The 144,179-nt window shown below is 33.3% G+C and overlaps 1 protein-coding gene and 1 long non-coding RNA gene across 5 annotated transcripts; one reads left to right on the forward strand and one right to left on the reverse strand.

The window, feature by feature from the left end:
• Positions 1–13,342: 13,342 nt before the first annotated feature.
• Positions 13,343–18,072, reverse strand: LOC146995560 (uncharacterized). 3 transcript variants are annotated; one of them, XR_015043147.1, is made up of 3 exons: positions 17,070–17,398; positions 14,108–14,262; positions 13,343–13,809 (listed from the first exon to the last, which is right to left on the reverse strand). It is a non-coding gene; the product is annotated as an uncharacterized LOC146995560 (long non-coding RNA). The 3 variants fall into 3 exon arrangements; XR_015043149.1 differs by lacking the exons at positions 13,343–13,809; positions 17,070–17,398 and adding an exon at positions 17,670–18,072 and having other exon boundaries at positions 13,969–14,262; XR_015043148.1 differs by lacking the exons at positions 13,343–13,809; positions 17,070–17,398 and adding an exon at positions 17,406–17,663 and having other exon boundaries at positions 13,969–14,262.
• A 39,045-nt stretch (positions 18,073–57,117) lies between these two features.
• On the forward strand, positions 57,118–99,780 carry LOC118188466 (uncharacterized). 2 transcript variants are annotated; one of them, XM_035358896.2, is made up of 7 exons: positions 57,118–61,013; positions 69,437–69,644; positions 80,751–80,915; positions 85,428–85,547; positions 85,858–85,977; positions 91,744–91,994; positions 96,183–99,780. In XM_035358896.2, exons 1-7 carry the CDS (start codon positions 60,828–60,830, stop codon positions 96,732–96,734), a joined length of 1,602 nt encoding a protein of 533 aa, XP_035214787.1. In that variant the 5' UTR covers positions 57,118–60,827; the 3' UTR covers positions 96,735–99,780. The 2 variants fall into 2 exon arrangements, with proteins under 2 accessions (XP_035214787.1, XP_085680502.1); XM_085824376.1 differs by having other exon boundaries at positions 85,861–85,977.
• The last annotated feature ends 44,399 nt before the right edge of the window (positions 99,781–144,179 follow it).

Genomic DNA, 144,179 nt, shown 5'->3' on the forward strand with positions numbered 1-144,179 from the left:
CAAGATAAATAGACAGACAGACTTTCGGTATGGTTACAGTTACTGATTTGATACGGTTATAAATATGAAAGACGCCTCAGAGATCTTGTACAGTCTGAATCGCCCTGTAACACCAGATAATGAAATGAAATGGGGGTGGGGATAATAAGCAGAAAATAAAATCGGAACAAATTTAATAAAAAACTAATAAATAAAAACTTTGTGTTTTTTCTATATGAATGATATATTTAATTATCAAATTCGCCGACGTGTCATCAATCGGCGAACCCTTTTTTTTGGTTCCATGTATAAGTTGAACCTTGCTTCAGAGTTTGATTTTTTTCTTAAATATGTCAACTTATACGCGGGTATTAACAGTAAGTAAAATTAAGAACTTTTTTGCCAAAATTTAAGGACCAAAAATCGTTTCCAAAACAATCTAAGTACATTTAAAGACCGGACGAACCCCAGCTTTTATATAAGAAGCTGCTGTTGCAGTTTAGTCTATTTTAAAAATAAAATAAGTGTTAGTTTTTGTTTATAGACTTGTTAGTGTTTTATTAACCCCTTAATCTACAATGACGGGCATAGCCTGTGTACGATGGTTGGGCCAAACCTAATTTTCACGGGCATATAGCCCGCGTACGGTGATCAGGCCAGAAGTGAACGTTACGTGGAATATTTGATACACAATTACAGTCTGATGCAATAATTGTGGTAGATGCAAGTATTGCAAAATGTTTATACAAAACTTCAAAATACAAAATTAGTAATCTGTAACGATATGATATATTTCAAAGCATTCTGGTACATGTAACGGAACTTTACACTTTTTACACTCGTATTCTATGTGGATTTTCTCGTACTTGATCTGCATAGTGATTCATTTCAGTTACAATATTGTTCCAAAATATGTCATCAAATATTAGATTAAATATATCAAATTCTCCTCTACTTCCTCATAATTGACATCTTCCTCTCTTATGCCAGGAGTCATCGTATAGTCCCAGATTTTTGGACTATTTCTTATTTCTTTCCAAAGCCAGGACTCTGGTAGTTGATCCTCATCGGATGTATCATCCATAATTATTCGCCTATACTCTTTTCGAAAATTACATAATTTGTCATGCTTATGATTGCCCGGATTAGCGTGTTACACAAGTCGTGCAAATGTCCCGAACGCTGCGCAAGCTTGTATACAATTTCGGCCCAACATCTTTGAATCTAAATCGTAGGTTAAGGGGTTAACTCTGAAAAGCAAAGTAAAATTTTCAATATTACTACTGTATTGCTACAATCCTCAGCTGATAGTTTGTGGGTCCAGCACCCCAATGTTAAAGGAATACAATTGAAAAGGATCACCCATCTATGATAAATGGGAAAACTGAAATGCTGACATGTTACAGAATTTGGTTCAAAGTGTCGTATTTATATATAACTGAAGATGTCAGCAGTAAACTGACATGGTTGCTGTTGAATGGTCAATGACGTGGATTCAGCAGATTGGATAATGGGATATTGTCAAGTTTATATATATATTACGGAGTCAATTACCCCAGCATTCATTTGCTTTCTTCTTTTGCTTTAGGTTTCATTTTAAAGGATGTTGTTGCAGCCTAGTCTGTTTAACAGCAAAATAATTGCTCCTTTTGTTTTTAGACATTTTTCTGTGTCATTATTTCTGAAAAGCATTTTTTCTGAAAAAGTGTTCTTCAAAATATATTGTTACCCCTTCCTTGCTGAAAACTAGTACTATCTGCAGGATTCACAAAGTTTTTGCCAATTTTGGGAATGGTATTAAGACTTAAGCAACTTAATCGTACTGCAAAATTTTGAAACTAAAGATGTTACACAACATGAAAATGCTTCTTTGTTATCTTGCAGAAGCATGAGGAGGTACGCTAATAAAGGTGAAGCATAATTTTTGCCCATGCTGCACAACATTCATAATGTATATTACTGAATGACTTATAAATGCCCTCCTTTTGTAGGCACCCCTGCTTCTGTTTTATAAAATGAACAGGAATTTCAATTTTATAAATAAAAAAAATTTAATAATTTACTAGATTAATTAATGGATTATTTTTCATTTATGTATTTTAAATTATGTTTTAATTTTCATATTTAAAATATGTTTTACTGATGCCATGTAAGAAATAAATAACTAACTAAAAAGGAAGACTGCAAACTACATTATTACTGAACTCTAGATAGACTTAAATTTACTTTACAAGTTATGATTCAGGTGACTGAACTGTTAATAATATAATTTTGACTTAAATATAAGTATTTAATTAGGTATTCTAAATATTTTTTACTTTCTTTAATTTCTTTTTCTAACTTTCTTATTTTTTTATATTAAGGAAAACTCTTACTTATTAAAGTACTTTTAAATGTGATGAAAACAAAATTAATAACTTGTGTTTATTTTGTGGCATGGATAAACATAGTAATATACAGTACACTGAAGTAATACAAAATAAATACAATATGAACAGAATAAACATTTTGAATCAGCATAAAAAATTCTACTTATGTCTACAGCAGATTAAGAAAATTCAGATCAAACAGTATTGACTAAGAAAAATTATGCTGAAAGTCACTGTGGACGGGGAAATGAATTTGCATGAGTTTAGTGACATTAACTTAAACAATTTCATCCAATTCTGGAAACATTTTACTTAGTAGCTTTCCTTAATAAAGGCTAATAATTCAAGAACAGTGGAATCTCTGATTTTCCAGACCTGGACTTGGCAGTTAAAAATCCGAAGACCTGTCAGCTATGAAATAATTTAGTTGAGACAGCAGTTAGTGATTGCATATTATGCTTTTAAAGCATTCTTCAGCTGCATTCACAATGAAAATTTAGCAAGAAAAATCTGCGAGCATTTGGTATAGGCATTTACTACGTCAGAGGATCAAAGTTGAACCATGGATTAGGTTCAGAAAAATGAAATACAAAATAGCAAGTAACAACCATTTTAATATCAAACGCAAAGAATAGAGCAAAGTGAGCATGAACATAGCACCACCTGATAAGGAAAATAATAATAAAATGTGAAAAACTAAGATATCAGGGAAAACAAAAGATCCTAAGACAGCAGACAGAAAATTCAGATATTAGAAAAGAAAACCTAAGATATTTTTGCTCTGCCTGTTGCGTTTAGTATAAAAATGGTTGTCACTCTTTCTCTGCCCCCCCCCTCTATTTCCCTGAAGCAAAAGATGGTCCGATCAGCCTTGAAATAGAGTTAATTTATTTATGCTAAACTAAGGCTGTTTCCCCTTCCCTCTAGGTTTTAAAATTTACATTGGGAAGTTTGTCTTCCAATCGTATTTTTATTCTCTGGCCAACAAATTAATGAATAAAGAAACCTTGAAACTGTCATTCTAAACATGCAAATGAAAAGCAACTCCATTTAAAATATATTTTTCAGCTAACAATGGAAAAGATTATTATTATGAAATCGCATGCATGTGCAAGAACATCGCACACTATATGACTTAATTCCTTGGTCCAAATCTGATGCAAAGAAATTGAACACATGAAAATCTCAATAACTAGGGTTTGTTCTTACTGTCAGCTGTGTTACAGCATGCAAGAATAATTTTGCATTTATCAGAACGGTGGCTTGGCAAATGCGGTCAAGAGCAGGAGACTGACGTTAATTACGGAAGGGGAAAGTAAACGGCTGTGTCAGGGATCATAAGGGTATATATATTTAAAAAAAAGTGTTTTTAGGTCTCATTCAGTATCAGTATATCAGAAATAAATGATGCACATGGTATCAGAATGGAGACAAGTTACATAAGATACGAAAAGTTATATTTATTTGCTTATTAACATTTCATTATTACATTGTTTTCGTTCAGGAATTTCCTTCCACCCCCCTCTGAGCAATACGTACAGGTATATGTAAGTCGGCTGAAAAGCACTGCTATAAACAAATAATCCAACCCAATTCCAGTTGATTTAGTCTGTTTCCGCGATTCCTGTTTGCGCGTTTTTAAAAAATCTTCCTGTTTGCGCGAAATCGGAGAGTACAGTCCCCCTCCCAAAGTTCCTCAGGAGATGTCAGGATGAGTCATTAAGAAGAGCTGGGCAGTTCCTTTGTGAATAAGTTAGTCATCGTCTTGACATTCTTAGACTGAAGACATGTCTTAGTTTAGGCTCCTCTCGAAATCTTTAGTTTCATTCCACTTTAAAATCTTTAGTATTAGCGGTTATTTTTCGTATCTAAATCAGTATGGATGTTTTAGAGATTATTGAAACTAAAAGGAAAAAGCCTTTAGCCCTTTACAAAGGTTATCAATATCGAATTCGGAATAGAAATAAGGAAAATATTAGTTTATTGGATTTGCATTAAATGAAAAAACTAAAAGCTGCAAAGGCTCAATTAGGACCAAGGAAGAAGTTGTTTTAGAAGAAAAAATTCATTTGTGTCAACCTGATACAGCACATTCTTTAGTAAAAAAAAAAAAAATATTTGTAGCAAAAATGAGAGCGAAAGAAGAAAATGTTCCACTTTCTCAAATTTACAATGAAGAAGTTAGAAAACTATACAATCAAGGCTTTGACATATTAACCAATATTCCGTAGTTTTCAAGTGTTAAAACAGCTCTATACAAATCTAGGCAAAGTGCCGAAGGATACGATCGAGAAGCTACATGTATGGAAGGTTTAGAAATTCCTAATGAATTATTAGCAATGGATGATAACTTTAGTTTCTTGTTGTTCGATGATTTAAAAGATAGACGAATTTTGGTATTTTCAAGTAAGAAGGGGAGGGAAGCAATGAAAAGCGGCAAAACTTTCTTTATGGATGGAACTTTTAAAAGTTGCTCAAAGCTTTTCTCTCAAATTTTTACTCTCTATGTTGATATTGCAAGTACATCTAACGAGATTAATGTTGTTCCTGTGTTGTTTTGCTTACTTCCCGCGATAAACGAAAGCAGACTTATGAGAGATTATTTCGTTTAATTAAAAATCATATTTCTGATTGGGAACCTAAAGAAATTGTGATGGATTTTGAAATTGCAGTTATAATTTCGCTGAAAATATTTTTCCTTCCTTAAATATAAGAGGTTGCAATTTCCACTTAAATCAGTGTCTGTGGAGAAAGATTCAAGACTTGGGACTTGTTAACGAATATAGGCATAATGAAGAAATTAGAACCCATCTCAGAATGTGCGCGTCACTTGCATACATACCCGCGGAATGTGTCGATGATGGTTGGCTGTGCATACAAGAAAGTTCACCTCGTAATGCAAGATTAGAGGCATTTTATGATTACTTTGTTGAGCAGTGGCTTGAAAATGACGTCGTAAGTATACAGATGTGGAACTGCAATGAAAAATTGCACAGGACAAATAATATTGTTGAAGGATGGCATCATAAATTAAATTCTGTTATTAGGAAAATCCATCTTAAAACTCTAGAACTGATAAAATTTTTGAAAAACGAAGCTAAAGAAAGTGATTATTTTATAGATCGTCGTTATGTAAATTTAGAAGGGAAAAGAAGGAAAACAAGTGTGGTCAAAAAAGAGGAAAGGATCCAACGTATTATGCAAGAATTTTACTCATCACAAAATATAAGAAAATGCTTATTATCTCTTTCTTATCTACAAAAATTCGATTAAAACATATGAACATTTTCTCTAAAAATATCTTAATAATATTTTTTTTTTTTTTTAAAAAAAGGAAAGTGACTAACATCACATAACTTTTAAACATGCCAGTATTTTTACTGCCAGTCCTAAGCCTGGAAAAGTGTGAAGGAAAGTTGAATTTTCTCTGTTATTAAGTTGATAATTTTAGTTATAAGGTATTTTCTGCCTTCTTTCCGCATGCCTTCGTGATTAATTGGAAGCATACTCGGACGTGTAATTCGAGAGGCCTAGGGTTCGAGACTCGGGGAGGGCACTGCATATTTTTCACGTTTGCTCCATTGATTAAACCTAATAACGTCACACTGTAATCAAATTTATTAAATTTTCTAATCATAGCATGCATTTTAAGGGATTATCAGAATATCGCAATATTCGACGAATACTGAATTCACTTTTTAAATATGCATCGTCAGAGTAAACTAAACTCGTTTGATATTTGCCTTAAAGAAGGTGATTGTACTTACTCTTCAGTTACAACTGTTGAACCAGTGTTTCTGAAGTTTTTAATATTGCCACCATTAAATTGCGAATCGCATTTACAGTTGGAATTGAAAGTGACTCACAAAGTACAGTTTCTCTTAAAAAAGAAGCTAGATGAATATAGATTTAGAAAAAGAGCATTTTAAATTGAAATAATATCAAATAAGTTGATAATAATTAACAATTTCATTATATACAAATACAGATGTGTATATAAAGATAAATGATTTAAAATGTACTCTTTAACTATTTATATTTACTGTCAATAATTATTAACAAGTATATACACATAATTAATTATTTTAAATTAGTATGATAAATATATACAATCACTGCTGAATCGTGCGCTCTGCTTCTGGAATTTCTGAATTAAATCTTTGAAACTAACAAATTTACCTTTGACAATTAATAAATTTATCAATGGTAATGTATTTGGATATTCCGATGAATTCAAGTAAAGCAAGTCCATTTAATCGAGATTCAGATGCTATATTTCTGAATTAAGACTGACAATTTACAGCTAGGAAAAAAAAAGCTTCTTTTGGCTAGGACAAAGCTTTCTCAGAAGCTGCCTTGATATTCGAGGTATATTTTCTTCTCATCTATCTTTAACTTCACAACGAATATATATTCCGAGATTTTATTATAATTTACCTTTATGCAAAATTTCGGAAGAATACTGTTTTTACTTTAGGAAACGATCTTTTAGTTCATTGCCAAAATCATCGCAGAGTTTGAACATCTCTTCCCTTTTAAATACCGTACTTCATTTATGCAAATATATACAAAGACTCAGACTTCGTAAATATCTTTCGATTATTTCTTTTAAAAATTCTTTTTTTAAATCTTAAAATTTTTTGCTTTCCTACGTTTCGGAAGAGGCCAACGCCCAGTCGGTCCCCCATTATGGAACCCCTTTGGAAGGGGGGTAATGAAGATTGATGATTTCGCGCAAACAGGAACGTTTTTGACAACCGCGCAAACAGGAAGACACCATTCCAGTTGAACAGCGCCTATTAATACTAATTGTTTACGGAAAGCATCCTAGTTTTTGAAAAGCTTCGTATCATCTAACATAAAATTAATTAATTAATCATCTGAAGAATGATTTTGTGTTGAATATGGCAAAACATATGAGGGTTAGCTAGGCATGATTTCGGGGAGAATTTTCTAAGGAAAATGGGCTCATATTTACATACCTTAAGGAAATCCACGAAAATGCTTACACAAAGTGGTATGTTGCAGTAGGGTTCCTTCAATCTATCTGTTAAATTTGCATCTAATTGTCAAGTGTTTAATTTTTTTTTTTTTTTTTTTTTTTTTGCTAGTTTATACATTCAAAGGAAAATACAAGTTACTCACTGAACTTCGCACGTTAGTCTGAATAACCTTTAAACCCGATGAACAGTATATTTCTGTGACAAGGCGAGCTTGTGCCGAATAAGTTTATTCGCTATTTTATGTAATTTCTGCAATATTTTGTAATTCTTTTATTTTTTTAAAGATAATTTCTTTTTATTCACAAATATTTATATTTTCTATTTTTCTAATAAGTGAAACATTTAATTAGATTCTGATATTTTGTTTTCATAAGATAAAGTACGAAACCTCTGTTAAAATTTTCATTGCTTACTGTGACTTCAGTGACCGTATTTTAATGTGCTATTTTATTCGTGAGTCCATTCATCCGATTTGAAACTTGGAAATGAATTAACAAATCGATCTTTCCATTCAATTGGTCCTATCGACTTGAATACAGTGAGCCTGAGTAAACGGGAAGTATCTTTCGTAAATATAAAAACCATTATAAGCGCATTTCTAAATAATAATTTTAAAATATAATTTTGACAGCTGTTTGACGTTGCTTTCAAAAGATTTCTTAATTATAAATATATATACTGAAAATTACGAAGAGAATAACACATACGTATCTGTTATTACGAGAATAAGTATTTCTAATGTATGCAATAGGGCTTGAAAAATTTGGATACATAAATGTTTTTTCTTCAACTAAATATAAGAATTTATTGAATGCCGGGATCTATTCTCACCAGCAAATAACATCCTGGGTTCAAATCACATGCAGAATCTTTATGATTAATGAAATTTTGTTTAACAAATTCAAAATTATCTTGTTATCTATTAAACAATTTTAAGTATTTGAAAACATCAGAATTATAGTATAAGATCCTCACTGTCAAATTCACTTAAGTTCACCATTTTCTACATTCACGTCCTGTGTGGGTGTTGGACAAGTGTCATTATTCTGTGCACTAAGTGAAAATGGTCACCTAGCTAACGTGGAAATATGCGGGTTCTGAGAACTGTCCCTTTCGACCTCCAGTCTCTCCTAACGGAAACTTACGTGATTGTGACTTAATAGTCAAAGTCTTTGTGAAGTCAAAGATGTTACGGAGAGAGTCCGAGTAACGATTGGTTTCTAAGGAGGGTTTATTGCATTCTGTCTTCATCCCCTGTCTTACACTCGCCCCTACATTTCTGGAGTTGTTCTTGTACGTTGCGTTGATTCGTAGAGTGTCTTGGAAAATAGATGGAAATTATTCAAACTTCAAAAGGCAAAGAATGCCTACTATATGAAGGACATCAATATCGAAGATACAGGACAAATAAAAGTAATTCGATTACTTGGACTTGCCTGAATGAAAAGAAATTGAAATTCAGAGGAAGAATTATAACAAAAGATGCAGAATAAATAGAGGAAGAAATAAATAAAAGATGCAGAAATAACTCTCACGCCATGAATGCAGTCCGAACATTGCAAAATGTGAAGCAATGAAAGGTACTTTCAACGCTAAGAAATGTGCTGAAAATGAAACAATATCCATTAAAAAAACTTAGGAGGAAGAATTTAGTCCACTTTATCAAAAGGGCAATGAGTTTATAAGAGCTGTGCCAATGTTTTCTTCAATACAGAACACTCTTTATCGAACTAGACATACTGCCCAGGGCCAGATTGCTGAGCCGAAAAATGCAAAAGAAATTATTCTTCATGAAGAATTATTAAAAATGGCAGATGGAGAAAGCTTTCTTTTAGCCGACAATTTAAGTGATATCAGAATCCTTGTGTTTGCAAGTAAGAACGGAAGAAGAATCATGGAGAAATGCAATACATTTTTCATGGATGGCACTTTTAAAAGCTGCCCAAAGCAATTTCATCAGCTATTTACGATCCATGCCGTTCTTGGGAGCACCCGTGAAGAAACAAATATTTTTCCCGTTGCATTTGCTCTCCTTCCAAATAAAAGGAAGGAGACTTATGAAAGACTCTTCCATCTGATATGTGAAGCAATTCCAAATTGGAATCCTTCATTAATTATGACTGATTTTGAAGAAAAGCAATGCTAAAAGTGCAGGATGTAACTATCACTTTAATCAGTTCTTATGGAGGAAAATACAAGATTTAGGTTTAGTGAAGAAATACAAAGAAAACGATGAAATTAAAATGCATCTGCGGATGTGCTCAGCGCTTGCGTTTTTAAAACTGGAAGATGTGGACGATGGATAGCTTCTGATACAGGAATATTCGCCAGAAGACCCCAAACTTCAAGAGTTTTATGATTATTTCGTAAATCAGTGATGGACAATGCATTAGTCACAATAGAAATGTGGAACTGTCATAACAGACGGCATAGAACAAATAATGCTGTTGAGGGCTGGAATAACAAATTAAACTATGCTTTAATGAAGCATCATCCTACAGTACGGACTCTAGTGGCAACTCTGAAAAAGGAGGCGTAATATAGTGATTTTTTGATTTGCAGGAAAGAACTCAAACTTGTAGGAAAAAGGAGAAGGAAAAATTATATTAGGATTGATGAAAGAATTGAAAAATGCTTCATCGAATACGAATTAACTAAAGATTTAAGAAAATTCTTAAGGACAGTAGCTGTTTTGCAGAAATTTGAATGAATTTACGATTAATGCTCTTCTGTTTTCTTTCACATTTGTCTTTTTTTTAGTCCAAAGAGATTTGAATCCCGAAGGACTATTAGTTTCGTTTTGGCATTTTGCGTCGGACGGATAAATGTCGGTTCACTTTTCAAACTGTTGCCATAAAATGTTCCTGCATTATATTTGAAGAAATTAAATAATGAAAATCTGCGTAAATGTATATATATTTCTCACATTGTCATAAAATAACGGTACATAGAGTCATCGAATTTTGAATAACGTAATCCTCCAACGAATATGAGCATGTGGAAGACCAAATTTGAAATTTGTTTTATGATCGATTTCCTATTTTTTAAAACTTTGACGAATTTTTGATTAACAAACTCAAGGATTTCAAAGCGAGCAATGGCAACGTTGTGCAGAAAAAACATTTTTATCTCCAGCGCGTGAGTCTCTGTATCGGAAATTCTAAAGATATGCTCGTTTTAAAACTACTATTTTGCGATATTGCTGTTGCACTGGATCTTATGGTTTAAGTGCGAGGAACATGATATTTAATAAAGAAAGGTAACACACAAAATGTTAAAAAACGCCCCTTTGGACGTAATTTAAAATCTGAAACATTTCAGTTTTTTTTTTTTTTTTTTTTTTTTTGGTTATTCTACCCGTAGATTGCTTTGTAAATCCTTTATATTTCCTCGATTCTATACATGTTTATCGTAATAATGTGTACAAAGTTATTTTTTAATAATGTAATTTTGTAAATAAAGTAAAAAGATAAAAAAATGCTTTTAAACACGCCAGAGCGATTTATGTTCTGCCAGTCCTAAGCCTAGATAAAGTGTGAAGGAAAGCTTTTAAAATTCTGTGAAACTGAGAAATATCTTTTAAGTAATTTCTACAGGTTATAAATTTTATTCGATTGTGAAAATCAGTTTTGACTTTTAGAGATGTGCAAAACACTTGCTGTTTCGTTTCACATTATACTGTGTTAAAGTACTATATCATGAAGTATTCATCTATATCGCAAATTACGAGTTGCGTTCTTTGAGTATAAGGCTACTTAATTTATCTTTCAAACTATACAACGCATTGCTTTTCATTTCGTTTAAAAACAAATACAGCTACTTCTTATATATATTACCTGGTGAAATTTTCCCAAATATCAGGAAACAATTGTTTTTATTTCTTTTGTTCTTTCATATTATAATAGTTTATTGCTTATCAGTACAAAAACTAAGGTAATTAATAAATACACTTTTTTAATAAAATAGTACATAAACGTATCAGTGTAATAGATTGCTAAATATCCATATCATTAACGTAATTAATGAAAGCCATTTGAAACCAAAATAGGATTTGCATTAGTAAATTATAATTAAGAATAATGGCCCCCGTTGTTCTGATTATTACTGGAATAATTTAAAGATTAAATCCGATAGTATCTTAAGATGTTTTTGCAGTTGGAAAAACAAGAATATAACTCATTTTGATTCACCTTTCTTTTCTTTATGAATGACGAATATCTGCCATACACGTGATCAAATAGGGAATAAGTGTTTAATCCGTAAGATTATAAGTATTGATTAACATCTCCTATAACTACTTCTAATTGAGGCTTTCTAAGAGCAACCCCCTTAATTTTGACTCGCAGCTTTTAATTTTAGACTAAATATGAGCATAGAATCTACCTTTAAACAATGGGATTTTTTTTAAACACTGTGGCATGAGAGTGCCTAGTAATAATAGTTTTAGCTTCGCTAAGAATCATTTTCTGGATTCTCATATTGATTTTTTTCCAAAAGATATTAAAAGCTGCAATTGACGAGTATGAGCAATGCATAATACATACATATATAACGTAAGCATACAAGAAAAATGAACCCCCAACAAAAGCTGATCGACTGCTATTGAACTCTAAAGAGGGGTTTATCAGAGGGAAAATGGCAATTAAAATTCCATTTAATTGATTTTAATTATTTATTTACTGTATCGATTTATTACTTTTTGTAACGGATTGGAATATTTGAATATGAATTAGCTGAATATTTAAGAAAAATATTATGACTGCGAGAACAAAAAAAAAAACGAGGAAAAAAAAACATTTTTTGAATATTTACTTTCTTATAGAATGCAGATGAATTCATTTTTACTCAACGAAAATCAAAATTTAGTAGTTAATTAATCTGTCTTGTATCGAACACTTTAGTTCAGTGATCCGTATTAATGTGCGCTTTTTTTTTAAAAAAAATTTAAATGCTTCAAGAGTAATTAATTAGAAAAGGGCAAAATTCTCTTCTTATCCTTAAATTCTTCAATAAAAAAACTGCATTTTCAGCTATAACCAAGTGAAATAATTTTCTAAATATAATTTAAAGCATGAAAAATAAGGTTCATAAACAGCTTGGAAATGGAACTAGCATTGAGATTCGCTTTAAGAAATATGGTGAAGCTTAACAAAAAGTCTACGAAGTGAAGTAATTCCGTAGAATATTTTCTAACTCTTTATGATTAAATTGCACTCAATTATACTTTATAAACGACATGTAAATACTATTTAATGTATATGTGTGGATGTGTGTGTGTGTGTGTGGCTCACTAACGGCTGAGCTGTAAAGTCGTTGAACTTTGGCAAGTCGATCCGGGGTTCGAATCCGGATCGACGGGAATGGCTGTATTGGCGTTTTCGAGGTTTCCCCTCGTGTAACGTGCATAAGAGTCAGTTTTGCTTAGAAAGTTCTCCACGAGGCACCCTTACCCTTAGGCAAATAACCGTCGAATGCTTTGCTATAATCAAACAAACCAGACCAAGCAATAGATATATAAATAAGTAGCTTAAAAAACTGCTATATTTTATGTATACTCATTAAGTAGTATTTCAATATATATAATGATTAAAAGAAAGGAAAAGTCGGATCCTAACTGATTGTATATAATGTAATCCCTATGAAGGCCCTAACAATTCTTTCTCACTTAAAGTCGTAACCCAAAAAGAGAACAAATTAAACTTCAGATACGTATACAATACTGAATCTAATACAAAAAATACAAAATATAAAAATAAATTATATATGTACGAAACCTAACTAACTATTTATATTGATATTACGTAAATATACGTATGGTAATGAACATTGTATAATAAAGATATTTTATACCTTGTTCTATATTTGGTTCCATTTATATATACCTATACATAGATATATATAATTTAAGGATTATAGTAGTTAACTACATATAAAACACAAAAGTGCATCAATAATGTATTTTTCAGTATTATTTAACTTCATTCTTAGGAATTTTCTGCAGTCTAGTTTGCGTTATTTTATTCATAAGTCTCAAATAAAAACAACTATTGTTTATATGCCATTAGAAAATTAACCAAAAAAACAGCGACCACAATGTAATTGAGAAACAGTCCTTAGCCGTGAAAAGGTTGAAAGCCATTCGGTTATGACTATTATCTCACATACTCAGCTACTTCGCATACATGGAACATAGCATTCGAAATGAAAAACTCAATATTTACTACAAATTCATTCGTGTAACAAATATCTGTCTTTCTACACCTATGGCTTTAAAAAAAAAATGTTATTTATCTTACAGTTTATCGTTAAGTAATACATTTTCATTGTACAAAATTGCATTCATTCGAAGAATTCAATTTGTATTTTCCTCTGTATAAAACTGAAGTTAGATGTTTAAACAACCCCCACATTTTCTCAAGATCCCGAGCGAGATTGTCCGCTCCTTGTCAGCTCTCCATCTGAAAAAAGGAATTGTAAATTTACGACCTGACCGCATATGAGGGTATTTCATCAGAACGCTAAATATCCAAAATAATGTGCAATTCATTTAATGGGCCTTTAGGTAAAATGATCAAAGTGTAATATCAAATTAACATAATGAGCCATTCAACTTGATAGGAACTGATTGCAAATTTTATTTTATATGCACTTACAAATTGTTTGGCAATAAAAATTTTAAAACTGTTTTCTTAAATTAGAACAGATTATAAATGTCCGCTAAAATAAGAAATGTTTTCATCAAATAATATAACGTACATAACAAAATTTCCTTATTTATGTTCAACAGTGACCCACTGCACACATGGAACAATCTTTGGTTGAGGTCCAACAGCAAAGGATGAAGCATTATTTCTGTCTTTATTTTCTTCATTCTGAATAGAGGTCGTATCTTACAGATTTTCTTTGTCTGTCTACAAAAAAGAAACAACATTGCTAATAATTAAGTCAACACTGACATAAAACACTGCATTTGTGAAAATATATGGCACATGCAAGCCATGGTGCAAGTCCCGCCCCCCCCCAAAATGTGAAGTGCCATACTTATTATTGATAGCCTGCTCACGCATTTTAAACATGACTCAAGGGAGAGTGCGAAAAAAAAAATCAAGCATCAGAAAGGAAGTTTAATGCAGATTGAATTTTTAAAAAAAATGCTGCAATGATATCAAACAAAAGTTGCTTTTGAGGAAAGATCATATAACTGGCAATCATTTCGCAAAAAGACGGCAGCATATTATAAGGTATTTCTGCCGTCTTCTTAGCAGACCTTCAGGGTGTAATGGCTGGCACAGTCAGCGCGTATTTGAAGTCCGTGGTTCGAGTCCCGAAGAGAGAATTGTTCATTTTTCATCTCTCCTGCTTCGGGAAAAAAAAAAAAAAAATCTCTCTATAATATCTTGAACTGAAAGCAAATCTGTTGAGGTATACCAGTGAAATTCAAATACATGAATTTGCTTACGAAGTTAATCTGCATAAGAAAAAATATAAGAATTCATTAATAATTTAAACCAGCAAATTTATACGAATTAATAAAAATAATTATAGGGTGTCGTATGAAATTCCATTTCCAAGCAACAGTGATTATCAGCAGAGAATCTGAAATAGAAAATTTTAGGAAGCAGGAAGAGGAAAAGGGTTTCAATGTGAATTTGGCAAGATGATGAAATCAGCCTCTTGCTAAAATAATCACCTCTGAAGTCTACTGCACGCAATTCGCTCATTCACGAGCCAATGATCAAGCGAAATGGCCACATTATTCTTAAGAAAACAAACACTAAAAATCCGAAATTTGGATGCTGACAGCATATAGTTTTGTGATAAGGTGGCATAGAGGTTCTTTGTCTAAGAGAGTTTTCTGAGTGCAATACTTTCATATCCAGTTGCCTTTGTTAACGATTCTGGTTGCAGCCTCGAAGGTCACTCCAGTGGACAAAGATGTGAAAGAAGTCTTTTCACAGGGATAAATAGAAAGGGCTAGCTCATTTCTTTGTTCGACTCCTCGCCGACGAGAGCCTAACAGGCAGTAATCTGACGTCACTGTGATGCCACCTGTTCTGATTTCCCGCGTTTAAAACTGTAGTTTCATTCAGCTGCGAGACGATTTTCTAGAGATTACATATCCCAAATTAATTTTAATCATATATATATATATATATATTCTAATAATGTATATATTTAAAATAATTTATATATGTGCAATTTTAGTGAGTTTTTATTTTAAATTCTATATTGTAAAGTATCGTTTACGTAATATGGCTTTTTGCGCTGTAGTAACGTGCCGTAGCACTTACAGAAGCACGAAAGAATGAGATATTTTATTTCATGGGACCAAAGGATCCAAATGAGATATTGCTTTTGACGAAAGAATAGATACACAAATGTCAAAGACAAGATTCTATTAATGTGAAGAGCGGAAACATTTTCTGCAGCGAACATTTTCTATGCACTGTTTATGAAGATGATATGAAAACTCGCTTGTTTGGTTAGCCACAAAAAGAAACTGTTGAAATGGAATGCTGTGCTGAAAGTCAATTATGATGACAATAATAAATCAAATTTTAATGATTTTGAAATAAAACTCATAAGTGAAAATGCTGATATTCCTGAATGCCCTATGTTTAAGGATAAACAAGAATGCATTGATAATTTGAAGATCAAAATAATATTCTTAGAAAATTGTGTTAAAATATTGAAAAATAGAGAAAAGAAAAATTTTAGAATGTTTGTTCAGGGACAAAGAAGGTGGACGACATCTAGACAGAAATTGGTATCAGAAATTAAAATCTCAAATAGCGAAATTGGAGGGGGGGTAGCACAAATCGGAGATTTGGAAAAATGTCTAAAGCCTAATTTTATAAAGACGCAGATTAATGCATTACTGAAAAAGAAGGAAAAAATCAGGTGGACTAGTGAAGATATTTCACGTTGCATTGTCATAAGAGCTCTGTCATCTTAAAGCTATGATTTTTGGAAAGACAAAAAATTTGGAATATCTTTACCTAGTATTAGCAAATTAAAGAAATGGTACGCTAAATTTAAAATTATGTTAATGTAAAGTTGTTTTTTTGAGTAAATTTAAATAGCTGCTATTATAGTTATCTTAGAAGCAGTATAAAAATTCTCTCAGTTAGCATGCAGATAAAGAAATGTTTAGAAATAAACGTGCATTAAATAAAAAACTTGCATATAAAAATTTAAAAAAAAACCACGGAACTTTATGTTAAAAGAGTAGCACATTTGATCTATTATTTTAAAATTGAGTAAGTATTATTAAAATTTTTGGGTTTTCATCCGCAGAGAACCCTTTGGCGCTTCGGGAAAGAACCCGTTGGCGCCGTTGCATTTTTACTTGCCAAGCTCGCGGTTCATCGACGATGAGCCGAGCCGCAAACGTGATTTTTAGTGCATGTAAATTCAAGTTAGCAGACAAAACAATATATTAAACATATGGTAGTAAAAATTCACAGATAATAAGCATGTAGATGTAAAACTAACTGGTTAAACGTGATATACGAAAATAAATTTGTATTAAATTCAAGTTGGCACAGAAAAGAATATATAAAGTATAAGACAATATATAAGCATTTATAACGGAAATAAAAATTCATTTAAAAAATATAAATTAGTATTAATGTACTGAAAATAACCTTTTAAACGTGGCAAACGAAAAAAAATTGTGTTAAATTCCAGTTAACAGAGAAAACAATATATTCCTTACACCAGCAGTGGTTTGCTAATTTTGATGACCATGGTGATGCATCAAACTATTCTGTCATCTTAGATAATCAATAATATTTTTTATTTCAATTTAATCATCTATTTATGTCACACCTGCCATCCTCTGAAAGGTTATTGTTAGAAAAGCATTAACAATATATTATCTTGTTAAAATTTTACGCCAGAAAAATTGATTTATTCTCATAATTTTAGATGCAATAACCAATAATAAAAATAAAAGCATTACTTAATTATTTAAATTTCTGGTTCTTAGAGCTGTTAATAATTAAGAACACAACGTGAACAGCCGTGTTACAAATTAGCATTCACTCCTCACCCCGTATTTTCCTTTCATCCCGAACCGAGAACCGGCATCTGTCTATGAAAATATTTCTATCAATTTGTTGTTAAAAAATTCAGAAAAATTAATAATAAATAAGAGAGAATAATATAAATCTGCAAATGCGAACAACGACAGTGATCATTCAACAAAATGAGCTCAAGAGGAATGGTTGCAAACTTCCAACAAGCGAATAGGATAAATCCGTTGGGTTACCAAGTTTGAACTATTATCGCCGAAGTTGGCGATGTTTAAATTTACCGGGTTCTCTTCGGAAGTGCTTCCAATTTTTTAATGGTTCAGTCTAAAATGCATAAAGCAGTAACATTGTCTCTTCCAAATTATAACTATCTTTCACGCACAGCTTATTTTAAACGCTGGTTCAAAAACGCTAATTTCAAAGCTGTGAATTGCATCTGCGTGCTCAGTGTCATCATGACTACGTCATCACTTCTCACTTTCTGCTTCAGGGGGAAAAGCTCTATGAGCTAGCCCTTCTCTTCTAAGTCCTGTCTTTTCATCGAGATAATGATATGGACAATTTGGTATGAGTGAAAGAATCTCCCCCTCTGGGAGTTCAGCGCAAGTAAACAAAGGGAGATACTGTCTATCTGTGGTAAGAACAGCTCTGGCCAGTTTGTCTGCAGCTGTCTGTTGCCGTAGAAACGAGCCCTAACCCATTTTTCGTAGGCGTGTCTTGAAGACTTACTTCTGAGTTTGCCACCTTGGCGCATTTAAAGATGATTTGGCGATATTCACATTTTGTTTGAGTTTCAAGTAAAATGCTCTTTGACCCTTTGATTCGACCCCGGCATCCAATTTCTGAAAATGAAAATTCGATGGCGTAGATAAAGCTTTTGCAATCAAGAAACGGTCTTTGATTTTGCCGTGTGAGGTACAAGTCGCTGAATTTGCCATCCCTCTAGATGTACAATAAGTAAAAATATATCAAAATAACTTGTAGGGAAATAAATTTAAAAATCCGTTTATTTTTGAAGAAAAATTTTAATTTTTACATTAAAAAAATCATGCTATTATTTTGCTTCTTTTTTGTTTATTTGTTTGCTTGTAAAATCATAGATGACATCTTAGAAATCCACTTGATTGCCCCATTTTCTGTAATATAGTATAGACGCACTACATAAATGTAAAATAAATTAAATTTTTATAGTTCTTCCCTCTAACTAATTTACTGTGAATATTCAAAGCAATTTCTTCAGTCTTTAAATGACGTTCTGCTATGTTTTTATTTCAAAATTTTCTGTTAATTTATTGCTTGTGCTTTAATAATGACTAAAAATTTCATCATTAAATGTATATGGAATCATCTTGAAAGTAAAAGCTTTTATTTACATACCCATGCTCTCGATAAATACTTTTTGCGAACATTTCTTCTTTTCCCATACCTTCAAACTAAACCAAAAGCTGGTCAATTTAATGGCGGAAGGAAGCGAAGGTGAATTAAAATCAAAACTGCTTTTTCCTTAATTACCAGTGGTTTGGGTTGGTTTATATGATTATGGAAAGCCTCCAGGGTTAAATGCCTAAGAGGAGGGATGCCTTCGTGGAGGGCTTGCTAAAGGAAACTGGCTGTGCGCCCAAAACCGTATCATGCTGCCAACATTTCTTAAAAGTTAAATTGCTGTCAATCCATGTTTCATCGATGAAAACGATGTGGCTGCACTTGCTCTGAGTATCCTCATTTCGCGTAAATAATTGTTCCTCCAAAATACAATGTGAAGTCTTTCGATAAGATTTTTTTTTTTTTTTTTTTTTTTTTTCTGTTAACGCATTTCTTCCAGCGAAAATTCGTTGAACGCAAAACTTTGCACAAAGAGTCCTTTTGTCACGGGAAGTATATTCTTTGCCTCAAGCCAGGCAGTAATTTCCGCACAGATGGCGCTTTCCTTTTTTTGACGTAAAAGTATTGTATTATCTGCCGTATAACCCGTTTGTCAAAATCGTCAATTTCGCACTTATGATTAGCAGGGCTTTTACATTTCTTTCCAGGTGTATTCACAAGTTTATTTTCACTCATTGTTAATACTTCGCGCTTAATTTTTTTAATTGTATACTCCGATACTCCAGTAGCTTGAGATGTTCTCTTCAAAACTTAAGGAAGAGGAACTACTAAAGAGTTCGCCGAAGCTTCAGAAGCGCAAAATTCTGCGACATTATACACGATTTGACGCGCCTGAGATTTTAAAGGTTGAGCTTTAACTGGAAGGGCATTTTAAAAAATTGGCGATTAACAAAGCATTACGAAAATCAAGCTAAATAGAATCAAATTTGAACAAATACTAGTACAAATGATATAACAACGAGAATAAAAATAGCTAACAGTCATAATATAAGGCTTAAGAAAAGATGCGTGCAGCTGGAATGAAACCGAGAAGACGAATGATAAACTCTTTTCCCTTAAGCCAACAGTCGCCCAAAACAAAATAACAATAAAGTAACTCTTGAATCGTCCCTATTTGAAATATACTAGCCCTGTTGCTATAGCGACCGCCACCCGCCAGACACCGTGGCGGGAGCAGTTCTTACCGTAGACAAACAGTAGAATAGAAGGAGGGAGGATTCGCAGTTTCCTCCACTATCGGGGAATGAAACTCCATCGAACAAGCGGCGTCCATGTTTGTAACTTCAAAACATTGCATTACGGCAGTGAAACGCACGTGTTTTTAAGCTTTAAGCTGTTCCGTGCATGTATTTTCCACTAAAAATATGTAACATTTATAATGAAATGCTTCGCTATTGTTAGTTTTTAAGTTATAGAGATGATATCCATAATTTACTACGTACAGAAAATCACTAAGAAATAGTTCGAAATTTAAATGCATGTGCATATCATTAAAGCCTTTAAAAATAATGTTTCTGCATATTTCAAGAATTTGTTTAGGTTTTATTAGCAACCTATTGGGTGTACTTTCCAATTTTTCCTTTAAGAAGTGATATTTCTGATTTATTCACAATATTGTAATTTATTAAGGAATCATTTAAAATAATTTTAACCTGAAATTAATAGCAGATAATTATCTAAAACAAATAGTCACAGGTTGCATTTTTTCTTAAATGAAAGTTTAAAGAGATTCTCAACTAACAACTTTATAAAAATTAATATTAATAAAATAAAACAGATTTATGTGAATTTAGTGATTTGAGTTTATGCGCATTTCATATATATGAATCTCAAAGAAATTGCCTTGAAGTAAGCTGAATTACAGAAATATACCTATACTTTTGTAAATTTATGCAAAAAAATTTTAACAACAGAAAAGTTAGTTTATCTTGATCAAATGCCCAAATTATATTCCTAACAGTTCACAAAACTCAAAAATGAATAATAATTAATACATAAAAATAGTAACAATTGGTGTCTTACTTTTCATGAAAATTATCAAACGATTTACCTAAAACGTTCAAATTATGCAGTTTAAATTCTAGCATACATCATTGTATGTTAAGGAACAAAAATGCCAGCTATAAACAGAAACATTAAAATGTATTTAACATATTTTGATTATTCTTAAGTCCTTTTTTTCACATCTAGAAAGAAAACAAGATGACATATTCTGATATTTTTTACCTAAGTTATCAATTGGTGATCCCAGTACTAAAATCTGTGATTACAACTATAACAGTTTGGAAAATGTGGATAGGCCTATGGCCCAACTAAATGTATGGATCATGTAATATGCAACTCTAATAATTTGACATATGTGTTTATTTATGTATTTATTTTCATTCCTCTTATCTACTACACTTCAAATTTTCTGTCTGCATTATCACTTTTGTGTATGTTATAGGTATATGATTATAATTATTTCAAGTTCATGTCTTAATATTTGATGTTGTGTACTTGATAATTCTTAATGGATTCAATTTGCCTATGTTTGCACTACCACATTCTTGTCACAGTCACCAGTTCCTCGACTTTTCTGCTCGCATTAATCCCTGGTGTCTCAAACACCTTTCTACAGAGAGAGAGAGAGAGAGAACAATTTGGCTGGATGGCCTCACTTACAAATTACACATCCTGGGCTTCCCGGCCTACATCATAACAGGTAGACACTTTTTTGTTCACGTCTCTGGCACAAACTCCAAAAGCCATGTCATCATGGCTGGCGTCTCGCAAAGATCTTTGCTCGGACCTACACTTTTTAATATTTACATGAACAACACACCTTCCACACACGACACAGCATTAGCTATGTATGCAGACGACGCAGCGGTCCTCGCACAAAGTGCATTTCCAGGTCCAATTATACAACGACTACAAAATTACATACACACGCTAGAGACTTGGCTCTCCAAGTGGAAGATCCTCGTCAACATGGGAAGAACAACAGCTATTATTAAGACACAATAACACGCCGAATAAATACTGATTCAGAAGTCAAACAACAAAAATCAGCGTTAATTCACAAAATTTTGTGAATTAACGCTGATTTTTGTTGTTTGACTTCTGAAACAGCTATTATGTTCACGAAGAAGACCAACTTCAAGAAAAACCTGAAGTTCTATGGCATTGATATTCCCTGGGCCAAGCAAGTCCCTTATCTTGGGGTAATTCCCAATAAGTCACTTACATGGTCCCCGCACATTACATCTATTATCCAGAAGTGAAGTTTCGAGTTCGTAAAGCCAAACTATACCCCTTAATCGCTCGAAACAGTATATTATCTATTGACAACAAGTTACTCATTTACAAGTCCATTCTGCGTCCACTTTTGTGTTATGCAAGTACAGTTTGGGCATATACCAAAAAAACTAATAGGGAAAGATTGCAAGTCTGCCAAAATACTGTTCTACGAGAAATTGTAAATGCTGAATGGTATGTAAGGAATAATAGAATACATGAAGGCGTTGAGTTATTGTGCACTCATTATTATAACTTAGCCAAAAAAAATTCATGAAAGGCAGCAACCTATTCGATTTATCTTTCGGCTATTTTTCTTTCGACCACCTTTCGAAATGATCAAACTGTTCTACAAAGGGTAGAGCCTCGGCTCAGGCACTCTGATGTCTCACCGTTCTGCAGAGAGAGGAAAGGTTCCATAGACGTAGTGTAAACCAGATTGCTATTACGCCGCTGGAAAGAGGAGGAAAGGAAAGCCAAGGAATTTGGCGACGGAACACAAGGAATTCCGTCGCCAAGGAATTTGGCGACGGAACCTGGTGGCGAGAAAATCCTCCTACGCGATGTCTACAAAAAATTGAGGAGCACGTGTTAAGAAGAAACGTTCTTTGATAAAACGTTTCTACTTTGACTTTTTGCTCAAAATAACTACTCCATTCACTAATTTATTTGCGCGAAAAAATATTTTCTTTTCCTTTAAAGAAATTTGAAACGATATTCGTTTTATAAACTCTTGATAAACGTGGCCTTCGAACTTTGACTCCGGTTTCGAGCTTGGCGACAGATATTTCGCGCATGCTCAGCTGTTTCCCTCTACTTTGGGACGGAGCCACTCCTGTTGCGGAGACGTTTTTCTTCTTAACAATACATATTCCTTGTTTGAGTGTCTCCTCCCAGTCAGTACAGTTCACCCTCTGCCTCCTACTTGAATTGTGTCAATAGGAGATCCTGTGCTTTCAATCTTCATAGTATTTTCGTAGAAAATGTGCAGCATGGTATGTTTAACTTAGTATATTTTATTAGTAAAATATATATGTATGTGTAGAAATGGGCTATCGCTTGAGGTTTCCAAATGAGTTTTATGACTATTTTAATTTGATGTCCAATATGTCTTTATTATTTAATATACTTCTCTTTTTTTATCAGGTTAAATTTATAATAGAAAGTGTAGCGTTCATTCATTATTTCTTATAAAACGTACCAGTCTCATTTGATCAATTGATTCGTTTAAAAATATTTTCCCGAAATAAATTTTTGTTGTATTTTTTAATGAAATGCTGGTTAGTATTAGATTAGTAGGTAGATTAAGGAGGATTGGAACGCCTGGTGTCTAACAGAAGTAAACAGACATGTGTTCCATAAAACTCATAGTATATTTTCGAATGTCTGAGTAATGGTAGAATGTCTCGTCTATCCCCACCCCAACATGTGTGACGTCACGGCTGAGGTAGCATGAACCAGGCCTTAACCTTTGAAGGGCACCGGTATATAATATATACCGGTTGTTTGTCAGTTTTTTAACCTCCGAAAAAATGCTAATTTTACTACACCAAAAGCTATAATCGTAAGTGTCTAGTACTTTCTTTCGATCCTAAATTGCAACATCACCCTATGAATGCTCAATATTTTACAGTTATAAAATTAATATACCTCGTTCCAAGGTATCATGTTGGAAGATTGATAAATTCTATTGGAGGTAAAGAAAAAAATTCAAAATCTGCAAATATATGACGTACACATGCTGAATCTTATATATATACTTCATTTCAGTCAGAAGTGGTAATTAACAAAAGATTATTTATACGATTTTAAAACCGGTATATAATATATACCGGCGACCACACTTAGGGTACCACACCAATAGATGGCAGCACCATTCTTCTCCTTTTCTACTCTGTGACGTGACAGAATTTCTTTATTATTATAACAGTTTATGATGTAATAATTTTTCATGTTTAATTTATAAGTCGTTTAGGATTAAAAGTATGTTCATGAAGGAATGAGGAGTTTACTGACTCTGCGCTAGGACTGAATACAAGTATATCATTTATTCTTTGTGTACTCAGCTCAAGTTTCATCAGTCTGCGTTTAGCTAAAATTTTTATTTCAACACTTACCACTTTCCCAAGAGAAAGACTCATCGATTTCAAAATTGCCGTCTGGGGCAGGGATAAATAGAAGGGCTAGGTCATTCCTTTGTTCGACTCCTCGCCGACGCGAGTCTCATAGAGGGGGAGAACCGGAAGTAATCTGACGTATCTCTGTTGCACCTGCTCTGATTTCGCGCCTTTAAAACTGTAGTTTCATTCAGTTGCGAGACGATTTTCTGGAGATCGCATATCCCAAATTAATTTTAATCATACATATTTGTTTTCTAATAATGCAAATATTTAAAATAATTTGTGTCTATATAGTTTTAGTCAGTTTTCCTTTTAAATTCTAGATTTAAAGTATCCTTTATGTAATATGGCTTCTTGTGCTGTAGCAACGTGCCTTAACACTTATAGAAATACGAAGGGAAGAGATATTGTATTTCATGCTTTCCCCAAGGACAATTTGCTTTTGACGAAAGAATGGATACATAAATGTCGAAGACAGGATTCTATTAATGTGAAAAAAGCAAGAATTTGCAGCGAACATTTTCTGTGCAGTGATTATGAAGATGACATGAGAAATCGCTTTCTTGGATTGCCGCAAAAGAAGCTGTTGAAATGCAATACTGTGCCGAAAGTAAATTTATCGTGTGCAGTAAACAAAATAACACCAAGAAATCGGAGACATTTGAAAAAACTAATGCAGAGTGCTTTTGAAAGACTACATGAATTAAGCCCAAAGAAAATTTATTTTGAGGCCGAGAACGAAATTGAAGCTGACAATATAATAAATCAAATGTGAATGATTTTGAAATAAAACTCACAAGTGACAATGCCCTATGTGACAATATCCCTGAGTGCCTTAAGTGTAAAGATAAACAAGAATGTATTGATAATTTGAAGAACAAAATAATATCCTTAGAAAATTGTAATAAAATATTGAAAAATAGAGAAAAGAAAGATTTTAGAATGTTTGCTCAGCGACAAAGAAGGTGGACGACATTTAGAAAGAAATTTGTATCGGAAATTCAGAAATTAAAATCCCAAACAGCGAAATTTAGGAAAAAACAGAACAGATCGGAGAATTTGGAAAAACGTCTAAAGCATATTTTTACAAAGACGCAGATTAACGCATTGCTAGAAAAGAAGGAAAAAATCCGGTGGACTAGTGAAGATATTTCACGTTGCATTGTCATAAGAGCTCTGTCATCTAAAAGCTATGATTTTTGGAAAGAAAAAATGGGAATTCCTTTACCTAGCACCAGCACATTAAAGAGATGGTGCGCTAAATTTTCATGTAATCCAGGAATTCAGAGTGATGTTCTTGCTGTAATGAAGGAAAGATGCCAATATTTGAATTCTATAGAAAAAATATGCGTTCTCAGTTTCGACGAAATGCACATAGATTCTAAACTCTGCTATGATTCTAAACTGGACCAAAATCGGTCCTTTTCAAAAAGTGCAGTTTATCAGAGGTCTCATTTCGCAGTGGAAACAACCAATATTTTTTGATTTTAACACTCCAATGAAGAAAGAACTTCTATTTTCACTCATAAGACATATTCAATCAGTAGAGTAGAAGTGAAAGCAATAGTGTATGATTTAAGAGGATCTACTACTTTGTGAAAAGAGTTACAGATTTCGATTAATAGTTCTCATTTTCCAAATCCAGTATTCCAAACGAAAAAAATATGGGTTTTTGCAGATTTATCGCACTGCCTCAAATTACTGAGTGTTGGTGTATTTAATTATGACAAAGCACACTAAGGCTATCTGCATAAGGGGAGGGATGCCTTCGTGGAGGACTTTCTAAGGGAAACTGGCTCGTATACACGTTACACATGGGGAAAACCACGAAAACGCCCATGCAGCCAGCCCGTTCGCGGGATTCGAACCTCGGACCGAACTACCAGTGTTCAGCGACTTTACCGCTCGGCCTCTGGTGGGCTCAAATTACTGAGAAACCACTTTTTAGATAAAGGATTTGTTTTAGATGATGGGACTGTTTTAAATGTTTATATTATTAAAGAGAATTAAATTGTGTCACAAACTAAAACCAAATTATTTAATGGTCAAGGGAAACGAGAGACAAAAAGTAAGTATATATAATATGTTTTGATTTGAAATATTTCTAGATTGCATTTTATAAGTTAATAGCGTAAAGCATATTTTAAATGAGAACTAATTCTGTTAAGTTATTGTTACAGTTATTTTTATTGTATCCTCTATTATTATTGATTCGATTTTGTGCTAGCTTAGCATTCTAGATAAAATATTTATAAAGTATAATATTAAAGTAATTGGCATAAGAAGACCTGCCCCCTTAACCCCCACTTTTGAAAAATTAAATAATTATTTTAGGTACTGTGAATAAAATTGTTTTGTCTAAATTAAGATAACAATCTTACATGTATTTATTTAAATGAAATATTGATGTAAGCCTAAGTTACAAAATTATTTTTTTAAAAATATATGTTATTATAATGAATCTGGAGAAAAATATGCTAATGTAAAATTTACAATTAGGCTGAAACTCAAACTTAGATTAGCAAAAATTTTGCCATATATAACCATACACGTTTAAAACTATGCCAATTTAAGGTTATTTTTTTGATTAATTTTAAATAGCTGTTATTATAGTTATCTTAGCAGTAGTACAGTTCTCTTAGTTAACATGCAGATAAATAAATGATTAGAAACAAACAGGCATTTAAAGAAAAAAGAAATCCCTGCAAATAAAAAAAGGAACTTGAGAAAAGGAAATGCTAAGAGTAGCGCATTTTGTCTATTATTTTAAAATTGAGTAAGTACTACTAAATTTTTTAATGTTCAGTGTAAAATGCATACTGCAGTAACATTGTCTCTTCCAAATTATAGCTATCTTTCACACACAGCTCATTTTAAACGCTGATTCTTCAAATTTAAAACGCTAATTTCTATGTTGTCAATTGCATCTCCGCGCTCAGTGCCATCATTGCTACGTCATCACTCCTCACTGCCTGTTTCAGGGGGAAACGCTCTATGAGCTAGCCCTTCTCTTTAGTCCTGGTCTGGGGTCAAAACTTTACACAATTGGGGGGGGGTTAAACGTGGCATGGTAGCCCCCAAAAGACACCTGTTGCTTCCTGTTTTCCAAAATCCTAGAATGTAAGAAAAGAGGTGATTGACAACCAATCTGTCATTCGGGAGCCACGCCTTCTTCCCTTTGTGAAGTGTGATAAGATCACACAAAGGGAAAGCTCACTTAAAATGGAAATGTACTTAAGGTCCATCTCATAGTGTAATCACAAAAATTGCTGGTTTGAAAGCATGCTTTTATTCTTTAGGGAAATTCTTTTTAATTCTTTGTTAATTTCAGATGAAAGACTAGAGAACACAAGAGAAATTTGCACTCTGGTTGATACAAATAGGTTGTTTCGGAAATAAATTTTCACAGTTGGTGAAAGAAAAATATTTCTAAGCCCCGCTTTAGATGCAAACTAAAATTTATCCAAAAGTTGAAAAGGAGCCCCTATGAAGCCAAAGGAATTGAAAATCAGAATAAGAGCTTTGAGGTGTATCAAATAATAAAATTGTTTAATGGCGTTTCTTCCTGAACAAAAAGATATATTACAACCTATATTTACAAAAAATAAAAAAAGGATCCTTACGGTCCTTGATGATCTAAAGTGTGTGTGCGTGGAGGGGGGAGCGATTCTTCGTATCATAGTATGAAGCATGGTTTTTTTTACATATTATCTAAAGCATAAAATATAACTTCAAAAATGCAACATACTTTCTCAGCTGAGTCGGTCGTAGTGCTTCATTTTCAATTTTTTTAATTTTCGGCTGAGTTACATCTGCTTGTAATATTATACTAGTTCAGTTACAGCATGATACGGTTTACACATGCAGTGTTATATTTGCTAATTTTTTTTATAAAATAATATCGAATTTAAATCAAGTTGAAAAGCTTTTTACCCATATTTTACATAAGTATGTTCAGCTGGGTTGCATCATCAAAGTGCATAAAAACATAAATTTTATTTTTAAAATTTTAAATTTCTGCCGAAATTTTAAAACATTTTGTCTTTAGACTTACATAACTATATTCAAGCGCTCATCACTACAGACGCACATCAAAAGTACCCAAAATTAATTTAAAAACAAAGATTAACAGTTGGCAACTACCTGGAAAAAAATGTCCTAGAGGGGCACCGATATAAAATATATACCGGCTCTCAAAATTCAGGATTTCGCTTTAGATTTTTTTGTCTCAATTTTGTGTCCTTAGGGTCCATAAGTTATAGTTCATGCAAAATTTTACCACAGTTTAAATCATTTTATATACCGCCCCTTAAAGGGTTAAAAGAGAAGGGCTAGCTAAGGCTCCTATATACCAGGCTGAATCATCAGGCATTCGCGATCCCAAGTGGGAGATTTAATGGCGGCTGTGTAGTTACGGTGCAACAATTTTTTGTGTTTTTTTGTGTAAAATGGGCGGATGTGCAGCTATTAATTGTTCAAATCATTCACGGAAAGGTCATACGTTCGTAAAATTTCCTAAAAATGAAGAAAGAAGAAAAATATGGGTAAATAATTGCCGAAGAGACAACTGGAAACCTGGTCCAGGCGCTGAACTTTGCTTAGTAAGTATAATGTTAATTACGCCTTCATTTAGAGTTTATATCTTCTCTGATGTTTATAATGTGCAAAAACAGAACACAAGAACACAGAATGAACGCAGAACACAGAATGTACACAAGTGAAATTCTTGTGTACAATAACCTGAGTATCTGCTAATTTCTGTTATAATAGCTATAATTAAATTAGTCTAGGGTTAATGTACCCGTCGCCAAACATCGCCAATGTGGATGTTTTGAATGTGGAAAAGAAATTTCTCTTATAAAGCGGAGATTTTGTTTTCCTGTGCTAATTGTGGAATTTATACTAATGTAACATGAAAATCATTACCATATTGAAATTTATTAAAAAATAAATAATAATTTGGAAAGTCAAGATAAAATCTGAATATTTGCTAAAGATATATGTAACATTATACTATAGTTGCAATATCGTTGGAATGATATATAATTTTTTTCTTTATTTTATAATCACTATTGTTAAAAAGTTAGATGAGTTGTTTATGCACGGTGCCCACTACTGTTTCTTGGTTAAAATAACTTCCAGAATTTTGACATTGACATCTGTAGTCAATAGAATAAATTGAATAGTGTGAAAACTGGTATGGTATAACTGTTTTTTAAGCATGATAATTTTATTTATTTCTTTAGTGATGCATATATAGAGAGAGAAGGTGTTTGGTCCAACTAAAGTCATTCGTCACCTGACTTCCGAGCGTGAAGGTGCTCTGTCCCCTCCCCCGTCTCGTGGAGTTAACTAGGACTAACACGTGGCAGCTTTGGTATCGACGAAGCAATTGTGCCATATATGCTTATCGCACGGAATCACTCTGTGCAAATAATTTCTTGTGATTAACAAGAAATAACTTAGAATTTTGGTCGTTCTGCAACCAGCGTACCCTCCAAGCTTGCGTGTCGGCGCTTGACAGAGGCACTGGTTGTTTTCATCGGAGATTCCACCTATTGCACACCCGGCGAGGTGCGGGCAAAGTGGCTCTTCGATTTTTTTTTCTCCTGTTCCTGCGGTCGATACTCTTTTTGAATATTACATGATACACAATGACAGATCATTTTAAGGATTCTGCTGCAATTCCACCAGATATCAGCCCAGAAAGGAATAGAGATAAAATGTCGCACTCACTACCTAGCTCACCAATTTCAAAGATCATTGCTTATCCGGAGGAAAGAAAAAAGCTTTTCCAAAATGAAGCGGAAACTGATCAGTTTATCACGTATCTGGAAAAACAATTACACATCCTCTCCACTGTTGAGGAATGCGCTAGACTCTCTGCACTAGCTCAAGACATATTAACTTGTGAAACAATTACTTATCATGCTTCACATAGACTGCAACACTCTCTAATATGCATCTTAAACAAAACACGTGTATTAGAAGAAAACCAAGCAATTACTGAAATTGAATATCGTGACCAAAAAATTAAAGAATTGGAAAAATAAAGTCGATCATTTAATGAACGCCTTACATGGAGAACCATTTAAGGAGCAACGTAAAAGACATAGGCACCGTTCTTCGGCTTCTACAAACTCCGACACAGAACAACTTGAACCTGCCATTAAAACCGCTAACAGATACAGTGGACTTGAAACAGAAATGAGTGAAATTAATATAGACAACAATGAGGAAAAAATGGATAATAAAAGTGAGGGTACACATAATACGGCGGCCCCTGAGCCCTCGAACAGTAGAAAAAATCAGAGTCCCGCCAATTATTATAGATGATGTCCCTCAAGCTGATAAATTCCTGGCTGAGCTTAGTGTTCAAACAGGGAAAACAATTACAGGCCAATTAAAAGGCACCAAATTGCATGTGACTCTCCCTGATGAAGATGCTCACAGATATGTGAGAGGAGTTATTAAGGAGAAAAAGTTAAAATCTCATACTTACCAACTTCAAGATGAAAAGGTTTTAAAAATTGTCATACGAGGACTGCCTGTTACTATGGACCATCAGTACATAGTACAAGAATTAAGAAATCAAGGATATGGAGCTACCTACATAACTAATCTTAGAAATAGACGCGAAAACAAACCAATGCCGCTCTTTCTAGTGCATTTGCGAAGAAACGAGCAAAACAAAACCATTTACAACCTCACTTACATTGGCTATCTCAGAGTTACCGTAGAGGCACTTAAAAGAAAACCGGGACCTCCACAGTGCTATAGGTGCCAGGGGTTCTTCCACAACTCATTATTATGTACAAGAGAATGGGTGTGTGTGAGATGTGGGGGGCCCACATCGTTCGACGTCCGGCGAATGTCAATTAAAACCAGAAGAACCTGCAAGGTGCTGTCACTGCGGGGGGGGGGCCGCATCCTGCGTCCTTTTCCGGTTGCCCGGCTATACCAAAGACAAAAATGAAAACTGACAATTTCATCCCAAGCCAGCCGCCTGCCAATAACCCCTGGACAAGCAATACAGAAAATTTCCCGCCACTCACAGAACCAGCTGCTGCAGCCCAGACAGAAACCTCAGAGACAATGCAAAACTCTGACGACCTCCTCAGTCTCAAATTGCAAAAGTCATATGGAATGACATCAAAAACGGAATAAAAACAATCAAACAAAAAACTTCAATATTTGACAAAATAGAAATAATAGTGGACATTATTGAAAAAAATCACTAGTCACATTTAACACTCCAGCAGCAAATAATAGCAGATACTACAGCATTCTCACTTGGAATGCCAATGGACTTTTCTCCAGAAAAGATGAACTAAGCGACCTCATATTAGAATTCGAGCCGGATGTAATTTTAGTGCAGGAAACTCATCTCAAGCCAGCCAGGACGGTCCTCTTTCCAAATTACTTTGCCTACAGATGTGATAGACTCTCAGGACGAGGCGGCGGGGTCATCACGTATGTTAAAAGCAGTATCTCACACTTCCACAAGCCAGTGCTCACAAACAGCTTTGAAAACGTCAATGTCATTATCACAATTGACAATACCTCATTTGCAATTACCAATATTTACATACCACCCACAAATTACCTAAACATTACAGAACTCAATAGCCTGATCACTATACACCCCAAATCAATAGCAGGAGGTGACTATAATGCAAAGCACTCTAGCTGGAATCCTGGACGAGCAAACAGAAATGGCAACTTACTTTTTGAGCTCATTAATCAAAATCATTACTCACTGCTAGCACCAGAAGAACCCACGCATTTCTCCCTAAACAGATCGACAATCATTGATTTCTTCCTCGCAAGGGATTTTCCATACCAGCATGAAATTACCTCAATCCCAGCACTTTCTTCAGATCACAATCCAGTATTACTGAAAATTTTTACAAATGCTAGCCCTCCTTCACTACTACGCTCAATTGGTGTTACAAACTGGCCCAGATTTACTAATATTATTTCCAGTACAGTCTCAGGCAACCCCCTCATTATTAAGTTGAACAATTCACCAATCAGATCACAGCAGCCATTAATGACGCTACTAATACATTCTATGTCAACAGACGTTTCCAAACCCTTCCACGCAACATAAGGGAGCTGATTATCATAAAAAATAGAGTACGCAAATTCTGGCTAAACACCCGAGACCCTCAGGCCAAACGCAGACTAAATTCACTCCAAAACAGTATAAAAAGAGCAATCAAGGAGTACAAAAGCAACAAATGGACAAATTTTCTAAATACACTGTCCACTGAAGATAACTCACTGTACGACATCTCTCGTAAACTCAAAAATTCTTATAAGCAAATCCCCCCCTTACATGGACCGTCGGGAATGGTTTACTCTGATCTTGACAAAGCCAACACAATAGCAGATGTCATTCAAGACTCTTTTACTCCAAATCCAGCCCCTTATGACAATGACCATATTGATAACGTGAACACAGTGGTTGATAGCTATCTTGGCATTCCGGCTCCACTAAATTTCACCTTCCTTGCCACACCAACACTTGTTGCTCAATTTATCAGTGCACTTAAAAATAAGAAAGCTTCTGGCCAAGACAGGATACCAAATAAGGCATTAAAAAATCTCCCCATAAATGGGATCACTTACATTACTAAACTCATCAATGCTATTATAAAATATTCATATTTCCCATCAGCCTGGAAAAATGCATCTATCATAGTATTCCCAAAACCCAAACAGAATAATACATTTCCACAGAACTACAGGCCAATAAGCCTGCTTAGTAGCCTATCTAAAATCACGGAAAAATTATTTTGTATTTCATTCACAAAAACATTCCAGTCAGCCATTACACACCCTCAGAACAGTTTGGTTTTCGTCATTCACACAGCACTACGCATCAGCTTCTAAGAGTCATCAATTACATTACAGATGGTTACAATGCCAAAATTCCCACAGGAGCAATTTTCTTAGACGTGTCAAAAGCATTTGACAGAGTATGGCATAAAGGCCTCATCTACAAACTTATCAAATTGGACTTCCCAGATCATCTTATTCGACTTATAGCTTCATATCTTAGCAATCGCACATTTACCATCAAAATTCGCAATACGCACTCCACCATACGACCCATCACAGCTGGCGTGCCCCAGGGAGCAGTTCTTTCCCCCCTACTCTATAATATCTATACATATGACATACCCAAAGATGCCACTATTACACTAGCACTCTTCGCTGATGATACGGCCATTCTCACGAGGGCAATACATACAAATCACATTCGACTTCAATTACAGCATTATCTCATAACGCTCGAGCACTGGTTCACACTTTGGAGAATAGCAATCAACACTAATAAATCAAAAGCAATCATCTTTCGTAAAGGTACCTTCAATTACACTCCAGCACTACCCCAAATTTTTGATGATGATATAGAATGGGTCTCCGAGGTGAAATACCTTGGGATCACTCTGGATAGTAAACTTACCTTTAGGCGACACTTCGGTGCCGTCACGGAAAAACTTTAAATGACAGAGGCCACTATGCGACCACTCTTAGGCAGACACAGTGTACTTTCCATATCCAACAAAGTCATACTTTACAAAATGATACTCAGACCTGCTCTTCTCTATGCCTGCCCTATATGCGGACAGGCGGCAAAAATGCACATCAATAAACTACAAATTCTTCAAAACAAAATGCTTCGTGAAATTGTAAATGCACCTTGGTTTATCCCAAATAACACCATCCACACAGATCTCAATATCAATACCATTGCAGAATATATACGCATACTCTCCACCAACTTCTTTCAATCAGTCCAATTTCATCATAATCCAGAAATATCAAACCTTCGATATACTCCAATCCCTGTTGAAAAACACAGGTACCCAGCACATATACTTGCCCCATAACGCAGGCATTAATACTGACACCGTCACTACAGCTACCACTATACAAAAACACTACATTACCTTTCACATCACTGCTAAACTAGTGTGGCCCCGCCACCACCGCCTCGCCGGTTGAAGAACGGCTCACCTCAATTCTTTACTCAACCACCAGTCTCGGACAGCTCATTAACGAACTCTAACTCCTGATAGTTTTAATATGAAACATAGTAAAAGAGCGCTTCGCGCTCTGACAAGCATATGATCTTCGTCGTCCAACTGAAGTTATAATAAATCTAATTTTACTAGATCTCTCCCTCCCCTCAGGTGTAGAAAATTTTCAAGTGCAGAAAGTTTATTTGCAGAATTAATTCATTTCTGATAAACTTATTATCATTAATTTTTTATATAACATGTTATTAAGTTACACATTTGACTACTGTGTAATAAACTTGTATTTAGGGCAAAACATTAACTATAATTTTGCATCTGGTAATATCATCTGACTAATATCATATGCTTCTAATAATATTACTTAAACTTTTTCCATAATTTTTGTATTTCAGGAACATGAAACTGTTATTTTGATATACTTAAATAGTAAAAGTGTGTATCTTAATCAATTAATGGATACAAATATTTTACAGTTATTTTTAGAAGATATTTGCCATATCGCTTCTAATAATTCATAAAGTATGTTAAAATATAGGTAAATAATTTGGTGCAGAATTCAGATTTAGGGTTTAAAATATAGTGAATCATAAGACTAAATGATTTTTATTGTCCTGATTTGCCTGGGCTTAAGAATGTACTTTTCGCCCGGTGGAAATTGTCATCAAACTGTCCTGAACAGGCTTTTTGTTGATAATAACTTCCAGGCTTATCAGTACCTCCTTTTGAGTGGAGGGTATGCAAATATAGTACCCAATTTAAACTACATTGTGATTGTAATAATATTGTGGTATTAAATAAGTGATTATAATTACAATTTAGGTAATTGCATTGTAATTATATTACATTGTATCTGTGAACTCTTAATTTCATTACTTTATGCAATTATGTTGTAAGTGCATAATCTAATTGCAATAATATAATCTATTCGCAGTTACAAAATAATTATAAATGCAGTTACATCTTAAATAGAGGCCATTTTAATACTTTTAAATTTTCGCAAGATAACTTCCCATTAAGGTTCATTTGGAGGAAACTATGCAAATACTAAAAAAGAAGTTATGCTAAATTTACATATTTTGTACAGTACTTTCTTGTTATAATGCTGTTCAATATATCTTCAATACTTTTGTAAATTTAACGACATTCTTTGCAATCACTGTGGTGCTTTAAAAAGAAGTTTCTTAGTTATGCTTTCTAATAAGAATGGGTTTAAAATTAAGTATTATATATAATAACTAGCAGTTAAAAAAACTTGACCGCATGAAAATGCTGTTGCTGTGTAAAATAAAAAATAAGCTTTCTTTTATGCTTTGAAATGAATTACATTTGATTAAGTCGTCCTTTTACAATTTAAGAATGTGGTTAACACACATTCTTAAATTAGACAGGTTTTATCTAAATTATTAGTATAAAATATATAAACTATGAATTATTTTGTAACATAACTCAAATTACAAAATTCATTCTATATACGTTCAAAGTTATTATCTTTTATGGAATAATTGTTTTTTAATTTAGGTAAAAATTGGATTTTTAGAAGTATTACAAATACAATGCAACACAAAGGTGATCTGATTGGAGAGGAAGGACTTTTTATTACGGTTTCTAGTGAAATATTTCATAACATATATGGAAGAAGAAAGTACAGCATTCTGTGTTTTGGATGCTTTTCACCAAATGTAATATAAATACGAACTAGAAACCGTAATAAAAAGTCCTTCGTCTCCAATCAGATCACCTTTGTGTTGCATTGTATTTGTAATACTTCTAAAAATCCAATTTTTACCTAAATTAAAAAACAGTTATTCCATAAAAGATAATAAATTTGAACGTATATAGAATGAATTTTGTAATTTGAGTTATGTTACAAAATAATTCATAGTTTATATATTTTATACTAATAATTTAGATAAAACCTGTCCAATTTAAGAATGTGTGTTAACCGCATTCTTAAATTGTAAAAGGACGACTTAACCACATGTAATTCATTTCAAAGCATAAAAGAAAGCTTATTTTTTTATTTTACACAGCAACAGCATTTTCATGCGGTCGAGTTTTTTTAACTGCTAGTTATTATACATAATACTTAATTTTAAACCCATTCTTATTAGAAAGCATAACTAAGAAACTTCTTTCTAAGACTTCTAAACTTCTTTTTTTTCTTTCTAACTAAGAAAGTGTTTCTTTAGAGTCTTGCACAATTATTTCCATATACCTCAGACTTAAATGACAACATATTCTTAAGTTATTTTTTTTTAGTATGAATTTACAGTGTTTTATGGAAATTTTTGTTAAAATGTCATTAAGATAAATTTATTTGCACACTCTACGCTTTAACTATTTCCCCATTTGACACTATTGAAAGTTTTTATTCATATCTTATTTATTTTAGTCTGCTAACGAAACTGAAACATCTAAAGAATAAGTTATTTTGAATATGTTTACAAAATATACGCGAAATTTTTATTTAAGTGAAAACGTCTATATACTACTCGAGAATTAATAAATTATCCGAAGAATTTATATGCGCTGAATGCCGCGCGTCTATAAAAAAAATCTTTAAAAAAACAGCAGACATTCAGCCAACGAGTGCGATAAACGCGCCAAAATTGGCAGCACGTTCACTCCCTCGCCAAGAGAGAAAAGTTGGTGATTCAGCCTGGTTTAGAGGAGCCTTAGGGCTAGCTCATAGAGCTTTTCCCCCTGAAACAGGCAGCGGGGAGTGATGACGTAGCCATGATGACCCTGAGCGCGGAGATGCAATTGACAACATAGAAATTAGTGTTTAAAATTTGAAGAACCAGCGTTTAAAAATGAGCTGCGTGTGAAAGATAGTTATAATTTAAAAGTGACAATGTTACTGCAGTATGCGTTTTACACTGAACATTAAAAAATTTAATAGTACTTACTCAATTTTAAAATAACAAATAAAATACGCTACTCTTAACATAAAGATCCTTTTTTTTTTAAATTTTTTTTTATTCTTTTAGCCCACCAGTGGCCGAGCGGTAACGTCGCTGAACACTGGCAGTTCGGTCCGAAGTTCGAATCCCGCGAACGGGCTGGCCGCATGGGTGTTTTCGTGGTTTTCCCCATGTGTAACGTGTATACGAGCCAGTTTCCCTTAAAAAGTCCTCCACGAAGGCATCCGTCCCTTAAGGCAGATAGCCCTCGAGTGCTTTGCCGTAATCTAATAAACCAAACCAAACCAAACCTTTTTTTTTATTTGCAGGGATTTTTTTTCTTTAAATGCCTGTTTATTTCTAATCATTTCTTTATCTGAGATTTAATTAAGAGAACTCTGCTACTGCTTCTAAGATAACTATAATAACAGCTATTTAAAATTAATCAAAAAGCAACCTTAAATTGGCATAGTTTTCAAAATTTCTGCTAATCTAAGTTTGAGTTTCAGCCTAATTGTAAATTTTACATTGGTATATTTTCCAATTCAATACAATAACATATATTTTTTTAAATAATTTTGTAACTTTAGCTTACATCAATATTACATTTAAATAAATACATGTAAGATTCTAATTCAGAAGTCAAACATGTAAGATTATTATCTTAATTTAGACAAAACAACTTTACTCACAGTACCTAAAAAAATTATTTAATTTTTCAAAAGGGGGGGGGGTTAAGGAGGCAGATCTTATGCCAATTGCTTTAATGTTATACTATTATATTTCATCTAGAATGCTAAGCTAGCACAAAATCGAATCAATAATAACACAGGATACAATGAAAATAACTTTAACAATAACTTAATAAAATTAGTTCTCATTTGAATTAATATGCTTTAGGCTATTAACTTCTAAAATGTCATCTACAAATATTTCAAATCAAAACGTATTATGTATGCTTTCTTGTACGGTCACAATGCAACTACAAGTTGTTGAAATATTATTTATTGGCTGCCACATTCGGAGCAATCCACTTTTTGTCTTTTGGGTTGCTTTTCTTTGGGAAAAAAACATATGCATTTCTATTTAAGAAACGTATTCTAATAAAAGTTCGCACTCTGCAAAATATACGAATTGCTTCTCTGTTAACTTCAGGATAACGTTTCTCCAGTTTATTAAATAAAGAGCCAATTACATGCTTCCCTATATAGTAAGCTGTAGCATGAACTTCACAAAATATGTTTTTGAAATTGTAAACTGTATTCATCTGTGAATGGGAAGGTGTAGTAGTTCTTGGACATCATGAAACTTTATCCACCATCTTGTTAATATGTTAGTGCTAGGTAAAGAAATTCCTATTCTTAACAAAAATCGTAGCTTTTAGATGACAGAGCTCTTATGACAATGCAACGTGAAATATCTTCAATAGTCCACCTGATTTTTTTCCTTCTTTTCTAGCAATGCATTAATCTGCGTCTTTGTAAAAATATGCTTTAGGCCGTTTTTTCCAAATTCTCCGATCCAAACATTCTAAAATTTTTCTTTTCTCTATTTTTCAATATTTTATTACAATTTTCTAAGGATATTATTTTGTTCTCCAAATTATCAATACATTCTTGTTTATCTTTACACTTAAGGCACTCAGGGATATTGTCACATAGGGCATTGTCACTTGGGAATTTTATTTCAAAATCATTGACATTTGATTTATTATTGTCAGCTTCAATTTCGTTCTGGGCCTCAAAATAAATTTTCTTTGGGTCGTGTAGTTTTTCAAAACCACTCTGCATTAGTTTTCTTTTCAAATGTCTCCGATTTCTTGGTGTTATTTCGTTTATTGCACACGATGAATTTACTTTCGGCACAGTATTGCATTTCAACAGTTTCTTTTGCGGCAATCCAAGCAAGCGATTTCTTATGTCATCTTCATAATCACTGCACAGAAAATGTTCGCCACAAATTCTCGCGTTTTTGACATTAATAGAATCCTGTCTTCAACATTCATGTATCCATTCTTTCGTCAAAAGCAAATTGTTGTTTGGGTGTGGTGTGGTGTATTTAATTATGGCAAAGCACACTAGGCCTATCTGCCTAAGGGGAGGGATGCCTTTCGTGAAGGACTTTCTAAGGGAAACTGGCTCGTATACACGTGGGGAAAACCACGAAAACACCCATGCAGCCAGCCCGTTCGCGGGATTCGAACTTCGACCCGAACTACCAGTGTTCAGCGACTTTACCGCTCGGCCGCTGGTGGGCCATATTGTTCTTTGAGAAAGCATGAAATACAATATCTCTTCCTTTCGCATTTCTATAAGCGTTATGGCGCATTGCTACAGCACAAGAAGCCATATTACATAAAGAATACTTTAAATATAGAATTTAAAAGGGAAAACTGACTAAAACTATATCTATATATATACAAATTATTAAATATTTGCATTATTAGAAAACAAATATGTATGATTAAAGTTAATTTGGAATGTGCGACCTCCAGAAAATCGTGTCGCAACTGAATGAAACTAAGTTTTAAACGCGCGAAATCAGAGCAGGTGCAACACAGACACGTCAGATTACTTACAATTCACCTCCTCCATGAGGCGAGGAGTCGAACAAAGAAATGACCTAGCCCTTCTATTTATCCCTGGCATAGACCTTATAAGAGGTCCGTTCTTGTAAGGTCTATCTCAACGACTTCTTATAACAGGTAGACGGCTCACCCACAGAGAATTCGTCTGCTAGGATGTCTCCAACATATACCACGTGACTAATGCTCTTGGCGCTCTTGGGGAGTGATAGCTTAGACTGTTCATCGCCAGTTTGGCCCGCTTTTGATATGGCAAGTAGTGCTTTTTATTTCCGCCTCCTAGCAGTCAGCAGACAACGATCTCGAATTAGGTTGTTCGATTTTTTACAATTATATTTAGATATAACTTAACCCCTTTTTTCCTGAATATTTTATCTATATTTTTAATAATCGCTTTAAATTATTTGCACCATTGTTTAAGATGTTTAGGTTAAATAATTTTAGGAAGAAAATCTAAAATAAATAATAAAAAATGAGATGGAAACTTTAATTTGAATAACGTTAAAAAATTAATTGCACTACTGTTATAATATTTGAGAGGGTAAAAAAATCTCGTGTAATTTTAATGCATTGCATCCTAAAGAGACAAAGAAAATCACATTGTATTACATGTATATACTTACAGACTGTTGACTTTCAGCTGGAACTATAAACTATTACTGTCCAAACTTAATATAGTTTATGATACAAAAAGATAAATTATACTGAATTAATTAATTAAAATTATGTTTACTTAAATATATGAAAGTAAAATATTTTACTTTCATATATTTAAGTAAACATAATTTTAATTAATTTAAAGTCAGAAATAGTTTTTGGAAGAATTTCATTTACTTTTGACCTCTCGGTGTTAGCAATAGTACTTGCATTATGGAAATGTAGGATAGTAAAGAATTTTTTATTTTTAAAAAGATCTTTATTAAGTAATTGATTATGCCCATTTTATTCAGTTACTCGCATATTAAAGTGCTTATAAATTCAACAATGTCCATAAATAATTTCATGCAAACTTGGAAGCTACTGCCTTAACTGTACATTAAATTTAGTAAGATTTCATATTTTGCAGATCAGCTGTAAAATGTACATTTTCAAAATAAAATTTTCTTTCTGAATTATAAATTCAAACATGACAATACATATTCTATTTTATTCCTGTATCCCAATTAAATAAACACATTATGAAAATGTGCATTTAAATATAGTATTTACTATAAAGTACATGGCTTAATTACAAATAAACACTCAAAAATTTAAGTAAAACAAAAATATACTACTTATCATGAACACTAATCTTTTAAACGTGAGCAGAACGCACGTTTTGAATAAAAAGTTTTCGCTCTTCACCAGCTGCAAAGGATCCAACTTGCATCTGATGAAGAAATAAAGCTTTTCGATTGAAAAGCATGTCCTGCTCATATTTTAAAAGTTTGGTGTTCATACAAAGTAGTATATTTTTATTTTAAGTGGATTAATGCTTTATTTTATTTATTAAAATTATTTATTCTAAAGTATATCAAGAACAAGTACTAAAAATCACCTACTCAAAATGGTAGTCAAGTATATTCCAAATTTCTTATTTTTGATATGTGAATAAGTAATGAGCTTTTTAAAACAAAAACACACAATTTGGCCAAAATATAGAAACTAGTTATTGTTATATACTACATGAATAACTTTATGAAATACAATAATGCAATATAATATGAAATACAATAATAATAACCTCTTTTTTCCTGAATATTTTATCTATATTTTTAATAATCGCTTTAAATTATTTGCACCGTTGTTTGTTGCACCCTATATATGGCTCTGATATGAAAAATTTGACTTATCAAACTTTTTTTATTTATTATTATTATTTTTGGAGATGGTATATATTTTTAAAAAATTAGCTTGTCGAACCATTGAAATCTTTATAGATATATAAAGAATGTGATATTTACTTTTAAAAAATGAATACATAAAACAATGTAAATAAAATACAAACTACAAATTAAAAATACATGCTTTTATTTTTAAAAATACAGGACTTGAATAAAACTTAAAATATTATTGTCCCTTAAAAAGTGTAATTTTTGTGTTAACACTACGTACGTTTTTGTTCTGAAGTTTTTCTGTTTCAACTTTACCTGCATAGTACAGTCGTATTTTCAGGTATTCAAACAGAATGGCTTTTATCAAAGAACTTCTATGGTTATCTAAAGGCTCATGATTTAAAATATGTTCATGCATGCCTAAAAATATATTTGGAGAGTTTTCTATTATACATTTAACACTATCTGAAATTAATGAAGCCATAATGTTTTTTTGTTTAAGTTTTCCAGAAGCTTGGGTGGTTCGAAAAGATTTCTCAGCTGCTCTACATATCTTCACAACACTACCAGATGGAACTATTAATCCTCCCCTATTTTTTCTACCTAATAATTTACTTTGTGTATAATCAACTGTTAAACCAACATCAGACAGAGAATATATACAAGTATCACATTTTAAGGCATTTTTCAATTTTTTAACAACACTACCAGCAATGTATGCAATAACATCACTAACAAAGTCTGAGAATTGTTTACAGCTTGTTAATGCAAAAGAATGATCTTCAGTAACACAATTCTCAGAAAAATTAAAATCACCTTTAAAGGTATCTGTGGAGTTGAAATTGATTGACTTCAAGTACATATTAGTGGAACTGCTCACATTTAAAATATTTGTATCGTCTAAAACGATGCAATTTGCACTACCTGATGTCATTATGTGATGGTGCATCAGTAAGCGAACATATGCTGCTTTAAATTGTTTTGCAGTAGGGTTGTTGTTGTGACCACCTTTTGTGCGTATGGCACTGAAAAATAACTCAAGGTGGTCCTGTGATAATTTGTATGTCAGGAAAAAGTTTAATGGGTGAGGTGAAATTTCACACAGCTCAATATATAACGATTTAATACTATTGATGCAAACTAAAAATCCTAAAAATCCTGTTGTTATGCAATATGTATTCTCCAATTTTACTTGTTCTTAAGTTTTTTATGTATTCTTGTGCTGTATTTAAGAAATTTAATATAGTATCTTTATTTTGGGGCTTAATTGGAGATTTAAAATCTTTACTTAATAGGTTTTTGCTGTTTAAAATGTCAAAAAGGCTATTGAATATTTTTAAAAATTTTATGGTTGGAGCACAGCCAATGAATGTGGGGTGTTTTAAATCGTTTTCTAAATATAAAAGAGCATCAGCAACACTATTACTGAGAACCTGGGCTGCAAGTTTAACCTTCGTTTTTTCACGATACCATTCTATGTGCCGTGCCCGTAACTTTGTTGCAGCATGAAGGCCTTGCTCCTTTTGAAATTTTTCTAAATTGATTATATGCTCCCACAAAATGAAGCCACTGTCACCATCAACAATGGATCCTTTTGATGCCAAGCAATTTCTAACAAGCTTCAACATATGGCAAGGATCCATTATGACATACACATTGTCTCCGGTGGCAGGGTGTGGAAAATAATTGATTAAATTATTGCTTTGTAAATTTGCACCTAATGCATTTGCAGTTACAATATTGCTACTGCAACCATCAAATGTCAAACTTATAATTCTAATGCCAGTCTCTTGAAGATAATGAAGGGCCTCATTAATAAGATTGGCTCTTTCTAGAGCATTTAACCCATTTATCAAAAAATACGAAACTGGAACCTTCCAGCTTCCATTAATGACATTCACCATGAAAACTAAAGCCTCTTTTGCATGAGGCAGCTCATCATCATCTATGTCAGTACCTAAGTCAACATATCCAGTAAAACGAGTTCTATCCCATTCAATATGTTGTCGTATTGCCATTTCATCGACAATAAGAGCTCCATAAATGGTTTTGTTTATCTTTAAAGCTTCTTCTGCTTTAAGTTTCAATAATTGTAGGGCTTCCTTCGTAAATCCAGGAGAACCACTAACTTTACCATACCACCTTCTTAAAGTAGAAGGATGGGGAAGACTGTCGTTGAACATTTGTCTGACATAATTATATGCTTTTGCCGAATAAAAATTTAAAGTCATGGCAAATGTTCGGAGGTCTTCTGAATATTCAGCTCTTGAATTACTACATTCAAGTCTTTCTATGAAGTCCCCTGCAGCTCCAGACAACTAGAGGAAGGGAGCAAAAAAATTAAGATTTTAATATAATATTAAACATAAAAATTTTAAATATAATATAATAAAACATAGATGAGTTTTAGCAATAACTTATAACATTTTTATGTAATGGTCACCTCAAAAATATTTAAAAAAACCTACAGATGCAATATTTTCATGACACTAATGGAAATACAACCTGTGACATTGCATCCTGCATGTCATTTCCTTAATCAAAGAATTACTTGATTAGACATATATTTCTGATTATTACATTTTGAAAATTCTCAGCAAGTATTCATTATATCTTAGGGTGCATGATAAGGGGCCATCCAAAAATGATGTCATGCTCTGATGGGGGAGGGGGTTTGTGCAATTGTCACAAGGGGGAAGAAGAGTAATAAAAAGTGTGACATCACACACATTTTGGTTAAAAACAGCATTTAAAATCAGCTGATTAAATTTTGAAATTACAAAAATTGAGGGCAGTGGCGTAGCAAGTATAACTGGCGCCCGGGGCGAAATACCTTTTTGGCGCCCCCCTTAAAAACTTTCAGTAATATAATATATAGAATATATTCTCAGTAAGAAAATAATGCAAATAATAATAAAATGCTGAATCTGCCATAAAATACTCAAAAATATATTAAGAATAATCACTACCTAACTACTAGCCTTGGATTAGGAAATGCATCTGTGTCGGCACAAAAATCAGACGTACGATGATCTAGAATTAGTTAAAAAGGTGTTATTTATTTTAGATATTTATATAAGTGTTTTTAAAAAGTACAGTTTTTAAACAATTAAAAGTTTAATATACATTATAGATAAATAGATATGTGGCAACTTGCCTACTACAACTCAACTCTGCCAGTCTGGTAACCCATAGCAACCAAAAACAAAATAATATTTATTCTATTCAATTGTTATAATTATTTAACGATCTGTCTTAAAAAATTGTACTACCATAATTGGTGACACGTATTTATTACGAATAGCAACCTTCAATGTTGCACGAATATGGAGTTTATATGTCAAAATTCTGAGCAGCAGTAAGTTATCCAGTGTGATGAGATGCAAGTAAGACATTTCACCTGTCATTTCAAGCGTTGTGCCGCATTCCGGCGATTCAACATATTTCTGTCATAATTTCAGCGGATATATGTATCGTCTACTGTATTTGAGCCGCCAATTTCTCTGATTTCAAGTACCAAGAAACTGTGTCACTATATACATAGTGATTATTTTTCTATACATATTATTACTGTGCATATTTGATTGATCTAAAGTGGATGACAACGATGCTGCTTTACAATTTTCGCGAGTCGCAAGCCACCGCCTTTTTGTCGCCGAGACCCATCGTTATGGTTCATTCAATTTTATGCGCAGTTTAGTCACATTACTGCCGACGAAACTCAATTTTATACAGCGATCGCCGCGTTAGAATTAGAGGTACTGCAATCAGCTCGTGAAATAATTCTGAATTCACCGGCGACGGACAAATACAAATCTTTAAAAAAAATTAATTTCTGTTTATGAAGAATCCGAGACAGAATGAAGCAGTTATTGCACGATTTACGGTTGGGTGATATGAGGCCTTCTCAATCGCTGTCTAAAATGTAAAATGTCTAGCCGCCGGTAACCTAACGGATAACATTCTCAAAACAATATGGATGAATAGACTCCCATCTAACATGCAAACCATTTTAGCAGCCAGTACGAAGCCACTTAAAAATCTTCCCGAAACCGCTGATAAAATTCACGAGCTGACAATTGCAGCTCAAATAAACGCAGTGCAGGCTCCTGCTATTGTGGCGTTACAGGCTCAAATTGATGATTTGTCCAAACAGGTTGCTCAGTTAGTAGCCATCAAGCTGAAACATTTCAGCGCAACCACTCCACATCACGTGGTCGAAATACACGTCGTAGCCCACTGAGGAAACGTTATGAAAGCCGGGTATTCATAACCCGAGTATTTGTTTTTAACCACCACAAATTTGGAAACAAGGCAAACAAATGCCGCCCACCGTGTCGTTATAACGACCAGGGAAGTTGCTCGAAGTTGTAAACGACAGCGGCCGGAATTTTGCACGCCTTTTCGTTATCGAAAAGAATTCGGACTTGAGGTTTCTTGTAGACACCGGGGCTGATGTTTCTGTCCTTCCACCACATTTTCACGAACAAAAGCGCCTTACCAACTTACAACTTTATGTAGCAAATGGAACTCCTATTCAAACTTTTGATGAACGCCTGATATCTGTTGATTTAGAATTGCGCTGCAACATCCAATGGCCATTCATTATTGCTACTGTTTCAAGTCCTATTAGTGGCGCTGACGTTTTTCAAAAATTTTCTGCTTGTCGATCTTAAGAATCACCGTTTGATATATTCCGAGAGTAATTCGCATTAGTCAAGATTTGAGCATTAAACTGATTTCGGGTAACTCCCCATGGCATCAACTCCTCAGAGAATTCCTTACAAACACGCGCCAAGTTATAGGTATTTTCGAACCCAAGCACGATGTACTACATTATATTGAAACTACCAAACCTCCAATTGCAGCTAAACCAAGACGCTTACCTCCGGACAAGCTTAAAGCTGCCAAAGAAGAATTTCAATACATGATAGAACAGGGAATTTGCCGTCCTTCAAAAAGTTCATGGGCTCTATCTAATTCGGAAACGAAATGGTAACTGACGCCCGTGTGGCCATTATCGTCGGTTAAATGCAGCTACAATTCCTGATCGTTACCCAGTCTCTCACATTCAAGACTGTATGCAAGTTTCAGAGGGAAGAGCTATTTTTACAACCCTTGATCTTGGGCGGGCGTATCACCAATTGCCCGTTAACCCAGCTGATATTCCAAAAACTGCGGTTATTACAACTTTTGGACCATTTGAGTTTCGGGTCATGACTTTAGGCTTATGCAATGCTGCTCAAACGTTCCAACGCTTCATGAATCGGATGTTAATCGGCTTCGACTTTTGTGTACCTTATTTTGATGATGTCTTAATCGCCTCCTCTTCAGAGCAAGAACACCTACCACATTTGAGAACAGTTTTTGAACGTTTTCAAAGGTACGGTGTCGGTCTTAATCCTTCTAAATGCGTTTTTGGCCAACCGAGAGTATCCTTTCTTGGTCATGAAACTTCCGCTGATGGTGTTCGACCGCTTCCAGACAGTCACCGTTATCCCCGATATACCCGTACCATCTTCAGTGAAGGACTTAAGAATCTTGCTATGCTCAATTTTTATCAACGTTTCTTACCTTATGCAGCGACCATACAAGCTCCTCTAAATTCTTTTTTTATTTGAAGCAAGAAAAACGATAAACGTGTTACATAACCTGGACCACAGAATCCCGCGAAGTGTTCCAAAAATGCAAAAATGATTTAATTTCGGCAACAAATTTTGCAGTATCCTTCCGCATCTAAACTATTATCACTCTACGTTTATAAGGTATTTTTCCCTCTTTCCTAGCCTGCCTTCGTGGTGTAGTGGTTCTGCACGCTGGGCCGGTACTCCAGAGGTCCGCGTTTCGATTCCCGGCGAAGGCGTAGCATATTTTTCATATCCTCTGCTTCCCAAAAATAACCTAATGTCTCTCCACGTTGACGTTGCTCAGCGTGGATCAACAACAGTTATAGGAGCAGTTTTACAACAGAAAGATCAAGAATTATGGAGACCACTTTCACATTTTTCTAAAAAAAACTTTCACCAGCACAAACCGGATACAGCACTCACGATCATGAATTGTTAGGAGTTTATGAAGCTGTCAAATATTTTCGACATATGCTAGAGGAACGCGTTTTCATGATCGTAACAGATCACAAACCCTTAACCTATGCTTTTCAACAGCGTTAGGATAAAGCTTCTCCTCGTCAAATGAGACACCTAGACTTCATAGGGCAATTTTCAAAAGATATCCGTTATATTGAGGGTTCGCAGAATATTGTTGCAGACACCTTGTCTCGTATTGAACAACTAGCCGTTCCTTCGCGAATAAACTTTGCTGCCCTTGCGGATGAACAACACTTGGATTCAGAACTACAAACCCTCTTGAAAAGCATATCTTCCATCAATTTGTCATTTACTTCATCAAAGTCTTGAAAAGCAAATTTATCATTACTTCATCAAAGTCGATCCTTTCAAATTTTTTTCCTTCCACACTTAAAAATGCTAGATGGCTTAGGGGATCTTGTCCCATTGTTGATTATAAATATGTGAAAATGTATTTTAATTAGCTGAACGAACGTTCATAGCTAGCATTTGATAATGAAATAGTAAGTAGTATTTGAAGTGAGACTCTTAGGTTTGGAAAAACATTTTCTCTATAGATCTGTAGTGGAGTTTTAGGTTCCGTTTCTTTTCTACTGCGGAGTAACGTCATGCAGTCACATTCACTGCTCAAAAATAATTAGGGGATGTTGTGGGTTCGGTATGAAATAACCATATAATCGACAATCTTTTTGAACAAAAGGAAATAGAATAGATTATAAAGGAAAATTATATTGTTTACAAAGTTGGGAATAGGCAAATTTAGTCTGTGACGTCGAAAACTATGTGTTTAAGATAAGGAGTGACAAGCGACCTGCAGCATTCCTCTTGTAGTAGGAGATTTAAAAACAATTGAAAAGTGGTGTGGTGGTGTATTTAATTATGGCAAAGCACACTAGGGCTATCTGCCTAAGAGGAGGGATGCCTTCGTGGAGGACTTTCTAAGGGAAACTGGCTCGTATACACGTTACACATGGGGAAAACCACGAAAACACCCATGTAGCCAGCCCGTTCGCGGTATTCGAACCTCGGACCGAACTACCAGTGTTCAGCGACTTTACCGCTCGGCCGCTGGTGGGCAACAATTGAAAAAGAGTTGATTGTTTGTAGCAGTCAGTCCGATGTTTTAGCAAGATGACTTAGTTGAATCGGTAGACTGGAAGGCCATCAGTCGTTTACAGGAGAGTCAAACGCAATCCATTGTAGCGGAAGCGTTAGGATTTTCAAAAAATGTTATTTCCAGATTATGGAATCGGATTTTGGAAACTGGATATGTTTGAGAAATTCGGGACAAGGTCGTGTTATCGTTTTAAAATAAAAAGCGGGAGATATACGTGCATTTCGTTTAAAAAAATAAAAATATATCTCTACTTTGGAGAAATAAAATGGTCAGAAAGAACGTTTTGGTTGATGTACTGCAAACATTTTATTACACATCTTATCAGACAAATCAAGAAAATAAATAATTAATTATATTACAATAGTTATTAATTTTAAATATATTTTCCAGAAATCGATCAAAATAAAAACTGAAATTTTCCGGAAAGTATTGTTTGGAAACCATTTGGCGCCCCTCTAGGAGCAGCGCCCGGGGCATCATGCACCCCCTTGCCCCCCCGTCGCTACGCCACTGATTGAGGGTATTTCTTTCTATTGGGGCTGAAACAACTTTCCTGGGATTGATAAAAATTCTACTGATTCTTACTAAATGATTTAGATCAGCATTTCCCAACTTTAAATCAGAAGTGAAAGTATATGTTTATGTAATAGCCTGACATTTGGCAAGGGAAGGAGGATAAAAAATTTTATGAAAATGTGCAACATCATTTATGAATTACCCCTAAATTAAGTTATAGTTAAAAACCAAAACTATAGTTAAAAACCAAAACTATAGTTAAAAGCACAATTTCTCTGGGAAATGATGAATAAAATGATTGTAAGAGAGATACAAAACTGGATATTGTAAAAATTTGTTAAGCTTACCCCTACAATTGTTGACGCTGAATCAGATATTAAATTCTGAGTTTTTAACTCAGTCAGCAGCTCGTCTAAAGAGGCCACACGCTTCTTCAGTCTTTTGTTCTGTTTATCTAACAATTTAATTTTTCTTTTCATGCTGATATTTTGCTGCTGAGCTATTTCAAGAACTTTTTTTGCTTTACTTGGAGATGTAACATCCTCATCATTAAAATCTCCCAAGTAATACAGCCGTTTCCTTCTTTCAGGAGTTACAGATGTACTTGCTGAACCTACAACAGATTTCAAGACGAAATATTAAATATAAGTGTTATATTAATAATAATTATTATTATTTATAAATCATACTCATATGAAACTTAATAACGCATTTCAGTAATTTTATGGCTAATAATTTGATTTGATGTAGAGGAAAAGGATTATTTTATTTGTGTAATATCTTTCTGAGAGGAAACAGAATTAAAAGTTATGAAACATGAATATTTATAGCAAGCAAGGAGATTTTGAGGGTAATTTGCCATCTTAAATTAGTAAAAAATAAATAATGGGTTTTTCTTCACAAGCTTTCAATACCTTGCAAAATATTAGAGTTCAGGCAAGATGTTGTAGATATAAACTAAATTAGTTTTAAAAGTTCCCATAATCTCAGATTATTTTATCGTGTAATAGTTCAAGTGTTTTAGTTGCTTTAATTAGCAATTGCATAAAATTTTCAAGCTAAGTTCATTAAATTTAATTTACAAATGAAACTGAAACATAAACATAAATAAAAACCTAGGCTAAAAGTAAATTACAAGCATTCTGGAAATTCTAAACTGAATATAAGTCTAGAATGCAACAAAATTCACCTACTTACAAAACTATTTTTCTCTCTAAAAATGCTATTTAACATATTGAAACCAATACAATTAATAGAATTCAAAGAAAAAATTACTACATCACAGCATGTTATGTTAGACTTAATCAAAGTACAATTTCTTCCTCGACTCTCTCTCACATACATAAATAAGTATGTTAAGTACATGATACTGAAATTGAAAATAGAGCATCACTTACTTTCTGAATAGTGCATAGACTCTTCTGGATTGGGCTGAAGTGGCTTTTTTGACGACTTTCGCTTGTAAACATTTTTTTGTAAGTGAGAAGGGAAATTAAATAACGTTGGAATTGCTGTGGCCTTTAACCAGGTGCCTTCAAACTTTGTTCTATCGAAGCAGTCTGATGTAAAATGTTTCGAACATAAATTTGAATACTTGGTTACTCTAAAGTTTTCCCGCCGCAGTTGTACTTCCCATTGTTTTTGCCTTTCTGGATCTTTAGGGAAACTATAAATGAAAAAAAAAAAAAAAAAAAAAAAAAAAACTTAATTGTACTAAAGTAGCAAATGAAGTATTAAATTACACACATACATGTATTCCAGGTCATACAGGTATACTGCAAAAGAATGGTAATTTTTCAGAATCATTTAAGAATTCTTTAAGTACATGCTGAAAAATATCATGAACTTTTAAAAGTGTAATAATTTTTCATTGGAAAGAAATGTAAATATACCTACAATTAGAGTCAAAACAATAATATAATTGTCTGTATATGGGGATGGCATTTTTCCCTTTAGCCTTTTATTACATGAGAATTCTTATTTCGTGATTCTGTATTGGAATGGAAATCAAAGGATCCTTTTGGACCACCTTAAAGTTCTCTTAAAATTATTTTACAATAGTACGTACATTCAAAAACACAATTTGTAATACATCAAATTACAGGTCAAAAGGTGCCTTCTAGAGAAAAGAGGGTCAAGTGAAATTTAAAAGAAAATGAGTCACTTTCAAATTAGATTGTTAATGATGGGAAAAATTTGTGCTCAAGGCAATGTTGAAAAAAGTTAGTTTGAATTTGTCATCAACAATTCTTTCTTAATAAAAATCTATTAACAAAATTATATTTCACTGCATGCAGGTTCAACTTCTAAAATGAGCACCACCTCTCTTTTCTTGAGATTATATTACTGAAACATAATAATGCACTCTCTTTTCTTGAGATTATATTACTGGAACAAAATAATGCAATCTTAATTACTGATTTCCACACTCATGTGTATGTCATGGGGGAATGAATACATCTTATTAACTATAACAAATATTTTATATTGAATATGTATCAAACGGTAACAAACTTCAACTCAGTATTCATTATTAGGATCAAAACGATATTACAGTTAAAAATTCTCTCACTCTCTTTTTTTTTTTTTAAATACTATTTAAAATATGGTTAAGTTTTTTACATCATATTTTTTCAATTACATTAAATTTCTAACAGCATCGTAGATGAGACAGAATTATAATCCAGATTATTATTTTAATTGATTTTATAGAAAATAATGATACAGCATTGAGCTCTATAAAAGTAATCTGATTTTTAAAATAATGCTGTTTAACTGTTTATGTTCAATGTTGCATGAATCAAGATCTTCAGCTTTTTTTTTAACAAAGTAAACATATCGCACAATCTTTTCTCAATAATTTAATGCTAATAACAGCATTTTTCTTTTTTTATCGCAAGCAGTAATTGTTTATGAAATCAAAACGCGTACGACTTGGCGAAAAAAGTTAACGCCAATTGGCGCAGCTTTCTATTTCAACGGAATACACGGAAAAAACATATAAAATTCAATTATTTGTAAAGGATGAATCCAGTAAATAGTGTCACAGTATTTAATACATTTTGATGCTAATAATACATGCTGAAAATGTCATATACAGCGGCAATTTTCTTGTACAATATGGCTGAAAATTTCCAACCAATTCAACAGAGATAGTAAAACGACAGAAATACTGAAAGTAAAATAATAAATCATGCAGTTTTAACTTACCTATGAAAGGTTACAGGTCCTCCTTTCACGAAACTTTCTTTACATCCATAGGCGCTGCAGCGAATAACCATTTTTACTTAACTCTTTCGCATCGAAGTCGCCCAAAGCGCCCTAGCATTCAGACATCGGCTCGACGCCCGAAACGCCTGAATAATTTCCTACCCAGTGCTTTTCCCCATCACGTTACTGCATTACTCATTGCTTTCAGGTGTTGTTAAATCACACGTCAATCATTCTTTGTTGTCAATTTCCTTGTTTCCTTTGTTCCTTCCTTTCCTTTGCTTACTGTCATTGTTTAGCTTTTGATGCCCGAAGTTGCAATCCCAGTGTCAAAGCGTCGAAGAAAGAAGTTCTCGCTTTACTTAAGTAAGGCTATTGTTAGCGCTGTAGTATTCAACTTGTCATGGGGGAAGGAGAAGAATTCCAGGAGAAATTCTTAGATACGGGCGTTTTCGATGTTTGGGAAATTGAGATTTTGTCCTCTCTCGATGCGAAAGAGTTAAATTTTATGTGACCAAGCAGAGCAGCAGTCTTTCGTCCCATAGAAAGCAATGTAAAGTATTTCCGGACTTTCGGAATTCGCGCAGCAGTCACGTGACACTAATGTTGGAACCGGTTGAAGGTTGCAATAAGCTCTCTACCAGTATATTATCTCGTTGGTCTAACTGAAGGAGGGGCTGGTTACTGGCTTTGTTATCCTCAGGGGGCTTTGACGGAACGCGATTTCAGAAATCTCGCCAAATCCTCGTTATCTTAGTCATAGACTTTGATTGGTCAGAGCAAAGAATGGAGATTCTTTGGGTCAGAGTGTCTCTTTCGAGTCAAGACAGTTCCAACCTCTGCCTCCAACTTTATGTGTGTGAGTAGGATATCCTGTACTTTCAAGCTTCGCATTTTCATAGAAAATTTGCAGAATGGTATGTTTTACATAGTATATTGTATTAGTAATATACGTATGCATGTTCAATATGTCTTTATTATGTAATTTACTTTTCTTTTTCATTTAATTTTATAAAAAAAGCGTAATAATAAGGTAGCGTTCATACCTTATTTCTTATAAAATGTACTAGTTTTACTTATCAATTGATTCCTTGAAAAATATTTTACCCAATTAATTTTATTTGTTGGATTTTTAAATGAAATGTCGGTAAATATTAGATTGGTCAATGAAAATCATAGTATATTTTCGAATGTCTGAGCACTAGAAAGAGCCCTTCTAACCGTATGGTATAACGTATGGCAATGTAAAGTTTATTTAACATGCATAAAATATAAAATTTTTGAAATAATCAGAGAATATACTTCAGAGCTGTCTTTAAAGTCTTTTCGACCATATTTCTTATCCTAAGTTTTAAATTTTTATGCTTTTTAAATGTTAGTTGAAAACTAAATTGGAATAAAATTGCATGATTTGCGGCAAATTACAAAATCTTTTAATTATGCTCAAAATCGCAGAGCTTACTAACCAGAAAATAAAATAATTATTTTCCCTGAAATTTTTCTAGATCCTTTCTCTTGAATTTAAAAGCTAAATTTGATTATAAAAACTTTAATTACTGTCTAATACAGTAAAAAGATTTTAAAGTTACACATACAAACAAAATAGTTAATAATTTGAAAACAGAAAAATAATAATTTAAAGAAAAAATACAATTATACGATTTTGAAAAGAAATATAATATTTTTACTATCTAAATTTTCTTCCAAATTTCAAAAGCAAACTGAAATTAATTCACATTAATAATTTTTAACTAAATGTTTGCGATTAGCATACTAGCTAGTTTAAGAAGTTATCCTGCAGAAAATCAAGAAACACTAAAATCATGCATTTAAAAGGAGTTCTCTAAAACAAAATTGGGAGGTGGAAAATTTCCCGTAACATTATTTCATCGTAAATTTGTGCCACGTGGAAATACTTGTCCTTGTTTAATAAGAGCATGTTTTAATTATTTCTATTTGCATAGGTATTATTGAATCACTTGTGCGGGAGGTTTTCAAAAATAGCTTCTTTAGATAGGAAAATATTTTATTTTAACAGGACACGAAATGGCATTGATTTGCCGACTATGTGGTTTGGAAGAAATTCTTGTTGCCAATGGTAGCCTAATATACGTAATTCCTTTTCATATGTAATTCATATTTTACTGACAAATTCGCTGGAATATTAATGATACAAATCTATGTAGTTGGTATTAATATTTTTGCATTACACACTTTTAATTTTATGCTTGTTTTGAACATTACGTATATTTTTAGACGAGATGATTTGTAAAATGAGATGGTTTTCTAATTCTTTAGGTCTCTCGATTTGTAAAATTTTCAGTGTGTAAGAGAAAAACATCGAAAATCTTGAATTTCTTTTGTTGTATGAAATACTGAAATTCCAAAGTAAATAGATAAGTTATGCATCATTTCACAGTGTTTAATACCTTTAAGATCCTGATAGGGAAAAATTTGAAACGATTGCCGTATACTAAAATTCTACAGGGTAATAGAACTTTAAGTTTTTATTAAGAGAAAATTTGGTTCAAGATATATGGAAGAGTTTTACACTCTCGTAGTAAATTCGTTTATTATTTCTCTCGTAGTAAATTCGTTTATTTTCAGTATTTATCGCCACGTTGAAACATGCACAGTTATTTAATACGGAAAAAATATAATTATTTAGGAGTAATGATATGCTTCGGTATATTTTTCAATGGATCGCTTGCACAAGACTTGCAACAAATTTTTTCATTAATTTATTCTTTTCATTCTGCGAGCCATACCAGCTTGCTAAAAACCTGCGTAAAAAAGAATTATATGCACGAAAACCCCACATGGGTTGAAGTTAGTTACTCTGGCCAGTGTTAGGTTTCAATGGATAGCGTATTTCTCTTTTATGCTCTTACGAAATAATAGCTATATATTAAATGTTCATGAAATTAAGATCTGCAAATGTAGTTTCGCTTAAAGTTTAAGAATGCTTCATTTATCAATTATTGAAATACAGGCTAATATACAAGAAATATTTATTGAGAAATATGGCAATCTTCTTTTGTTTTACTGTACTATTCTCGTTAATATTCCAAGGAGGTTAGAATATTAGGTTAGGTCTATTCTAACCTCCTTGTAATATTCAGCATCTTGAGCAAATAGAAATGGCCATCTATCTTGATTAAATTCAGATCGAGGATAAAAAATATAAAAAGGAATTTTTAGTAGAAAAATTTTCGTCAACTATTTTTCTCTGGAATTGTAATTAACTTCTTAATTAGAAATGTATTTGCACATTTTCTGTTCCATTCGTTTGTCAATAAGTGCAAAATTTTGTGGAATGCATTCATTATATGTACGGGCTAATAATACACATAAATTTTAAAAAGCAATAATGCCTGAGGTAAATATAAACATATTATTTATCACCACGTTCAAATATGTACCGTTATTTGATAAAGAAAAAGAGTAAGCATGCATGATAGAATTCTGTATATATTTTAATAAATCGCTTTCAACATGCTTCTCCAATATGTAGCAATTATTTGTATTCTGCCAAAATATGAAACTTTCCTTGCTAGCAGTAATAATTACATCTTCCAGATATCTAAATTGAGCTAAGAGAAAACTTAATTTCAGCTAGAAATACACGATGGATTTTCGTTGATCTGAAATATATTAGCTAATTACAAGTGGGTAAAAGTTAATTATTGTTACAAGCATATATTTCAAAGCAGAAGACATTTCTCAATTTTGACACATGTTCTAAATAATATTTATAAAAAAGTTTGATATTTAAAACAATAATATCAACAAATATAGTTTCAGAAGGTTTAGAAATGCTTCTATTGTCAACTCGTAAAAGATGTAGTGCTGTAATATTCTTGTTAATGTTCAGTTTCTGAAATCAAATAAAAAATATCGCTTCCACACATTGCATTATCATTCATAAACAGCATGTGCGCAAAATTTCAGCTCAAGTTTTTTTTTTTTTTTTTTTTTTTTTATTATCAGGAATGAGTTAAAAAGCAATGAAAACTCTGTTAGTGAGATAAATATTCATAAAACAGTAATAAAAAATCTGAAACTTTTCACATTTATATTATGCCCAAAGGGAGCCTTTTTTTAACGTGTTTTGTGTGTAGCTTTATGTGTTAAATATTATATTCTAGGCAGTTAAACCATAAAATTCAATTCAACAGCAATATCACAAAATAATTTAAAAGGAGCATATCTTTAGATGGCAATTTTCTTTTGTGGTACAAGTAGATAGGATAATAACACCGCAGATAGGTTCGTAGAAAATGCCGTGTTGTGTGAAATTAAGAGGGCACAGCACCTTTAAGCATTCAAAAAATTAATTTTTCTGATTCTATGAACATTTCTGAGCACAATGCAAAAAACCGCATTGAAAAATTCCTATTATTTCTCTAGTTATGACCATTTACGTAAACCCTTACGCAAGAGACAATCTGATAAAAGGGCAGCCATTGCCATTTAAAGGAGCTGTCTGCTCACGTGACTGTTTACGTTCCATTTCTGCAGCTGCGATATTTCTTTCCTTTCGAATGTTCTCTTTATGATTGCTGCCTCACAATTTTTTATTTTCCCTCCTCTTTTGAGAAGCAGGAAGGTAACTACTCATCTTCATATCTTCGTTTCCGTTATCGTTTTTTTTCAATTTTGAAAGTTTGAATTGCCGTTTTCACAAAACAAAACTGCTTTTTTAAAAGCAAAATGAATGCTGTTAATGCTAAAAGGGCATCTGGTCAAAGACCAAAAAGACGGAGGAGGCACAAGTATTATTGAAATCAACATATAAAGCGTGAGTGTGTTGACATAGACCTAAACATTTCTGCATCAGCAAGAAAGATCGGTAACGATTCATCTGCATCAGCTGAACTTCTGGATAACATGAATGATAATTTTGATGGTTATGCTATTATCGATAAAAACTGCTATTTTCAGCATTAGAACAATGTTTATGTTGTTCGATATGCCATAATAAAATACATATAAATTCAGAAATAAATTATGGGCTGATGATAAAAATCAATGTTACATGCAGTTCTTGTGGAATAATTTCCTCTTTCAAAAACTCTAAGATGGTTGGAAAAAAACAGAATGCTTCTGAAGTAAATAGACGATTTATTCTGGCCATGAGGTGCATTGGAAAAGGACTAGCAGATTGTAAAATCTTTTGTGGACTTATGGACCTACCATCGCCTGTGGCACAAAAATCTTATGACAAGAACATAAGTCATATACATGCAGCTACATATACTGTTGCAGAAAAAGTATGAAAAATGCAGCTGATGAAGAGGTCCAGTTGACTGGTTCCATGGATTTGACAGTTAGTAGAGATGGCACCTGGAAAACTAGGGGCCATTCGTTACGTTTCGGTGTGACGTCTATAATTGGCAGTGAGACAGGCAAAGTTATAGGCAGATATACTTCTAGTGCACACTGTAAAGGTTGTAAAACTGCGAAAGATTTTCATTCAACAGAAAACCATTTAGAATGGTAACATCTTCACGTGAAAGTGTGTGCAAAAAAATCATTCAGGATCATCTCTCAAGATGGAAGTGAACGGGATGGTTGAAATGTTTTCTCAATCAGAAGAAAAATATGGTGTTCATTATGTGAACTATATTGGTGATGGAGATTGTAAAACTTATTTAGCACTTTCGAATAATAACACATATAGTGATCCCATTTCTAAAATAGAATGTGTTGGTCATGTTCCAAAAGAATGGGTACACGTTTAAGAAAATTAAAAATTTAATTTTGTGGAAAAAAACTAAGTGACGGAAAACCTCTTTGTGGTAAAGGTCGTCTTACCGATGTCTTGATCGACCAACTTACTACGTATTATGGTAATACCATACGAAAACACTGTAACAACTATTGTGATATGCAGAAAGCAATATGGGCTATATGGTATCATAAACGCTCGAATGATAACGAAGCAATTCACGATTTTTGTCCAGATGGAGCAGATTCTTGGTGTCAATACAAAAAAGCCTTTTTTACTGGTGCACTGAAAAATTGTAAACATAAAAAATCTACTTGTGGCTGTCATATTTGCCATAAAGCCTACTTTTAAAGATTTGTCTCACCCAGACTTGTTAAAAAGGTGTATTGGCGGGCGAACGCAAAATGTGAATGAATCGTTAAATTCATTGATTTGGACATTTTGCTCCAAAACAACAAATTCTGCAAAAAACATTGTGTCAATTGCAGTAAATTTAGCTGTAGCAAGCTTCAATGATGGAAAATGTGCAATTTTATCTTTGATGAGTAAGCACCAGATGTCAGTTGTAATTCTAAAAGTTTCTAAAAGTAATTCTAAAAGTCAGTTTCTAAAAGGATTTTGATCAAAGATGCTACTTTGGTAGACAGTTGCACGGATTTTTGGCGATTTACGTTGGCCGAATTGTTGGCGCGATTTTTACAAACGTCAGCCATCTTGAAAAACGCTGTTTTTACGCATAGTAAAGTATTCGAAACTTGAAAAATAAATAAATAAATATCGTTAAAAGTAATGGATTAATTTTTTGTTGAAAATGTCGTTTTTTAAGATGGCAGGCTTCGAGGTTTCTTTCTGCGATAGCGAGGTAAATAAATACATTTACTATGAGTATAAAATACTAAAGTAAGGTTATTATTACTTTCATATAGCAAAGAAGAGAATAAAAACACCGCTATAAAAACATTGGGCCAACGTTTAATTAGATTAAAATATTACTGAAATTGAATATCGAATTAAAAACCATCATACCAACATTTAAAAGAATTAGAATATTATTAAATTCAAATACTTTAAAATACGTTATATAGAATATAATTAACATTAAAACATATGGACAATAATTATCTCAGCAATTTCTGAAAATAGTGTATTAATTTTTTTAACAAAAATTGAAGTATACAATTATAAAATAAAATAAAAATATGTACTTACATTTTTTTTGAGTGTTTAACCTGTTCTTTACTGATAAGTACCACAATAAAAAATCAGAATCATAATTTAGATAACATCTTTGAAGGAATTCGAAGATATAAATTAAATTTTAAAACGGCCCGGAAATGCACAAATTGTCAGTAACCAATCAGGGAGCTGATTACAGCTCGTTAATGCACAAATATTCTATAACCAATCAGAGAGTTTATTACATCACGGCTAGAATTAAAATTATTTAAAAATTCATACATAATAAAATCATTTTTTAAAAAAATGCAAAATTAAATTGTATTTTAATATTTAAGAGCCATAAATAATGTTTAAAACATTAGATTAAATTTATACATATTAAAACAAATTACTTTTAAAGTAAGGTGACGTCATTGATTACATCATCCACAACATAAAATATGATAAACAATAAAATTTTTATTTCAAATAAAAATGCAAAATTAAATTGATTTTTAATATTTAAAAGCCATAAATAATATTTTAAACACGGAATTTATGCACAATAAAACACATTATTTTTTAAATAAAATGACAACAAAGTATTGGTTACCATAAATAACTTATCCAGCAATGGGTGTACCATAAGTTATATTACTCGCCAAAGGAAAATCGCCAAAACATCACTAAAATCCGTGCAACCGTCTACCAAAGTAGCACCTGACCAAAAATTGTTTTCTGCATACCTTTTTTTAAATTTTATGCGCATCGTACTTATTGATTTTTTATTTATCTGTTAATCATGGGTATTTTAAATCAACAATTTGAATATTATTATTGAAGTGAAAGTTTTTATTTTTGAACACAATGTTGAAAAAGGTGTGTGTTTCACATCTATAAGCAAAAAATAGAAATTATTGTGATATTATTTGTGTATCAGAAGGTAGCGTTTAGTCGTGTTTAACATTATTTCGGTATGCAAAGGTACTGTGCCCCCTTAAAACTTTTTCCAATGTGAGATGCCTTTTCTCCTTTTAAAAGAAGTTCGGAAAAGTTAAAAAGTTTTTTTTTGTCTTTATCAGACATGTTTTGGGACTGAAACCTAATGTTTTAAAGATGAACCAGTTATTCTTTCCCGCCGCAGCTAGACATCTTGGACAACCGACCAGCAGTGTCAGACACTTTTGTTTTCAGGCCAAGAAGATAAGGATTCCAATTTTGGAAGCCGAACGTGCAGGTTGTAGGTTTTAGAGGCCTTATTGTGACCTCATGCTGTTTACCTTCTGCGATAGCGAGGTTTCTTCAGTGTTATCTTTTGATTGTGCTCTCTTGAGACTGGGTATTGTTTCTGTTGTGCTATTGTGGTCATGGAAGGAAACGATTTTCCTTCGTTACTGGTTAAGAACTAAATGTTAGCTCTCCACCACGTGGTTCGGGTCCAGTCCAGTCCATACCGATATTGCTGGACTATCGCTGAGGACTTGCGATGTGTGCGGCTCTTGTCACATATGCCCGAAGGGCGCCTGACATGGAGAAGTCCAAACCGATGAAGGAGAGGTCTAAGATGGTAAGAGAAGGGGTGACCACTTGTCACAAGGCTGAAAAACCAAATCGAAGCTGCAGACCAGGAGAGGCAAGTGTTCCTTTGAAGCATGCCATGACTGCTTGTAAGGTAAGTAGATAGAACATAATTAAGATACGAATACATAGTACAATTAATTATATAATACAGTCAAAAGTCGTTAATCCGGACTCGTCGGGACTTCGGCGATTCCGGATTATCGATTTTTCCTGATTATAGATCATCAGTTTAAATCTGGTAAGATGGCATGCAGAAATTATAAAATTAAAAATATGAAATTGTAATTTATGAAATAAAGAACAATTATGATCTATAAAGGGTATCAAAATTTACAAAAAAAAAAGCTTAATATTTATTTGTTTACTTTATTAAACATTTCTTTCATTGTAAGTTGTTTAAGTTGCTTCGTTTTTTATGTGATAATACATTCTCTTTAATTCTATAAACAGACATAATTTCTTGTTCAGTTACAAAGTTCCACTGTTCAAGTCCTATAATTGCTGTGTCGAGAATACCCACTAATTTGTCAATCGAAATTTTTTCATTTTTAATAACCTCTGTCACTTTCTTCGCTATCGGAAGCGAATTATAATTACGAGGAACTAGATTTAAATCATATCAAAGACGGAGTACATCGAGATAAAATGCTACATTTAGTAAGAAATTATAAGCCAAATAAAATAAAAACATCTGCCTTGAAGATAAGGATAGTGCTGACAGATCAACTTCCAATTCATTGCGCGCCGTGGCGTTAAAGATAAACAAAGTTTAGATAAACAAACGTTATACAGTCAAAAGTCCTTAATTCGGACACCCATAATTGGGAATGATCTATAATCCGGACCTCAAAGCTAAAAACTTTCTGCGCATGCGCCGCGTTGACACATGCGCATAGGCGTTTACGCGTGCGCGTAAGACCTCTTACTACTGCACATTTGCGTGTGCGCAAGCGCAGAATATGTTTTCGTGTGCGCGTTTTATGTATAACGGACGGTGTAAGCTAAAATTATCTAATTATCTATTTCAGTTAATGTTGATGATTGCGTTGTTCCCTAATTTTCGAATTGGATCCGGCTTATTATTTTTTGCAGACTGTAAGAGCAATACTATAAAAGTAAACTTGAACTTTCGATTATGTCAAATAGAATTTTTGATTCTGGAGCTCCCAAAGGATCGTACAAAACGAAAGTATGTTTCGATGTCCATCAAGCAAAAAGTGGAATTGCTGCAAAAAATGGATAAAGACATGAGAATGTGACAGAAAGGTTAGTGAAAACGAAAAAATTTCGATTGACAAGTTAGTCAGTATTCTCGGCACAGCAATTAACAGGACTTGAACAGCGGAACTTTGAAAGTGAACAAAAAATTATGTCTGTTTATATAATTAAAGAGAAAGTATTATCACATAAAACGAAGCAACTTAAACAACTTACATTGAAAGAAATGTTTAATAAAGTAAACAAATAAATATTAAGCTTTTTTTGTAAATTTTGATACCCTTTAGATCATAATTGTTCTTTATTTCATAAATTACGGTTTCATATTTTTAATTTTAGAATTTCTGCATGCTATCTTACGCGATTTAAACTGAGGATCTATAATCCGGAAAAATCGATAATCCAGAATCGCCGAAGTCCCGACGAGTCCGGATTAACGACTTTTGACTGTAGTTTAGATAAACAAAGGATATGCCTTTATCCAGTTTGTACAGCAATTTCACTTTTTGTTTAATGGATTTCGAAACATACTTTCGCTTTGTAGATCCTTTACATATTAGTAAGTATATATTAGAAATTCTATTTGACATAATCGAAAGTTCAAGCTTATTTTTATAAAATTGCTCTAACAGTCTGCAAAAAATAATAAGCCGATTCGAATTCGAAGATTAAGGAACAACGCAATCTGCAACATTAACTGAATTAGATAATTTTAGCTTATCTTATACCGTCCGTTATACATTAAACATGCATTCGTAAACGTATTTTGTGCACACACATATTAGCAGCCGTAAAGGTATTGCGCGCATAGACTCCAACTACTACGGATTCTCCGTAGTTTCTACGGAAATTCATGAAAAACTACGAGCTACGAAAAGTATGGAAAAAACTACGGATTTTACAGAAACAAGAGCAGGAGAACCAGTACGCAAAACGGAACCAACTAATTCATCCGATGGTTGGCTGAATACTCGTGTTATCATATATCACGTGTTGAGTGCGTTCCTAGTTTTGAAGAATTAGCCAATCGTAGATCAGTAACTCCAACCGTTAACGACTTATCAATAGTTCCACCCAATTGTCTGTCTCCCAGGTTCCTCGCTGATGCGTGTTTAGGCTGCATTCGGCTGCATTGTGTAGTTTACGGCGAGAGCTTAGCGTGTGTCTTGTGAACTGTGAATCAGGTGAAAGATTTTTAATCATAATGCTGCCTCGAACGAAGAAGCCAAAATTATCAAAGCAGAAGTTTAAAGATTCATATTCTTCAGAATTTCGATGCATTAAAGCGTCCGAAATTTCTGTGAATCACGCACACTGCAGTGTATGCAACAAAGACTTCTCAGTTGCTCATGGCGGAAAAGATGACTGTAAACGGCATGTGTTTTCTCAAAAGCATATAGAACTTGGCACCGTAAAATCTAAAGAAATAACAAATTTCTTAATAAAGGATGATGAAACAGATCCTATAAAAGCCGAATGCTATTTTGTTCGTTTTTTAATTGAACATAATCTACCGCTTTCTGTTTCGGATCATTCCAAAGAGCTTTTCAAAGCAATGTTTCCGGATTCTGCCATAGCAAAAAAATTTAACTGCGGTCATACCAAAACTGCTGCTATTGTGAAAACGCTTGCAGAAAATACTGTTGCTGATATTATAAAATCAGTGTGCAGTACATCATTTTCTCTAAGTACTGATGGAAGTAATGATAACAATGATAACAAACTCTACCCATTGGTTATAACATACTACAGTAAAGAAAAGGGAGTGATAATTACTTCATTGATTTCTATTTTAGAATGCACGAATAATACAGAAGGTATTTTTAATTGTATAAATGAAAACTTTAAAAACAAAGGTTTAGAATGGAAAAATTGCTTATCATTTTCTTCAGATAATGCTAGTAATATGATTGGAAAGTTTAAAGGTGTAGCATCATTTATCAAAATGCATCAACCAAGTATAATCACCCGAGGTTGTCCGTGCCACCTCTTGCATATAGCTGCAAAAAAAGCTACTGAAAAATTAATTGGCTCAGAAATTGAAATGTTGATAATAGATATATATTTTTACTTGGAGAAAAGTTCGAAACGGAAGCATAGCTTCAAAGTTGCTCAACAAATTTTGGGACAGAATGCAAAATCTCATAAAATTTTGAAATATTGCAGTACGAGATGGTTGTCTCTTTTAGAATCTATAACAAGGATTTTGGAACAGTGGGATGCTGTGATAAATTTTTTTGGAGATAAACCAGATAACAGTGAGACAGTGAGAATGAAGGAAAGAGATTGCAAAACATTAAAAAAATTTTACAGTCACCGACCACCAAATTGTACTTGTTATTTTTGAAAAATACTTTGCCTTTGTTTATAACAGTAAATATTAATTTGCAACAACAAGCTCCTTATATACATAAATTGAGAAGAGAACTTTTTGAACTTTTAATGAATTTATTTGTTAGATTCGTAAAACCATCAGTAATTTCTAAAGAAAATGAAGATGTTACTCTAACGTCTATTCCATTTCAGAAGTATAGTAAACAAAAAGAAAATGAAAATTTAGTGATTGGTGCGGAAACAAGACTATATTTAAAAAGTGCCAAGTTGAATGAAAGTGAAGTGAAATCATTTTTCAATTCTGTGCGAGCTTTTTTTGTAACTGCATGTTCATATATAATTGATAAATTTCCACTGAGTGATCCATTTCTAAAACATGCTGAAGTTGCTGACATCAACTTGAGAACTGAAGTCTCATTTTCATCTGTTCTTTACTTGATGAATACTTTTCCATCCATTATTGATGAAAAATGTCTTAATCAAGTAGAAATTGAATTTTCCATGTATCAAGTAGATGATTTGAAAGAAATTGTAGATTTGCGTATTGATATAGCATGGGGAGAAATTGCCAAATTAAAAAATATGAATGGGTGTATTAAATACAAAGTATTGCCTTCTGTAATGCTTGCTGTCTTAATAATACCTCATTCAAATGCAGCTTGCGAAAGAATTTTTTCTATTGTTAAAAAAAATCAGACGGAATTTCGACCAAATTTAGGTCTTAAAAACTCTTGAAGCAGTTTTGATTGAAAAAATAAATATGCAGGCAAATGAAGAACTGTGTTATAAAAAAACATTCTCAAAATCAGAACTTAAGCTTGCTAAGCATGCTACATATAAATCTGCATTCATAAATTATGCGTATTTTGTTTAATACTTATATGTATCATTCTTGGTTATTTAAATTTTATTTCCCTGTAGAAATTATATCCAGAATAAAGATATGATTTATAGCTTCTGATTTTTTCTATGATTAGTAGTGATTTGAAGTACTTTTTATTAGTGAATGCTTGAGGAGTTAAAAGAAAATTTCTAATTAAATGTGCATATAATTTACAAGGTATATTTTTAATTATTCAGTTTTATATGTATATGGATTTTAAATGTAATAAAATCGATTACAATTAATTATTAATTTAAAATTAATGAATGGTTAATTACAACATACGCTACGCGCACATTTTCAAAGTTGTAAAAATGTCGTTCGTGCGTTGACTACTGACAAGGTTTGCTGAAGGTTGGAGTCTATGTGCGCGCATGCGTCAACGCGCCGCATGTGCAGAAAGTTTGTAGCTTTGAGGTCTGGATTATAGATTATTCCGGACATTATTTCGGTTATTATGGGTGTCCGAATTAACGACTTTTGACTGTACGGAGAAAATAGGATAAAAAGCATGTGTACACTATATACAAGCTGCATCAACTACATAGGGAAGTTGGAATCGCAAATAGCCTGATATTCCGATCTTCTGTGAGTACGATGCAATCGAAAACTTTGAAATTATGTGCGGGCAGCTTAAAGCCTTGTTAAAGAAAATTTCATTAACTTTGTGGAGAAAAGTCTCGACTCTTTCAATTTTAAGGTCACGGTGAAGCGTGTCATTTGAAATATAGAAGTGAGCAGTCGTAATAAGTCTGAGGAACTTAATTTTATATTGTTTGAAACTTATTCAAATCTTTATTGGAAACTGCCGCCCAAGCAGGGGAGGCAAACGTAAAAATTGGATGGACTATAGTCGTATAAAGATGTTTTTTTACGCAGTAAATCAAGTTTGGAGAATTTACCTAGTAGAGGCATGAGATTTTTCATTACTGCAATAGATTTTTTCCTGACATTTTTAATGTACTCTGTCCAGGTAAATTTGTGATGCAAGATAACTCCAAGATAATTTGCTTTCTTCACAATATGAATTTCCTTGTTAAATAACGTGAGTTTGACATCGATTGGTGTTCTGGATCAGTTCTTTTACTGATAATAAGAAGATGCGACTTTGAAGCATAACAAAGCGATCTTCCATTGCGTACACCAGTGCTCTATGTGCGGTATCATTTTCTGCAATTTGTTGACAGCCATGATTGGGCTCAGTGACTTCACAGCAATAGCGGTATCGTCGGCGTAACAACGAATATGCATATTAATACCTGCCAAAGGCATCGGAAAATCAGCAACATAATAGAGATAGAGTATAGGCTCAAGAATTGTGCCTTGGGCTACTCTCGCATTCGATCTTTTTTTATCTGAGGTGTGTTGGTTATGAAATGGACTTGCTTGAAATAGAGTGGATATGGCGAAAATTGTGAGCAACTTTTAAATACCACTGCTTTTATTTCTTTTGTGCATTTATTTTTAGTGCTTTGTATTTATACACGTGTTACTGTTTTATGGTTCCACATTTGGTTCTTTGAAAGTTAATGGAAATGGTTTGTTCATTATTTTGCTTTTCCTATGCGGAGTAGTGTGGATTACAGATGCCGAGTATGCATATGCATAATACATTCCTAGCTTTATCCTAGGATTGTTGCTGTTTTGTTTACTGTGTTTGCTTACAGAGTTGGTTATCGTTTAGCCAATGGAGACTATTAAGTTTTGTACGGTTTAGAGCTAATTAACATTCAACAAAAATTTTCTTGTTGTTTCTTGAATTTCTATCAAGATCTTAAAAATTTGCATTCGCCTTCTGCTTGGTCAGTTCATATTCGTGTTTATTATGATCGTTATGCTTATATTATGAGCATATGTATGAATGTTTATAATAACATAGTTGCAATAACTGCTGAAGTATAGTAAACTTCCAAAAATGGTTTTCTTTTAACACATATTATCTTTCTAAGGAATAATATTCGGAATGGCTTAAATAAAGGGAAAGTAATCGAATAGTCAAAATAATTTCATTTTTTTGGCCAATACATTATACAGTACGAAGGTTGAGAGGTCTCCCCTTTCTCCGCAAAATCTTGAATATTGAAACTGTTACAGTTCGCTGCAAAGCAAGCAACAGACCAATTTTTTTTTTGTCACTTTCCAATCTGGATTGAATAGGACTAAAAGTTCTGCGGTCTACCAACCCAAACGAAGAATGATTCTATTCCGAAAATTTAACGCCATCTGTTGAAAATTAGAATGAAAAACACCCCAGTGATTTAATTCTTTATTCTCCCAATACCGGCAGTTGTTGATTCCGATTGCGTAATATCACGTAGGGAAGAACTACGACGCACGTATTGCGCAATAATGTTTGCGATATTTTGCAGAGATAATTAATTTTGATGTTCAGTCCGAGATTTGTTTATGAGCACTTAAAAGAGTTTTACTGTGCTTGCTAAGCAGAATATTTTTTAGTTCCGTTGGTTTATTTTTATATGATGCACATATCAAAATGTCAAAAGCATTTATTTAGCGAAAAAATCTAAAGAGCGGGTACAGTCTACCCCCCCTCCGCTCCTTCAAGTTACGCTCGACTGTCCGAATATTCGCCAATTTCCAAGTATGCAGGTTAGTTAAGCTTTTACTGTTAAAGGATGACTGCATGAAGTAAATTTCTGTCTTCTGATTTCAGAAATGTTCCTCCTTTTTTACTTAAATTACTTTGCTTGCAATATCTGTTAAGGGAAAACTGATATACAATGAAAATTTAGAAAATGTTCAGAATTTAGATTTAAATTATTTAAATATCAGTATGAGTGGAAAAATAAATTGTATTTATTATTAGGTTCGAAGCGAATACAATAAATATGCCTTATTATTATTTATTTTCTCTGTTTTGAACTGAAATTTCTTCATTAAATCTTGTAATATAGTTTAGTTCTTCATAGTTTTTTTTTTTTTCTCTCTCATTGTAAACTAGTTCTGTAAATTGAACTATTATTTAAAATTAAAAAAAAAAAAAAAGTAATTATTTTCCATGGATGCTTATTCTCTCTTAATAAGTACTGCATTTCTCATATTTTAAATTACAAGTCTAATTTTTAAGATTATGCAGTTGTGTATGATGTAATTAGACAGGTGCTTATTTTTTTTCTTAAAATGTGCTTGAAAAGTGCTTATAGGTACTTATTTTTTTAACTAAAATGTGTCTATGAACCCTGTTACATCGGACGTTTTTATTCTCGATGTCGCATATCGACATCTACCTGATGTCTTTATTTCCTGTATATTGCTAAATATGAATTTAAACGAATGCTTGCTTATCACTAATCACGTGCCTGTTTTCAGTTAAGCCGTGCACATAGGTATCATTTATTAATTGGATACAATTTTTAATTAATATTCAGTATTTTTATGTATTTCCATAAGTATGCCTCTTGAATTCTACAACTTTAGTTAATAGCAAAGCAGGTTTGGATATTACTTTTACCTTCGTGCGAAGCATTTAATATAAGTAAATTCTAGTGAAATCAATAAATTTAGAAATATTCCAATAATAAAATTATAGTTATTCAGAGAAACTGGAAAAAGCCGTCAATGGTGGTATTATAGTCACAAATTTTAAGCTATATTCGAAGTCCACAAGTAGTTGTGTAATTATTATATGGTTGGACTTAACCAGGTCCGTAACAGAAGTGGAATTTCAAATAACTACAACAGTAAAAGAGTTAAATTGACAACATTGTAAATCAGCGTAGATTTTTGTAAAATTCCTGGTTTAATACGCTTAAGGCGTAACTTACAAAATCAATTCTTATCTGTGTCAAAAGCGTCATATATATTCATATTCACATATTTCAAAAGGGATTTTACAAAAATCTATGCTGATTACAAAGTTGTCGATTTACCTGTATTGATGAGAGAACAACAATAAAGAATATGAGAGGAATGTTATGCTCATGTGCCACAGACAGCTCTTCCCTTCTTCCAGAGCGGTAGTATGTCGGAAGTTTATAATTCCTTTTCACAGTTTACTTTAAGTGATGTGGGTTGTGAAGAATATCTAACATAAATTTAAAAACTACATTTCTTTGCAGGATATAGAATATCTCGTCGCTTATGCTGCTGTACAAGCGTTGGTGAATCGTAATACAGAAGTTATTAAAGGCATTTTAAGACAGATGCCTTTAATAGCCCATGTGGATTATGATGCTCCCAAACGGATCCGGCTCAATACTGTGGAAGATTGTATTTTTCGAATACCTGCTTTGTGTCTGCTCTCGGAAAGGGACGCTGCTGTACCAGGTAATGTTAACCTAATTGCACAGTTTTATAATGTTTCACATTTGCAAAAGAACCATTAAAACTGAAATTATGTTTGTTGCTGTAGGTTTATTAATGCAATATTTTGCTTCGATTAGTTTCTTTCTACTACCTTCTTTATGTCTACTATAAGCTCTCGTTGAAAACAGGAAGTGACTTTTGCAATTGAATAGGAATTCGTCACTCCTATCTCCTCTTGGTAGCAAACTCTTAACAGTTTGAAGATCTTTTTATCTACATATACAGTGGTGGCCAAAACTGTGGACACTTTTGGAAATTTTTATGTTTTTGAACTTTGTATGCTTATAGAAAACGTTACATTTCACAAAATGCAAACTTGTATATATCATTTTAAAGAGAATTTATTACTGAATTCAATACAAAACATAAAATTCAATTATTTGCTATACAAAAAAAGTTATATGTACTTTAATATAAATAAAAAACACAGTTATGAAGTGGTTTGTAATGTCTAGCTTTCCTGGCCAATCACTGTTCTTGTTCTGAGAACCAATCAAATGTTAGTAACTGCCAGTAAAAGCTGACATCATGTTTACACTTGAAAGAATTCATTATTTTGCTTTGTTCTGTAGAAGGAGGGCCTGTTTCTTGTACACTGCAATTACAAGTAGGAATTTTTGTAAAAATGTTTAATATTTAGTTAAGAAGCAATGACATCAAATAAAAGAGTAGATTGGACACCTAGAAAGAGATGTAATATTATTGTGTTACGAGAAAGTGGTCTTTCCTATGCTGAAATTGCAAGACGGGTGGTTCAGTGACTACATCTGGTGTCCGAAAGTTTTGTTTACGATATCAGGAGACAAATTCAATAAAAAACAAAGAAGGAAAAGGCCGAGAAAGGTGCACCACATCTATTGATGACAGAAGAATAAAAAGACTATATCTCCAAGATAGAAAAATGTCATCAGCGGCCATCAGAAGTGATGTGAATGATGCTGGTGTTTCTGTCAGTTCAAGAACAATCAGGAGAAGATTAACAGATGTTGGACTGAGAGGTAGAATTCCACGAAAAAAGCCTTATCTTAATTTTCAGCAACGGGAAAAAAAAAAAAAAAAAAAAAAAAAAAAAACACAGTGGGCAAAGGAACACATTAATTGGACAGATGATCAGTGGTCACAAGTTGTATGGAGTGATGAAACTAAGATATCGTTATTCGGTAGTGATGGGCAAAAATATGTAAGACATAGAATAGGAGAAGAGCTACATCCTGACTGCATTCAAGCAACTGTGAAGAACACAGTTAGTGTTATGATTTGGTCATGCATGTCAGCAGATGGTATTGGTCACCTTCATGTCATCGATGGGACACTGAATGCCAGAAAGTACATTGAAACAAAACTTCTTTCTTCCATCAGAGATCTCTTTCCCAACAATGCTTCGTTTATTTTTCAGCAGGATTCTGCTCTTTGCCACACGGCCAAAATATCGAAAGTGGTTTCGTACAAAGAGAATTAAATTGTTGTCATGGCCAGGAAACAGTCCTGACCTCAATCCTATCGAAAACTTGTGGCACCGTCTTGTCCGAATGAGGCGCCCATCAAATAAAAGGGAACTAATTGAGGCTATAATTGTTTCCTGGCATCATGTAATAACGAAAGAAGAGCTTAAAACTCTTGTCAGCTCAATGAAATGTCGATGTGAAGCTGTAATAAAAAATAAAGGGTACCCTACTAAGTACTAACTCACTGCAATCATCACTATCTAATGTATATCCATAACTATTATCCGTTAACTTTTTTTGTATTGCAAATAATTGAATTTTGTGTTTTGTATTAATTTCAGTAATAAATTCTCTTTAAAATGATATATACAAGTTTGCATTTTGTGAAATGTAACATTTTCTATAAGCATACAAAAACATAAAAATTTCCTAAAGTGTCTACAATTTTGGCCACCACTGTATATATTCCATGCTTAGTGAGTTTATCTATGTTGATTCTTGATGTTACTCTTCCACTGAAAAAATTCTGGAAATATGCGAATAGAACTGAAATATTGCTAAAGTTTGTTTTGCCAAATTATATTGAAAAAAATGAAATGATGGACTCAAAAATTTTAATTCTGTAATTTATCAATTAAATTTCTCTTACATCCTTTTATAAATTTAAGTTTACTTTTAAAAACCATATTCTTAAGTGTTTTCCCCCATAACCCTGAGTTAAAATTTTGCTTTGGTTAAAAACATATAACGTGAAGTGTCTTCTTCTTTTGTATTTTTCTTATTTATGCATGAGATAAATATTTATCTGTCACTGTTTTATTTATAATGTTTATTAATAAGTAATATAAATTATGATAATTTGTATGGTGAAACATATCTAAGTGTCTAAGAAAACATCTAAAAGAGATCTTGTTTAAATCGTCCCCAAAAAGGGCTGTGTTTGGGTCTTATCTGAAATAAACACACTATAATAAATTTGCTGGTTCAGTTCTTTATTAATTCTCATAATTAATTACAATCACTCATTATTATCTCATAGCTGTGACCAGACCTCTTACACCACCGATGGAGATTCTCAAACTCGTCTGAACACCATTACATATGCGCATGCGCGGATTACATTACAGGTGCGCAGGCACGAACATACCGCCATGCGTTACAATGCGTAGCATTCAACTATTGTAATTAAGATATAGCATAAAAAATTTTAAACAAGTATTATAAACAATTTTGAATAAGTACTATTACATAAAATCATTATTATAATTAGACATTACATAAAATCAATATTATAATTATTATAATTATAATTATTACATAAAATTAAAATTATTATAATTATTACATAAAATTAAAATTATTATAATTATTACATAAAATCATTATTATAATTATAATCATTATTATAATTTGAGTTATATGCCATATACATTAGCATATAACTCAAAACAATACAATATAACATTTCGGTTACATAATGACATTTTATGTGAAGCACATTCAATGGTATACAATAACTATAAAGACAATATTCATTTTTGTATTGGTAAGGCACATAATTTGGTAATTGGTCATTTGAAAGTTCCAGTGTGAGATTTTACATTACACATGTGAACCTTTCCATCTTTACCATAAACTACTTCTATTATACCACCAACTGCCCAATTACAACAAGGCAAATTATCTTTAATTAGGACCATGTCTCCAACTTGTGTATTGTTTTTAGAGCTTTGCCATTTAGATCGATTTTGTAAATGACTTAAATAATTGGAGTTCCATTTTTTTCCAGATAACTTGTACTAATCTTGTGACCTGTTGCCACAATTTTAACATGTTAATGTTAACTTGCGTGATATCTGGCTCAGGGATCGAATTAATTGGTCTACCAATTAAAAAATGCCCAGGTGTTAGAACTTCTAAATCATCAATGTCCGAAGACAAGGGTGTTAATGGTCGGGAATTTAAAATTCCTTCAATCTGAATCATAACAGTTAAAAATTGTTCAAATGTCACTTTTGCATTACCTATGACACGTTTGAAGTGGTATTTAAAAGACTTAACTCCAGCCTCCCAGAGGCCTCCAAAATTGGGTGCTCTGGGAGGGAGAAATTTCCATTCGATATTCTCAGAACTCAAATAACCAGCTAAAAGCTCATCTTGTTTGTTCACTAGTTTATTTAACCTCTTTAATTCTGCATTTGCACCTACAAAATTACCTCTTTAGAACTCTTACCTTTTCGTGCAAAGAAACGTTCCAAGGTAGCTATTAACCCTTTGACGCGCACAATATTATTTTTATAATTTTTTTAAGTAAAAAATCTAGAAATTGAATATTATGATCCTAGATGCAAGTAATATATGAATTTAAAAAAATCTACTCTTGCCCATTGTTCTGTGGGTGGTGGTCTCACTGTGAAACCACCACACGTCTAGGACTTTGAAACTTACTGATGTAGTAGGGGAAAAAAACTTACCATTTTCCGCACGCGTTTCCATAAATGACGAAATTTACGGATTTTTAAAAAATGTATGTAAGAATTTCATTATATATAATTTTTGACATTATTTTACAAAGTAAATCGTCTGAAAAAATTAAAAAATAAACATTTATGTAATTTTTCTATAGCAGTGAAAATATAAGTGCCTACATAATAAGGACATTTGGATAAATGGATTAAAAAAACTCAATGAAATAAAGATAAAAAAAGAACTCAGTTTTTTTTTTTTTTTTTGTGACACTGTTCAAAGCATGTTTTGTCTCTTTGGTACATGCATAGACTCCCATTGCACGTTTCGCACATACATCTTGTTCTATGAGGTTTCTTCCTTGTGCTACAAAATGTACATTGCCTGGATTTGGCTTTGTACGTATCATTCATTTCCCACTCATACTTATTTTATTAGTATTTCGTCACAAAATATTCAGAAAATATTTTAAATTTAAATAAAACTTTTATGCAATTTCTATTTTTAATTATAGCAAAGTACATTTACCACACCACAGGAAATTATACCACAGGAAATAATTTATAAAATCACAATACTAGCTTGGGGAGCAAGTGTTTTGATGTCAGAGCCCTTTATCTATATGCGGGTAAAAATAAACATGCCTATTTGAAAAGCAAGTGAATGCCATTGAGAAGCAAACGACAGTAGTTTCAAGGCACGACCACCGAGCCTCTAGAAGATTGTAAGCATTGTGACACAAAGCTCTAGTAGCGCAGTGGTCGCGCCCTGAAACCACATAGAAAATGCCATACATATAGAGGGTTCTTTTTATATATGCAGTTTAATTACTGCAATTTTTTATTGTTTATGATAGAAATCATGATGTGCGATGACTAACTTTTGAAATTTAAAGTTGTTTATATTAATAAAAGGAAGTTATTTTGTCTCATCGAAAACGAATTTTAAAAGGCATCCGATTTGAAGCATTAATACTTAAAACATATATGATTCTACAGTCATTTTGTGTTATTTAGATGTTAAAGATCAGTAATCAATTCATTTTCACTCAAAAATTTTGGAAAAAAGAGGAGGAAAAAATTCGGAAAATGGTGGTTTCAAGGCGCGACCACCGCACGTCAAAGAGTTAATGCTTCAGATGTTAGGTTTGTTATCAGCTGTAAATGAATGGCCTTAGTAACCATACAAATGAATATACACACATAAACATTTTGATATATACCATTTCTCTGGTTTTTATACTTAATTAAGAATGGGCCACAGAGGTCAACTCCAATACAATTAAATGTAAGATTAGCTGTAATTCTTTCCTTGGGTAAATCACCCATGATTTGTTGAGCTACAATGGCATTAGCTTTAAAACATGTTATACAATTTTCTACAACCATTTCTACCATTTACAATCCAAAATTTTTGTCTTATATGATATAACAAAGATTGAGGACCCACATGCAAATATTTTAAATGTTAGTAATTAACTATTAACTCTGTTAATTTATGTTTAGAAGGCAGAATAATAGGAAATTTTTTTCTCATAAGTTAAATTGCTATTTCTTAATCTACCTGCAACTCTCAACAGTCCATTGCTGTCAATGAAAAGGTTAAGACTTTTAATAGAACTATTTCTTGGAACAATACCTGATTTTTTAAGATTATTTATCTCATTTATAAAATACTCACCCTGCACTAATTTTAATAAAGCTTCTTCAGCTGCTCTCAATTCTCCCACTTGTAAATTACCTACCTTCCTTTGTTTTTGAGTACAATTCTTGTAAAACCTAAAACAAAAACTTATAATACGAATTAATTTTAAATACTTATTACTGCAATTCAATAAATCATTAACAAAATTATTCACATTTAGATTTAAACATGTAGATAGTTCAAAATCAGCAAAGTTTTTAAGTTCATTACTGTCCTTTTCAGTAATTGCTTCAGATATAACTCTTATCATCCTTCATTAAGAAGTCAGGCCCGTTCCACCACAGTTGACTTAGTTGCGGTCTTTTGGCAGACATACCTCTAGATATAAGATCTGATGGGTTTTCCTCAGAAGCAATATGATGCCACTGTGCTATTTCAGTCAGATCCTGTATCTTTGAAATCTGGTTTGCAACAAATATTTTGAGCAGATGTGGCTCTTTGTTGATCCATGACAGCACAATCATAGAATCCGTCCAAAGGTGAATAGCAGTAAGCTCCAATTTTAACGATTTCACTCGATGCATTAGTTTAGCTAATAGCATTGCTGCACAAAGCTCAAGTCTTGGGATTGTAGTCTTCTTTAGGAGGGAGACACGCGATTTACTGCACACCAACTTCACTGATGTATGGTTTGTTGCTGATGTTGCTTTACAGTAGATAATTGCTCCATAGGTGGCCTCTGAGGCATCACAGCAACCGTGTAATTCAATATTGATTGTATCTTGTAATAAAATACATCTATGGACTTCAATGTTGTTAATTAGCTGCAAGGTAGTGGAGAATTCTTTCCATTCTTTAGCCTCCTTTTCTGGCAGAACATCATTCCAGTTCAATTTTAATAGCCATAATTTCTGCATAAATATTTTTGCTATAATTATGGGTCAAAGATGCGAGATATGTCGGATAACACTTGCCGTTTCGTAACCTTTACGTTGTCTTCGATTTTAATGTTGAAGCTCAAACAATCTTTTTTGACTTCCCTAAAATACCCCATTCTTTAAGATTCTTGTGATTTACCAATGGGATATGTTTTGTCGTTTGTTCGACACAGTTCAGTAGTATTACTACACCACTTATGGAGTAAAATACCTTAACTCTTCAAAATGCCTATTAACCGATTTTGAAGTTCTAACGCAGAGCCTAGCGACTCAGCTCCAGATAGAATATCGTCCATGTACATGTCTTCTCTCAGTACAGGCGCTGCTAAAGGAAATTTATCTCCTTCGTCCTTTGACAGCTGTACAAGTGTTCTCATTGCTAAAAATGGTGCACTCACAGTTCCACAGGTAACGATGGTTAGCTCAAAGTTTTTAACTGGCTTATCAATGCCTTCTTTCCATAAAATCCTTTGCAACTTCCATTGATCTGGATGGATAGAAATAGCTCGATACATCTTTTGTATATCAGCAGTGAAAGCAAAAATATATTTCCTGAATCTCGGCATAATTGAGAATAAATCAACTTGTATCACACCGCCATTATACTGTATAGAATTTAGAGAGTTTCCTTTGGTTGTCAAAGAAGCGTTAAATACTGCCCTCAAGGGAGTCGACTTACTTTTCTCTTCTCCCCTATATACTCCAATATGAGGAATGTAATATGAACCTTGTTCCTCCTCGCTTTCACTCACCTCAACCATATGCCCTAACTGTTGATATTCTTTTAAAAAATCTGAATATAATTTTAAATATTCGGGATTCTTTACTAAGCGTTTCCACAAGAAATTTAATTTACTCATTGCAATTTGTTTAGAACTTCCTAAAGTTTCCGGATCCTCCTTGAATGGCATTTTAACAACGTACCTACCGGTTTTATCTCGTGTATAATTTTCTATGAAATGTTTCTCACAAATTAAAGATTCTTTGTTTTTAGGTTTATCAGTTTCAATATTCTCTAATTTCCAATATTTTCTAAGAGTTTTATCTAAGTTGTCTTCTTCATTTATCAACCCACAATGAACCCTGTTTTCAGTCTCTTTTGGAATACTTTCAGACACGATAAAACCAAAAACTGTATCTTGAAAAATAAGATCAAGATCATTCATTCGAATTTGACTCGGTTTCAAAAGTTCATAAAAAACTCCCGCTCCCAACAGCATATCTACCCTTTCTGGAACATTAAATCCTTCATCTGCTAATTTTAAATTAGGAAGATCTTGCACTGAAATTTTAATTTTGCACGAAGGTGTTAAATCAGCAGTTATTTTTGGAATTACTAAAAAGTCCAAATTCTTTATAAAAGTTCCTTCTTTATTGCAAATCGAAGCATTAATTTTATGCTTTATTGTCAAAGTAGCAATATTTATTCCCAAAATCGAAATGTTTGTTTTTTCTTTCTCTAACTGCAAATGCTCAATAAAATTCCATATCAAAAAGTTCTACATACTGCCCCTGTCCAGCAGACACTTCACTCTGTGTTTTTCTTCCCTCGTTATCAATTAAAAAACATAGGATGGTTGAAAGCAAAACTGTATTTTGTTTATTCGAATAATTTCTAAGAAATGCCTTTTGAACGAACTCCTGCACATTAACATTCTAGGTCGATGAGTCATCTCATTTGGGAACGTTGCAGTCAGATACATTTGTTTTGTTTTTAATTTGTTCGGATGAAGAACATTCTTTCTCCTTTACGATATTTGCTTTCGGAGAATGAATAGTTTTGTGGTGCCGTTTTTGACAAAAACAAGAATATTTCAATGGTCAATTTGATACTGAATGTATATGTAGACAGTTAATATTTATTAGGTTTCACAACCTGTACTCTTTCTTGTACTGGTAATTTTAAATACGATGGGCATTTTGCCAAACTGTGATTCTCGTGGCATAAAATACAGTTCTCTGTTTTAACATCTGACAAAAACACTTTAGCTACACTTTTTGAGCTGTTATACTTACGATTAACATGAGAATTCTCAGTATGAGGTTTTCCTGGTGACGTGAAATATAAATCTATTTCTTGACTTAACTCACTAGGTTGAAACCATGAATCACCTTGCCTCACTGCAATGTGAGAAGCTGTTCCCGTATCTAAAGATTGGTATAACCTGTCTGCAACTATTAGTTGTTTGAGGGTCTCGAAGTCAGTTACCTTCCTTAATTTTAAATAATAATCCCAGGTAGTTACTGCACACGAGTTTCATGTGGTTGTTTAACTGTTTTTCTGAAGTTTTCTAAACACGAATATGGTGTTGGCTGAAACTTCTTCAGAACTACTTCTTTTACTTTTTCGTAATTCGCGATATCCTTATCATGTAAATAGGTTATTATATTCGAAGCTTTGTCTTCTAACAGATTTAACAGAATTTCTGCTTTATAGTCTTCCAAAACATTTTTTGTATTAAACACTCATTCTAATGACGAAAAGAAAAATCCCCACTCTCAGGCCGTATAGGAATTTTTACAGTTAAGGTTCTGATACTTTTTATTAATTGATCTAGTGACTCTGATTTTGTTTCGGTTTCGCTTACACCATCAAGTTTAGTTTCTGCTTTAAGCTTAGCCAATTCTAACTCATTCTTTGATCTCTCAAGTTTTATTTGTTCTAACTCGACAAGTTTTTGCTGTTTATGCTCTTCTTCTTTTCTATTTTCGATAATAGAGTTTACTATCTCTTTTTTAATCTTGTTTAGTTTTAAAGATTTCACTATTCTCAATAATATCAGTTAAATCTGCTATAGTAATTTTTTCGTCAACATTTAGATTTATTTCTAAGGCAATAAGCCTTAAATCTTCTTTTTTAGCACCCTTAAATAACATTGTTATTTATAACAGAACAAAGCACAGAATGTACAGAATTAACAAGAGAGGAATCACTTACCTCTGCAGTGATTCACTTTTGGTGAATATCCTTATCCAAAATCAGTGATATTCGTTGAAAAGAACAAGCTGGGAATACTGGTAAACACAAACACTCCTGCATTCTCAAAAACGAAACGCAATTTATTCACGCACAAAATTTCCAGCTCTGGGGGACCAAATATGTTTGGGTCTCATCCCAAATAACACACATTATAATATATTCTCTGGTTCGGTTCTTTATTAATTCTCATAATTAATTACAATCACTCATTATTAACTCAGAGCTGTGACCAGCCCTCTTACACTGTCGTTGGCGATTCTCAAACTTTTCTGAACACCATTACAGATGCGCATGCGCGGATTACATTACAGGTGCGCAGGCGCGAACAGGCTGTATAAAGTTTAATATGGTTTATCTGTAGATATTCATAAATGTGGCTCAGCTGGAAAGCGAAACATTTTATATAATATTAGAGGGATGCATTTAGACTAACAACATGGAAATGTAATATATCTTCTGTATATTTAAAAAGTAAAAAAATATGTAACATAATTCAACAAAATTATTTAATATTTTTATTTAGATATATTATGAATTATATGCATTTTTAAATCAATAAGATTAAAAATTTAAAATAATAATGTTTTTATAAATTTCATCTATTGCTTTTTAAAACTTTCATTTCTTTATCATTAACAGACAGATTAAATATGACAGATAGAATAAATATGAAAGAAAAATATCGTACATTTTCAACTAAAAGATTAACTAAAGAAATTTAGGAAAACTAAAAACTCGAAAGAAAAGTGAAACAACAACGCATTAAAGCTGAGAATATAATTGAAAAGTGAAAAAATATGTAAGATAATTAAAAAAAAAATATTTAAACTTTTTAATTAGATATATCATGAACTAAATGTATTTTTTATTTAACTCATAGATTCAAAAGAAGAAATGACTGTTCTTAAAAACTGCATGTATTACTTTTAAATAGCTTACATTGTTTATCAATAAGAGACGCATTAAGTCTGAAAGGTTGATGTCTTACATTTTCCCAAATGGCAAAAGAATTGAATGTAAAGTGAAACACAAAATCGCACTTTGAGACTAATAGCCCTTGTGTTTTAAAAAAGCTTTGTCCCTGACATGGAAGTAACGAAATATTTCTATTTCTTTTAACTTTAAATGGAAAGTTAAAGAATTTAATGAAACAACTTATAGAAAATTAACTTTTTTTTATGTGATATAATCAAGCATTATTTCTCAATATAAGGAACCGCTAATATTACAGTTTTATGAAAATCTTCCATCAGTTCAATTTTGCGATGGATAAAATGTTAAGATTACGGTTTGCAAAAGTGTTTGTATTTCCTATTTGTAAGAAAAAAATATTTTTCTTATATTTGATGCAATTCTACGCTGAATATTTTATTTACGCTAGTAGTTTTAGATGCTTTTAATTAATGTTCCTTATTAACTTTTATATTTTCTTGTAAATAACAAACAAAAATAATGAATTTTGTTTAGAAGATCCACACAGGGATTTCACTAATTGTTATTGCATTTTGTTAAGAATATCTTTCAATAAATCTTGCAAGACTTCATATTTATGTACTTTCTACAGATTTACGATTTAGAAAATTGTTACTTTCAGGAAACTCCAATCCTTTTGCTGGAATAAAGAAGAACGAGGTCTTAAGCGATATTTTGCTTCGTGGGGCCACCCGTTTGAAAGATCATGAGTTAGTTAGTCTGCTTTTAGAAAAGGGAGCTGACATTAATAGCACTAACCATGAAGGACTGACAGCTCTGTATATAGGTAATGCTAAAAATTTTGTTTGAAACTTTTTTCGAATTTATGTAGTGAAATAACTTGTACATTAGAACAGCAATGAATGTTCTGAGTGATTAATCAAGAGAGTAGTAAATGAGTTTTACTATTATTATTTTACCAACATTAATAGAAGATTGAATTACTTACTTTCATTTCCAGTTTTACTGTAATGCGCAAAATGTATTTAATTAATTATAAGAAATTATAATTAGCAATACGAACATTAGCAATACGAACCTAAAAATCAGAGATATAAAGAAAATTATAGTAAGGATCTTTGATGTGTAAGTTTTATACTCTAAAAGCACATAACACAATTTTTCCTTGTGTACTCTGGGAAAATCTACAATCGGACATTGCAATTCGAAGATCAGCCACGAAGCAACAAGAAAAACGTAGACAGTATAGAGACATTTGTAAAACATTGTTATATCAACACTCTTTTCGCGAATGCTTGCAAGTGAGGGGCTATTTCAAGACATCTGTAAAGGCATCTACAATTTCGCTTATTGTACAAATATTACAGTGGCACAGCTTTGTAAGAGATATTGCAAATGATAGCACGACCTCCTTAATTTTAAGCATCTCATGTTTCTGCCCACTTTCCTTGACTGCTATTCGGAGTGCGAATTAATATTTCGCATGAGTAGGAAAGTGAAGCCACATGGCTTGCTACGAAGATTGGTAAGGAACAGGTCATTCCGGACTGAAATTATTGGAATACTTACTTGAGCATATTTAACAGTGTCACACATCAGGGTGCTGTTCATACTGCCTTCTAAAATTATTATCAACAAGAATTTTATCTGTTTACGTTGAGAAAAGAGAGTTCCTTGTATTTTGACCTTGGTTTTGAGCCTTGCCTATGAGGTGCTGAGAAGAAAGTGTATTTTTTCAGTAGGTTTATGTGTGGTTTTCGTAAAGCCATGCTTTCACCCTCTGTTATAGGTCAATAATAAAATTCTTAGAAAGGCATTGACAAAAGACATGTTGGAACATTTGAAAAATGGGAAGGTATTCTAAAGCTATATGCTGGTAAGGTATGCATAAAAGACATGAATAGGGCTCCTGAGAAAGAGCAAGATGTTCGGAAACTATTTGTGCATGTTAGAACAATCGAAATTGGGAAAATGATAGTATATTTGTACAGTGAGTTTTACATGCCCGATCTCTAGGGAACTCTGTAGTTTTAAGTAGAGCAATGGGAACCTTTTATTTTTTTAAATCTTAACATTGTTATTAAATCTTGTTATTTTATTAAATTATGTGTATAAGACATTTAATTTTTATAGTTGAAATTCATCTAATTTTTACTTTCTGAACAATTATCGATGTTTCTGTTATGTTAATGTTTATGCCATGGGTTAAACTATGTGTTGATTGATATGCCGTCTGGTTTGTATGTTTTAGTGTTTACTTGGTGAACAATCTTCAATGGACTTGCATAATAACATAAGTAACGCTTCTGTATTTTACGACGAATGTGTAAATAACCGTTTGCATTTTCTTGAACTGCTTGTTCAATTGAATATATTGGAAAATATTTAAATGTTTTAATTATGTGCTTCATTAACTAAAAGCTTTTATATCACAAATAAAACATCACAAAATAGTCTTTTTACTTCCTTGTACGAAGTAAAAAGGAAGTATTGTAATCGCGAAAAGTTTCAGGCATCATATTTCAACGCAAATATCCATTTTCACCACTATCAAATGCAATTTAACAATGTTTTTGCTTGATATCTGCGTGCAAGGAGAGATTAAAGGACTCGTTTCCCCCAAAAAAATGTAAAAATAATTTAAAATGAATTCTAAAGAGAATTTCTCGTGGCGTCTGTGTGTACATACGTATGTATCTCACATAACAAAAAAACGAGTGGCCTCAGAACGTTGAAATTTTGTATATAGGAGTGCTATAACATGTAGATGTGCACCACTTATTTTGGTTGCAATTGACCACGCCAAACTTATATAAATATATTTATATATATATATCCACTCTTTTACCTGGCTCAGTGATCTCAGTTTCTTTACTCTTATATGTTTGTAAATTGTACATTTTTTGCTTTAAAAATGATTGAATCATGTTGTTCTTATCTCCAGATTAAGGTTTTTATGCCTTTAGTAAATCTGTATGCAATCATTTTAGAATTATCAACAATTTAAAAGTTGTTTAAGTGCTGATAAGCCTAATAATTTTTACCATTTTGGCCATTGCTTGTTTACATTTGAAACAACAGAATAGTAGATTTGTTGCCAATCTAGAGAAAGTAAGCTTCACAATAACAAGGATAACACCCTCTTTTATTATTGGGAATTAAATCATGCTTAATCCATTCTGTAATTTTTTGGAGTGTTTAAGAGTTACTTCATAATTTTCAATACAGACATTTTGAGTTTTTATGTATTTTTGCCATGTCGCGAAGTGAAAGCTGAATTAATTGAATGAGAAATACTGAATTGCCTGTGAAAAACTGTTTGTTTTTTCTTTGTTGTTGTTGTTAAGTTAAGTCTTTTAAGTTCGTATTAAGAACGAACTCTCTCAAATATCAGTTATATGAATGCAGGTGTTCCTCAGGGTTCGAATCGTTCGCCTTTTCCCTTTAATATGTATGTAAATGATCGTCCTATCACAAAGATGCCATTATTGCCTGCTATGCAGACGACACTGCCATTCTCAGCAAATCCATCAGCTCTCAAAGAGCTGTTGAAAACTTACAAAATGCAACAGATTATATTTTCCCATGGTTCAGTAAATGGGAAATTAAAATTAATGAACGCAAATCAATTACAGTTTATTTTCAAAAGAACCCTAGAAGACATCTCAATAGTATTATCATCAATAACATCCCTACCCAATGAAAAATGCATCAAGTATTTAGGCGTTTATCTCGACCAAAATCTCACATTCGAAGATCATGTTGAAAAAACATGCAAAAAAGCTAATCAAGCAACAGGAAGTTTTATGCGCTCATGCAATACGACCCATTCTTCTTTGCGCATCTCCACCTTGGGCTACTACTGCAAGAACTCACCGTAGAAAAATTCAAAAGATTCAAAACAAGGCAGTTCGAATAATTACAAGTGCACCCTGGTTTGTGCGGAATAGCACCTTACACACCGACTTGAAAATCAAATCAACAGATGCAGAAATTTTAAAATTATCTCATAACTCCACCTTGGGCTACTACTGCAAGAACTCACCGTACAAAAATTCAAAAGATTCAAAACAAGGCAGTTCGAATAATTACAAGTGCACCCTGGTTTGTGCGGAATAGCACCTTACACACCGACTTGAAAATCAAATCAACAGATGCAGAAATTTTAAAATTATCTCATAACTTCTTTACGAAGTGCGACAATCATCCTGAAAATATTATTAAAAATCTCGGAAATTATGATTACACAGTAGAACAACGCTACAAAAGACCCCATACTATTCACCACAATAGTTGGTGGTAATTGCATCTATATTTTGGTTCTTATTTAGACAAATTTTATTTTATTATTACTTTTCATCTTAACTCATGACTTTAACGAAGCGCCATGGACTTTGTCCCTGCCAAAGCAGGTATAGACTTTGGTGTGTATATAGTTTTATTCTTGTGAACCGTTTTCTACTGTGACAAACTATGCTATTTCATCCTATAATCATTTGCCAATAATTACTTATCTAAAGAATAGTATGAAAATTTTTTTCAAAAATGTCTCACCTACAAGAGATGACTCCTCCGGAGCACCAGCATACTAAGAAGCTTTTCATTTTCAAAAACAGATGGAGCCACATGAGCACCTTCGTATCTTCTAGGTTTACGTATCTCTCAACAGAGACGGCACTGGAGCATCCATTAGAAATCTCTGAATTATAGCACAGTATGTGTACAAGTACTTTCCATTCTAGTGGATTCAACTCCCTTGATCCTCAAGATTAGCGTTGTTAAGTGAACCTAGCGCAAGGGTGTTGCTATGGTAAACAAATATAGTGAATTTTAAAGAATGCATTTATTCTATTGTGATTTATGCTCTATCGACGCAGTAGGTTTAATGGTAAACAAATATAGTGAATTTTAAAGAATGCATTTATTCTATTGTGATTTATGCTCTATCGACGCAGTAGGTTTAATGGTAAACAAATATAGTGAATTTATTCTATTATGATTTATGCGCTATCGACGAAGTATATTTAATTCAATCAATTTAAAGTTTAAATGAAATGCAAGAAAAATGCGTATAATTTAATATTCTGTACAAGGAAGTCATGTGGCGCACACATCAGATTTTTTTAATAAAATGTTTATACAGAAAATCTATACAGAGAATTCAATGATTGTTAAACATTGGAATTTGATAACTTCTTAAAAATCTTTTTAATAAATCATACACAAATTCATATTTATGAACTTTCTAGAAGAAATCTCTTTAGGAAATTTTTTTTTCAGAAAATTTCTCATAGGCTAATAATTGAACTTACAATGATATTTATTTTTCTTCCTATAGCGGCCAAAAATTCAGATTACGAATTAGTTAGATATCTTCTAGAAAAGGGAGCTGATGTCAGCAGGAGAGACATATTTGGGGATACAGCTCTGCATTACGCTTGTAAAAGAAAGTCTTCAGGTAATGTTAAAATTATTTTGAATATGTTTATACTTTTTTTCATTTATGTTTAACTTTATAATAAGCAACAAAACAAAATCACAAAATACTCTTTTTTAATAAAAGCAATATTTATAGAGAGATTTTAATAATTGTTTAACATTGCACTTTGACAGGAACTTCTTTAAAATCTTTTTAATAAATTCTATACGAATTTCTATTCACATACTTCCTAGAAGAAATCTCTTTAGGCAGTTTTTATTTTCTGAAAACTTCCCATATACTTATAACTGAAATTTAACTACAGTGATATTTATTTCTATTTTTCTAGCAGTCAATAATTCAGATTACGAGTTAATTAAATTGCTTCTAGAAAATGGAGTTGATGTTACCAAGACAGGCAGACGTAGAAAAACAGCTCTGCATATCGCTTGTGAAAGAAGATCTTCAGGTAAAGTTAAAATTATTTTGAATACGTTTATACTTCATTTACATAGCCAAATAACCTGTATATTAAAACAGAAGTTAGCGTACCCAATTTTTAATGAAGAGAATAGTAAATGAATTTTTAATGAAATTTGTACACTGTTAATACTATTATTGATATGTTTAGATTATTAGGAAGATGCAATTTGCATAATCTTTATTACCAATTTGTGGGTTGGATGTTTAACTATATTAAAATAGTGGATGCTTAATTATATTAAAATACCTCCGTTAGAAAATAAGAACTCAGAAATAACAGAAATAAAATGAATTATAATAACAGTCAAAATTACCTTTTTTGAGCACATTTTCAAAAACATGAACGACTATATTTCATGTCAAGCTTTTTTTAACAAAATATGTATGTTTCTTATACATTTTTAGATATGAAAAAGTACACAAAAGTAAGTTTTAGGAGTTAAAATAGTATAATTAAGACACAATAACACGCCAAACAATACTAATTCAGAAGTCAAGCAATAAAAGTGTATGTTTGTTAGATATGAGTGCATGTTGTTAGATATGAAAATATTTTTTACTTTTATTAATATTCTTAGATATGAAAAGATACGCAGAAGTCTCTTAAGTTTTTTGAATAAAGTAACATAATGTGTTTTAGACATGAAGAAAGCCTAAAAGTGTTAAGTTTTGGGCACAAAATATAAGAGATATAAAAATGAATGATATTCTAAAGTTTCCCAAGTAGTACGAATATTCACCATTTATTATATTTTATAGTTGAATATGTAATTTCTTTGATTAATGATTTTGATTGCATTATCAGAAAGTTTTCGATGATGTGTTTTAACATAATCTTCTTTTTGTACATCATCTATTTCTATTTTTGTAATACATGAGTCTCCACATATAGTTTGAAATTTTAGTATTAAGATCAGATTGTATCTCCCAGGCTCTAAATCTTTCAGTTTTAGAGTTTTAGCATAATATCTGAGACTATTGGAGTCTTCCATTTTTATGTCACTTGTTTCTAAAAACGCAAGATTTTTTGTGTACTTTTTCATATCTAAAATTATGTAAAAAACATACATGCTTTATTAAAAAAAGTGACATGAGATAGAATTGTTCAGGTTTATGGAAATGTTATTTTGACGCTATCTTATAATAAAGAAAATTCGTTTGTAAAGAAAACATCTACTTAAAATTTAATTTAATAGCTTTAAGATATTTGTTCCTCAGATACATACAGAAAATATATCATAACCTGGAGCAGTAAGATTGCTAAATTTGATCGTTCGACAAACGTTCAAATCCCGGGGAACGAATTCAGTTTGCGATTTTCTTTGAAGTGCAACGCTACTATGGCAAGTTTCCCTTAAAATATTTTGGAGGATGGCGTCCTTCCTCTTTGGTACACAGCCCCATTTCTTTAGTAAAATCCAGATAATTTAATCTACAAACACGCAAGCAGGCATTTTTCCTGTGTGCGCTGAGAAAATTTAGAGAGAGAAACTGCAACCTGAAGGTGAACCAAGAAATAATTACAGAAAAGAAGGTAGTAAGTAACGGTTTGAAGAATTTTGATGTTTAAACACGTTTCTTTTTGCCAATGTGGACTGATGAAACTCCCTCTGGCCACCCATCTTAGCGAAAGGTATTGCAACTGATATCGATCTCTTCGACGTTAAGCAGCATTTTGTTTCACTTTTTTAGTGTCCTTTACATTACAAAGCTTTCAGATTTTTAACACATTCTAAAACAATTATTCGCCCTCATGTGGACTGTTATTTTCTTCCTATTTTGCGAATATGCAATTGTGTAATATTTTCCGGAGCTTGAATAAAACTTTAGAACAGTATAGAACGGACACTGCGCTGTGTAACGAATTTTAATTAAGTACTGATACTTGCTTTGTTATCAGTTATACCTTTTTTTAGAATGAGCTTTCGGAAAATACCCATTCGCTTTGGCGGATTTATTCACCGTTTATTTAGTTAACGTTTTATGGAGCGTTCCCGTTTGGACATATCTGGTGGATTTGGTGCGTACACCTTAGATTTCAGATAACCTCAGATTCTGAAATCAATCGGAGTGAGGTCGAGGGATAGCGGATGCCAAGAAACTTCAAAGTTTTGGTAGATGACTATCTCCACTGTGGTGTTCCAGCATTAGACAAATATATGTGGAGGAGCACTATCTTGCATTCATGCACTCTCATTAACGACACTTCGCTGCTGTAATTTTGAATTTCGTAATTGTACATCATTGTTGAGACTTGTGATGGAGCTCATGTTCCTATCCATGAAATTTACCTCTTCAAAGAAGTACGGACCGAACGAATATCGTGGCTATGCTGCACTACTTTAAATCTTGTAGTAAAGGTGCTGGTGCCACATCATGAGTATTTTCATCAGTCCACTGAACGTAGTTTTTGGAGTTTATGTTCTGAGTTAACGAGAAATGCATCCATCCATCCAAAATATCCTTCATTACATCTTATAAGAAATAAGCTCGCAATTTCGGCACGTGGTTCCGTGCCTCCAAGTTGCAACATCTGGACGCCCTGGAATTGATAAGGAAACATTCGCAGAACAGAGGCTGAAGCTTGAGAACTGTGATTTTCGGTGCATCCAAACTACGTGCAACCCTTCTTGCAGTATGCAAAGAATCTACATAATAGTGTAAAGAGGTTATCACACATGGCTACAATTCCTGCTAGACGGGACGTTTCTGAAAAACGAGATTCTGGTAGCACTGGGTTAAACGGGAGGAATCCTAGGAAAAAGAGCCCCACCTGAAGCGAAGTCCCACCTAGCTACAGAAACAATGTTGTGGCTACGTGGGATTTTTTCAAACCTCACAGAAAATGTCTCGACTGGACCTCAGTCCCGGGTAGAGAACTAATCAGACGAAAGTTCTGCTTCTGAAACCTCACGTGATCCCAATCTGAGCGATAATCGATTAGTGTTTGAGGTTCATGTAAATAAGAAAGGAAAACAAAACATCAAAGTTTGGCTTCGAGGACAAAAATTGTTCAAAATACATATCCAAGGAAAAAAACGGAATGTTTCAAATGTTGAAAAGTAAAATCGTTAATGTTAAACGAAAATATTTAAAATTCTTGTTTTTGATAGAACGACAAATGAAAATTAAAAGAGAATGCAGAAAATTGTTCAGGTTAACTCCACACATCACCAGGCACATATTCTACACCCAAATTTCAAATAAGAAATATCTTCTCTTTATCCACAATGCCATCAATTAGTAGAACTGCATCAAGACAAAGCGCAGGTCAAAATCCACTGTTCATTTCCTGGGAAAAATTGGAACAAGAAACAGAAACCTAAGCCATACCCTTCACAAATATCCCTGCTAAATCTCCCGATGAACACTGCTCGACATTGATAATGTAACACCAAGAAGGAGTGGTCAGAAAGTGACGAAATTTGGAAAAAAGACAGAGACAGCAAGCAGCAATACGTGATCTTTATATCAAAATGGTAGTCAGAATATAGAGCGAGAATGGCGGCGGCTCATTACGATGTAGGACCACCGCGGACAGCGATGCACGTAGAAACACGTCTAGGCTTAGAGTTAATAAGAGTGCGGATGGTGTCCTGAGGGATGGCTCTCCATTCCCTTTCAACCATTTGCCACAGTTCGTCTTCTGAGGGGCAGAGTCTGCAAACGGCGTCCAATCACATCCCATACATGTTCGATTGGAGACATGTCAGGAGAGACAGGTCAGGCATGTTGACAGATGCGAGCACTGTGCGATCGGGCGTTATCCTGCTGAAAAATTGCATTAGGCAGCCCTTGAAGGTAGGGGATCCAACCGGCGGCATCCAAGTATCCAATTTACTGTCACAGTAGATGAATCTTGCATATATTTCAGTGACCGCAATAAAAATATATCCATTTATTATCATCAAAGAGAAGAAAAAATCTTAGAAAAAGGTTCAAAGAATGTAAAGAAAGTTTTCAAATATTTATAATTGTTGCTGGTTTTTGATAGAACGACCAATGAAAATTAAAGAGAATGCAGAAAACTGTTTACGTTAACTCCACACGTTATCAGGCACATATTCTGCACCCGAATTTCAAGTACGAATACATTCTCTTTACCCACAGTGCCATCAATCAATAGAGAAGATCATGTTTGATGCATGAAAACAAAGCGCATAGCAAAGTCCACTGTTAATTTCCTGGAACAAGAGACGAGTATCAAAGCTATATCCTTCACAAATATCCCTCCTAAATCTCCTGATGAATTATTATTCACGAAATTTTGCATTTTTGGACTTTTTAAAAGCGGATTGTCCTGGCGTCGACTTGCAGCACTCCTTGGACTTTGGAAACCTGTACAAGGGGAAGAGGGTTAAATATCTCTTTTGCTACTTAAAAAAGCTTAATTGTTTTTGAAATTACTGGGTAGAAAGATAGTGAAGAATTAACTTTATCAAATGGAACATTTAAAACACAAAAAAAAGTTTAGGTAAAATATTTCTACAGTTCGAATGAAAATGGTGTAAAATATGTGCTAACGACCTCTGTATTTTTAAATTTTGCAGGACTAATGTCGGTGTCTTTGAAATCCATGTTGTTTGATTTTTCCAGTAATATCTTAGTTTATGATTAATAACATAAAAACTTTGAAAGAAAAATTAAATATTTTAAACTTTGCTGATTGACAGGGCACTGATGCAACATATACATTGCTCCTCAACTACCTGAATTAAAATAAAATAGCAGTAGCAACATATTTCTCTGAAATCCCTAAATTTGCTTTTAAAATATGCAAGTCAAATCATTGCTTTTCTTGAGTGGAAACACACGTCTTTTATTTTCGAGTTTTTTATTAAATAAATATTATAGTATAAATCTCATACTCTTTGCCGAGTGGCAGTACAAAGTTTTTAAATTGCTGAGTTTTTAATCAAGAGTTTATTAAATTTTCACAAAATGTAAAAAGAGTGTGGAACCCCTGGAGTGATTTTTCGAAATCTTATGTATGTCCCCTTGCTCTTCCTTTGAAAATCAAGTGTGCAAAATTTCATCAAGATTGGAGTCAAATACAAATGCTTCTACTGCTTTGGTTTTTCTTCTTAAAACTATTATGCAAGTATGTTCTATTTGAAATTACAACGCATAGTTTCTGTTCTGGAATTTCCTCAATAGATAATGTTAATTATACTGTAGGATTCTGTGTAATTCGAAGTTACAGTGGAAAGTTATGAATCTTAAGAATTAATAAGCGAATAATCGCTTGAGTTCGTGTACAAGAAAAAGCAAGTAAGAAGGCAAAATAACTCTTTATTACTCCAACTAAAGTTCAACAAAACTTCTTCTTGGAGTTGTACAATAAAAGCCGAGACTTGGGCTTGAACTTAAGAGACTAAGAATTAAACTAAACTAATCTTAACTATAGAGATGTAGCCGAAGCTAACACGGTTCTAACAGAGTTGGCCCCTTAACATTAATTGACTGCAAAGCTATCGAGGGTCTAAAGTACGGCCGGGCGTAATAATAGCTTACGAGAGAGTAGTCTAAAAGGGCGTACAGCCAGAATATCTGGTATCTCTCTTACTAAGACAGAAGAACTTCGCGGCAAACCAAAAACATAATTCTTGTGACATCTCTATTGCTACTCCGCAAAAATCTATGCAATTTCCGATTGTAACTAATATCGATATTCATTTTCTTATTCTTGAATTTATTGTATGCTTAAAGCTATTTATTGTATTGCTAATTTACTGTATGTATTATTTTTCAGCAATTGTTAAGTTGTTAACTGAAAAATCGCCATCATATATTCTTAACCTTGTTGATTCTTTGGGGAATACTCCTTTCATCTACGCTTGTGGAAAACAGAGTGCAGAAGTTATTCGATTTCTCTTGTCACAAGGCAGTAGTGTGGTTGTAAAGAGTTCCTATGGAGATGATCCTCTAATGTGTGCTGTAGAATATAATGAGGCAGAATATGCAATATCAGTTGCATCTGTGCTTTTAGAGGCTGGTGCGAAGGTAAGCAAACAAAATAAATCAATGTTTTTAAATAATAAAATACAGGGTCTTTCAGCACAGGTAACAGGTGAAAGCGTATCCGTACACCCGAGAGGCTTACATAGACTAATTGGATATTGTCAGTGTTTCAGCACATCGGTCGCAAACTTTCAGGAGAAATAGAATATACCTAGACGGTGGAAAATCACATACCGATGCGTAGTCGGAAACGCTTTCTTGTCGCAGCAGTGATGATGCAAAATACAAAAGAGGAAGGATTCGAACAAAGTGAGAAAATTTGTTTATTTTCCATAGTGTGGATAAAATGTTGGGTAAGCTTTGATTTACTGTGTAGTTTCACTGCAGCTTTCATGTGCGTCTGCTCCGCAGTGCTCAACATTGCATCGACAGGTCTAGTACGGTGCAGTGGCCGAGAAGTTCGTGAAACCTCATTTGCAGTAACTACTATGGAGGTTGTTGTTAGAAAACCCTGTTAGCAGTGCTGAAGAGTGTGTTCCACGCATCGTGGCAGCTACTGGAGAAGTCCAGCATTTTCCAGAACGTCAGATCCTCCATGCACTGCAGGTACGAGGCATGCATCACAGTTTGGGTTCGTAATTTCGAACACTTTATCTGATAGCAATAATTGACTGTTTTTATTTTTAATTTTTTCTTTCTGCTATACAAAGCATGTTTTTCTCACGCAGCTTGTGTCCTTCCTTTATGTGTTTTGTGTTGTCATTACTCACGTCAGGAAAGCGTTTCCGACCATGCATTGCTACGTGATTTTCCATCGTCTAGGTGTACTCTAGCCCTCCTGAAAGTATGTAACCGCTGTGCTCAAACATCCTTTACATAGTATTAATTTTTTAACTATGTATGTCTTTTCCTAGAGATTATTTCAAATTTATATTCAAAATATAATTCCTGATTTTTATTTTGAATATAAATTTAATGACAATCGAAGAAAATATAGCCAATTTTTTTCTTACTAATGAAATTATTTTTCAAATAAATGCAAAACCCTATTTTTTTACTCAAATTTCTATTTTTAGTGGAAAATACAAAGCAAAATTTGAAGAATTAAATCTAAAGCTTTTAAATACTAGTTATGTTGATGAAATTATGAGTGCAAAGAGGGCAGAAAAAGTAGCTACTATGAGTATAATTATGTCTTTATACATCTTGTTGAAATATGTATTATATATATTTCAAAATTGATTCTTAAATTAGGGAATTGTAAGTTTTTAAATTTTATATTTAAAACTTTTTATTCCTTATACGTTTTCATTGGAATAAATATATGCAAAATTAAGGGAGAAATTTTTAAACATTGAGTGATTTTTCTTGATATTCTATAATAGTTAACTAATTTATACAGAATTTTAAAATTTTCTATTAATAACGGAGCACTTTACACTTATCTTTATCATAATGTTCCTTTCGTACGGGTTCGTAATAGATAGAATGTACACAGAACGGATGATAACTTAGTAAATCATATATTAGCAAAAGAAACACTTTACAGTTCTGAAACTTTCCGCCTACCAGTGCCCGAGAGGTAAAGACGCTAAACACTGGTAGTTGGGTCCGGGGTTCGAATCCTGTGAACGGGCTGTCTGCATGGGCATTTTCGTAATTTTCTCCATGTGTAACGTGTATACGAGCAAGTTTCCCTTTGAAGTCCTTCATGGAGGCATCCCTTCCTTTAGGGAGATAGCCCTCATGGGCTTTGAGATAATTAAATAATCCTTCTAATCTGAAACTTTCCACAAAAATAGCGGTACAGGTCATCACAGTATCACAGAGCTCTCTCAATAGTTACGCTTCAAACTACTAGAAACGTTAAACACAACAGAATGCAAAAGCGGAGCTAAAAGGCAAAGCCGTCATGGATATCTCAATATTACGAAGTTGTTCTGAACTGACAATTATCCAAACTGAGAAACAGACGTTCTCTGATTTAGTTTTCCTCCGAAAATCTGTAGTACGTTCTATTTCTTGAAATTACTAGAAGGCATATGAGGGCTGAGTACGGTTATAGCTAATATAAGAATCAATTGCAGCTATTCAATTACATATCCATTACAGTTATACAGGGACAGGACAAAAATGTAGCCAAATATGGCAACAAAAATTAGTCGCCAATAGATTTGCCAGCTTGGCGATATTTCGCCAAATTAGCGAGTAAGACATTTATTAAATATTAAATAAACTTGTCCCTGTATTATTGTTTTTCCGACAGAGCGTCGTTTGTCTCAAGCTTTTCATGTTACATTCTACATAAAAATGCAACAATTTCACGTAAAAGTGCAACAAAATTATCCGTATATATACAGTGTATAGGGATATGGACATATCGTAACAGTATTACATTTAGAATAGAAGAAAAACATGCCAATGGGATAAATTAAAATCGCTATAACAACCTTGTATTTAACGTACATATATTAAAACACTCAATAGATTTCGAGGGCAGCTAAAGATCCCTCCTCATCAGGAGAACGAAATTACTAGAAAAGGGAAAAAGAAGAAAAATAAAGCATTGGAAAAGAAATCTCAGAAACACGTGGTCGTAACCGGATTTTGAATCAGATTACACTGGCCATCTACTTTTACTGAGCCAGGCTATCTGATCAAACATATAAAACATAGACTAAAAAGAAAACAAATCAGCAAATCAATCAAAGTCAAAAAATAAGGAGCGAGGGGCAACTGCACCTTCACGGACCTAGTCTGAACCTCGAATATAAGGCAAGTTCCAAGTTACACTTATGCCGAGATTATCAAGCATTCTGCTTGATGTGTTCCGGCTGTCATCAGATGTTTGCTCTTTGGGCGCTGAAAAGAGAAAAAGTTTGAAGTGTGAGTCCAGAAGGGCAGGAGCTAATGGCGAAGGGGCGTGACCAGTTGTCACGTGGGCTGCAAGCTGACTTAGCATTGGTTGCGAGTTTTCTGAGGAATACTTCACTAAAATTGCGATTAAATACAGTACAAAACATATATGAAAGTAGAAATAGTAAAATTAATTACATAAATCAGTCTTCTAAATTATTTACATATGCATATTAGTCCAAGTTCGTCAGGAGATAAACAGTAAGTTAGTAGTAGTTTGAAAATGTTTGTATGTAGATATGTATTTCATATCAATATTCTGAATTATTTGAAATTACGTTCGATAATAGATTTAATTTTTGTAAAGGAATTAATGCAGTTTCCAAAGTAAAGTTAGGAATAACGTCTTTGGACATAACATAAACCATCTCAGAGAAATATTTATTTAAAATGTTGATAAATTATATGAGCTGATCATTAATATAAGATTTAATGGAATCATTAACTTGGAAAATTTCTATGATTTTGAACCTAACTATTCCAGATAACGTTGTGCATTTCATTTATTGAATCGCTTCAACCTGAGGTTTAAATCTTTGAAATCCAGATCCTTCGCTAACCTGTGTCCTCGAAATACCGAACCGCCCGAAATGCTTTTCCAGTTTTACAGCAATTTCCTCTCCCCATTCAATCAGAAATAGGTGTGAAGATTTCGAATGACATCCTTTGTACTTTCTAACAAAGATTCCATTAGCGTTTGATCCCGTTCTTTATAAAACTATTCGGAAGGTCAGACCAACAAGCCTTTCTGGCTTTGTTATGATCACGACTGAGATTTTGTTTATTTCCGTTATTTTTATAGGAAGGAATGAATTGATTAAAAATAAATATAATCCTTAAAATTTTAAACTGCTCTTTTATTGCTGTTTAAAGCTTAAAAGCACATTGTACCACAAAAGAATAAACAACGAAATGTCAGGAGCAACCAAAAGATAAGAAACCTCTTAGGACAAGCTGTCTGTAGTAAACTGATACAATACATTTGGGGAAACTGAACATGCTACTGTATGTCTTAGGAAGAGGGGAGAAAACAAGATTACAATCTCGTCATTTACGGGCGGTTCTGGTTGTTTCAGTGTAGAACCGTGTGGGGTGGTTTAGTTGTGAAAGAGTTAAGGAAAATTTTTAAACCATGTAGGAAACCCTCTTTCCTGCCTGGACGCAAAAAATTAGGAAATGAAAGGAATAAACGAAATAAATGGTAACTCCTTTTTGTAGTTTCATTTTTCATCAACAACTTAAGGTAGAATTTTAATTCTTGTTATTCAAATGCTTTAATGTGTATGAAATTCTAATGATCACTTTCTTCCTCAGATTGACCATCTGTTACTGATAGCTGCTATAAAAAGGGCTCGCATGGAATTACATGATACAGCAAATTATCCAGCATTTCTAGATTTCTGCAGGCTGCTGATGGACCGCGGATGCAACCTCAATGCTGTTGATTGGAAGGGTCGGACTGCTCTGCATGTTGCAATTGAGACAAACCAAGAAATACTTGTTCGAAAACTTCTTATTTCGGGAAAGGATATCGACATCGAAAAACGTGACAGCGAAGGTTTCACTCCATTACTCTATGCATGTCGATATGGATACCGGAGAATGGTGGATGTACTTATGATTTGTGGGGCTAGTTTACGGGGCCAGGATTGGGAAGCTGTCTTCGAAACTTCTGGAACTTACAAAATGTTAAAGGAGGAACAAAAAACACTATTCAGTTATGTTGTTGATAATTCGAAGCAGTGTCTTACATTAGAAAATCTGTGCCATATTACTATAAGACAAAATATCAGAAATATAGAAAAAGATGCTATTAAACTCGAATTACCTCCGTTACTAATAAATCGGCTACAACTAAAAGAATGATGGAAATATGTAAGATGGTTTATTGGCATATGCATACACATAGACTCCAACTACTACGGATTCTCCGTAGTTTCTACGGAAATTCATGAAAAACTACGAGCTACGAAAAGTATGGAAAAAACTACGGATTTTACAGAAACAAGAGCAGGAGAACCAGTACGCAAAACGGAACCAACTAATTCATCCGATGATTGGCTGAATACTCGTGTTATCATATATCACGTGTTGAGTGCGTTCCTAGTTTTGAAGAATTAGCCAATCGTAGATCAGTAACTCCAACCGTTAACGACTTATCAATAGTTCCACCCAATTGTCTGTCTCCCAGGTTCCTCGCTGATGCGTGTTTAGGCTGCATTGTGTAGTTTACGGCGAGAGCTTAGCGTGTGTCTTGTGAACTGTGAATCAGGTGAAAGATTTTTAATCATAATGCTGCCTCGAACGAAGAAGCCAAAATTATCAAAGCAGAAGTTTAAAGATTCATATTCTTCAGAATTTCGATGCATTAAAGCGTCCGAAATTTCTGTGAATCACGCACACTGCAGTGTATGCAACAAAGACTTCTCAGTTGCTCATGGCGGAAAAGATGACTGTAAACGGCATGTGTTTTCTCAAAAGCATATAGAACTTGGCACCGTAAAATCTAAAGAAATAACAAATTTCTTAATAAAGGATGATGAAACAGATCCTATAAAAGCCGAATGCTATTTTGTTCGTTTTTTAATTGAACATAATCTACCGCTTTCTGTTTCGGATCATTCCAAAGAGCTTTTCAAAGCAATGTTTCCGGATTCTGCCATAGCAAAAAAATTTAACTGCGGTCATACCAAAACTGCTGCTATTGTGAAAACGCTTGCAGAAAATACTGTTGCTGATATTATAAAATCAGTGTGCAGTACATCATTTTCTCTAAGTACTGATGGAAGTAATGATAACAAACTGTACCCATTGGTTATAACATACTACAGTAAAGAAAAGGGAGTGATAATTACTTCATTGATTTCTATTTTAGAATGCACGGATAATACAGGAGAAGGTATTTTTAATTGTATAAATGAAAACTTTAAAAACAAAGGTTTAGAATGGAAAAATTGCTTATCATTTTCTTCAGATAATGCTAGTAATATGATTGGAAAGTTTAGAGGTGTAGCATCATTTATCAAAATGCATCAACCAAGTATAATCACCCGAGGTTGTCCGTGCCACCTCTTGCATATAGCTGCAAAAAAAGCTACTGAAAAATTAATTGGCTCAGAAATTGAAATGTTGATAATAGATATATATTTTTACTTGGAGAAAAGTTCGAAACGGAAGCATAGCTTCAAAGTTGCTCAACAAATTTTGGGACAGAATGCAAAATCTCATAAAATTTTGAAATATTGCAGTACGAGATGGTTGTCTCTTTTAGAATCTATAACAAGGATTTTGGAACAGTGGGATGCTGTGATAAATTTTTTTGGAGATAAACCAGATAACAGTGAGACAGTGAGAATGAAGGAAAGAGATTGCAAAACATTAAAAAAATTTTACAGTCACCGACCACCAAATTGTACTTGTTATTTTTGAAAAATACTTTGCCTTTGTTTATAACAGTAAATATTAATTTGCAACAACAAGCTCCTTATATACATAAATTGAGAAGAGAACTTTTTGAACTTTTAATGAATTTATTTGTTAGATTCGTAAAACCATCAGTAATTTCTAAAGAAAATGAAGATGTTACTCTAACGTCTATTCCATTTCAGAAGTATAGTAAACAAAAAGAAAATGAAAATTTAGTGATTGGTGCGGAAACAAGACTATATTTAAAAAATGCCAAGTTGAATGAAAGTGAAGTGAAATCATTTTTCAATTCTGTGCGAGCTTTTTTTGTAACTGCATGTTCATATATAATTGATAAATTTCCACTGAGTGATCCATTTCTAAAACATGCTGAAGTTGCTGACATCAACTTGAGAACTGAAGTCTCCTTTTCATCTGTTCTTTACTTGATGAATACTTTTCCATCCATTATTGATGAAAAATGTCTTAATCAAGTAGAAATTGAATTTTCCATGTGTCAAGTAGATGATTTGAAAGAAATTGTAGATTTGCGTATTGACGTAGCATGGGGAGAAATTGCAAAATTAAAAAATATGAATGGGTGTATTAAATACAAAGTATTGCCTTCTGTAATGCTTGCTGTCTTAATAATACCTCATTCAAATGCAGCTTGCGAAAGAATTTTTTCTATTGTTAAAAAAAATCAGACGGAATTTCGACCAAATTTAGGTCTTAAAACTCTTGAAGCAGTTTTGATTGAAAAAATAAATATGCAGGCAAATGAAGAACTGTGTTATAAAAAAACATTCTCAAAATCAGAACTTAAGCTTGCTAAGCATGCTACATATAAATCCTCATTCATAAATTATGCGTATTTTGTTTAATACTTATATGTATCATTCTTGGTTATTTAAATTTTATTTCCCTGTAGAAATCATATCCAGAATAAAGATATGATTTATAGCTTCTGATTTTTTCTATGATTAGTAGTGATTTGAAGTACTTTTTATTAGTGAATGCTTGAGGAGTTAAGAGAAAATTTCTAATTAAATGTGCATATAATTTACAAGGTATATTTTTAATTATTCAGTTTTATATGTATATGGATTTTAAATGTAATAAAATTGATTACAATTAATTATTAATTTAAAATTAATGAATGGTTAATTACAACATACGCTACGCGCACATTTTCAAAGTTGTAAAAATGTCGTTCGCGCGTTGACTACTGACAAGGTTTGCTGAAAGTTGGAGTCTATGCATACAAATGATGTTTATGTGCTACGGACATGCTACGTCATTTCTAATTATAGGTAAATTTCTTAGCTCAAAAATTTAATAAAGCAGGATAATCATAAGTGTACATTTTTTTTCCCGTCAAAAGAGCGGATCCTTTAATTCATTTGTTACATTGAAGCAACATTTCCTGTTTATTTCCACACAGTTGTTTTAAATTTTTTGTAGCACAAATAAGCCATAATAAAGTTTATGTGAACAACAACTGTAAGCTTTGTCTCTTCTATTCCACATACTACATTCTACAACGAACTTAACTAGATTCTACAATGAACTTAACTAGTTTCTACAAGGAAACTGGCGAATTCTCGAACAGGCGTAAATGATTTGCCAGCACAGAAGAAGGGTAAAAATAACCCTTTAAATTAATCCAAAATGAGAACGGAAATGCATGATCATCGTGCATTAGGAAAACACCGTCAACTAGCGGTTAAATAACATAATTTATTTTGCATTAATCAAAATAACGTAATTTAATTTGCAATAAGACATTATTTTGTTTTTGCAAAGCTTAGTTTTCTATATTGGCAACAAGTCCACTATTTTGCTAGGTTTCAAATCTAAACAAATATGGCTGCTCTTCCAAAAAAAAATTCGGCTTAGCCGCCCTTAAACAACTTTTAAATTATTGATATTTCCACAATTATTGCATGAAGGTTAATTAAAGATGTAAACATCATAACCAGAACAACACAACTCAATCATTTTTAAAGCAAAAAATGCACAATTTACAAACATGTAAGAGTAAAGAATCCGAGCTTACTGAGCCGAGTAACAGAGTGAATATATATATATATACATATATTTATATACTTTTGATGCGATTGCAACCAAAATAGGAGGCGCCCATCTACACGTTATAGCAGTCCTATATACAAAATGTAATGTTCTGAGGCTACTCCTTTTTGAGTTATGCGAGATACATATATACCCACAGAGGGGATGAAAAAATATCTTCAGAATCTATTTTAAATCAGTTTTATAATATACTACGTTAAGATAATTTAAGACTATTTCTTAACTCGTAGAGGAGATGTGTTTACTTATCTTAATAAGATTAGACTTTTAACGCCTTCTCATGTCACTTACTTTGATATAAACTTAGATACGTGGGCATATCTTATATGCAAGCCTCTTTTGTCTCCCTGAAACATTTTTAAAAGACAAAACTTTTTTATATTGACATCATTATGTTTTGAGACAATATGGTATTTTATTATGTTTCTCTGCATATTTAAAAGGGGGAAAATTTGGAAACTAAGCTAAGAGATTTGCTTTTAAATCAGTAAAATCCCTAGGTCATTTTAATGTTGTTCAGTGTTGATGTATAACATAATTTTAAAAGTAATTTATTATGTGACAATATTGTATTGTAATTTTAATGTTAAAAATTCTTAACAGCAGTTTTCCATTTGCTGAATATAAAATGGTATACAAATGGAAGTTTTATTTGATAAATATGAAAGATATTTAGAGAGTTTCATGCCTTTTTCTAATGGGTAAGTCTTTCTCTAAGGGATTATTATAAACATAGGCCTCTTGCTACAAAAATATATTCTCAAAACATACTTAGCTCACTTATAGCTTAATTGCAAATATTCTTGAAACAGTGTTACATATTAGTTTTAACTTGGGCGGAAATTTCTGCTATATTTACAGTTTTCTCGTGCTCCTAATTTTTTAAATGTATACAATGAAGCATTTATTATTTTTTAATTAAATTTTTATAATTGTATTAATAGATGATGCATTATAACTGCATCTCAATCTTTCTCAGCTAACACGATCTGTGAAAATGCCTTTTCGATATCACCTAAGATAGCAACTATATTATGTCTAAAATATATCAGCAAGTGAAATATATTTTGATTCAAATTAATACCAGGCCACATACAATCATTCAGGGACAGACTACCTATTTCATGTGATCATGTGAGCTCGTATCAAATACAATCTGCATTTTCGTCGTAATGCTTTCTTTTCTATATGTCTAATGCGGCATATAAAAAACTGACTTGTTTACTGGTTTCTAGAATCACATAATCTTTCTATTATCCCTCGATTTATGTACTCTGCTAAAGTTTCTCTGCATTTTAAGTATAATGCATTATCATGCTGCATTTTTTTCAGCAGGATCTTTATTCTTTTTTCTGCGATACCAAAATTGTCGCATAAATGTTCCCAACGTTTCTTCCAGGATAGGCTAACAATATAACGACCATCTTTGAAACTAACAGTTCTATTGAATATCTCTAATGCTTTATCTTCATCGTACGAATTGGGATCACCTCTAATACCAGTTGATTCCAAATCAAAAAACGTCTTCAACAGTGTCTCGGCATTGTCAGAAATTAACCCACAATGCATGTTGTTTCTCATGTGGTAAATCTTCAATGCTCCCACTCACTAAATACCCAAATGCTGAGCTTTGTAAGACTAAATTTGTGTTTGGTACATAAATTTACCCAGATCAGAAAACTATTTCAGATCCAAGAAGTAACTGAATTTTACCCGGTTTGTGAAAGTCTGGATCAGCTAACGTAACTCCTTGCGGAATCTCAATATTTCAGACATCAATTTGTCTAGAAGGCATCAAATGAGTAATTTTTTGAGTTACGTAAAAAACTAGTTTGCGACTGTACGTGTTTTCTATATTTAAAATAACTGCACTTATTTTTGATTTCACCGTTGTTTAAATTCGAGATAAACATCCTACTGATAAGTTTACATTTTCTTTTTGCATTCGATTATCAAAGATGAATCACACTTCCACTGTCAAGCAACGTTCTGACTGGAAGTATTTCTCCTTCATTTCCCTTAATATAAACAATCACTGTCGACAGTAGGACTCTATTAACTGCATTACAATTTTTATTAATATTAGCTGTCATAAAACACTCATTATCCTTATTTATGAATGTCTCGGCATGAACATTGAGTTTCGTGGTTTTCGTAGGCTGAATTTTTTCCGACCGTGACGCGATTTCGCAACTGTTTCTATTTTGGGGAATAAAAACTTTTTTCGCTCATAACGCAATAATGAATTGTGCTTTTTTCAGCATAGCCGACAAAAGTAATTTGAAGGACTCTCTCTCTATGATTTCCAAAACAGCAGAAACATAAATTGTGTTTTTTAACATACTCGACTCTCTTTTAAGCTGAATTTTTGAAATTTAGGACATTTAAATAATTTATGTTCCACATTACACAGTTTACAAACAAATGCACGTTTTTCACTCACAAATGAAACCACTGAAGAAACCTTTGGCTGAGTTCGTTTAGGTATTACTGGAATTCTAGAAGCGTTTAATGTCCTCGCGTGATCCTTTAGAGATTCTAATAACTCTTTGATATTCGGTATTTTTTCTTTCTTTAAATTCCTTTCCCACCATAACTTAGTATTCTGATCAAGTTTTTGACTAAGAATAAAGGCAAACATAGCGGATGAAACCCCATCTAACTTTTGTCCTAAACATTCTAATATTTTAGACTTCACTTGTAACATTAATTAAATTTTGAATCGCAGAAGCTGACTCGTTTTGAATACGGGAATACTCGTAAATCTTTTGAGATGAGCACACACTTGTTCTGTAGGGTATGAGTATCTTTCTTCAAGGAAAGACCATGCTAACTTATAATTATCATCCGTTATAGCTATCGTTTGGATAATTCTAAACGCATCTCCTTTCAGTGCTTATTTCAAATATTGCAATTTTACAGCATCTGATAAATTTGGGTTGTGATCAATACTTGCTTTCAACATATCTTTAAAGGAAAGCCAAGAATGCATTTCTCCTGAAAATGTCGATAACGAAATCTTTGGTAAACGCACAACAGTATTTTCAGAAATTACTGTATTTTCTACTTTATTCTATTTAACAACTTTTGACAATCTATTATTTATTTCAAATTCTATATCAATAATACTGCAACTGATTTCATCTTGCTCATTGAAGATTTTTTCGATATTTTCTTCACCACTTAAATTAATAATGGAATCAAAAATATTATCAAATTCATTTTGGAAATTGTTAAATTTAGTTTTTAACAGTTCTAAATCACTAACACTTAAATCTGGTTCAGAAATTTTCTTTTGCAACTTCGATAAGATAGTTTGAGTTCTCTTTTTAGTGAAAACATCTTTAAATTTCGTAGGCATTTTCGCTACACTTATCAATACACAGAAACTTAATTATATATTATAATATCACAGAAACTTAATTCAGAATTTACTAAATGCAACAGTTAATGATTGATAGAGTTTCAAAGATTACTTCCCCTTCCTTTCAGCTACAATCTACAAACACAAATTCCACAGAAACAAAATGGCAAACTCACTGTTTTACACTAGCTTAATTACTTAACCGATATCGCTGCGGCTCTACAGGACCACTCAAAATGGTCTGGATAAATTCAGTGTACTATAACTCTTAATTAAACTAATTAACAAACTAAACTGTAATATATAATCACCTTTATTTTACTAATTTGTGAAAGACACTCAAGCTTCCATACTCACTCTCTGCTTTGCCATTGACGCAAACTCAAAAGTAATTAACGTTCTTTTTGTAAACAGTAACGATTGCAGCGCTATCTGGCTTCGAAGGGATTTAACACTTTTCAGTATAAATGTGAAGACCTACATTCATTTAAGTCAATCAGATTTTTATTTCTGCTTTCTAAGTATTTATCAATAATATAAAGTAAAAATAAAGCAAATATTTTTATATACAAATCAGAAAGACTTACATGTAACCAGACATCCAATTATCTATACTGTTTGAATGATTTTAAGCATCGTAATATTATGCATTTTTGTAAGACTCATTTGATAACACTGTAGTTGGCTAGGTTATTAGTGAAACAGTCACAGATGACTCAGTGCTAAAAAAAATCAAGCGTTCTGAATACAGTTGAGAAAATTCATAATTATTTGATTGTTTTATAATTCTACATTTTCTTCGATCTACAATTTTATAGTGATTCTTAACTATTAGAATTAGGAATATATTAATCTCAGACGCACTTGACATTGATTTAAAAGAAATTAAAAACAATTTAGAGAAACTACTATTTTCTACTTTTATATATATATTAGTTTTCAACAACAAGAGTTTTCCCAAAAATTTTGGTCCAATTTAATGGAACATTACAGCACAAAATTCAATTCATATTTTTCGTACCACAATCCTAGCGCAAAATATTGATAAAAAATATTTCAGTATGAAAAGCATTCCACTTCTATGACGAAACTGAAACGTTCGAAATTTATTGCAAAAGTAGCATTCAAGAAGAAAATGCTTAGATACTCTTGCTCACCATTGTCACTTTCCGTTTATGGTTAACTACCTTTCATTTATACATCCCATGCATACCAAAGGCATGTCATCAGATTAAGGGAGTATTATCAAATGAAATACATTTTGTAAGGAAATGAAAATAAATTTCTGAAGTCTTATTAATTAGCAGAGATTAATCAATGGGAAGGATAAATTTTAATAAACTTACCAAATGCAGTTTTGTATTTTTCGTTAGTCTTCGAATCAGCCTTTTAAAAAAAGTTTAAATGTCTAAATAAAGAGATTATTTGTCTGTTAAATGGATGCATAGAGCTGAGATAAAATATCAATGCACCGAATATTCGTCGATTAGTTAAGATTTTATTCACGCATAATTTAAAACAAGCTAATTTGTGGTAGGAAATCTAAGAAAGCTTTCAGATTTTGCATATTTTCCAAAAAGGTACTTTTTTTCAAAGTTTTGTGAGTTACTTTTATTTATGAAATATGGTCTTCGCACTTAAACCACATAAAATTTAATTCAACAGCAATATTACAAAATATTTAAAAACAGCATAGCTTTAGAATTTCCGCTACATAGACTCGCGCGCTGGAGTTAAAAATGTTTTTTTTTTTTTTTTTTTTTTTTCCTCTCTGTACAGTGTTGCTATTGCTGGCTGAGAAATTGTCGAGTTTGTTTACCAAAAATTTGTTTCAGTTTAATAACAAAATGTAAAAAGATGATAAAACAAATTCTAAATTCAACATTCGGGCTTTTAAGTGCCCATGCTCGGTTGGAGGACTATGTTATTGAAAATTTGTTGGCTTTAGGCTGCTTTTACAATGCGTGTAACATTCATGCATTTGCGTAGCTTCTTCATTATTTAACTTCTTTAAATATACACTGAAGTGACAAAAGTCATGGAATAGCAATATGCAAATATACAGATGGCAGTAGTATCGCGTAGAAAATGTACGATGCGTATAAATGCGAAGTGCTTTAGCAGGGCTTTCATTTGTGTTCAAGTTATTCATGTGAAGAGGCTTTGACGTGATTATGGCCGCCCGACGAGAATTAACAGACTTTGAACGCGGAATGGTAGTTGGAGCTAGACGCATGGGTCATTCCATTTCGGATATCGTTAGGGAATTCAACATTCCGAGATATATAGTGTCAAGAGTGTGCCGAGAGTATCTAATTTCAGGCATAACATCCCACCATGGACAGCGCAGTTGCTGACCACCTGCATTTAACGACCGAGACCAGCGACGTCTGCGTAGAGTTGTCAATGTTCACAGACAAGCAACACTGCGTCAAATAACCGCAGAAATCAATGTGGGACGTGTCCGACAGTGCGGCGAAATTTGTCTTCCTTGGGCTATGCCAGCAGAAGAACGACTCGAGTGCCTTTACTGAGAGCTCGACATCGCCTGCAGCCACTCTCGTGGGCTCGTGAGCATATCGGTTGGTCCCTAAACGAATGGAAAACCGTGGCTTGGTCAGATGAGTCACGATTTCAGTTGGTAAGTTAATGATGGTAGGGTTCGAGTGTGGCGCAGACCCCACGAAGCCATGGATCCAAGTTGTCAACAAGGCACTGTTCAAGCTGGTGGTGGCTCCATAATGGTCTGGGCTGTTTTTACATGGCATGGACTCGGTCCTCTGGTGCAACTGAACCGATCATTGACTGGAAATAGATACCTTCAGCTACTTGGAGATCACTTACAGCCATTCATGGACTTCACGTACTCAAACAACGATGGGATTTTTATGGATGACAATGCGCCATGTCACCGGGCCACAATTGTTCGCGATTGGTTAGAAGAACATTCTGGACAATTCCAGCGAATGATCTGGCCACCTAGATCGCCCGACATGAATCCCATATAACATTTATGGGACATCATCGAGAGGTCAGTTCGTGCCCAAAACCCTGCACCGTCAATACTTTCACAATTATGGACGTCTATAGAGGCAGCATGGCTCAATATTCCTGCAGGGGACTTCCAACGACTTGTCGAGTCCATGCCACGTCGAGTTGCTGCACTTCGCCGGGCAAAAGGAGGACCGACAAAATATTAGGAGGTATCCCATGACTTTTGTCACTTAAGTGTAATACATGGCTATAATATTTGATGGCAACATTTTGAAAAGTGAACCTGTAGAGACATTAATATCTTTTGAAACAGGAGACATGAAACAGGAGCAATGCCCTCGCTGGGACTCGAAACTGGACCTCGAATACGCGCAGTGTGCTAAACGTTATACTATGAAGACATGGAGAAAATACCTTTTATACCTTTTAAAAGGCGATTGGGGATTAGGAGATCCACTCACTCAATCCTGGTGGTGAAGAATCCACCACTTTAATTTCGGGCGCCACTGGAGAAACGTTATGTTTTTTGAACTGAAGAAATGAGCGATGCATTCACCTGGACTCGAATCTGGACCTCTAAATAGTTGCGGAGTTTTCTAGCTGTTGCACATCGAAGGCATGCAGTAAGGAGGGGAAACATAACTTACAAACCAACATAGAAAGTGGAACGACGCTAAATACCGTTTTGAGAGTACTACCCCCTTGGTCTAACGCCCTTTTGGCTTAATAAGAATACTAATGAAAGAAGGAAAAAAGCTAATATCACAAAATTATAAGGGGTTTTGTTTAATATATAAACAGAAATGTAAGTTGTTACACTATGTTTGTAGCGGTGTCCGCCGATAACATCGCGGACGAAAACGTCGCGGAGAAAACAACGCAAGGCGAAAACGTCGTGCTTCAAAACATCGTGGGAGAAAACATCGCAGTTCTAAAACATCGTGATATAAAACGTCGACGTCGAAAATAAAGCGGTTCAAAAACTTCGCAGTTTAAAAACATCGTCGTCGGAAATATTGTGATAAAAAATAAAGTATCTACAAATAATCGCATAACGATAACATCGCAGACATGTTTTTTTTTTTTTCAGGTAATATATATACAAACAAAATTTCTATAGTATGATATAGAGCAGATATAAAAATGAAAAATACAAACAAAATTTCTATACGGCCTTTGAAGAAATATAATTAGAGAAATACGATTGCTCTTGCAAGACACCTCTTTTAGAACTTATAAACATCTAGTCTGAAAAGTTAAAAGAAGTAGCCCTAACAGTAACAGCACTTCCTCCTACTTACGTCAGTATGGAAAGACTCTTCTCGGCTCTGAAGTTTATCAAATCGGATCTATCGTCCTCTAACAAAGAAGATCTTGCCGAAGCTATACTGTTTCTTAGAAATATCTAATGCCAGTTTTTCCATTTCATAATAAATGCTAATTAATAATGCTAATAATTAATTTGCTATGACATCAATTTTTTTCTGTAGCATCTATTACTTCTTTTATATTTAAAAATAAGCTGCAACTCGTGTGTATATGTTTATGTATATATGAGGAAGTCGGAGTCGGACTGAGAGTCAGAGTCTTTAAGATTCCAGGAGTCGGAATCAGAGTCGGAGTCGGTCATTTTCCCAACCAACTCCACAGCCCTGCTGAAAACAGCATCTTTCAGCTCTGCATCTTCAAACAACTTTTAGTCATTTTAAGTCTAAAGGGGTTTTGTCCCTGTAGGACTATTGTTTTCGTTTTGCGATTTTGCGTTGGTTCACTATAAATGTCCGTTTCACTTTTCAAACTGTTGCCACCAAAGTTAGAGTCCTGCATTATATTTGAAGAAGTTAAATAATGAAGAATATGCATAAATGTATGTCTATTTCTCGCATTGTGATAAAACAACGGTCCATAGAGCCATCCAATTTTGAATGACGTAATCCTCCTAAGATAGGCGCATGTGGAAGCCCAAATTTGGAATTTGCTTTATTATCGATTTCATATTTTGTAAATCTTTAATGAATTTTTGATTAACAAAGTCAACGCTTTCAAAGTTAGCAATGACAACGTTGTACAGAAAAAAACACTTTTATCTCAAGCGCGCGAGACTCTGTACCGGAAATTCTAAAGATATGCTCAATTTAAAACTATTTTGCATTATTGCTCGTGAACAGAATTTTATGGTTTAAGTGCGAAGAACGTGATATTTAATAAATAAAGGTAACAGACAAAAAATGTTACAAAACGCCTCTTTGGACGTAACTTAAAATCTGAAACCTTTCAGATTTTTTTAAATTATGCTAATTTTTTTCCATTATGGTCTGTTTATACTCCTGTATTATAAAACTTAATCTGCATTCATTATTTTAAAATTATGCTACTGAGATTGCTCTTATTCGCAAATGTTTTACGCAAGCAATTTTAGCCATACATAAATAAACTGCAACCCATGTGTATATGTATACATACATATGAGGAAGTCGGAGTCTGACTGAGAGTCAGAGTCTGATTCTTTAAAATTCCAGGAGTCGGATTCAGAGGCGGAGTCGGTCATTCCATTGCTATTTATGATTTTTGAGCGCGCTGATCAATTTGGGCAGGAAAAAATGAGTTGCTGCCATTGAAGATTTCGAAATTGATTCACGGTAACTCTAACCGAGAAAGCTTTATTGTTTTAAATCCTCACAATATTGAGCGCATACCTTCATAATATCAATATCTGAAATTTAACTTCGATTGTTTGAGAGGATTGGCCGCTAGAGACGCATACACCGACCGGGAAAGTGCTTTTATGCTCACTCTGTGTATCTTGCTTTTTCCAGGAAGTGCAACTCCGAGGATTTTCTGATTAAACTTTAAACATTAATTTCTTGCACTTTACTGAAAGCCATTACATTAGTTTCATCATGAAAAGTTTTAAATTGATGTTTTTTTAACAGTCAAGCTGCGTTTATGTTTCCTTGGAAACTCAGTTCAGTATTCTTCCAATATCAGTCATCGAAATGCTATTGCTGAAATTATTATAAACTGCATAATAACGATAATTATTATTATTTTATAATTAACCATTCTTTGAAATCTTTTCATTATGAATTAACTGATAATAATATTTTAAGACACGCCGAATAAATACTAATTCAGAAGTCAAACAACAAAATATCAGCGTAATATTTTCAAAATTTTTACAGGACTAGTTTCGATGGTTTTACCGAACCACCATCCTCAGCTGCAAAACCGCAAAAGGCTGAGGATGGTGGTTCGGTAAAACCATCGAAGCTAGTCCTGTAAAAATTTTGAAAATATTACGCTTATTTTTGTTGTTTGACTTCTGAATTAATAATATTTTGATCTACATTGTTATTCGTAAAAAATAAGAATTGAAAGAAATAAAATTTTCTGATTCCAAACTATCTCGAGAATATTATTTCCTTTTAGGAAATACGAATTCGAGGTTGCATAAGTTCGAGTATTTTCCCAGCAAGTTCTTCTAAAGCATATTAGGTCAATAAATGTTTCGAATTATTTACATTCGTTCAAAAAGGTGTTCCTGTTCTGCGATAGATGGCAGCACGAGACAGCTGACGTCGTTAGCCTTTCAATATTGATCTTATAAGACCTTATCAGGTGTCTAAAGGCAAAGAGTTATAAGGTTATAAGGTCTTATAAGCTTAGACCTTAAGGTTATAAGACCTTATAAGGTCCATGCCTTTCAAAGAATTGGAGTTCATCATTGTAAGCCACCCTGATAACTTAATTTTTCTTTGACGTTTTAAGATGTTTTTTTGTAGGCAGCGGATATTAAGTTCACTTCGCATTTTGCATCTGCTTTTGTTCCATTTATTGCTGATTTTAGGATTTCCCAGTTACAGAATTACATGCTGTTACGAATTTTGTATCAAGATAGCTAGTTTTAGTAGAATTCTAATTAAATTGTTTTATTTTCCTATGCAATGCAGCCCGAGACAAATTTGAACAGAAAGCTATGCCGGACGTGTAAAAATACATGAGTACGTGCATTTAACATTCAGTAAATGGATAGCTGGATAATTTGCATTTAAACTCAATAAATGTAACTGGCCGCTATGTTAGCTGTAACCGTAATTTCATCCTCTTATAAAGCATTTCTTCCACTTTCTTAACATGCCTTCCTAGTGTGGTGGTCTGTACGCTGGGCGCGTCTTCCAGAGGTCCGTGGTTCGATTCCCGGCGAAGGCGTTGCTCATTTTTCACGTCTCCTTCTTCTCAATAACTTAATGTCTCTACACTCTCATTGCTTTCCAGCTATTTTATAAATTGCTAGAAATATCTCGCGCGACCGTTTGAACGACCGGAGAGAGTTTTAGTCAGTTGCTTAGTTACTATTGTTGGCATCTGTTTAATTCCGCGTGAACTAAGATATCTGAATTAGCTTTGCCTTTAGACACGTTAGCACTGCGTTATTTTAACGTTTTTAGTAGTTTGAAGTATAAGTACTGATTACACTGCGTGATATTGTGAAAACTTGCACGAATATCTCTGAGGAATATTCCAGCGTTCTGATATATATCTTTTGATCAGAACAAATTTTATTAACCTATTATCGGACTTGTGCATTCAGTGTATTACGAACCCATACGCATACAATAATACTTTTAAATATCTAAACTGTTTCGATGCATTTCAATATATTGATAAAAAATGCAGAAAACTTCTCCCTATTCCTCAGCTTCGCTTTCTCCCTCTTTTTTATCATGCAATAATTAGTTTGGGATATAAAGATTCGTGGGGGTCGTTCATTAAGCTATCAAACCATCGTCTGAAGTACACAGTAGCAGTTCAGGACATTGGAAAACATCTGTGAAGGAAATGTAAGCTTCTGGCACAGATTCTGTTTAATCCTGTGATGCTGAGCAATACTGAATTTTCATAAATTTATAACATCTCGTGTGGTTTGTTACACTAAACCGAGCTAGACGTTAGAAGAGTGTTTAGGGAATTATCTAGAAGTTTTAAAGTACTGTGATAAGGTCGCAAAGAGGTTCTTTGTCTAGGATGAATATTTCAGAGGGCAATAGTTTTCAGTCCATAGGTGAAATCCTGTTGCAATGGGGTTCTTTTGTTAATGCTTCCGGTTGCAGCCTCGAAGGTCACTCCAAGGGACAAAGAGATAAAAGAAGTCTTTTCATCAGTGCCAGGAGATGGACAATTTTGTTATGTACGAGGGAAGGAATCTCCCCCCCTAGAGTTCAGCGGAACACCGTGAGATATAAAAGGTGGTTTCCCGAGAAGAGTGGCATGATAGCTCCTTAAATTTTTCTACAACCGTGAATGGCCGTATGGAAAGTTAGAATGATCAGGTTTAAACTCAGGTTCTTTTAAGAAGTTGATGCCTGTAGCGAATGTAAAGCATAAGCATATAAGAGGGAAGAACTTTTTCTGCTGAAACTATGAGCATGTTGGCCCCCTAGAACTATCACTCCTCGTGTATAATGCGATAGATTATTTTTCCTGTTAACAAAATCCTAGAATTACGGGACTCAATGTATCCAAGTCCCACATCGTCTGGATATGCATTTACTAATGTATTTATCTTATTAAAATTCATGTTATTGTTATAACTTGAGTCAGAAGCTAATTTCAACCCTGTGTTACAACCCGGGGTTTGTGTAGCGGTTTTGACCACTACACCGCAGTACCATAAAGTCCGGAGAAGGGTGTAAAGAACCCTTTATCAACGAAAAAAAAGTTGACAGGTGGCACAAACTCGTGCTTTCAAAAACTAGCACTTTGGGTTTAACTCATAAAGGTAATGACCAACTTAAAATTAAGTGAACTTAAATTTAGCCTAACGGTCTCACAGGCTAATTATCGCGCAGGCTGGCTCTGACTCGAAAAGTCGGCGTAAACAAGCCTAATGACAAGAAGCCCTCAACGGCACATAAATCTAAATATTAGAGAAATCAATATAGCAACGTAGCCACGCCCTGAAAACAACTTCCAAAACTTTCCCTTACGTACTAACTTCTTTCTTCTCCATTCGAATACACGAGCTAGATTATTTACATTCTGGCAAGAAAGTGTAAGTTGAAAGCAAGAGCGATGGGAAATGAAGCTTAAGGAGTATCAGAAACCCCTATACCGACAATGTTAAATTGGCCATTTTCGATGTACCTTTTTTCAAAATCTGCTGTAGATACACGCTTGAAATTTTTTCTGTAATTAAAGTATACCTACCTGATTATACTGAAATGAGCTTTTGAAATATTTTGAATTTTAGAGTAAATTACAGAATATTTTGTTAGGCATAGTAAAATTTAGCACTTTTCTCACACAAAAAAATTAAAAAAAATTTTTTTTTTTTTTAAGTCTATTACAAAATGCTCATTTCAGTAAATATTAGGGAACCTAATAAATAAGCCATAAAAATTTAGATACCTGTGAGCAGTAGCTCCTGAGAAAAGGTACATCGAGTATAAAAAAAATCACGTTTGGAGAAAAACGCGTTTTTATGTAAAAATCCTCACTGATCAAAGCAGTAGATGACAAATTAAAACTAGATTTTTTTACAGTTCTAATCTTCATAGAGATTAAAGAATGGTATTTTCAGAAAGATAAAAGTGTAGAGAATTTGAAAATGCAAAAATCCGAAATTACAATTTTTTGAAGATTTTGGGGTTCCAACACCCCTTAAACATAAATTAAGTGTTATGTAAATTTAATAAATTCCCACAAATTATAATATGATGCCACAATTTTGACATCAAAAATTGTTGTTTTGTAACAGAACTATTTAACTGTAATCGAACTATATTATTGAAACGCCATCTAGTGGCGAAGAGAAAAACGACAGTCGACCTCCAGCCGTGATGATGATATGTTACCATGCACTAGATATCTCTGTAAGTCTAATGTTTGATGTTCCATTTGGTATATGTTTCATTTTTATGTATAATTTTTGTTTTGTAACCGTTCCTGTGTGCTCTGTTAATAAATCCTTTTAGATCTAGTTCGGCATTAGTGTCTATTGAGGAACGGCTACATCACAGTTTAAAATAAAAACAAACAAAAACTGAAAGCAATAGAAAACATTAATACGATATCTGAGCATTCGGAAATTCCACATAAGCTTTATAGTTGATTGCTCATGCTTTTAATGAGATAATCAACCATAGCAGATGCTAATAATTATTTAAAAAAACTAAACGAAACAATAGAAAACATTAATAAGATACGTGGGCATTCCGAAAATTCCACACAAATTTTACAGTGATTTGCCTATGTTTTAATGAGATAATGAACTATAGCAAATGCTAGTAATGCTAAAAATGAAAGAAAAAAAAACATTAATAAGATATGTGAGCATCCTGAAAATTCCACACAGACTTTATAGTGATTGCCCATGCTTATAATGGGGTAACCAACTATAGCAGATGCTAGTAATGGCTATTCTTCCATTAGGGCTCCAACAGTCTGAGACTGGCTGCAAGAGATAAATGGGCAGAAACAGCAGGCGCATCACAAAGAAGTTTTTACATAAACTTGGAAACTCAGTTTGTCAACTAAACATTACAACTAACTAAATAACCGTATTATATCAAACACTCATTAGCACAATATTTAATTATAATGACAACAAAATAAAAAAATCTGATGTGTACACCACATGACTTCCTTGTACGGAATATTAAATAATACGCATTTTTTCTTGCATTTCATTTAAACTTTATTTGATTGAATTAAATCTACTTCGTCGATAGCGCATAAGCCACAAAAGAATAAATGCGCTCTAAAAAATTCACTATATTTGTTTACCATAGCAACACTTTGCTGCTAGATTCTCTTAACAGCGTTCATATTATAACTCAATGCACAAAATTTATATCATTAGAATTATCTAATTGTTGCTATATGTTCTATTCAAATACTATAATAAATCTAGAACGATATATATAAGAAATTAAGCAAACAAAACAAAAATGAAACAGTTTTTTCGCAGATGATTCAGTATTTCTCTTTCAATTAATTCAGTTCTCACTTCGCGACAAGGCAAAAAATACATAAAAACTCAAAATATCTATATTAAAAATTACGAAGTAAATCTTAAACACTTATTTCCTCGAAAAAAAAAATGCGGAAAGAATTAAGCATGATTTAATTCGCAATAATAAATGAAGGCGTTATCTTTGTTGTTGCGAAGCTTAGTCTCTCTAGATTGGCAACAAATCTACTATTCTGCTGTTTCAAATGTAAACAAATATGTTCGCCATGTTATTTACAAATTAGGCTTAACTGCACATAAAAAGCTTTTAAATTGTTGATAATTGTACAAATATTGCTTGCAAATTTCCTAAAGGCATAAAAACCTTAACCGGAAGGTAAGAGCAACATAATTCAATCATTTTTAAAGCAAACAATACACAATTTACAAAACATATAAGAGTAAAGAAACTGAAATCACTTTATCAGGCTCTTATTAAACAAATTTTAGAAGCAAGCTAGTTAGCTGGATGTGAAAATAGTTGCATAACTCGAAAGTTATTTTGTGTGAACAATATCAATACTATTAAAATCTGTGTGCGTCGATTTGTTTGTTTGTGGCATTATCTCCTCCGGGACGGCGGCAACTTGAATGTCGAGAGAGGCACTGACAGGCTCCAAACATTCGTGGGAAGCCATTTCGAACATTCTCATCTTCGTACGACTTTAATTAGTCGAGATATTAATTAAAACTCTGAAAACGCTAATTTCCGTCTGCATTTTTTCGAGTGGCAATAGTCTTGCACGTTGGAGAAAAAAATCTGTGTTATTTCGAGAATCGTTTCCAAATCGTAGAGTTTGTTAATAAAAAAATTCTAAGTTTTACGAAATAGGAAATAAAAGTAGCTTTGCCAATCACTAAATGTTGCTGCGTGAGTACGCGTTCATAATAAATTTATACGGTATTTCTCCCGCCTTCTTAGCATACCTTCATGTAGTCGTCAGCACACACGGTGCGTATTCGAGAGGTCCGTGGTTCGATTCCCGTCAAACGCATTGTTCGTTTTTCATGTCTCCTGCTTCGAAATAACCTAATGTCTGTAAAGTGGCACCCGAACTAAAAGGTGGTGGATGATGCTTCTCCACCACCAATTGTGTCCCTTAATCTCCAATCGTCCTTTAAAAGGCGGAGTATATAAGGTATTTCTTCTGCCTTCTTAGCATGCCTTCCTGGTGTAATGGTCAGCACGCTTGACGCGTATTCGAGAGGTCTGTGGTTCGAGTCCTGGCAAGGGCATTGCTAATTTTTCATTTATCCCGCTTTCAAAATAACCTAATGTCTCTACGGATTAAACGTAAAAGTCCGATATTAGGCTAATAAAAATTTATTTTCATCGAAAGAAATATTTCAGAACTTTGGAATTTTCCACAGAAATATTCGTACAAGTATTAATTTAGAAGTCAAACAACAAAAATTAGTGTTTATATTTGCAAATTTTGACAGGATTGGTTTCGATGGTTTTTACCGAATCATCATCCTCAGCTGCCAAAGAGCAAATTCGTTCATTAGTAGTGAATTTACGATTATTTGGAGCAGAAGTAAGTGATATTGATACAGCAGTTTACATTTTAATGTCTCGCCATTTAGAGTTTGAAAATGCGAAAGCTGCGTTAGAAAATCAACCAAATACGAATTAAACCCTGGAGTCCGTTATTACGTGTGGATGCGAAAACCTTTACAATAATTCAAAAGATAATTGTTGTAAATAACAAATAATGTTGCATTTTGTACAAATCAGAAGGAATTTTTCTGTTTTGACGTAAGTAGTTAAATACGGTTACTAATTTGAATAGATTAACTTATTATTAATTTAATCCTGTGGAAAGTGTTATTATTTAAAGTATTAGAATTTAACGTAAAGAAGAAAGTGTTATTATTTAAATTCTTAAAATTAGTTATTATTTAGTATAGTTATAAAAGTATTATTATAAAGAATTGGTATTGAAGTTTGAATTTTTTTAAAAGTGTATGCTGTAAATCCCCAAATTCTAAGGGAATATAAAATTTGTCTTTCGCCCTGTTTAACATCCATTCTATGGCTTATTTAGGATAATCAATGCACAGAAACTATGATACACGTTACGAGAAAGACTGCAAGAAATTCTCTAAAATTCCTTTGTGGTGCTGCCATCTATTGGGTTGTGAGTTAACTAAACATATGGCTCTGCATGAGTTAATGGAATAGTACTTAATTAAAAGGAAAGTAAGTGACAAATTACTATATGCATATTTCCTTATACAAAATGATGGCATCACACGCATTCTAAATTTTGACATATTTTCAAACAATTTAATAATATCTCTAGGCTTTTTTATATATAATACAAGCGATTTTCAGAAAAATTTCATTGATGGTATTTTAGGTTCCGGACCAGAGAGATTATATTCAGTTGTAGTATCATCAAATTAAAAACGAAAAGCTAAAGTAATGAATACGAACAGATATATTTTGAATGGCAGTGTTTTCCAATCATTTTTACGTCACAGCACTTATTAACATTATTAATTTTTTCTAATTCATATTAGGGATTCAATGAATAAGATTCCCCTTCCCCCCGAATATATTTGCTTTGTGATGCGTAAATATTCCATCTTGACTAGTGATTCCCAACTCCTTTTTTGCGTTTACCCCTTTTTAAAAGAATAGTTTTCTTCACCGAAATACAAACATTTTGCTCTGTAACATATAGCATGCAACGTAATAATAATACTGATACGAATTTTGCTACTTAGAAAGGCAATTTTTGCACAATTATATGTGAAATTATTGTATTTTTCTGTGTAATGTAATGCAAAACAAATTTCAAGAGAAAGCTATGCCGGGAAAGTATAAATACAAGGGCAAGTGCATTTAACATTGTGTGTGTGTGCATTTAATTAGGGCAAAGCACACTAGGGCTACCTGCCTAATGGGAGGGGTGCCTTCGTGGAGGACGTTCTAAGGGAGCTGGCTCGTATACCCGTTACACATGGGGAAAACCACGAAAACACCCATGCAGCCAGCCCGTTGGCGGGATTCGAACCTCGGACTGAACTACCAGTGTTCAGCGACGTTACCGCTCGGCCGTTGGTGGGCTTTAACATTGAGTGAATTGGTATTTAGGTAATTCGGCAAGATATCGCCAAGCTGACAACGGTTTTGACGACTTATTTTGTTAACGTCCTCCGTCACTTATCACTTATCAATAAATTTGGCGAGACACTGCCAAAAGTCGCTAAATTTAGCGACCATTTGGCGACATTTTGGTCCGGTCTCTGTATGTATTGAAATTAAATAAATGTAATTGGCCACTATACCCCGCGGGGATATGAAGCAGTTTCGCCTTCAGGACCGGTTCAGATGCACATCATCTTCCATCACTTAACCCATAAGCCACTTCTAGCAATGAATGAAGTCACAAACGTGAATCAGATTGGCGGATTTCTAACGTTTAACTAACATCTTTTTTGACATTGTTTACTATTGCTGTAGAACGCCATCGAAATTTAACTCTTTAATTAATTAAAATACTCCTAAATTAATTTAAAATGCAATTTATATACGAGACAGAAGGATGAAAAGAAGAAAAGAAACCACATATGCTGCTGAGCGGTTTTAAAAAAAATGCTTTTTGAAAAAATGAATAAAACGACAAATTAATAGCATTAATATTAATTATAAATGTTTTAATATTGATTAGAAGCGTTTTAGAAAATATATTATAATTAATTCATCCGTTAAAATTGTTTTGAATTTGTTTTACGAAAATTTTACGTAAAAGCTTGAATTTACTTTTACATTAACCAATTGAATGGCATCATGTTTTATTTTATATATATGTGAAATTCAGTAATAAAATTTTTAAGAAATTTGAAATGATTTAATGATCATATGGACAGCTTATATTCTTTAAACTGCGTTTTCTCAGTTTGCATTTTTTTGATAAATTCTTTTATTTAAAGTCCTAAAACTTATATAGATATGGCCTAAATTATTTAATATTTTTACCGCTTAATTAAAATTATATATTTTATAGAAACAAGAATAAGTTTTGCAAAATACTGAGAAGAAAAATTATTTGAAGTGGAAATGTAATTGAGATAATATTTGTTTAAAAGTTTTTGCATAAAAATGTGTTTTTATTTTTTCTCAGAAACTAATTCATTAACTGCAAAATCGATCCTAAAGTTATTAAGAACTTTCTAATAAATACAATAAGAAAATTGAGGGAAAATCATTGAAAATTGTGAGAAAAGAATGACATTTTAATTGTTAAACTTTTCTTCCAAAAATTTAAATTAACAAAAAGAACTTGGCAAAAATTTTTTTCTCAAATTAAAATTATTTTGTCTTACAAAACCATTTATAACATTCATAAAACTAGATGAAAGTTCTTAAAGAAAAAAAAATCATTCAAAGTCCCCTTGTCGAGATGAAACCGAAATGAGCGTCTTTGAAGCCGATATGAATGATTTGAATGGTATTTCTGAAACACTCAGCATCAGATAACATTGTCCGTACTTGTTTACAAATTTCTGTATTTCGTACGGTTCTATGCAATTTATGTGGTTGATATCGCATCCTCAGATATCTACCAACGCGATTGTTTCGCTGACAGTCCAGCGAGCAATCATTAAGTAAACCGCACAACCGCACAGTGCAGTATGGGAAATCTCCCCATTTGCCCTGCTCCCGAGGGGTAGGAACGTTCTACCTCCAACTCGAAGAAGCAGTTGATGCTTGTCGCCGTGTGAACAGGACTTGTCAGAAGAAGCAGTTTTCGCTACTAGTCGAATCTGCTCTTGTGAACGGGGCTTATGTTAGCTTTAACAGCAGTTCGAACCTCGTATCGCTTTCCAGTAATTTCGAGAAGCAGAAAGAACTAGAAATATCTTGGCAGCCGGTTGAAAACTATGTAAGTCTGAACCTTAGTTGCTTAGTTATCGTTTAGATTCTCGTGAAATGAGATAGTACGAGTTAGCTTTCTGTTTAGTTGCGCTTTGCATTGCATTGTGTTTAACGTTCTTAGTAGTTTGATGCGTAACTACTGACTGAACTCTGTGACACTGTGAACTCCTGATTTTTTTTATTCTTATTACTTTTGATTCTATAAATATAAACAAGTTATCAGACACAAACTCTCAGATTATAATTGCACTAAAATTCAATTTTAATATTTGTGTTGGCTGTGCTTGGTGTATTGATTCAATCTTGTGTGAACATTTGGTATAAAACTGCTAAACGTAATTCTTTATTCAGCTCGTTATGAAATATTCAAAAAATTTCTTCTTTTCCGTAGTTAAGTTGCTGAACTGTTGATAACTTCGTTTCAGTAAGAACTTTAATATTGGGATATTTCTTTCGGATGACTTTTAAATTCCAAAACTTGGCGATTTCAGGTATGCGCGAATGTTTATATCTTCGAAACTTCAAATGTTACAACAATCTAAATGCATCATTAGATAGACGAAAAGAGCACATTAGCAAACACACAATCTCTGTTTTAATGAGACAAAGTGTATACTTATAGTAACCCGTCAAAAATTTCGAAATTTTAGTGAAGCTCCGTGCGCATACGATACCCCGTTTTAGTGGCGAAATCGTCCGGTAGACAGTCAGTGTGTTCGGGTGGCGTTTATGGTATTTTATTTTATTTCGCCGAGCTATTGGTTTTGCCGTTTATAAAAATTTGACGAGTGTAGAAGATTGTGTACCAATAGAATTTACTGTTAAGCAGCGTGTGGGAATACAGGATTCAGAAGAAAGCGATATTTGTATGGTTGATACAATTGTTAATGGACAGTCAAGATTTATCCTAGCATCCGTATATATTCATCCAACTGTTAAATCAGGAGATTTGAAGATGCTATTGTTTAGTGAATTTAAAATACAATGAAATATATGAGTGTATATATATATGTAATAATAAAATTTCATAGTCAAGAATACACTTAAAATTCTAACTGTATGTTCTTTTCATTTTTAATGGCGACGTTCTCTTATTTGAAAGTACGTGGAATTAAATCCTCAGCCCCGTAGTCAAGTTGTTTTCTCCCGCCTTTTCTACACGTACAGTTATAGAATGTTCTTGAGATATTTCAAGCGAACTGGATTGGCTGACGAGGCTGACGTCATTTCTTGGAAGCTCCGCCTTTCCAGAGGCTATAAAAAGACTCGCAAAAGGAATATCGGGGCTTTTTCTTAAATGTCACGATGCAGTAAACTTCATACAAAAAGTTATTAGTAATTCTTCTATTTATTCCGGACAAAAGCTGGTACATCACATATATATATATATATATATATATATGATGCACCAGCTTTTGTCCGGAATAAATAGATTGTTGAAGAATCATAGACGAAGATAGTAGTCGAATCTCAAAGTATCAGACAATAAGTTTAAAAAACAGGATCCATTTATTATTATTCAGGAGAAATAGCAGTTACAAAAATCAGATCTCCGGAGTAAATAAAAAAGAACTACTACTAACTTTTTGTATGAAGTTTACTGCATCGTTACATTAAAGAAAAGACCCCGATATTCCTTTGCGAGTCCTTTTATAGCCTCTGGAAAGGCGGAGCTTCCAAGAAATGACGTCAGCCATTCCAGTTCGCTTTAAATATCTCCAGAACAATCTATAACTGTACGTGTAGAAAAGGCGGGGAAAACAACTTGACTACGGGGCTATGGATTTAATTCCACGTACTTTCAACTAAGAGACCTTCGCCATTAAAAATGAAAGAAGATACAGTTAGAATTTTAAGTGTATTTTTGACTATGGAATTTTATTATTACATATACATATATATATTTACACATACATATATATACACTCATATGTTTCATTATATATATATATATATATATATATATATATTTGTTCTATAACATCCTCACACTTCCGTTAGAAATCCTACGCATTAAACACCAGTGATTATTTATTAGGAAACATGAAATATTTTCGAAAGCTCCACTAAAAGCAAATCTTACGGAGGAATGTAAACAAATAAAACATTCTTTACGCGAAATAATGAGTTATAATCCCTGCGAGACTGAAAGAGAAACGTAATTTTAGTTAAAGGATATCCAACGACATACTGAATGTCCCGTAAATTTCCTGATTTTATTAAATATAAACCTTTTCTTTTTCAAACTTATGTAAGTTCAATTTCAGAACTTTTTAAATAAGATATTTTTTTAGCAAAAGCATCTTGAATAGCTCTTTTTAAAACAAAAAGGTTTTAGAAAAAATTATTCAGTAGTATACGCGAAAGAAAAATAAAGTCATTTGGCTAATATTTAAGAATTGATATCTAGAAATAAAGCTGTAAAATTTAAGTAACCGAAAGCAAATATGAGCCACTGCAGTTCCTCATCATGTTTTGAAAGCTTCACAAAATTTGAAGTTCAACCTTAGTTCAGTCTTAGTTTAGAAGTTTCGTAAGCCCGATCCTGGGCAAAGGAAAGACAAGGTGGACCTTTGCCTCGGATGAATGGGTAGGAAAAGGCGCCAAATTAGCTACAGAAAATGATCAATTCTTTTTTAAAAAAGAAATTATGCACATTTAACTTTTAATTTTGAAAACCAAAGAAGCAGAATTTTGAAGTGTCATTTGTGAGTAACAAAACGCAATATATTCTCGACACGGCGTTACATTATCGGTGCTATGTTATAATATATTTCTCCCTCCTTAGCATGCCTTCGTAGTGTAATGGTCTGTACTCTGGGCGCGTATTCCAGAGGTCCATGGCTCGATTCCCAGCGAGGACGTTGCTCATTTTTCATATTTCCTGCTTTCAAAAAACTCCTAATGTCTCTACAATGGCGCCCGAACTAAAAAGGCTAGTGGATGATGATTCTCCACATCCAGGATTTTGAGATTGGGTCCCATAAACACCAGTAGCCTTTAAAAAGGGAGTATATAAGGTATTTGTCCCGCCTTCTTAGGAAGTCTTCGTAGTGTAGTGGTCTGCACGCTGGACGTTAATAGCTCTACAATGTAACCCAGTTACTTGTTTTCGATTAATCGCTTTGTTGAATCATTTACACAATCAGGCTTACACTTTTTATTTTATTTACCATAGACTCAAAATAAGAAACACAAAACTGATAAAGAATGTATTAACTAACGTTATTACTTCCTCGTATGATTATCTTGTGAAGTTTCACAATGAAAGTGAAAGATATCCCCATATAATAACAACAATAACAATAGTAAGACGATGTATAAAAGATTCTGATTCGGATTTATTATGCATCGATTACTTGCTTACGTTTTTGAAGAAAATCTGAAGTTGAACGAGATTCTTTTCTCGAATCGTTTCGTGTATCTGTTGTGTCCATATTTTATTTGTCTTTTGAAATTATACAATTGATTACACTCATGTTTATTGTTGAAATTTATAATCACAGCTGGCTGTTAACAGCAAGGAAATTGCATCCAAATTTCATTTTCTCTAAATATTACTACGGTATTTTATAGAATTTGAACTGCAAACCATAAATCACTAGTTCACAAAAAATGTGATGGGGAAAAAAATCTAAAAAAAAAAAAAAAAAAAAAAAAAAAAAAAAAAAAAATTACTAAAAAAAAAATCTGAAATGTTTCAGATTTTAAATTACGTCCAAAGGGGCGTTTTTTTAACGTTTTGAGTGTTACCTTTATTTATTAAATATCATGTTCTTTGCACTTAAACCATAAAATTCAGTTCAAGAGCAATATCGCAAAATAATGTTAAATTAAGCATATCTTTAGAATTTCCGATATACACAGTCTCGCGAGCTGGAGGTAAAAGTATTTTTTTTCTATATAACGTTGCCATTTCTCGCTTTTAAAGCACTGAGTTTGTAAATCAAAAATTCGTTAAAGTTTTACAAAATATAAAATCTATAATAAAACAAATTCCAAATTTGGGATTTCAGATGCCCATATTCGCAGTAGGATTTCGTCATTCAAAATTCGATGGCTCTATGTACCATTGTTTTATCACAATGCGAGAAATAGAAAATCATTTATGCAGATTTTTCATTATTTAATTTCTTCAAATATAATGCAGGACTCTAACATTTTGTGGCAACAGTTTGAAAAGTGAACCGACGTTTATGAGTCCGACGCAAAATCGCAAAACGAAAACAATAGTCCTTCAGGGACAAAGCCCCTTTGGACTAAAAAAAAAAAAAAAAAAAACTTAAATTTTTAGATTTTACATTACGCTTAAAGGGGCATTTTTTAACGTCTGATTGTTGTTGAAACATTTTGATATTTTTTAATCAGAGATAAATATATATTTTAACAAATCTGTGTACTTTTTCCTAGTTGACTATGTATAAGATCATTTCTACTTTTCACACATTACGAATACTCTTATACCTTCCTTTCAGGCTTAAATTTCTGAAAAGAAATCTTATTTGTTTAGAATTATTTTATGCCGCAATAAAACTTTTTAAATCACTCTCGATATCGAAATTTTTTCTTTAACACGATTTAACGTTTTCCGATCGAACGAAAAAGAAAAACGAACGAAACAACAACAACAAAAAAGTATGTTTCTCTTGTTTCAAGTATACAGACTTAGCTTTTTTTTAATAAATAAAAAATCAAAAATGAATAATAAAATTTCTCTCGGGCAAACTCTAATAACCCTGGGAGATTAACATTCAAAAAATACTCTCCTTCATTTATTCAGCGCCATTTTTTTTTTATTTATTACCTTTTTCTATTTCGATCTCGGTGCGCCCTGGATATTCCAAAACTAATCCTAGTTTTGCAAAAACGTTGGCAGAACCGTATGCAATTATTTATGCAAAATGATAAATATTAATGAGACTCAAAAGGGAGAGAGGAATGCTTAGCTGTAACCGTGTGCTCATAATGCTAATGACTAAGAATCTACATCTGTTCTTGACCGTTAGGCTTCAGCTCTTTCTTTTCTTTGCTACCCTTCTTACAGTATCTGAAGAATAATAATATTTTAGGTAGCTATCAGAGATAGAGCGCATTACAGAAATGCTCAGAAATTGAAATTAAAATCCTGTCAAAACCGGTTTAACGCGCATTACGTATTCCCAGAACAATTTGAAGCAATTAATTTGATACATTCGAGAAAGGATGAGACTCTTTGGTACATTGGATATTATCTCTGTTTACACGATTAGAATATGATCAGAAGATGTACTTCCGGATTTCTCTTTTTTTTTTTTAAATAACTTACTTAACTTTAACTTAATTTTTAACTTTAACTTAATACCTGATTGCTTTGATATAAAGCAAAAAGAATTTGATAATGTGATTTAAATGAATCAGAAGATATCATTGCAGAAAAGGGAAAAAATTGGCTAAGATAAATAAACACGTTGTTTATAAAATTTGTATTACATCTGATTATTTTTTTATGTTTTCAGACGAAACATGCAGCTGTCGATAATTATTTTAATAAATAATATGTTTTAAAAGTAGGGTTATTTTTGATTCTCTTTTTCTCAGATAAATTTTAGCAAAGAAGGTAAGTGTAATACAGAGTGCGTTTCCAAAATTATAAAAATATGTTTGTACTATCAGGTTCAATTGTTCCTTCTAACCTTCTTCGGGAACATGCAAGGACCTGACTCAGAACAGAGAGCTTACTAAAGCTATGTTCAAAACTGTGGGAAGTAAACAGGATACACAAGAAGGGTATACAAGACCCTTTATTTTTCTCTATTTACAATGACTTCCGTACTTCGGAATACACCGACCCGCTACTTGGGGTCAAAACGTAAAAGTATAAAAATAAAACTAAACTCTAATTTAACTTTAGAATAATAAACGTGGAAGATTGGCCTTATAATAACAGGAAGCGTATGTAGTACAGAGAACTGTGAACACTACAATACGTTTAAATTTATCAAGAGGATTAAAACCTCTGGCCTGGAAGGCAACAAGCAACTGCGTAACTTCTAAGGTAAGCGGCCTGCTTCGACTCTCTGCTTCCTCTCTCTCGCTTGGCAAAAAGCCACAACTTAAATACTTGGCGTTCGCCAGACAAACTTTGCATAAAAACCTTCACGCTTATAATTCTGGCCGGAAGTAGAAAATAAGAAGTGATAGTAAAGATTTAAAATAAAATAAACGTTAGTAAAACTTAAGATCCTTACAGTACAACATCGAAGGTTAAAGAAAACGATATTTTTAATTCTTCGTAGAACTTCGTGAAGTTCACCATCTGTCTGTCAAGAAACGTTCGTTGTAAGTTTTCCCTTTCCGATTGAAAAATTACAACAACATGGTTTTTATTCGAGGTTCCTGAAGCTCAAATTTCTGTGGTCAAGGTTTGTCTTCTCCATTCCAAGGTAATGATTGCCATTTTATCTCAGAATCATGAACAGAGCACCGGTTTTATCTCTAGACGCAATTTGTTTGGAAATATAAGGATGAATGTTTGCCATTAAGACTAAACTGTGACATGCAATACTTGGATCTTCATTCTGTTTTGCAGTCAATGCGTGAGGGATAAAAGACATACAATAATTTCCCCACTACTCTCTACGGCAATTCTGGGAGCAGCATCTTTACTGATGAAGTTCATCGACTGTCAATGGAAAAGACAGGTAATGATATGTCAGCAACAGTTGTCAAACATTTTCGATATTCTTATCCATTTTAGGCTGCGAAGAGCGAACACATTGGTTCATTCTTAGTGCCTTCCCATTTTATTGCAAATTCGTCCATATATCGAAAAACATTGAATACTTGATGCCTGACGATTTGCGCAATATTTCAAATGTCTTCTATTTTTTACTCTTAAATTTTATTGCTATCCTTTTCTCAGATTCTAATCCACAATAGCAGGGGAATGTGTAGTGCACTGTCAGGTTAGGTTGGGTTATTTTAATATAGCAAAACATACGAGGCTTATCAGCCCAAAAGGTTTGGTTTGGTTTATTTGATAATGACAAAGCACTCGATGGCTCTGCTTAGGGAGATTGATGGCTTCGTGGAGGAACTTTCTAAGTGTAACTGGCTCGTATACATGTTACATGTAGAAAACTACAAAAAAGCTCATGCAGCCAGCCTTTTCGTGGGATTTGAACTTCGGACCGAACTACCAGTGTTCAGCTACTTTACCACTTTGCCGCTGGTGGGCTATCTGACCAAAAGAAACGGATACCCTCATGAACGATTTTCTAAAAAAAAACTGACTTTTATTCATGTTACATACAGCAAAATCCGGAAAACTAACCATGCAGCCAGCTCATTCGCTTGAAATCAAATCCGAATCAAATTCCCAGTATTCAGCGGTCATAACCATTCGGCACTCGTGGAGCTTATCCTTTACCGAAATAGAATGGAAAATATATACGTATTAAGAATTTCGCAGTCAGTACCGAATCGAATTGGGATAAGCTGAATAGAAGGAGTAGGGAGGGTTCGAGAATAAAAATTCAATCAAAATCAAAAATTCCAAATAAATGCATCCAGATTTATAATAGTATGGAACCCAAAATTCAACCTACTTTATAGAAAATAAACCCCTACATAACAGAATAATTAAGCTATTATATAAACGTTTGTTGGTAGAGCCAGGGCTCCCATCGACGCGATAGCATGATTGAGTTTCAAGATTTACACACACGCAGGCATGTATCTTACACGCAGTAAAGTCAGTGGGATCCAGTGCCTACTAAAACAGCGGGTTGAGCACCGCATTATAAGGAAATGGGAAAGAAATGCTTTATTACTTTACTCTATTTCTTTACAAACTTGATATCGAGTTTTACATTTCTCGATCTGCTGAAGTTCTTTTACAGTGATAATAATAAATTTTATCTTTATTTTGTCACACTGGAAACATTCTTGGCGATGAGACGTCTAAATGACCAATGGGTTTGAATTTTAGATTAATACTTAAAAAATAAACGCCAGGCCATTAAAATAAAAAGAAAAGAGAAGAGAGAGAGCTAAGGCTAAGTCATCAGATGGTCATCCCTGATTATTTAGTACTTCAGTATATTTCCTCGAAAACCTGTAGATTAAGATACTTCTGGCTTTCCAACATTTAACCTGTAGAGACATTAGGTATTTTTTGGAAGCAGGCAAGATGAAAAATGAGCAATCGCCTTCACCGGGAATCAAACCACGGACCTTTGGAATACCGGCCCAGTGTGCAGAGCCACTACACCACGAAGGCACGCTAGGAAGGGGGAGAGAAGTACCTTATATAATCCTCCTTTTAAAAGGCGACTGGGTTTTTAGGGAACCCAATCGCCAAATCCTAGGTGAGGAAAATCATCATCCAACACCTTTTTAGTTCTGGCGCCACTGTAGAGATATTAGGATTTTTGGAAGCAGGAGAGATGAAAAATATGCAGTCGCTTGCAATTGAACCACGGATCTCTGAAATACCGGCTCAGTGTGCTGACCACTATACCACGAAGGCTGGAGAAATACTTTATAAACCAGTCAACTATGGTGCTCTTAAAGGAAACAATCTTTGTAAGTACATTACTGCACTTATTTATATGATTAGTTTTTGTTATTTAAACGTGAAATGTCAGGGGGACCTGCAAGATTCTCTGAGGAATAAAGGTGAGAAATGCATAATTAATTAGAAATATTCTCATGTTTTATAACCACATAAAGAGCTGATACGAAAGAGAATACTAAACAAGGCTCTATCAAATCAATGTGAGATCGTAGGCACAGTGTTCTTTCAAATCAAGACTCGATCAAGACAATGTGAGATCCTAGGCACAGTGCTCTTTCAAACAAAGAATGGATCAAGATTGTGTGAGATCCTAAGCACAGTGTTCCTTCAACCCAAGACTCGATCAAGACAGTGTGAGATCCTAGGCGCAGTTTTCTTTCAAACCAAGACTCGATCAAGACAATGTGAGATCCTAAGCGCAGGTTTCTTTCAAACCAAGATTCGATCATTAATGTGAGATCCTAGGCACAGTGCTCTTTCAAACAAAGAATCGATCAAGATTGTGTGAGATCCTAAGCACAGTGTTCCTTCAAACCAAGACTCGATCAAGACAATGTAGGATCCTAGACACAGTGTTCTTTCAAACTAAGATTAGATCAAGACAATGGGAAATCCTAGATACAGTGTTCTTTCAAACTAAGACTCGATCAAGACAATGTAAGATCCTACTAGACACAGTGTTTTTTTAAACTAAGACTCGATCAATGTGAGATCCTTTTGATCAAGACAATGTGAGATCATAAGCACAACGTTCTTAAAAAAAATAAATTAAAAAAAAAATAAAAATAAAAAAAATAAAAAAAATAAATAAAAACCCTCTTTTTCTTGGTTTGGTCAGGGTAAACTAGGTTTAATGATTAATTAAAACTTGGATTTGGGACTGTCTAAACTCTGTGGAAGGTTCGAATCCCGCGAACGGGCAGGCTATGGGCGTTTTCATGATTTTCCCCAAGTGTACAGTTTATACGAGCTAGTTTCCCTTAAAACTTCCTCCATGAAGACATCCCTCTTCTTAGGCAGATAGTCTTCGAGTTCATTGTCATAATCAAATAAACGAAACCAAACTTAAAACCTGGGGCTTTTAACCTTGTCCGTTGTAGGCCTGTGTAGTATTCGGCTCTTGTGCATATCTCAGCATACAGACGTTAATGATTCAGATAAATCTGAATTATGAAGCGGAAGCTGAAAATCGCATTTAACAAGCTTTATTTTGACAAATATTAAAGTCGAAATATGAAAAATGTGTTTTCTTTCTTCGTTCTTAATACAATACTATGTAAGATAACTGACGGTGCAAAAAAAAATCTCCTACTTCGCCACTTCTCTCTTTTCGTCTTCCTAAAGCACATTTTCCCGCCGAAACTCGTCTGCTGTCAAGCCGTAAAAACCGCCCACCATATCGCTTGCTGAGAAAAAGAACTTTCACTATCTTTGGTGGAGAAAAATGATGAAAAAAAATTATACTTTTTGCTGACTCTTGCAAGAATTGAGCAATTGATACCGATATTCCTGCTTTCCTGGAATCCCATAAAACCTGCGGTTTCTGTATTTTGATTTTATGTATCTTTTCTATAGTGCGTGTATCTTTTGGTTTATAGGTTTCGTTTTGATTCAGTACGTATGGGAGTAATAGAAAAGTATATTTATCAAAATCAAAAAGAACGTAAGAAGTCTGATCTCTTTGAATGGAATTACAGAATACGATAAAGCGGAGAATGATGGAATTGTTTTCTTCATGTATTTTGATGTGAGCGCCATTTTTAGCCTTTTGAATGAAAAATAGTTCTTCTACAAATATCGCTCAGTTTTAAAATAAGAAAAGAGAAAAAATGTGATATTCTTGGCTTTTTGTGTTTCTTTAAGAGAAGCTTAGTGATTTACTGTGTATTCCGGTGTATAATGCACACTTTTTATACAAAAACCAAGATCGAATTTTAAGGGTTCGTGTTATACGCCATTTATAAAAATAATAGATTAAAAATAAATAAAAATTCAGTATACAAAATCGAGTTTTTTACATGTACCTAAATGCTGTTTACTTAAAAGAAATGACCTACCATAAAAATTTTCATTATCGGGTAATATGAAATATTCGTCATTTTCACCTTTCATTATACCTTCAGGCAGATCATAGAATTCTGTTTCACCTTAGCCATCATTGCTACTCTTATCCATAAATAAATAATCACCACCCGTTCCATCTTTTACCCACATCAAACAACCTTGCTGCATCACGATTAACATTTCCTTTCTCAAACTTGATGACTTTGCATTTGAAACCAGTATTGTGTTGTTTCGTTTGGAAGGAGTCATATTTACTATTAAAAAGAACACTAGATCAACTGTATTTCCACTAAAGCAAATGCAAGTTATTGAACCCTTCGATGTTCACTTAAATTACGCTGCAAACAACTACAGAACGAAAAAACATCTAATTTCTAATTCCACGAATTTATTCTTGTCGGAAGGCATTGTTAACTCAAATTCTGTTCCCCTTTTACAGAAACCTAAGAATAATATTCTTGTGCACACCTGCATTGAATACAACCCTCTCTCTTTCTATAATTATTTACTCTGTCCAGCAGTTCCGCCGACACATATTGTTCCCTTTATCGCTTTTCATTTCAATATAATATTCTTCGAAAGCCTGGGAAAAATCTCCGAATGAATGATTTCAAAAGATAAGAGCATTGCACATGTTATCTTCGCAAAGGAATGGGTGCGCGTTGTACGGGGAATATACCTAAAAATTAGAATAATCTGAAATTATAGGTGAGCGTTATACGACGGAATTATCCGGTACTTATAATTAAGTGCAATAGACGTGGAATAGTAATAATAATTGTAAACATTTTTATTGTGCTTTGCATTATAGCAAATTAGTGTAAGCAGTTTTTGTGTTGCATACTATTATAAACCCGTATATGTTTATTTTGCATTTTGTAATACTTTATATATAAATAACTAGCAGCTTTGCTGCCAGCCTTCGTCTGGCTTTTAAATGTACCGGAAAAATGGCTGAAGGAAACATCAAACGTTAAATTTAAAAACTACGTAGAATTTTACACTGCAGAACATTTCATAAAAAAAAAGCTATTACGTATAACAAAATTACAATGAAATAAGCAATATCCCTTAATACAAATATTAATTATCCTAATAAATAAATTAACCAACTTCCCCTTGCAAAATCTTAAGAAATCAAATGGTATAAAGGAGGTTAATAACTTTGTTTCCTAAAAAAAATCACTCAAAACTTTTCAGTATCTTAAAAACAGTGAAACAGGCAATAAATAACATAAAAGAATACAAAAAACAAAAAATTCTGAAAAGCAAAGTATAATTAATGATATTTTATCCTATATTTTCAAGAGGAAAAAATTATAATGAAATACGCTATATCCCTTAAAACAAAGTTATCAAAAAAAAAAAATCGATACAAATGTATTATATACAGTGTCTCACAAAAGTGATGGGAAAATTGTGCTTTACAAAAGTAAACTGTAATAAAATAAATTAAAAAACATGTAAACATATTTTGTGGGTGTGTTTTATACGTAAATTTAGTAACAATTATTACATAACATACATTTTCTCAAAATATTAAAATATTAATTTAATAAAAATTGCACCGAGGCTAATGCACCGATTTTTATGGTTTAAGTGCAAAGAACATGATATTTAATAAATTAAGGTAACACACAAAACGTTAAAAATGCCCCTTTGGACATAATTTAAAATCTGGAACCTTTCAGATTTTTTTAAAATTTATATTTTTAATAATAAAAGCATTTTCTTCTTTTCCTTGAATTTAGCACATAGCCCTAACTTAAAAATATATATTATGTTCAAATGTCACTGCTATATGCAATGACATTTGAACATAATATATATTTTTAATGATATAATTTGAACATAATATATTAAGTTAGCAATGCTTTAGTAATAATATTAGTTTATCTTTATTAAATAATAATTTAGAGTTAATAATGAATTAAAATTTAAACTGAATTACAATTATTATTGTAATTTTTATTTCTTATTGCTTTAGAATTAGTTGTAATTTACATTTTTAGTCCAAAGGGATTTGAATCCCGAAGGACTATTAGTTTCGTTTTGGCATTTTGCGTCGGACTCATAAATGTCAGTTCACTTTTCAAACTGTTGCCACAAAATGTTAGAGTCCTGCATTATATTTGAAGAAATTAAATAATGAAAAATCTGCATAAATGTATGTATATTTCTCGTATTGTGATAAAACAACGGTACATAGAGTCATCGAATTTTGAATAACGTAATCCTCCAACGAATATGAGCATGTGGAAGACCCAATTTGAAATTTGAAATTTGTTTTATGATCGATTTCCTATTTTTTAAAACTTTGACGAATTTTTGATTAACAAACTCAAGGATTTCAAAGCGAGCAATGGCAACGTTGTGCAGAAAAAACATTTTTATCTTCAGCGCGTGAGTCTCTGTATCGGAAATTCTAAAGATATGCTCGTTTTAAAACTACTATTTTGCGATATTGCTGTTGCACTGGATCTTATGGTTTAAGTGCGAGGAACATGATATTTAATAAAGAAAGGTAACACACAAAATGTTAAAAAACGCCCCTTTGGACGTAATTTAAAATCTGAAACATTTCAGATTTTTTTTTTTTTTGTTAAATATGTTTTCTTTATATATCCCTTGTAAGGACGCTGCTATAATGTCTTGCACTCCCAGTAACAAGCGTCAGATATGAAGTTCTTTATTCCAATCATAATAAGATTCGTGCAGATTAGATGTGAAATTTCTAACTGAATTAAACTCTCAATCTAATTTATCGACTGAACTATAAATTTTGAATTTCGCTCAAGACATTCGATGAAAAACATATCTGGTTCTTGAAAAGATTTTTAATTTATTCAAAATGAATCTTACATAACTATGAATAAATATTTAAGAGTTAAAAAGAAGAAGAGATTAGAAATTTCTTTTAATTCATTTTTAAGAGTGCACAAGACAAATGCTCTTAAAATATGCGCGAAGCGTTTCCTGTGTTGTTAAGAGAGATTTCCACTTTCAAGTAATTAACACATTTACAGTTCCTAACACTTAATTCGTTATTGAATGCTAAATGAATTCTTTCATTAGTGTTAATCATATCCTTCGCACGATTTTAATTTTGCGATAGAACATTTTTTCTTCTTACGTATCTCTTTTTTTTCTCAAATTGTTTTTTTTTTAAATAAAAAAAAAAGGCTTGCATAAGAAACATGAATAATGCAATTGATAAAAACATTAATTAATTCTAAGTATTCGTAATTAAGACCATTGTTACTGCGTGTAAGTACTCAAATTTGCGTAACAGATCCAGCGCCATGCGATTGATTCTAATTGATGACTCGGTCTAGCAGGAATGAAGAAGGACAATGATATTTCATTTCATCAATTTCTTGCGTCAAGTATGGGATTAACAACGTTTTTTTTTAAATACAATATGTCATTAGGCTTAATCAGAATAATTGAAAAATAGCCATAATTACTAATTCAGTAGCTGAAATTAGTTGTTCATAACCATATTTATTTGTGAACATTATTTTCATGTCAGGATACGATGGTTATTTGTTAGTTACTTAAAAAAAATTGGAAATACAGATTTTAATGTAGTAAACTTTTGCCGAACGCGAGGATTACATCATTAACACATTGAGCGTATGCAAAATCGGGTTCTGCTAAGTTCATTTAGTAATGTTAGGAAGATTAAGATACCAGACTACTATTTCTTCTTATTGCCTTTGCGAACATAACTAGAGTCCTAAATAAGAACAGGGAGTTTACGTAAGGGGGCTCATACACCTCAAACCCCTTATGATCTTCGAATATGTGACAGTTGCAAGAATTGAGATATTTTATTTATTTTAAAAGCAATTACTTCCAACTTTTTACAGCTGACTAATAATATAGCTGCTTTCTTAAATAGTAACCAGAAAGTTTGTGCTGCCACAAATATTTTTGTAATTTAATCTGCTTTGTGACAAAAGTTTTCGACATGTTTCCACCTTGCGCGCATGATATTTTAAAAATGGCTAATGGTACATACTTGAGAAATTTGATGGAATTCTTTATATGGGCACTATTTTCTAACTGAACCAAAAATCTGATGAATATTTTAATATTAAAATTTTATGCACAAAATATTACAGATTTTTTAAATAAAATACAGTTTATAAACTCAACTCCAAATAAAATAAAAATTTAACATGAAATTCTTCGAATTTTTGGTTCACAGTTGTTTCCAAATGTTATAAAAGCTACATATTAAATATTATTACAAATTAAATTATGCAACAAAATGTTTTAAACTGTGGGCGCAAGGTGGAAACATGGCGAAAACGTTTGTCACAAAGCGAATTAAATTATAAAAATATTTGTGGCAACACAAACTTTCTGATTACTATTTAAGAAAGCAGCTATATTATATAGTTAGCTGTAAAAAGTTGGAAGTAATTGCTTTTAAAATAAGTAAGTTATCCCAATTCTTGCAACAGTCACCTATTCGAACATCTTATGGGTTTTAAGGTGTATGAGTCCCCTTAAAACTATGTTCCTGAAAGTGGTAGAAGATATAACACAAGTGGGAAACAAGTGGAAAGGGTTTAACTACCCTTTATTCTTCACAGTTTACAACTGTTCCCGCGCTTCGGGATACAAAGACCAATACTTATGCTCTGAAATGTAAAATTAGAACTACAAACTAACTCAATTTAAATAAGAGCTAAACTTAAATACTTTACAAAGACTAGTAACACGAAGACTGGCTTTTTAATCTTTACGTATGTCGAGCGCAGAATGCGGGAAAACTAAAATACATCTTCAGCATCCTCTTGATGCTGAAGATGTATTTTAGTTTTTTTCTAATTCTGAAATTCTAAAAAATCCTTACAAAGAAAGTATGCATAACTCATATAATCCTAAATATTGTTGCAATTAAAAGGCGAAAATGAAACAAATATTAACTGAAAGCATTTTTATTACTACTTAATGAGTAAGCACATGACACAATTATTTTTTTAAATAACTGATAAATATTTTTGAGACAAAGTCTGAATTTTTCTAATTTTCTAATTTTTTCTAAATTCTGGGTTTAAATGCGGACAGCAACTGACTGAAAAGCGTACGTGAGATAAGGCAGCGAAAAGTCTCTTTCTAACTTCTTCTTAGCTAAAAGCCACAACTTAAATACTTAACAGTTAGCAAGCTCAATTTACATAACTAAAACTAACCGCGTTTATTCTGGCCGGAAGTAAAAAATAAGAGACGACAGTAAAATTTTAAAATAAAATAATCGTTAGTAAAACTTAAAAAATCCTTACAAAGAAAGTATGCATAACTCATATAATCCTAAATATTGTTGCAATTAAAAGGCGAAAATGAAACAAATATTAACTGAAAGCATTTTTATTACTACTTAATGAGTAAGCACATGACACAATTATTTTTTTAAATAACTGATAAATATTTTTGAGACAAAGTCTGATGCAACTGATTAAAGATTTCGACGTAAGGAGGGCGAAGGTTTTTAATACCTCTCATAAATTGTTCTCTTTTTTCTTCATTTGGGTCAATATCCGTTACAAAATGAGACACTTTCTGCGCCTTTCTTAACAATTCGTTTAACTTTTTTACGTTAACCCTTTGCGGCACAGTGTGTCCGGTCTGGACACACCTAAAAATTTCCTTCTGTACGCACAGAAAAATTGAATGAAAAAGGATTTATAGGTTACTATAGGTTAATAGTTACTGAATCTTCTTTATTTATAGTAGATGAAAGCTCAACTTAAACCAGTCCATATATTTTAGCCACGTTTAGTTTTTTAAGACCCTCATTTTTCAAAGTAATCTTCCAGATTTTTTTAGGGTATAAAAGGAATTCTTTGAAAAGAAATTTCTATGTTATTTTTTTGGCTGTATACTAATCTCCTTATTCTATATTAGTTTTAAATTTTTGCCTTGAAGTCTTGCCTAAAATCAAACGGCGAACCCTAGGTATGCCCAGACCGGACTCACCGATCATCTAGGACAACTGAGAGTCTGTATTCTTTGTTTCGTTGCATCTCATGGGTCAGTTCATTGACAACAATGCTCGTTTCAGCACTCTTTTCGAAGCTCTATTCAATCAGTGTGCCCACTTTGGGCTCACCCACAGAATTAAAGCGATCTATCTTCACAAAATTTTACTTGTGTACTCCTCTAAGCCTAATTTGACTGCCTGTCTTTTTATCAAAACTTCAACTTTAAAAGGTAGCATGTTGGAAAGGGTTAAGGGCTATTTATCTTCTTCACCATCGTTGCTTTCAGCGTCTGCTCTTATTATAAGACCATTCAGTTCTTCACGTGCCATTTCATGATGTTATTCTAGACCAGCGGTCGCCAACCGGTGGTCCAAGGACCACTGATTTGCGAACCATCAGAGCTTTTAAGGACCACCTGTTGGCGACTCCTGGTCCGTGAAAACCTTTTGATGGTCCGCAGAAAAATTGGGACATTATTTATATTTTTATGAAGATTCAGTTTAAAAAATGGCGAGTAACAAACCCTATTATAGAGTATGGATTATACTTTTTTTTTTTAAAAATTTAGCTACTACTTTTAGCGAAATTCTTTCCTGAATTTAGCGACTTTTTAGCTACTTTTGCAGGTGTATATAGGGACATTTGTAAGTGAGAGTTGGCACCCACGGACATACTGCTGTTATCAATAATAGCGGGAACTGGAATTCTCTTTCCTTTCGAATTACAAACATATGCTATTGTAGTCGTTAATAACACAGTTTTTCTCCGTGTCAATAGGCAACTTGATTTTTATGAGAACCATCTGCATTCTTGTTTATAATTGCATCACTGGAAGTTTCCGTTTTTGTTTTGTCTAACTGTTGATCGATGGCGCCATTGCTGAGTAAGCGAAGATTATTATGTTTACAATAATTAAAAACTGGTGGCATAACACTTTCAGTTTATTGATATTGCGTTTGCCGGTTTGTTCTTGCTTTTCATGAAGTTCCTTTTCAGTGATATGGAAATGTGAAGCTTTCTGTACAAGAAGGTAAGATTTTTGTACTTTTCAGATAATTTTCATTGTGAACTAAATAGTGTATCAGTGAGATGTTAACAGTGTTTTAATTGTTGCTCATAATCAGAGGCGTAGCCTGAATTTCCACAAAGGCATGCTGCTGAACACCACATGTTTCGAAAATTATATTAATAATTGAAAATTAGAATTACATGTATTGGAAAGTTGAATATTGTTTTTGGGTATTAATATTATATTCTAAGGTCTTTTAAGGTTTTTAAAAATTTTTTTATTTTATATTAGTAGTCCGCCAAATATAAAATTATATATGTAGTGGTCCGTGAAGTTCTAAGAGTTCACGACCGCTGTTCTAGACTGATTTCTCCTTCTTTTATATCTGAAAATCCTTCGCCGCCTCTTGCTATAAAGTATTTTATACCTCCTTTCTGCATGCCTTCCTGGCATCACGGCAATGCTTTAATCTGGACCTCTCGGCGCGCGAGGTCGAGAGGTCCAGGTTCGAGTCCCGGGGACAGAATCGCTCATTTTTCATGTCTTCCGCATAAAAAAAAATAACTAAAAATTATACAGTGGCGCAGGAAAAAAGAGGTGGTAGATGATGATTCCTTACCACCAGGATTTGACGATTGTGTCCACTAAGCCCCAATCGCTCTATTTCCTTCATCCTTTCTGCATACCTTCGTGGTGTAATGGTAGCACACTCGGCGCGTATTCGAGAGGTCCAGGTTCGAGTCCTGGCAGGAGCATTGCTCATTTTTCATGTACTCCTGCTCGAAAGAATTCCTAATGACTCTGCATTGATTTTTGCAGTTTAGATTTCTTGGCTTCATTTTTAGTGGATGGAAATCATTTATAACTGTTGACAGGCTATTGACTAGCCAGAGGTGATACCAGCAGGCATTCATTGTTGAGAAATTCACTTGTTCCCATGCGACTTTAATCATTTTTATGCAATGACAAACATTGAACTGCTTTTAAAACCACCTTAGCTTTCCTTCTTCTAGTGCTTGATTCGCAGAAATACAAACATGCCTGACATAATAGGCTTTGAACGTTTTTATGATTTTTTTCATCTATTGTGTGGATTAAGAAAGTGGCGTTCGGTAGAAGGAATGAATCCTCTACATTTGTATGGAATGTTATGAGGACTTCAGTACCGAGTCCTGGAGCATTATTGAGAATTAAGAGAACATTAAAGTTCAGGCTTCGGGGATCTAAGAATCTCTGAATTTTCAAACCAGTTATTAAAGAGAATTATCCCTACGCTCTACAGCTTGACGCGTGTAATTGAAATTTTCGTGTTAGATAAATTAAAGGGAGACACAGCAATTTCTTAAACATGCACTTCATTTAAACTTGTTTCCTCGAATTTCATTAGAGGTATATTTTTCATTCACCTCGAGGCAAGGCAAAAATACCTAAAAAATCGAAATATCTTCATTAAAAATTGCAAAATGCTTAAGAAGCTGAAACACCAGCTGTCTGTCTAGTCTAAGGCGATTCTTAACGGTACTTCAAGAAGAGAATAGATGTGTTCGGATTATTCTGTATTTGCAAATATTGCTCTAATCCCAAACAAAAATTTCGTTTAAGTATTACCACAAATAATGGCAACAATAAATTACATGTCTGCCTTTCGAAAGGAATTTCAGATGCATTTATGTGTAAATTATAAGATGACCTTTTAATCTCTACATATAATAAAAGAAAGAGTCTGTGTGTCTTTCATTCGTGCTGCGCGTAAGCTAATAGACTCAGGGCTACGAAATTTGATATATAGGGGAATCGAGACAAAAGCCAGTACAACTCGAAGCGATTTTTTCAAAATTCGAATCAGAATGTTTTTATTTTATCTTTTTTGATGAAGTCACATCATTTTCAATAATTGAATTCTTTTAGAAATGTGGTTTTGGCAACAGTTTTTCATTCATTGCTTTGGATACTGGACCGCTGACTGTTTTCGCTTGAAAATTTGACATTTATTGCTTATTTCATTGTAATTTGTTTTACATTATGTTTATAATTTTAATCATATAAAATATTTTGCATGTTGTTTTAGGAAACAACGTTCTTAACTTCCTTTATATCATTTGAATTCCTAAGATTTTGAAACGGGAAGTTGGTTAATCTATTTGTTAGGATAATTAATATTTGTGTTAAGGGATATCGTTTATTTCATCGTAAATTTTTACATATAATACACTTTTATTGAAGTTTCTGTTTTTTCTTTTTTGTTGTTGTTGCTTGTTGTTTTGATAAAGTTGCTCTGCAGAGTAAAATTATGTGCAGTTTTTAAATTTAATGTTTGGTGTTCCCTTTAGGCATTTATCTGGTACATTCAAAAGCCAGACGAAGGCTGGCCGCTTAGTGGCTATTACGCTATAAAAGACATAGTACTTTTCTGAAAACAAATTACGTTTTGAAACTCAAATACCTCCTTGTATGCGAGTATGATATTTCTCTTGTTTGCAAGGGCATGCGGTTTTATTATCTCTAATTAAATTCGAACCAATTTCGCCGACCGTATGAAAGATGACCACACCTCCTAATTATGGAACGCGGAGATCCAAGATGAGATGGAAGGTTAATACGGCTGAATAATTGTGCTCTTATTAAAGTGCCCAGCTAACAGTGTATTCGTAATATGCAGAGTTTATTAGAAGAGAAATAATGAGTGTTTTGCAAGAAGATATTAAGTGGATTATTAAAACGATGATAATGGAATTGGGGAATTACGCATCAATGAATGCTAACTAAAAATATTTAAACACTTTTTTTTCAGAACTTTAAGATATCTGATTGATACAATTGTATATCGGGTGAATGAGAACAGGAACATAAGATTAAGTCTTTCGCTAATTCGACATTTGTGACATTGAAATTGTATCTGAACAGTATAAATTTGAGTAGCATAAATATATGAATATTATATACCAACATAAGAAAAGTCAATGAAGTTTTCTTGAAATTTTGATAAAGAATATGTGCGTGTTGTATGGAATATGCTAACTTTGATCAAAACACGTCGGAAATAATCTGTCAAAGAGCATGATTAAAATTTGTTGATCAATATTTATAACATCTCCTACAAAGCAGTCCCATCCAGTTGGAATGCGTTTAAGCTAACGTTTCACCCAATTCATGAAACCTATTTAAAAGTCGTTTTCGTGAAACCTTTCCAGGGTTTGTCAAATTTTGTGCTGCAAGACTGAATTCAGCTGCAGTTTCATTCCTGCAACTTAAGAAGAAGGTCCTGCAGTAAAAACCTTTGAAACTGATACTGCAAAATCATAAATAATAATTCTGATAGACGTCTTTTGAACTTATAATATCTGTTATTTGACAAGTTATTTTTACCTTAAATGAAAAGGAATTGGTTACATATTGCAGTCGCAGAGTTGGTACCCACAAGAATACCGTTAATTTATAGAAATATTTGATTTTTATACTTAATGTGAAAAAGCATATATTTTAGATAAAAATCCCATTTTTATAAATGAATTAAATAAGTAATACTGCGAAAAATAAATTACTGTAAATTTTATTAAGCGATAAGGGGGTGTATGAATTTTCAAATTTATACCAGTTAAAATTGTAGATATGCTGTTTGCTAATGTTCTTAAGAACCTTGATGATAATCCAAACAGTTATGTATGCTCCTGAGCCTTAGTACAATCTTTTTCGAGAATTCTGGTCAAATTAACGTCAGTTACTTTGCTGTAATTATTCACTCCATTAGAAATAAAACTGAATTCGATTGGAATTTTATGAAATTTATTCGACTTTATTTATTAACAGTTGATTGGCAGTTTAATCCAAAAATTATAGGAATGTTCCCGATATTTTCGATAATACCGTGCTGCCATTGTCGAGTTCTTGAATTTGCATAGAAGGCAATTTACAGGAAATTAATTTTTCTTTCCAAGGACAAAAATCCTTGAAGCTATCGGATATTTAAGGAGATTTTCAGCTCCTATTCACAGCTAACATAGGAGTTTTGAGATTTTAAATTGGTTAGGATTTATAATCGTTATACGCTTTACAAGTGATTTACGTTATTATCCGAAGAGCAAACGCTCCATAAGCATTCACGAGTTATTTAAAAAGTGATAAGCGTCAAAAGTGAGGATAAGTTATAAGCGTGATAAGCTATACGCATTATAAATTATAAGCTTATAAGGTATTTCTCCCGCCTTTTTAGCATGCCTTCGTAGTGTAGTGGTCAGCAGGCTCGACGCGTATTCGAGAGGTCCCGGCGAAGGCGTTGCTCATTTTTCATCTCTCCTGCTTCGAAATAACCTTTGTCTCTACAACGCTGTTCGAGCGAGACGGCTCCCGACCTAATGCGAGCATTGTCGCGCCAAACGGGATTAGTGCCGCCTCACCCATGATCAATCAAACCTGTTTCGACCCCACAGCGCAAGGGCAGACAAGGCAGTACCAGTACGGTCCCTGCCGAGCTTTACTCTGTCCCGAGAGCCCTCAGGCCTGCTGTGAAGGGTGTTTATATGCCCCCCGTGGTTGAGACTGCCTAGGTACAGATCCTAACCAGTACTTTCCAGGCATTCGCCTGAGTCAACCCCCCCGTGTGGACTAATGTCTCTACAGTATCGCCCGAATTAAAAAGTGTGGTTAATGATGATTCTTCACCACCAGGATTCGGTGATTGGGTCCCCTAATCCCTAGTCGTCCTTTAAAAGGGGAAGTATATAAGGTATTTCTCCCGCCTTCTTAGTATACCTTCGTGGTGTAGTGGTCAGCATGCTCGACGCGTATTCGAGAGGTCCGTGGTTCACGTCCAGGCGAGGGCATTGCTAATTTTTCCTATCTCCTGCTTGACATGGTCATCACGATGGCAGAGACATGGTTATCACGATGGCAGAGACATGGTCATCACGATGGCAGAGACATGGTCATCACGATGGCGGGAAGAAGAGACAGGAAGGTTTACTTACAACGTCTTCCCAATACCTACTCTCAAGAGGCTCAAATGCAACCGACTCTTCCTCCAGGCCTGTACCAACCACGGCAAATTCCCAGCGTCTTACAGACGATTCCTCATACGGGACGTCAACTGTTCTTGCGGTTTTTGCGGGGAAGACGCGGACGCACTTCATTACCTGCTCTCCTGCCCTCTGACAGAGTACCTTCGACAGCAGACTACATCACATATCCTGTGAATAGACTGTTCACGGACTATTACTGCAACAAGGGCATCTTAGAGATAATGAAGCAAGTGAATGAAAATAATTATGTCCACGAAATTAAAGATTAATGTAAAATGTAGAAAGGCGGCCTAACCGTCAGATTGCTAGCAATGACTAGGATGACTTCTCAACCCTGTAGATCCATTAACTTAGTTTGACGGAACAGGTTAAGTAAAGTGACCATATATCTCCTGTTTTCAAATAATACCTAATGTCTCTACAAGCATCACGGATAAAATTTAAATATTTAGAGAAATTTAACAGCAATATCAATTCTATATCACATGGCTGGCAATTTCTATGTATATCCTACTGCGGTACTGAAGGGCCCGGTTTCTAATCCCACAGAAGGCATGGATGCTTTTAAATGTACAGTGTCTTTGTGGCATGGGAGCACTCTAAATATATGTCGATCCGAAATTCCTCTCGAGAGGTTAGTGGTAGAGAAGATGTGTGAGAGACCCTCGGACCCGTTCCCGTACTGTCACCTCTATGGTGCTCGAGGCTCTTCACAACGTACAGACGTAATCTTGCTCTTCATGCCAAAACGAATTTCATAGGTTACTGCCAGACAAGTAAGATAAGTTACAAAAACATCATCAGCAAAAATAATTATGGTAAGAAATAAAAATTATAAATTAAATTAGTAATTATAAATAGTTATTATCAATTGTTAATTATCAATAATTAAAATGTTCTGCATATAAATATTAATTGTATCTCCATTACCCCTTTTACTTTAATACCTGCAATGTTGAGTACGCTTTAAATCGCTGAATAAGTGATACAGCTTATTTTGCGTGAGTAAGCTGTGTTCAGAATCTAATCTGACCATATGAACAAGGAACCAAACGCTAAATATGTGTTGGTGGGATTTTAAGAAGGGAAATTTGGTTTACCATCCCACCATCTCATTTTCTGCAATTCAGAGCAAGGATGCTGGCCCACGCTAAGACCACGTTCGCTTAGTTCACGTAACCAAAATGGTTTGTAGACTGGCAGCACATTAGATATTGAATACAGAAGATGAAGATATTTAACTTTAAAAATATCAACGCATTTCCTTTAAATCGCAAATTTGAAAGACAAGCGTACAAGCCATTTCTCCCACCTTCATAGCATGCCTTTGTAGTGTGGTGGTCTGCACGCTGGGCGCGTATTCCAGAGGTCCATGGTTCGCTTCCTGGCGAAGGCGTTGCTCATTTTTCATCTCTCCTGCTTCCAATTCACCTAATGTCTCTACAAGCGTTTTAAGCTTTGCTGAGTGGCAACAGAAATAACCTAATGTCTCTAGAAGCGTTTTAAGCTTTGCTGAGTGGCAACAGAAATAACCTAATGTCTCTACAAGCGTTTTAAGCTTTGCTGAGTGGCAACAGAAATAACCTAATGTCTCTACAAGCGTTTTAAGCTTTGCTGAGTGGCAACAGAAATAACCTAATGTCTCTAGAAGCGTTTTAAGCTTTGCTGAGTGGCAACAGAAATAACCTAATGTCTCTACAAGCGTTTTAAGCTTTGCTGAGTGGCAACAGAAATAACCTAATGTCTCTACAAGCGTTTTAAGCTTTGCTGAGTGGCAACAGAAATAACCTAATGTCTCTAGAAGCGTTTTAAGCTTTGCTGAGTGGCAACAGAAATAACCTAATGTCTCTAGAAGCGTTTTAAGCGTTGCTGAGTGGCAACAGAAAAAACCTAATGTCTCTACAAGCGTTTTAA

The sequence above is a fragment of the Stegodyphus dumicola genome, chromosome 9 (genome assembly GCF_044657685.1).
Source record: "Stegodyphus dumicola isolate Sdum_Otavi_A_Nest chromosome 9, ASM4465768v1".
In the NCBI taxonomy this organism is placed as follows: Eukaryota; Metazoa; Arthropoda; class Arachnida; order Araneae; family Eresidae; genus Stegodyphus; species Stegodyphus dumicola.

Coding starts and splice junctions, on each gene's coding strand:
- LOC118188466 (XM_035358896.2), top strand. CDS start 60,828: ATGTGTGCGGCTCTTGTCACATATGCCCGAAGGGCGCCTGACATGGAG. Junction 80,916..85,427: donor ACTGACAGCTCTGTATATAG/GTAATGCTAAAA, acceptor TTCTTCCTATAG/CGGCCAAAAATTCAGATTAC. Junction 85,978..91,743: donor TTGTGAAAGAAGATCTTCAG/GTAAAGTTAAAA, acceptor ATTATTTTTCAG/CAATTGTTAAGTTGTTAACT.